The 144,179-nt window shown below is 42.1% G+C and overlaps 3 protein-coding genes across 4 annotated transcripts; all 3 read left to right on the top strand.

Annotated features, from left to right (window-relative positions):
• Positions 1 to 43,362: 43,362 nt before the first annotated feature.
• Positions 43,363 to 46,050, top strand: SLC18A3 (solute carrier family 18 member A3). The gene is made up of 2 exons (XM_069979214.1): positions 43,363 to 43,623; positions 43,993 to 46,050. Exon 2 carries the CDS (start codon positions 44,140 to 44,142, stop codon positions 45,715 to 45,717), a length of 1,578 nt encoding a protein of 525 aa, XP_069835315.1. The 5' UTR covers positions 43,363 to 43,623; positions 43,993 to 44,139; the 3' UTR covers positions 45,718 to 46,050.
• A 1,381-nt stretch (positions 46,051 to 47,431) lies between these two features.
• On the top strand, positions 47,432 to 113,186 carry CHAT (choline O-acetyltransferase). The gene is made up of 15 exons (XM_069980692.1): positions 47,432 to 47,623; positions 54,600 to 54,691; positions 66,750 to 66,941; positions 70,405 to 70,523; positions 72,568 to 72,621; positions 77,130 to 77,310; positions 84,335 to 84,512; positions 92,224 to 92,393; positions 97,555 to 97,655; positions 98,962 to 99,090; positions 100,619 to 100,741; positions 103,984 to 104,125; positions 105,420 to 105,482; positions 107,913 to 108,050; positions 112,633 to 113,186. The coding sequence occupies exons 2-15, from the start codon at positions 54,629 to 54,631 to the stop codon at positions 112,867 to 112,869; spliced, it is 1,890 nt and encodes a 629-aa protein (XP_069836793.1). The 5' UTR covers positions 47,432 to 47,623; positions 54,600 to 54,628; the 3' UTR covers positions 112,870 to 113,186.
• A 12,337-nt stretch (positions 113,187 to 125,523) lies between these two features.
• C8H10orf53 (chromosome 8 C10orf53 homolog) lies at positions 125,524 to 142,524 on the top strand. Of its 2 annotated transcripts, none has more exons than XM_069980691.1 (3): positions 125,524 to 125,675; positions 141,286 to 141,402; positions 142,441 to 142,524. In XM_069980691.1, exons 1-3 carry the CDS (start codon positions 125,579 to 125,581, stop codon positions 142,503 to 142,505), a joined length of 279 nt encoding a protein of 92 aa, XP_069836792.1. In that variant the 5' UTR covers positions 125,524 to 125,578; the 3' UTR covers positions 142,506 to 142,524. The 2 variants fall into 2 exon arrangements, with proteins under 2 accessions (XP_069836792.1, XP_069836790.1); XM_069980689.1 differs by having other exon boundaries at positions 141,283 to 141,402.
• The last annotated feature ends 1,655 nt before the right edge of the window (positions 142,525 to 144,179 follow it).

The following is a 144,179-nucleotide window of genomic DNA, read 5'->3' as shown; positions in this document are numbered from 1 at the left end:
CGCTTTCTTAAGGCCTTGAGAAAGCGCCGGAAAGGCGTGAAACGGTCGTAGGCCGGGGGTGAGCGTCCTCATGCTTCCTGTATAGCGTGTATATGTGTTTTATTTATCCTTTTGCACAAACTTTTAATAAATATCTATTAAACCCTTCATGATTTTTGAGTTACCTTTTTTCCTCCTCCCCTTCTAAGAGCTATATCACTAACATTTATGATGGAACCCCAAAAAATATTTATGAAAATAAAAATTGGTAATTTGAAAAAAATATATATACTATATAGTAAAAGTGGCATGATACCATTATTCTATAGATAACAGGACCTGCTCTTGTCACTTACACTTAAACACATTTAAGGGGTTAAAGACAGGCTGCAGCACGATTGGTCATTAACGGTGAGGGCCCAGCTGCTTAGACGTACAGATTAGACGTACAGAGCATACAGAGTGAGAACATAGCCCTAAAAATTATGCAATAATGAGAAAAAAAAAATAAGACCTATATTTAATTTCAATCAGGGAATTTGAACCAAAGAATGAACTGCTGACAGGTCTGTAGACAGGTGAGTTACCCCTAGACCACAGCTCCAACACATTTTGGCTCAAAGATTCAACTATATCTAAGTGTTTCTTTCAGACATAACCTGCCTACAGAGGACTCATCTGCAGTCAGAGACACTGGCTGACAGCTGAGCAAGCAGGAGGCCGGACAATATTGATTATTCATAAAGAAGAGGGGGGAGGAAGGAGTGGTGAGGTGGCCAGAGTGTGGCACTAACAACTCCTCTTTGACACTTCATTACAGTAGGATTGTGCATAATCCACTACATGGACAAATTACCAAAAGGTACCATGCTCACTACTGCCAGCTACAGACACTGTAATCATCTTAAGTAGGGCCCGGGAGCTGACAGATTTTCGTAAAAAAAAAAATATGTTTAACATAAAAACATTATTTAAACAATAAGTCATTTTCTGATGACACATTACCTTTAAATGTAAATGTTTGAACAAAGCCTAAACAGACATAAAACTGTTTATTTTTAGGGTAGTGGCAAGATAAACACACTATCACTTTCATTTTACACATTTTTAACACAATTTATAGATTTACCTTTTTTTAAGATGGTGAAAAATAATTGTTTTTGGAATTAGAATTTTTAAAGGAAATGACTCCACATAATCCTAGAGAGAGTTGACATCCAATGTCATTGATACGTGAAATACTAATAGACCAATACCTTAGGGCATGGTGTAATTTTTCAGAGAACAAGACTTCTATAAAAGAATCTTGGACCCATATGCAATGCTTTAAAAGTAAAGTCCCATAAAAGTAAAAACAGGCAGGCAGGGGGGTGCAGGAACTTCATCAACAAAGTATAGTTACCCCTCCTTGTCCCTCTGTAGTGCCGCTCCTGGGTCACGCTGATGAGCGCCGACTGTCATTTTTAACTGGAATCCAGATATATCACATACCTGGTTTCTCCAGCTGCAACGTGATGGCCTGGCTGATCTTTTGCCCTCTCAGACAGTCAGTGACTGGGGTGGTGTCCCATCCCAGTCACTGATTGGCTGAGAGCGTAATTGATCCGCTAGGTACATGAAGTTGCAGCTGGAAGAGCTGCAGGAGGTCGGCGGCTGTCAGCTGCACCCAGGAGCAGACCTACAGGGCATGAGGATAGGTAAGTATTGTTTATTATGTTCCCGAACCTCCTGCCTTCCTGCTTTTTTTTATTTTATGGGACTTCTCCTTAAATACCTTTGACTATCCGAATAAAAAGCTCAGGAATTACACCTTACTGTTACCTTACTGTTTTAATTTAGGGACAAAATCGGGAGCAAAGTGTAATTGTCCTCTAGGTTTTAACCTGGAAGCTGGACTTCTACTGCTAGAGGTCACTACCCCAAGAGTGGTCCCAGTATTGATCATGGCTGGCCAATTAGGAGAGACACCTAGAGAATAGGCAGAGGTGAGGATGGTACAACAGGTCGGCAGCTTGGTGGTAATAGCAGGAGACTTAGACAGTGCTGATGTGCAGGTGATTCAGCCCAAAGAGGACTAAGCAGGCAAAAGGTGTAAATGTAGCAGGAGGGACAGGATGTGTGGTCAGCTAGATAACAACACAGATTCAGAGTTAGGGTCCTATTACAGAGTCCGATATTGAGGAGAAAGCAAGCACCAGCTTGTCAGGTCAGTGTTTGCTTCCTCTCCGTTCCTCGCTTACTGTCTGTGGGTATTACAACTCAGCTCTATTAACTTTAGTTGAAATGAGCTAGAAAACCCAATCCAAACTGAGGACAGGAGAAGTGGCATGCTTTCTTAAAGCGTAACTGTCATGTTTTTTTTTTTATTGCAGAAATCAGTAGTATAAGCGATTTTAAGAAACTCTGTAATAGGATTTATCAGCCAAAAAAGCCTCCTTCTGTACTCAAGAAGCAATCTCCCAGCCTCCCCCCCCCTGACTTCTTATCTGTGCATTATCAGGCAAACACGTCTTCATTACAGAGAAGCCAGTGAAGACGGGCTCTGCTCTCTCCATTGTAAGCCTATGAAGGGGGGAGGGGCTGAGGGAGATGAGGGAGCAGGAAGAGGTGACATGAAGGTCAGCTGTTTGTAGACTCTCTGGGCACCTAAACCGCAGGATTCAGGGGTCAGAAAGGTCAGTGCTTATCTATGAACTTACTGAGAGAAGATTGCAGGGTGTTGTGCTTTGCAGAAATCCTCCGTGCTCAGTCACTCCTAACAGCCCCTCCCCTCTCCATAGCCACATAATGGAGACAGAAATCCTGCTTCATTTGATGTGAGGGGGGAGGCTGGGAGATTGCTTTTTCAGTACAGAAGGAAACTCTTTTAGTACATAAAACCGATTACAGAGTTTCTTAAAATCGCTTGTACTATTGATATTTAATGTTTTCAGAAAAATGACCCTGAAATGACAGTTATGCTTTAAGCCTGGATAATCGCTTTAAGAATTTTTTTTTTATTGTAATATAATCACCTTATAACCATCTGCAGCAACGGCCATACTTTATGCGCCTGTGAACACTGCCTGTTTCTTTATGGGATCCCGGCCGGAGCGTATACACATCGTATACGCTCCAGCCGGGATGGCGTGCGGCGCCGCAAATAACTGACATGTCAGTTTTCTGCGGCCGCAATTCAATGAATGGAAAGGAAACTCAGCCGGAAAGATCATCCGGCCTGTACTTAAGTACCGGGCGGGGTGATCCGGGCAGAGACCAGCCATTCCGTGACCCGGCCGGGTTCGTGGAACGGACGGTCTCTTACTGTGTGTGAACATAGCCTAAAACTTATAACCTATAACCTCAAAATCTCACAAATCACACAGGGTAGCTGGACACAAGCCGGATCCGAGGCAGATTTCACACTGCAAGTTTGCAGTGAAATCTTCTGCGGATCCTAGTAGTGTGAAGTTGAATTTTCATTCCGTTGCCAGTATGTGACCCGGCCCCTTTAACCCCCCGCCGTCCGCAGCCCCCGGCAGGGAGCATGCATTACCTGTTCGGCATTACCTAGCTCCCCATCAGCCAATAAGTGCATGGCAGCACTGAGTGGCTGATAGGGACCGACAGGAGCCGGGAGCCTCACACACAGCTGCGGCGCGAAGGGGGCTGCGGGCGGCGGGAGGTTAAAGGGGCCGGGTTACATATCCGCAGTGGAATGAAAATTCTGCTGGGGATATGTAACCCCAAACTCGCAGCGTGAAATCTGCTGCAGATCCAGTACGTGTAAAGCTACCCAAAAATGGTTAAAGAAACAGTGAATTTATATGATCAGATTTCCCTAAAAAAGAATGGTGAAAGTAATAGAGGCAGAAGTATTGATAAGTCATCATAATGATTCAATAATCATGATTCAATATAAAATAAAGGTAATAATGGTGCTGTGATGTATTAGAATACCCTATCTACAAAGCTCCATGCCTTTCCTACTGGTCTCTTTAGGAGTATATTTAGTGTAACAGAGTTAATATATATACACATATTAACTAATAAGACACATGAAAAAGCCCAATCCCAGTGAATATGGTGATTGGGGGACAATGCAGAGTTCCATACCTCATCTGGCATCAACATCAGAACAGAAATTGTGCCCTACTGCAGCTTTTTTGACATGGGTCTCTATGACCAAGCAGCTGTATGCAAGCCTTACATCACCATGTATAATGGCAAGCATCAGACAGAGTCATGTAAAGTTGCAACCACAGGTCTCTGCATAGGTCGCCATCTACCCTAAGGCCGACCCTGCACACAGAAATACTGCAGCATAGATTGGGCACTGCAGGGATTTGTTGTACTTGTATTTTAAACAATTTGTAGTTTAAAATGGCGATGCTAAAGGGGGAGGAGTCCAATTAATCCACAGGCGGGCTCAGATGTGTGTGTGTGATGTTTCTAAGGTATAAATAGCGTTAGTGTGGAAGTAGTGGTATGTTAGCGGCATGTAGTGGGTATAACACATGTGGTATGCATAGGCGGATTATAATGAAGGCAATCTGGGCTACCGCCTGGGGCACTGAACTCCTGGTGGGGTCCAATGAGATTGCCCCCATCATAATGCCACCACCGCCAGTTAAAGGAGAACTTCGAGCACAGAGTTTTTTTTTCAAAACAACCGGGGAGGAGGTGGGTGAATAAGACAAAAGGCACTTACCTCAGAAGACGTCTTCATGATGGGCTGAACCAAATAGAGAAGAAAAGAAAAAGTGAACAACTTTGACTAGCAAAAATGTCCCTTGCAATTCAGCAGAGAAGACATCCACTGTGAGTCATTTGATATTATTTGTCCTGTGTATACTAGTATTATCCGTAATATTTGTGTTTATATAACTTTGTGTTTGTGTTCACATAATGTTTATATGGATTATATTCAGTATAAGAATAGTGATATTAGTCATTGTGTGATAATGGCATTGGCTACGGTGTGGAAGTATTAATATTTGTACACTGGTAATATTGGTCTTGATATTTTGGGTTTAGTCAGTATCAATGTATATATTCTAAAATTTGCTCTGGGGCTGTAGATGCACCTTAGAACACAGCTATAGCCTATAGCCGCTTGCTAGGCCAATCAGCTAGAGCACAATCCCCATGCTGCCTAATAGATATTAGATAGATAAGAGATAGATGTGAAATAGATATGTGATAGATAGGAGATAGATGCATAATAGATAGGATAATAGTGATAATTTGCTGCAGAACACATTGCACTGCCGTTTCCCCTTTTTTTTTTTTTTTACAGGAGGGGGGGGGGTGATAATTTATGTGGGCTGGAAGGATGTGCAAGGGCTGCTTTTTAAGCCCAGTCCAACCCAGCTTACATCACTCATCATATAAACACAAACATTCAGTTCCTACAGGGGAAAATGTACAAAATAAAAAGAAAACTAAAAGTAAATTTGAAGATCTGAAGATGAAGCTTCTTTGTAATGAAATGTAGGTGTAGTTAGACAAAGTGAACAGATGGTGGCAATATAGCCCCATACATAAAAGCTTGTTTCTTCGATTTTCCTACTGGGATCATGCAGACATTGCACAAACCTGCCTCCACTCAGCAGCACTAACACTCTTTCAAAGACAGAAAAATATACAACAAAAATTAAATAACCTAAACTCCTTTTTTTCTGACGGCCTTGTTACTTCTCAAATCACCAGTATTTGGTGCACAATACCGAATTATAGCTGTTGTAAAGTTTTCTTCCACCTGTCAGAAGCCAATGAAATGTTCTCAGATTGCACTACATCTATTAGTACAGATGTAGTGGGTGGGTGTTTAGGGTTTCCATGGAGGCACTGTTTGATGAATTGTTTGTTATAATGTAATTTTTATATATATTCATGTTGAATTGTTTTGCACTATTGGAAAAATATAAAACGAAATAATAATAAAAAAAATATATATATAAAACAATAGGGGCATACATCAACGACTGCATCTAGTGCATATTGTCAAAAAGTTGTACATTTTTGCGTGAGGCCCCACCTTGCACAAAAAAATTGCGACTTTTTAATATTCTGCGCCCCGCTAACCGAGTGGATGGGAAGGGGGTGTGGTATTGCACAAGGGGAGGTGTGTTCTCTTTGTGTGGAACATTTATTATAATTTAAGCTGCAGCCAGGTGTAAATTATAGCTAAATCTACAGCTGCTCCGAGCTGGCATAGATTGCTGAAGCTGCAAGCAGAGCGGACATGAGCTGGGGAAGGATTTGAAATTAGAACATCATATAAAACACCGGTCTTTATATATTCCTCCCAAAATGTACAAAGACAATATAAAACAAATTGGAAAATGCATAGCCCACAGGACTATATACAATTATTTAGATACAAAGGGAATGTATACATTTTAACATTATTTTAAACACAAGAAGAAGGTGACTGAAAGATCAGCTCTTGTCATAAATATATTTTATAAGGGTCTGTTCACACGTACAGGATCCACAGCAGATTTTATAGTGCAGATCCGCAGCACATTTGATGGCACAAATATCAATGTAACTAAATAACTGAACCGAACTGAACTGAACAGTATCAAATCTGCACCATCAAATCTGCTGTGGATCTGCTGCGGATCCTGTACACGTGAACACACCCTAAACACATTTAAAAAATTGGCATTAAAATGTATGACTTAAAGGGATTATCCAGAATTCGGGGGAAAAAACACATCTACTGTACTTTTTTGAGGAAACAGCACCACTACTGACCTTAGGTTATATGTGGTATTAGAATTGAGCTCCATGCACTAATAGAACAGAGCCACAAAACCACTCAAAACTGTGGACAGTTTTTGTAAGTCTGGATAACTCCAATAAATTAATATAAGTAAAAAGAATGCAATATGGTAACGTTTGGGGGGTTCCTGTGTCTACGTAATGCAATATATGGTAAAAGCAACATGATACCATTATTCTATAAGTCAGTCCGAAAACAACCACATGCAGGTTTATACAGATTCTCTAATGTTATATATTTTTTTTAAATGAAATCCTTTGTTTTGGCAATTAATTATTAATAAAATGGCCTATTGTGACACTTATAACGGTTTCAGTTTTTCACCTACAGGGCTGTATGGGGTGTAATTTTTTCCGCCATGATCTCTAGTTTTTATTAATACCATATTCGTGAAAATCGGACGTTTTGATCACTTTTTATAAAAAAAATTTTATTTATAATGTAACATAAAATCGGTAATCCGCACACTTTTTTCCCTCTTTTTTCGTCTACGCCGTTCACCGTTCGCAATAACGCTTATTATATTTTAATAGATCGGACAATTACGCACGCTACGGTATATTATATTTTATATATGTTTATTTGTTTATTTATTTTTATATGTTTTATTTATATAATGGGATAGGGGGGTGATTTAAGCTTTTATTGGGGGAGGGGTTTTGGGGTAGTGTATTAGTGTTTTTAACTTTTTTTTTTTATTACACATTTGAAGTCCCTTTAGGGGACTTTTACATACAGTACTTACATACAGTGTGACTGCGGGGGTCCCGATCGGTAAGTGACAGGGGACTCCCCCTGTCACTTACACTTAAATGCCGCGGTTGCGCAGCAATCGCGACGTTTAAGGAGTTAATGACACGCGGCAGCGCGATCGCTGCAGCGTGTCATTACCGGTGAGGTCCTGGCTGCTTATTGCAGAGCGGAGCGCGCTTCATAGCCGGAGAAACACCCAGGATGTATAGTTACGCCCTAGGTCGTCTGGGTCGTCTAAGGGTTAAAGGAATCAATGTTCCAGACAGTTAGGACTATAATTGTAATTATACGGTGAAGAAAAAAACACTTCATAAAAAAATGTCCAGGAGTCCAGATAAAATGTGGAAATGTGGTTTTTCGGCGGAAAGTGCCGATTTGCGAATAATAAATAATCCCCGTAGTGCCGGAGATGCGGGGACATTTTTAAGTCCGGCGTAAAAAACGTCGGACTTAATAAATGGCCCCCATTGTCTAGACAGGAGTCCTTGGAAGCCTGTAGGAGTGGAGTTTAACCAACCATTAATGCAAAAATGACAGGGTATTGATATAAAGGAGAGGAAGGGGGTTTATATTACCCACCCTCCACAATCTACCAATTGACAGGGAGAGCAAGACATCCATGTAAAGTGATACTAAGAATTAGGACAAATGCTGATTATAAATTACATACAATACAAATTGTATATACAATATTGTTCAAGTGCTTACAAGTGCTTGTTAAAATTTTCCTTTTCAATCTGTTCAATAAAATTTGTCAACTTCAAAAGGAAAGGGATGAGCGTATATTTGGTAGACATTTATGAATTCCAACAGTTAACATACAGTACACTCCAGGTTTATGAAGGGAAGTGGAGTGAATATCACTGAGGGAATACTATGTGTGGACCTTATCCTGTGGGCTGGTTGCATCTGTGGGCAGTGCCTCAGCCAGTCACAGTCAGGTGAGTCCAAGGGAACCTCAGGTTAACCTACCCTCTGTAGGTTTAACAAAGAGTAAGGGGGCTGTACTGAAGATGTTAGGTTACGTTTTCCTTGGGGCACTCCCAGATATGGTATCATCAGTCAAGATGAAACTTGGAATGCCCTCCCTCCCTTCCTTCCTTCCTTCCTTCCTTTCTTTCTCTCTCTCTCTCTCTCTCTCTCCAGGGTCAAGGTGAGATTTAGCTCCTGAGGGACCAGTGCTTGCCAGAAATCAAAAGAAATGAGGACACTTAAGCCCGTATTACATGGCACAATATAGAGAAGGAAGCGAATGCCAACTTGTTCCTCATTGCCTGCTCGCTTCCTGTGCTATAACACGCACAGACAGCGAGCGGAAGGAGGAGCAGGGAGCTGCAGAAGGGGCTGCGCATTGTAGTAAGCGGCGATTCTGCTGCTCCTACTACACAGAAGCAACAAGCAGCAGACCGTCGCTGTCGTGATTGTGATTTTTCAACATGTTGAAATATCAGCTGACATTGTGCATGTCGGCTGATCATGGTCTTTTAACCATGGTCTATAACCATGCACTACTATACCTAACGATTATTGGCTGGAGCAGCTAGCAATCATCCAAGTACAGCCAATAATCATTTGGTGTAATAGGGCCTTAAAAGTAATTTGATAAATAATGATGTGACTACAGGAACTGGTATGCCTGCTGTTATATTCCACAACTAAGCCCAAAGAGGAGCTTCTAATGGATGTAGGGACCACACATGGTCTTTAAATAATCACATAAAATGGGATGCAGCATTCTCCAAACTGAACAAGGGAATCACTATCCACATTGGAGAAGTCAGGCTGTGCCCAGAAAGAACTGTGATTCACCAGTGTAGTCATTTTGAAAGCCTTCTGCCTTCTGCCTTCTACATCAGGTCTTTTTAGATATACCTGATGAAAAAAAAAGGTATGATCCAGACAAGTGTACATGGATGGTGATGTAAACACGGTACTGTATGCATCAATACCCACTTTAATTTTACCAGGCCAAGCACTCACACACATGCCCTGGTGAAAGATATACTTAGTATTGTGTGTATCACCACCCAGTACTTACAGAGCAGATAATCCAGTGACAGTCCCTGTTTCTGTAAATAGTTTTCACGGCACACTTCGCTGAAGTGTAGCGTGCCACAGAAATAAAATACTGTATGGCCTTAGAGCACTCTATGTTCACACAGAGTATTTCTGCTCAGTACTTTGGTCAGTATTTTGCAACTGAAACCAGGAGTGGATTGAAAACACAGAAAGGCTATGGTCACACACTGTTGAAATCGAGTAGATAGCCATCATTTAATGGCAAAAAACGTCCATTGTTTCAAAACAATGGATCCGTTTAGAAGAAGGGATTTTTAATTTCAGAAAATGGCCAAAAAATTGGAAACATTTTTTATTTTTTATTTTTTTATTTATACAAAAAAATATACAATTTCATTATAAGCATTACAATTATATCCACACTATACAAGAAGAATCAATGAACATCTTTAATCCCATCCCCACCCACCCACCCTTCCTGCTGAATGGGGGGGGGGGGGAACTATAAAACCCTTCCTTTATACAGGTGGTCCTCGGGTTACAACGGTCTCGAGTTACATCGTTTTGTGGTTACAACGCTTTATTCGATGCCTTATTCCGACTTACACGGTATCGACGTAACTCGAATACATGCAGCGGCAATAGAATACAGTACAATACTATACTGGTACAGTACTCAGTTATGCGGTTCTAGACTGAGGATATTGATAATTATGTAGGGTACTATGTTAGGATAGGCTAAGTGTTTACAGGACAGTACTGTTGTTATGGTACAGTATTGTATGAACATATGATCCGACTTACATCGAAATTCGGTTTACAGCGATGCGTAAGAACGGATCACTGACGTAAGTCGAGGACTACCTGTACATAATATCTCTCAAATTTCTTCATACATCCTTGCCAGCTCTGTATAGAGGGTGCTGTAGGGGATAACCAATTCCTTGCCACCAATAGCTTAATATAGCACAGCCATCTTAATATTTTTTTAATGGAGCATTGGCGAGCCTTCACGCCACTAGTATCCCCTAAAATAGCCAACTGAGGAGTCCCCGGGAGTATTAATTTCAGACTTTTCTCAATTTCATCAAAAACATGACTCCAAAGCTGAGCCAACTCCCCGCATAGCCAAGTCATGTGCAAAAAAACAGCCTCCAATTGTCCACATCTCAGGCAATCAGCACCTCGTCCCCTCCCCATTTTTGCCAGTAGGGAGGGGGTAGAGTATAACCTATGAATAACATTGAACTGAATAAAGCGGTGATTGCCCGAAGCGGACACAGATTTCACATTTTTATACATTAACTCCCAGTTCATAGATGTGGCATGACCTATCTCAGCCAGCCAGGCCCCCTGACTCCTTAATTCTATATCCATTACACTAATTAGACTATTATACATAATAGAGACACACTTTTTCTTTAATGATGATGATCTAGGCCTGTCGATCAAAGTAGTGCTTTCTGCAATACATAACTCACCCGACTTAAGCATAGACTGTAGTGCGTGTGACAAGCTAGCATATTCCAACCAGGCCTCCTGTCTCAGATTGAATTCCGCCTTCAGCAACTGCGAGTTTTTTACGGCGCCACCTTTTATAACATCTTGCATCGTACTAATGCCTGTATTACGAAGTTTCTTACACACCCCAATTTTACCAACTTCTCCCAGGTTGTAATTCCACCAAATAGGCCCAAATTCAAAACTGCCCCCACACTTAACCATTTTTTTTTCAATACTTTCCAACTCCTTAAAAGAGAGCGCACCATTACCCAATCTTTCCAGGGCCCTATTTCTAAATTGCCACCTTCCAATTTTTGAAAAATGCCAATATGCATTAGATCCCTGTTCTCCCCTATGACTTCAAAAAATTTACTTCATGGCGTGACAACCAATATAGCTGTGACGCCAAACAATATCTCTTAACATTAGGGACACCCCAACCCCCCTTTTTCATTGTGGGAACTAAGGCCTCCAGTTTCATCCGTACCCTTTTACAGCCCCATATCAAGGAATTAAACAGAATCTTGAGTCTTATCAAATGCTTCTCTTCCAGCCAGATAGGTGCAGCTCCCAACAAGAAGAGCAATTTCGGTAAACAAAACAACTTAATCAATACCAATCTATCAACCCTGGAAAGAGGCAGCTTTTGGCAGTTATCAATTTTTTTATTTAGTTCTTCTATTAAAGGTAACGTATTTAAGGAATTAAATTGCTCTAGATTTCTTGAGATCCTAATCCCCAAGATCTTCAATGGTGGGAACTCCATGGTGACATTAACATGTAAGGGCATCAGAATCGATTTAGACTAATTTATTGCCAAACCAGAGAAACTACCCATATCGTTTATTAATTCTATAACCCTAGGAATACCAATCTATAGATTTCTGACATATAAAAAAAGATCGTTCGCGTAAAGTGAGATCCTGTCGCCCCTGCCCCCCCGCCCCGAAACCTTCCAAAAGATCATCCTCTCTAATCATACAGGCCAGGGGCTTGATACACAGGACGAAGAGCAGGGGAGAGAGGGGACACCCTTGGCGGGTACCACGAGATAATTTAAATGAGCTGGAACACATCCCATTAACCATGACCGATGCTCTAGCGCCAGTGTAAAGTAATTTGACCATGTTTATAAAATATTGCTGAAGTCCACCTTATCCAAAACTCCCCATAAGAACGCCCACTCCAACCTGTCGAATGCCTTAGGGGCATCCAGCAACAGGATGGAGTGGGTGTCTGGCCCAGTGGTAAGCTGCAAGTTCTCATAAAGCCTTCTGATGTTATGTTTGGCCATCCGCCCCGGTATGAAACCACACTGGTCTTTATGCACAACCTCCCCAATCACTCTATTCACCCTATTTGCAAAAACCCTGGCAAACAGTTTAACATCTGCATTGAGGAGGGAGATCGGCCTATAGGCTTCCAGATCCAAGGGATCCTTATGAGCCTTCAGCAACAAGATGATCAAAGCCTTGCCTATTGACCCAGGAAAAACTCCCTCATCAATGGAAACTCCCTTATCAAAAACTGAAGCAAAGCTGGCAACAATACATCTCTGTGTGCCTTATATAGTTCAAAAGGGAGTCCATCCTTCCCTGGTGCAGAGTTAGATTTAGAACCATCCAAAGCCACAGACAACTCATCCAGAGTGAGAGGGGCCTCCCTCTAACTAAGATGGGGGCCTCCCTCTGACTAAGATTAATCCTTGGCATTGAGATTTTATTCAAAAACTGAGAGAGCCTCTGTGGGGTCTGTCGATAATCTGAAGAATACAGAGAGGCAAAGTACCCCTGGAACTGCTGAACTATTTGAGCATCTTGATTTATAATCTGGCCAGATGCAGCTCTAATGGCATCAATGCTTCTTTTTCCTGTCTGGTTACGGATTATTGCCATTAACCCTTTATTAGGTGTCCCAGAACCTAGATATCTGCTCTCCCCCAAAAAACCTGCCTGGTTCCTTGCCTTGTCCATTAGATAACTGTCTAACTCTTCAAGTGTTTTTTAATTTTTCCTGTGCTACAAGTGACAGTGACTGTACAAATTCATTTTCTATTTTCCTCAAATTCTCTCTTAATTCTTTTTCTTTACTTACATACCCTTTTTGTAACCTACAAATTACCCCGTAATATTTTCCCCTGATGATTGATTGTAATGTATCCCACACCACCTGCTCATTTATCCTTAGTCTATCCAGTCTCTCGTCCAGTACAGCATTGAAGTCACCAACCACCATCACGGGGGGTTCCCCTCTAGAGGTACAAAAGGCAAACAGCGATTCCAACACAGCCAAGCTGAACGGGGGAGGGACATAAACAAATGCCAAAATGCACTCGTACCCTTCAATCAAGCAATGAAAAAATAAAATCTACCCTCTAAATCAATTTTTTGTCTTAAAACTTTCCATTTCAAGTTTCTGTGAATTAAAACATTGGAAACATATTGACTTAAAGTTATCACTAAATTGTGTTTAACAAAACATTGTCAGAATCTGTTCCCTAGGTAAAACCATATGAAATTAGGTGTAGAGTATCATGTCAGGTCTGTAAATCCCAAATGATTTTAGCAAATATGTGTTGGTACATATGTGCGCTCATCTTTCTTTAAAAACTGGCATCTGGAAGGGGCTCTGCTGTTAAACTTGCAGGGATAACATGTCTGAAAAGTCAACTATTGGACAGAAATGAGTTAATACACCCTTGCACCACAGATTCCTTATAAAGAAATATGTTCAAATAAAAGCAAGTTACAAAAAAAAACATAATTTTTAAGAGATATGATATTCCAGGTGTGTACTTGATAAATTGCTTATTCACTGGGCCTGTAATTAGCATTCTTTAGCTTACAATATAAAGGTGAGCCTATATTTACATCAAATTATTCACTTTGTACCCGTGTGTGACGCCTCTTTTTAGTCGCACGTGTGCGCACTCATCCTAAAGTGAAAATAATCCTAAAAGCTTTGGAGAGCTCTTTGGCATTAATAAAAAACAGAAATTTCTATGAAAGCATTTAGTGAAGTAGTGCATTAAAACCAATCAAGATGTTTCCACAGCTTAAAACACCTTCCTAGCAAGTGTCCCTCATTCAGCTCTGACAATGAAAAGAGAGTCTTCACGTAGCGTCGGGTTTACTAATGTGAGAGCCAGAGGCAATTTTTACCAAATTAAAGTCTGCCGCTTTACACAAAGCTTATCATTATTGTCAAAAATGTAAAAATCTCTAAAATCTAAATCAATTCATCCCCTCCAGATTTTAGAACTATAAAACCATAAAGTAGGTGTAATAGTCAAGAGTATGAACTGTCTTCAAGGAACACCATTAAGAGGCAGTTAAAAGAGAATATTTGTTAACCATATACTACAAGATTATTTACAACCACCCCTTATAGAAAAACATGTACTGGATGTAATTTTTGGTGCTGGAACAAAGACATTTCCACATTCACCCAAAAATAAAGAGGCTCTGTCAGTAGGTTTATGATGCTCTACCTAAGGGTAACAAACTAGTGACAGAGAAGCTGAACAGAATGATGTATCACTTACATTGTTCTGTCCAGCTGATTCTGTGATATCCTCCTAAATATAGAGCCCCGCACACTAGCCTTTTCCGTTATGTACATGTGCTCAGATGTCCTGGATATTTATGAGCACCAGCTCCATCTGCCCACTGGCCACTGACTAGTAGTTATCTGACTATAGTGTATATATACAGACATGCAAAAAAGGGGTCCGTGGAGCCTCAGTTGCGAGTCTCAAAACACGTGAATAGCCAGATATCCCTCCAGGGAAGGAAAGCTTGTTGCCAAGGGGAGGCATTTCTTCCCTGGAGGGATATTTGGCTATTCCTGTGTTTTGAGACTTACAACTGAGGCTCCACGGACCCCTTTTTTGCAGATTTAAATTTATAGTGGGGTGGAAGTGATGCAGCAAGAAGCCCATTCTTATGCATTTTAGGAAGATGTCTAAATAGAATGATGTAAGTAATATACTGCTCTGTTCAGCATTTCTGTCACTAGTTTATGCTGCCCTGACTTAAAGCACTATAAGCCTAGTGACTAGGGATTAGCAAATCTTTGCAATCATTGTTGGCAAAGTGAATTTTCGCAAGCTTCGTTTTAAAAATTTGTTTTAAAAATAAATAATATGCTCACCTGTTCGCACCTTTTCTGTGTCTCATGTGTCTTCAGCTGCCAATTACTCTAGAGTGATAGCCTACTCAGACAATCGGTGACTGACTGAGACGGGACAGTGCCACAGCCAATGATTGTCTGGAGAGTGATAGCCTGCTCAGCCAATCACTGGCCGCGGTGCTGTCTCATCTCTGTCAGTAATTGGCTTAGCTGGCTGGAGGTGGCTGAAGACACCTGAGTCACAGAAGAGGACAACGGGGGAGCATGGACAGGTAAGTATTCCCCCAAAACTGCTAAACAATTGTTTAGCTGTTGTAATGTGGTTTGTTAAGGTTTGGTTTGCAAGTTCTAAAATGTTATGCATGAAAAATGCGAACCTGGCAAACCAAATTTGTGAAAAGTATGCTCATCTCTACTAGTGACAAATTCCCTTTAAAGATTTATCTCCAGAGGTCTGCCCCCTATAATTATGCAGGTCAGCTGTTGCTAGCTAATCTGAGGGCTCCCACAGTTTAGGCCTCCATTATCCATCTGTATGCTGTAGCCCACCATTTCTAGTTATTACTCTGGCTGCCCATCTTTTAACCACTGCACGCAGTGGCCAGATTTACTCTTGGATCTGCACCAGAATTTAAAGACAATTAAACTGAAAATTATCTTAATCGACTTCTGACACATTTTTACACTTGTAAACACTTTTCTGATGGGTTTGCAAAAAGGGTGTGACAAAAATGGGCATGGCTTTAGATGGAACAAACATTTCAAGAAAATGTGGAGCAATTTTAGAGGGAGTGTCCAGGCTTAGGAAAACATGACTGCTTTCTTTCACAAACAACATCTCTCCTATCCTCAGTCTGGGTGTGGTTTTTCCTCAGAAGTGAAAGGAGCTGTAATAGTGAATGAGGAATAAAGTGAATGGAGCTGGAATACTGCACACAACCTTAGAACAGGAGTCAGGCTGCAAGAAGGTATGCTGTGTTTTTCTAACCCTGGATAACCCCTTTAAAGAGACTCTGTCAGTAGGCTTATGCTGTCCTATCTCAGGGTAGCATAAACTAGTGACAGAGAAGCTGAACAGAATGATGTATCACTTACATTGTTTTGTGCAGCTGATCCAGAGATATTCTCCAGAATAACATGGACAATAAGAAGTCCTTTACATTATGTGCATGAGCCCAGTAGTCCTCAATACTCATGGGAAGCAGAAAACTCCGCCCACCAGCTGCTGATTGACAGTTATCTATCCATGCTGTGTATAGGCAGGCAACTGTCAATCAGCAGCTGGAGGGCGGGGAAAGGGAGGTGGCACAAATCCAATTCTCCTATATATTAGGAGAACGGCTAAACAGAATGATGTACTGTATATCATAAACTGATCTGTTCAGCATTTCTGTAACTAGTTTATGCTGCCCTCATTTTAGAAGCAGAAACCTAGTGACATATTTCCTTTAAGCCATCTAATAGGTCTAAATGTAAATTTACAATCAAAGATTAGACAGGTTTAGTAAATCTGGGCAAGTATTCCATGTGTGGTAATGTTGCTATATGTTTTCCCTTATTCTTACAGGTAATGACACTGAAACTTGAAGGGATTACCCGGCCAGTTAAACTTTTTTTTTTATTTTGCTGCCCATACATAGAGCATCCTAATCTTACCTCACCATGCTCTGGGCTTCTCTTTCCAGCACATTTTGCAGATTGAGAATTGACTTGGATCAACACCTTGTCATGTTTCCCAAACCGTTCCTGAACAATCTCTGCAGTGTGAAAGGGTGCATTTCTCTTATGAAACAGGTTAGGGCTGTATTTGTCCTGCAAAAATATTTCAGTAAGTGGTATGTGTCAAAGTAAGGTTACATCCATATGAATTCCACAACCCTTGACTTCTCGACAGAACATTGCCCATGCATCATACTGTCTCAGTTGGATTTCCTTTATTCCTAAGGGTAGCTTCACACGTACTGGATCTGCAGCGGATTTCACGCTGCGAGTTTGCAAACCACCCGCAGCCCCGCCGAGCAGGTAATGTATGCTCGGGGCTAGGGCTGCGGGCAGGCGGCCGGGGGGTGTTAAAGGGGCCGGGACTGCAGCTGGCCAGCGGCGGGGGGATTAAAGGGGCCGGGTCCATTCAGCTTTACACTACAGGATCCGCAGCAGATTCCGCTGCAAACTCGCAGGGTGAAATTAAGCTACCCTTAATGGAAACAGGTAAGCCATGTTACCTGTAGCATCTTTAGACCCCAGGTCCTGGAAGAAACCCACACTGCAACAACTTGCAGACAAGTGCACTACTAAGTGAACTTTATAATTACATAGATTTATAAGCAAAAGAAGTGAAATAACCATCATTATTCAAAATATCCATTGGCTAAGTATATATTTGTATTAATAAACTCTAATGAATTGTAATAAAAATGACTTGTCTACTTACTAAAGAAGGGCCAGAAATGCTCTGCTTTTATTAGTAATGTATGCATTAAACCTTCTAGTTTATGCAGCCTTTACTACCCATTTAACACACACAGATGGAATCAAGTACCAGGCCCTATATCTAAAATACAACAGCATTGCTTATTCTGTCTATGCAATGGCTCTGACCCTGCAGTGACGCAGGCTTTCAGCATAAGCTGATCAATTCCTTGATTTATTGAAGCACCTAAATTAATTTAGCAATATTTTACAAGCATAATTCAGCTCAGCTTTAACTGTAACAAATGACATCTGGCTCCCCAGAGACAAGAACAAGAAAAACTACTCCAGCAATATCTAGCCACGACCCAGCCCAGCTCCATTTAAGAAAGAGGAAATTGCCATATCTCTGATTAAAAGAGATATTTTAATCAGATAAAGTGCTTCATAAAGTTACAGCCAAGATTCCAATGCACTTACTCGGCTATTCTATTGTATAATATTAATTCCCAGTCAGGGAACAAATGCCAATGTTATATTGTGACATCAGATATTAATATTAAACAAGTCTGTTTTTAAAGCATTTAAACCAGACTGTCCAATGCATAATACACAGCCAAAAGCCAAGAAATAAAGGACAAATATAGTGGACTAAGAATTTAACCTTCATGTTGTAGTCTCAAATCCACCTTCACCGTTACTTAGCATGACCATTAAACGGAAATACCGGAGGAAGAAAATATATTTCTAGATCATCTGGTGCCTATTATACAAATTTTTACATGACTTCTATTTTAAAAAAAAACCTTTCCATTATTTATCAACTACTGTATGCCTCTGGGGGAGTCGTATAGTTCTGACACAGTGCTCTGCAGGAGCAGTTTGCATTAGGGGCTTGCTCCAGCTCTGGTCAGTTTCTTTTACAATGCTGTTAGTTCATCTAATTGGGAGTACAGACCTTTCTGATGGAGAAGAGTTAAAGGGGAACTTCGAAGATAATGTTTTTCTTTCAAATCAACTGGTGTCAGAAAGTTATACAGATTTGTAATTTACTTCTATTTACATAAAACCTGAGTCCTCTAGTATTTATCAGCTGCTGTATGTCCTGCAGGAAGTGGTCTATTCTTTCCAGTCTGCCATAGTGTTCTCTGCTGCCACCTCTGTCCATATCAGTTACCATCCAGAGCAGTAGCAAATTCCAATAGAAGACCTATGATGCTTTGGACAGTTCCAGTCATGGACAGAGGTGGTGTCATGACTGGCAGGCGTAGACAAAAGACAAAAAGACAAAAGACAGTGGGCCCTAGATCTGAACCCTACCCACTGTCACCTGCCTACTTGCCTCAGTCGACCCTAAACGGTCGCGGACAACCACGGAGTCGGTCCCTACACTGCATGGGTGAATACACAAAACGTAGACAGACAAACAAAACACAATGGAGGATAGTCAACGAGCAGGGTCAAAACCAAACAGACAACGCAGTACAAAATCAGAAGGAGAGCGGATAGTCAAATGTCAAGCAAGAGGTCAGAACACGGGCAGAGCAATAGCAAGGGGATTAGGACAGGGAACGCTGGGAAAGGAGCAGGGGAGCTGGGACTAGTAACAACTAATAACCAGCAGGGAACTGAGGATCTGACTGCTTTTTATCCAGGATCAGAGCTTAGGTCCGGCAGCTGATTGGTCCAGCAGCTGATTGGAGGAGCCCTGATCCCAGCACCAAGCTCAGCTGAACAGATCTAGCAGTGCAGTAACCCCTGCACTGCCAGAAGTCTGACAGGCAAGGCAGGTGTGGCTGGAAAGTAAAACACAGTTTATTCAGTGCAAACACAGACAGAAATTCAGCGCTTCCTCGGCCGCCCGACACGGACTGAGGAGCGCAAAGTCACATTCCTAACAGGTGGCTTCAGAGATCATTGTGTTAGACTAGAAAGACCCTTCCTGCAGGACGTACAGCAGCTGAAAAGTACTGAAAGGTTTGATATTTGTAAATAGAAGTAAATTACAAACCAGTTGATTTGAAAAAAAAAATATTATTATTTTTTTTTGGCTGGAGTACCCCTTCAACAATACTATGCACCCTCCTCCCCCCCTTCCCATGTACACTAGGAAAAAAGACTAAGCACAAAATTAACAATAATTGGTACCATAAGAAAAGAGCTCATTAAACTAAATGAAAACATAAAGGAAAAAGATAAAAAATGAGGTCAACACGTCAGATGAATACACTGTGTTAAATTTGCCAGACACTATATTGACAATGCATAAGAAATTACATACTATAGACCTTAATTCTCCTTATACAGACCGTATAGGATGTCAAAAGATTTATTTGGCTGCTAACTGAGAAGGAACTGTTTTTGAAGACCAACAACCTTTCAGAAACAACCTGCAACATTGGAACGTATGGATTTACAATGCATCTCCATGGAATCCTCAAGGCGTTTCATGTGTACAGTGAGATGAGGAAACATTTGTAATACATATTTCTATCTAGGACAGTCCTGGGCACAAGTAATGGATTCCTTTTAACATCTTGTGAAAAAGGATCTCAAAGAGCTTTATAATAAAAGGAATCCTCCACCCCCACCCCCCAGAGCAAGCAATCTGTCATATAACTAGGAAACACTGGAACAACTGCAGGGTAATAAAATGTTTTTATTTGTCTGTCAGATTAAGGAGGTCCAGTGATGATATTACATTGTACTTTATAAAAACATATAGTGATAAATATGGCATATTGTCTACATATTGTAAACTGGAAAAAGATCCTACCACTGAAGTACAGAAGTCTCTTGCAGACCTGTTGAATAAGGGCACTACTATCATTTCAAAAAACTTTTGACATGTCATGTAAACATGTCAAAAGTTGTGATTAGTCAGGGTCTCAGTTCTAGAACCCCCACTATCTCTACATATAGCAAAGAGAAGCGTGTGGCAACCTGCTTCATTCCCCAGCTTAGCAATCAATCCATCTCCTGCAAGGCTTTATAGGTGGCAGGATCAGCGGACATGAGCCGATTGTGTCCCAAGCGTGGTGGTTGTCTATGTGTATCATCTGTTCTTCACAGGATGCTCCAGATAGTGGAGATTTTTGCCAGGTGGTTAAACAGACAGTAGAGGCAACAACATAGACAGATGACACAGTCGATGTTGGTGACGGATGTAGGAGATGGATACTGGGGATTAAGACACAGGTGCAGGCCACACTGTGCAGCTCACTCAGTGCTCCTATGACCACAGACTGGGCCAGGTACAACATCAGGGAAGAAACATACAGAAATATGGGATCTAGAGATCAACATAGAGTGCAGGACCAGACAGCAGGAATAGGACAGCAGAAACACAGGGACAGGCGAACACAGAACAACAGGAAAACACAAACCAGGATGGTGAGTACAGGAACAGCAGGCAGGGTATATACAAGTGTAGTATGACAGGAATGCTTTTGCAACCCAAACATAGGAACACCTTCACAGGATCAAAAGGACCTCAACTCTCAGGAAACATGTGCTTGAAGCCTCCTTATATACCACCAAGCCACAGGAAGAGGTGGGTGTAATTGGCACTGTGCCTTAAAATTGTGTGCACAAAACCAGCACTGCAGGAAAGGGAAGAGAAGAAGGAAACACTATTCACCATGTGGCTAGCCACAGAAGCAGAGCCCGCCACCGTGCCAGAGGAACTCGACCCAGGAGGTGGTGGTGGAAACTGGGGAAACTGCCCATGTGGGGAGAATAGCACAAATGTACAAGGAACCATCACAGGGGATCTCTGATGATGATGAAACCCAACTGCCAATTGATAAGACTTTTAGCAGTGTAGTCAGTAGCGGAAAGGATTGGGTGGAAGACGATGGGGGGGGGGGGGGGGGTTATGACGAAGTCCTAGAGGCCACATGGACTGAAGACCATGACAGCCATGACATGAGTATGAGTCTACATGTTTGCTGATACTGAGTGATGGGCCTTCTCCGTTCAATTTCTGGGTTTCTAAATTAGACATCTGGCCAGAGCTTGCCCTCTATGTCTTGGAGGTGCTGGCCTGCCCTGCAACAAGTGTGCTCTCTAAATGGGTTTTTAGCACTGCAGAAGAGGTCATCACTGACAAACGAACTCACTTTTCCTAAGCCAACGTGGACAAGCTTATGTTCATAAAAATGTAAAAATCCTTGGCGAGGATCCCACAGGAATGGACGTTCCCGGTGCCTGATTGGGGAGATAATTTACATATATATTAAATCAACATTGTTTGCTATTTTCTCCTCTGCCTCGTTCACCACTACCACCTCCTCATCCTCCTCCACTTGGACCTCTGCATCCTCTTTCTAAATAACTGTTTAATTTATTTCTTTGATTTTTATTTAATGTTATTATTTTAAGTGCTTTCCCTACCCTATTTATTGTAGGGCAATTGTCCTGTTTTTGCCTCCTCTTTCCTTCCCTTTTCAGCCTTCTACCTCTTCCTACACCCATTTTACAGTGATTTTTGGGCCCATAATTTAAGGTCCCCATTGATTTCAATAGGTCTCAGGTTTGGGTCCAGGCCTGTGACCTTTTTTTTAAGTTTGTCCTAATCTAAATTTCCACAGCTCATCATTACCAATCAGGGACAAATTCTCTTCCTTTATTGGCCTACCTCTACAGTTATGGCCAAAAGTTTTGAGAATGACACAAATACTATATTTTTACATGGTCTGCTGCCCTCTGGTTTTTATGTGTGTTTGTCAGATGTTTTTATCACATACAGAAATATAATTGCAATCATATTATGAGTAACAAAAGCTTATATTGACATTTAGAATGAGTTAATGCAGCAAGTCAAAATTTGCAGTGTTGACCCTTCTTCTTTAGGACCTTTGCAATTCTCCCTGGCAAGCTCTCAATCAACTTCTGGACCAAATCCTGACTGATCCACCCGTCTCTTGATGATTGACCACAAGTTCTCAATGGGATTAAGATCTGGGGAGTTTCCAGGCCATGGACCCAAAATCTCTATGTTTTGTTCCCTGAGCCATTTAGTTATCACCTTTGCTTTATGGCAAGGTGCTCCATCATGCTGGAAAAGGCAGTTTTGATCGCCAAACTGCTCTTGGACGGTTGGGAGAAGTTGCTCTTGGAGGACATTCTGGTACTATTTTTTATTCATGGCTGTGTTTTTAGGCAAGACTGTGAGAGAGCCGATTGCCTTGGCTGAGAAGCAACCCCACACATAAATGGTTTCAGGATGCTTTACAGTTGGCATGAGACAAGACTGGTGATAGCGCTCACCTCGTCTTCTCCGAATAAGCTGCTTTTCAGATGTCCCAAATCGGAAAGGGGATTCATCAGAGAAAATGACTTTACCCCAGTCCTCAGCAGTCCACTCCCTGTACCTTTTGCAAATATCAGTCTGTCCCTAATGTTTTTTCTGGAGAGAAATGGCTTCTTTGCTTCCCTCCTTGAGACCAGGCCTTGCTCCAAGAGTCTCCGCCTCACAGTGCGTGCAGATGCACTGACACCTGCCTGCTGCCATTTCTGAGCAAGCTCTGCACTGCTGGTAGCCCGATCCTGCAGCTGAAACACTTTTAAGAGACGGTCCTGGTGCTTGCTGGTCTTTCTTGGGCGCCCTGGAGCCTTTTTGGCAACAATGGAACCTCTCTCCTTGAAGTTCTTGATGATGCGATAGATTGTTGACTGAGGTGCAATCTTTCTAGCTGCGATACTCTTCCCTGTTAGGCCATTTTTGTGCAGTGCAATGATGACTGCACGTGTTTCTTTGGAGATAACCATGAGTAACAGAAGAGAAACAATGATGCCAAGCACCAGCCTCCTGTCCTTTAAAGTGTCCAGTGGTGTCATTCTTACTTAATCATGACGGACTGATCTCCAGCCCTGTCCTCATCAACACCCACACCTGTGTTAATGGAGCAATCACTGAAACGATGTTAGCTGGTCCTTTTAAGGCAGGGCTGCAATGATGTTGAAATGTGTTTTGGGGGATAAAGTTCATTTTCTAGGCAAATATTCACTTTGCAAGTAATTGCTGTTAAGCTGATCATTTTTTATAACATTCTGGAATATATGCAAATTACCATTTTAAAAACTGAAGCAGTAGACTTTTCTAAAGACTAGCATCTTTAATTCTGACAATCCATGTTGCATAGTATGGCTTTACATTGATCACCCTCTAGAAATATAACAGCAGATATCTATATATTACCAACCCCCCAATAACAATGGCTTTAATATGCAATATATTCAACATAAGGAGACCTCTCATGTGCCATTGTAAATTAAATATATCAACTTCTGATGCCTCCAGAGAGCAGCAGGTGTCAGAAATGTTTTCAGGAGTTTCCAAACAATCAGCCAGTCTGTATTCACACCAGAGATGGAGGCCTGGAGCTTACTGAGGATGGAGGGAGGTGTTGGTTGTCATGCAGGGGTTTATTACCCTATTAGCTGCATAGTAGCTGAGATAAATTGGGACGCCTAACAGGTGGACATATTATACAAATCTCTGCAGCGGGTAATTATTTTAGATCAGGGGTGAGGATATGTTGCTAATTCCTGATGTAAAGCATTTACATGGACAACACTTGTCTAACTGCCGTAGAAGCCTCTAAACTAAAGAAAAAAATTGCATCGTAATCTAAGAATCTGTTACAGGGACTGCGCATGCTGTTAGCATTACTTTTCCACAGGAGTTGGCACTCAACTTTCTACAACACATGAATGTTATGTGACAGTCCATGCAAACATGCTTTATTTTACATTCCTTGTTGATTTAGATTTTGAAAGTTATAGCGACAGTGACACTTTAACTTTTTATGTTTAACTTTTATCATTCTTTGATAGAACTTGTGTGCTTGGGGTCGTTATCTTCCTGCATGACCCAGATTCTCTTGAGATTCAGCTCACAGACAATCAGGACTTTATTTTAGAATTTGCTGGTGAAATTCAAAATTCATTGTTCCATTCATGATAGTAGGCTTTGCTGTCTCTGTTTTTATGCTTGTGTGAAAACCAGATGTAGTTTTAGGTCAAATTTATGTAGGAATACAGAAAATTTATTTCAACATACTAGCTATGTTTATGAACCTTAAAGAGGATGTACATCCTCTTTAACCTAAACTCACTGGAACCGGCCGGTGCTCAAGCACTGGAGGCGGGCCGGGCCGCCCCCAGTGGGAGGGAATTCCCTCCCCTGTATGACGCGGCTCCCTTAGAATGAATAGAGCCGCGTCATACAGGGGAGGGAATTCCCTTCCACTGGGGGCGGCCCGGCCCGCCTCCAGTGCTTGAGCACCGGCCGGTTCCAGTGCATAGAACAACGCCATGCACGGGAACGGAGCCTCGTTCCGAAAAATGGACCGCGGCATCGGCTTTCCCGTCCCGGCGCCGTTCGATCAGTGGGTTTAGGTTAAAAAGGATGTACCAGGTGGTACATCCTCTTTAAGGTTCACATTCAGATGATGACAGGTAAAAAAATGAAAGGTGAAATCTGATTGATTGCTAGGGGCAAGTTTGATAAATCTCCCCCATGTGTCAGAGAGTTCCATAGTCTCAGTGATCTTACAGTAAAGCAGCTGATTACATTTTCTGATGAGTGTCTACAAAGGATATTACACACAATGATTATCTGCCTAACAGACTGATATCACCACATGTAATGATCAGCCAAAGCTCCCTTCTTTTCCTCAGATTAAAAAAACAAATTTTCCTCGGTCACACATCTACCAATGTAATAGGGGATGTGCACAGACATCAAATGATGGAATCAAAGGGCCATACAATTGTGCAGCCTGTCAACACAGTTTTTTATTTTTTTATTTACTGCTTTTCAACTTTAAAAGTGAATTCGGGGTGGGATCATTTCAGGCAGGGGGTGAGGGGGCACAATAAAGATCGTATATATTTACTTGACCTGTTGCTCTCACAGCACCGCTTCCCACGGGGCGGGACAACCCTGCAGTCACTGATTGACTAAGCAAGCTAAGTCCCGCCCTTTTGTGAAATTTCAGTCGAGTCGCGAAAAAAATTACACCTGACAGGGTACGGTAGCCCAGTAATGGGGCACCGGCACGAGGTCTGGAAAGTATATTTTCTTTATTATGTTCACCCCCACCCCCTGCCCAGCATGATTTCTCCTTTAACAATAAAATTCAAAAACTATAAGAAAACAAAGCGCTTGCATTTTTTTCCCCTACAGACCCATATGAGCCACTCATTTTTATGAAACCAATTGTACATTGCAATGACAGACTTAATTTTTGCATAAAATATGCTGCAAAACCAGAAAAAAATTATTTGCACTGTCAAATTGAAAAAATTTTTTATTTGATTTAATTTCAGGGAATATGTGTGTTCACTCTGTTCGTCCTAGTAAAACTGACTTTTTTAAGTTCCTCAGTACAATTACAACAATATACAACTTGTATAACTTTTATTTTATTTCATGGCTTTAAAAAAATTAAAGCCTTTTTAACCCCTTCAAGACAGAGCCCTTTGAGGCACAGATGTCCGGGTCAAATTAAAGCGACTGTCCTGGGGTCCGTTCAGCAGGTGATGCAGTTATTGTCCTAAAAAACTACTTTTAAACTTGCAGCCCTGTGCCCTAACTTTGCACCACCCCTCCGTCCCTCCTCCCCACCCTCTTCATCATTAGGAATGCCACTTGAACATTTTCTCCTGTCTGAACATTGCACAGGTGCCTTAACAATCCAGCCCATGTTCAGTATTCACACAGCTGAATACCTGGAGCATTCCTAATGATGACGAGGGCGGGGGGGAGGGACAGAGAGGTTGTGCCAGCCTAATGCAATCTAACCCCCGGCTGTTGGGCATGGGGCTGCCAGTTTAAAAGTTTTTTTTTAGGACAATAACTGCATCACCTGCTGAATGGACCCCAGGACAGATCTTGGATTAAAAGCAGCTATCCGAAGGTACAAGTGGTTTGGGGGGTCAGATTGTGGGTACAGAGTCGCTTGTTCAATGTTCCTCCTTGCCTTCTAAGAGCCATAGCGCTTTTATTTTTCCACCTACAGGGCTGGTTGGGGTGTCATTTTTTGCGTCATGATCTCTAGTTTTTACTAATATCATATTGGTGTAACAGAAAAATTTTGATCGCTTTAGAATTTTTTTTCTGATGTTTCATTTATTAAAATCAGCAATCCTGGTGTGTTTTTCTTTTTTTCGTTTACGGCGCTCACCATATGGGAACAATAATGTTATATTTTAATAGATTGGACAATTCCGCATGCTATGATATTTAATGTTTTATATATTTTTATTTTTATAATGGGCAAGGGGGCATTTTAAACTTTTATTGGGAGGGGGTTTTATAAGGGTTTTTTTTTTTTTTCCGCATAGCATAGATCAGTGTTATAGGCGATCTATGCATAGAACCTGCCTGAGAGCAGACTCTATACATAGATCGCCAATCCGACAGGACGGGGGTAAGTGACTTACCGCCGCCTGTCGGAAAAAGCGATCTGGACCTCCACAGCACTCGGTGACAGAAGCTTGTTCTGTTTAAGGGGTTAATGAGATGCAGCTGTGGGATCGCAGCTGCCTCTGATTACCTCTGGCCCCAGACACACTGATGTGTGCGGGACTGCTCTTACTACAGGGGTCCCGCACACATCAGTAAGCCCATCGGTCAGGAACGTATATATATATACTGTAGACATGTCACTGGAGAAGTATTCGAGGGGGTGTACATCTCACCTAGGTTGCTACACACGGTGAGATGGTAAGTCCAGGAGAGATCTGTTAATCAGCAGTGCTATGCTGCTGAGTTGTTATTTATTTTTACCGGGCCTGGATTTACATAGAATGGCAGGTAGGTTTTGGTAGTGGGACTTGCCATTCCCTCCCCCCGATCCAGTTTGGGTGTTGTGATCAGGTGTGCTCTGATGAGCCTGAAAAAGGTAAAAGCTCTGCAGAGCTGCAGGTGGTTGCTCTCAGCCAGGAGTGATCAGCCTGTGTGTTTGGTGGAAGCTGCGAATGCAGCCACGGCTGGAGCTAATATACACCCTGCGGTATCCAGGTGAAAGACGCTGTGTTATAGTGTCAGGTAGGTGAAGAAACCTGTTAGTAAGCGCCCAGACGGGCAAGACCTTTTTGTTTGTTTTGTTCTTAAAAGCACGGTGTTGCTGTATTTATGTTTGCTGGACTGTTTATGCTGCAAATAAACGCCAAGCTGATCTTTTATAAGTCCAAGTCTGATGTGAACTGTGTCCAAACACACCATCCCCCGGGAAGATCCCTACAATTGGTGCTGCGGAGCGGGCAAAACTGTTGCTAGGGGCAACGGTGTGCATCAACTTGGCTACAGCTGCTTATGTCCTGGGTGAAGGCTGCTGCTTCACTCCAAAAACAGACAAGCAACATGGAGGAAATATTGAAGCAGTTAATGTAAGTGAGTCTGCAACAGCAGCAGGCTAATATGCAGCAACAACAGGCTCTGACAGACGCTAACCTGCGCCATGAACAGGCGATAGCTCAACAACAGAAACTTATTGAGCACCTGATAGCAAAGCAAGAGGCGCCTGCAGGTGCTAATCCACAGCCAGTGGCCGTAGCTGCTCCAGAGACTTTGTCTGTGAGAAGAGCTGTGCAGCGTGCGCTGCAAAACATGACTGCTGATGACGACGTTGAGGCCTACTTAACTGTCTTTGAGCATGTGGCTGAGCAAGAGAAGTTACCATCCACTGAGTGGGCAGAGGTCATTGCTCCCTATTTAACAGGCGAACCTCAAAAGGCCTACTATGACCTCAGTGAGCAAGAGGTCAAGGACTATTCTCGGCTAAGAGCTGAGATACTTGCCCGACTAGGGATTACTGCTGCTGTCCGTGCCCAGAGGGTCCGCAACTGGAGCTACAGTCTGGACAAGTCAGCAAGGTCCCAGATGTATGACCTGATTCATCTGGCAAGAAAGTGGTTGGAGCCAGACACCTCTACTCCTGCACAGATCCTAGAGAGGGTCGTGATGGATCGCTACCTTCGAGCACTTCCTGCTGATCTGCAACGCTTGGTGGGACAAGGTGACCCTAAGAATGCCGACGAACTTGTCAACCTTGTGGAGAGGTTCCAGGCGACTGAGGACTACCTCTGTGATGTTTCTGCAGCACCTTCACCTCCCCGGAGTGCCAGATCTATGCCGTCAGCTGGTAAGAGACTTCCATCTATTGGGGGAGTGTGGAGGGGTGCTGATAGAGGGAAGAGCGCTCAGGGGCAAAAGACTGGTGATGGTCCTAGGTGGCCCTAAAAAGGACTCCCTGCCAAGGAGACCAGGCCCTATCCAGTGCTGGAGGTGCTATGAGACGGGACATATCTCTGCCCATTGCCCCCTTAGCAGTGAGCCCATAGAGTGTGACGCTAGCCGGCGTCAGTGGCTATTTGCGGAACAGTCTTGTGTTGCAGTCCCTGGACTAGAGACTGAACCGCAAGTCTGCAACATTACAGTCAATGACTTCCCTGTTAAGGCGTTTCTGGACTCAGGAAGCCTTGTCACCTTGGTGCATGCCAGCCTGGTGACTGGGGACTTTGTGTCAAACAAACATATGAGTGTGGTGTGCATACATGGCAGTAGTGGATTATAATAGGGGCGTTTCGGGCGGCAGCCCGGAGCCCTGAGCTTCTGGGGGGCCCATGACCACCCAAAAAGACTTATACTTTCAGAGGTGTATTGTCTCCTGGCTACACTTCTGCCATGATTTGCAAAAAATCACAGTTTTTTTTATGGCAATTTTGCACAAATCAGGACATCATGACATCATCTGTCCTGTACTATGAACGCCAGGCTAGTGCTGCCATAGTTACAGTGGGGTTGGGGGCCTAGGCTTGGTGAACAGCCCAGGGCCTATGATCAAGTTAATCCGCCCCTGATACATGGTGATACAAAAGTGTACCCTATTGTGCTGGCTAATGTCGGGACTGAACTAGGCGCTGTACAATATGAAGTGGGTGTGGTTAAAAACCTCATGCATAATGTAATATTGGGGTGGGATTTTCCACTGTTCCGGGGTCTATGGGAGAAAAGAAAATCCCCTGAAAGGAGTGATACCCCTAAATCTATTGCATTACCCACGGTAATGAAAATGAAAGGATGAAAATGATGCTTTTCCTTTGCAGGTCCTGGCTGGTGAGGAAGAGGCTCCTCCCCCTGACCAGAATGTTCCAGACTTAGAGGTGTCTAGGGATAATTTTAGTACTGCACAGGTGCAGGACCCCACTCTCAGAAATGCGAGAGAGCAGGTTGCCGTTATGAATGGGGTACCTCAGGAACCAGATGCTGAAAAAAGATTTCCACATTTTTCTGTGACTAACGATCTCTACTATAGAGTCACTAAGATTAATGACGAGGTTGTGGAACAGCTTCTGGTTCCTAAGCCGTACCGGCGTCGGGTATTGGACATGGGCCATAATCATGTTCTTGGGGGACACTTGGGGACTGACAAAACGCAGGAGAGAGTCCCCCAGAGGTTTTATTGGCCTGCGATTTATGATGACATTAAAAAGTACTGTGAGTCCTGCCCCACATGTCAGCTTAGCGCCCCAGTGTCACATTTCCGCAGTCCTTTGGTTTCGCTCCCCATAATAGAGGTACCTTTTGACCGCATTGCAATGGGCTTAGTGGGTCCCATTGTAAAGTCGGCTAGGGGACACCAGTACATCTTAGTTGTCTTAGACTATGCGACCCGCTATCCTGAGGCTGTGCCCCTAAGAAACACTGCATCTAAAACAATTGCACATGAATTGTTTTATATGTTTTCCAGGGTGGGGATCCCCAAAGAAATCTTGACTGACCAAGGTACCCCATTTATGTCAAAGGTGATGAAAGAGCTATGCAAACTGTTTAAAATCTCACACCTTCGTACCTCTGTATATCATCCCCAGACAGATGGGTTAGTGGAGAGGTTTAATAAAACCATAAAACATATGTTAAAGAAAGTAGTGGAAAAAGTTGGTCGTGATTGGGATCACTTACTACCTTACCTGATGTTTGCTATTAGGGAAGTGCCCCAAGCCTCCACAGGGTTCTCTCCCTTCGAGTTGGTCTATGGTCGTCATCCTAGGGGTTTGTTAGACATTGGAAAAGAGACATAGGAGAGCTGGTCCACCCCATACAAGAGTGTTATTGAGAATGTAGCACAAATGCAGGACCGTATAGCCACTGTAATGCCCCTAGTAAAGGAACACCTCCAGAGGGCGCAAGAGGGCCAAAGTAGAATTTACAATCGCTCTGCAAGAATCAGGACATTCAGCCCAGGTGACCGGGTCCTCATACTTGTTCCCACTGTAGAAAGTAAATTCTTAGCGAAGTGGCAAGGTCCCTATGAAATTGTAGAAAAGATCAGTGAGGTAAACTGCAAGGTACACCAACCCGGTAGAAGGAAGTCTTTCCAAGTTTATCACATAAACTTGATCAAACCCTGGAAAGACAGGGAATCGGTGGTGACAAACACTGTTAATAATTTGTCACCACCAACCCCTCCGGTCAAGATCGGTGATACGCTATCAGTGTCACAGAAGCAGGAGACTAAGGAGTTTTTGCAGAAAAATAAAGACAAGTTTTCTGACCTTCCAGGGCATACCCATCTTATTCATCATCACATTGAAACTGAGCCTAGAAGCAGAGTAAACCTTAAACCCTATAGGATACCAGAAGCACGTAGGGAGCCGGTATCAGAGGTAAAACGTATGCTTGACCTAGGAGTCATTGAGGTGTCACAGAGCGAGTGGTCCAGCCCGATTGTGTTAATCCCAAAGCCCAATGGAACTTAGAGGTTCTGTAATGATTTGATGTAATGAGATCTCCAAGTTCGATGCCTACCCCATGACCAGGGTAGATGAGTTGATTGAAAGGATGGGTAATGCCAGGTACATAACCACCCTCGATCTCACAAAGGGCTACTGGCATATCCCACTTACTTATGAGGCTAAAGAGAAGACTGCATTTTCCACCCCTGATGGTCTCTTTCAATATGTAGTGATGCCATTCGGGTAACATGCAGCCCCTGACACTTTTCAGAGGTTGATGGACTTGATTCTGCGACCACATCGTCATTACTCCGCTGCCTACCTCGATGATGTGGTCATTTTTAGCCCTGATTGGGAAAGTCACCTCTGTAAGGTCCAGGCGGTGTTAGATGCCATAAGTGATGAGGGGTAAACCATAAATGCGGAGAAGTGTGCATTAGCCTTAGAAGAAGCCAAATACCTGGGCTACATTATTGGGAGAGGATTAATTAAACCACAGCTAAATAAAATTGAGGCAATACAGAATTGGCCTAAACCCCTCACAAAGAAACAGGTCAGAGCTTTCCTGGGTATTACGGGCTATTACCGAAGGTTTGTCCCAAACTTTGCCTCAGTTGCAGCCCCGCTAACTGACCTGACAAAGGTTGGAAAGTCAGCAATGGTGACATGGACTCCAGAGGCCGAGAAGGCTTTTCAAAGCCTTAAGTCTGCCTTGTGCCAACAGCCTGTGCTAGTTACCCCTGACTATAAGGCAAGAATTTCTGGTCCAGACAGATGCCTCTAACACAGGGTTAGGTGCCGTTTTCTCACAGGTCATGAATGGCGAGGAGCACCCGGTGATGTACTTGAGTAGGAAGCTATCCCCGGCCGAGAAAAACTACGCCATTGTGGAGCGAGAATGTCTGGCAGTGAAGTGGGCCCTAGAGTCCCTGAGGTATTACTTGCTAGGCAGGAAGTTCAAGTTAGTGACAGACCATGCCCCCTTAGGCTAGGTTCACACTATGTAACTGTGCGGCTGTATTTTTTATGCGGCTGTAAATGTGCGGATGAAACTCCGGCCGTGGGAAAAAATAGACATGCGGCTCAAAACATACGGTCATTTACTTGGAAATCTGGTTCAACTAAAAATAACAAATAAAATCTTAAGAAAGTGATGGAAACACCTCTGGATGCATCTGGGAAAGCAGGGAACACAGTTTACATGAATTGCTATTACCGGGGTTTGCGATCCTCTGCAGTATGCCGATGTCTCTCATGGTTAATCTATTAAAATAATAAAACACATTTTCGTTGTAATAAAGTGCCTTTCGTTGTTCAATAATTAAATTTAAACTAATCCATCATTTTGCAATTAAATATACTGTTAAAATAAATAGATATATAAATAAATGTATATTTATATATATATTTATTTTTTGACAGTATATTTAATTGCACAATGATAAATTCGTTAGAATTAAATTATTGACCAACGAAACTGAATTTATTTCAACGAAATTGTGTTTTATTAATTAAATATTAATTAGTACAGGAAGCTCCATAAGCCGTTAATTCATATGCCGGCAATAGAGCTTTCTGTACTAATCATCACTTTACTTTAATGAAAACATCAAATGTTTCTTCTAATTATGTTATCACAATAGCATTATTAGAAGAAACATTTAGAATTATATGTGCGCTCAGCTGATTGGCTGATCGGCTCAGCGCACATATAATGAGCCGGTCCGCATCACAGTGACTTCATTGTGCTGCGGACCAGCGAAGAGGACACATCGGGGTGAGTATACAGCTCTCCCCACCCCCTCCCCAGCACTGCACCCCTCCCAGCAAGGAAGGGGGGGTCAGTTAACCCCTTTCTTGCTGGGATGGGTGCAGTCTGACATCAGTCTGGCCCCCAAGGGGTTAAGGGGGATGCAATACATCCTCCCTTAACCCCTTGGGGGCCAGACTGTAAGCAGCGATTTGTAAAGATGCTGCATACTGTAAAGAGCACAACACCGCTCACAATGATGGGTGTTGTGCTCCTGTTTGTGTGTTTTTTGTGTTTCTCCCTTTTTGTTTTTCAGATATCGGTATCCTGTGGATTACGTCGGATTCTGTGGACTACGTCGATGACCAGCGTTTTTTTTATGTTTTTTTTTTAATAAAATGGTCAATGAGGGGTGTGGCGGTGTTTTTATTTGAATAAAAAAAAATTTTAACTTGTGTCTTGTCTTTATTTCTTTACTTTATAGACTTAGTAGTGGAAGCCGTCTAATAGACGGAATCCATTACTAAGTTGGGGCCTAGTGTTAGCCGGTATAAAATGGCTAACACTAACCCCCTATTATTACCCCAGTACCCAATGCCACCAGGGGTACTGGGAAGAGCCGGGTGCCAGTGGTCCCGGAGCGTCAAAATAGGCGCCCCTGGACCGGGCGGCAGCAGGCTGGTAAGATTTAGGCTGGGGAGGGCCTAAACCAATGGCTCTTCCCACCCTGGTGTTACCAGGCTGCTGTCGTTTGGTTTTTAACCCGGCTGGTTATAAAAATAGGGGGGACCCTATGCGTTTTTTTTTAATTATTTATTTAAAAAAAAAACGCATAGGGGGGACCTTTTTGTTTTGTTCTTAAAAGCACGGTGCTGCAAATAAACGCCAAGCTGATCTTTTATAAGTCCAAGTCTGATGTGAACTGTGTCCAAACACACCATCCCCCGGGAAGATCCCTACAATATATACATTCCTACTGCACGGGGTATGTGCAGTAGGAACATATATATATATATATATATATATATATATATATATATTACTGACAGAAAGGGGTTAAATAACTAAATGTGTTTAACCCTTAGAGGACCGGGCCAATTTCAATTTTTGCATTTTCGTTTTTCCCTCCTTGTGCTTAAAAGGCCATAGCACTTGCATATTTTCACCCTTATTTTTTCCGCCACTAATTGTACTTTGCAATGACAGGCTGAATTTTTTCATAAAGTGTGGTGAAATTGAAAAAAAAAAACGCATTTCTTTTATTTGGGGGTTTTCGTTTTATTGCCATTTGCCCTAGGGTAATACTGACTTCTTATATATGTTCCTCAAGTCGTTACGATTACAACAATATGTAACATGTATAACTTTCATTGCATCTGATGGCCTGTAAAAAATTCAAATCATTGTTAACAAAGATGTTCCTTAAAATTGCTCTATTCCCAGGCTTGTAGCGCTTTTATCCTTTGGTCTCTGTGTGAGGTGTCATTTTTTGCGCCATGATGTGTTCTTTCTATCAGTACCTTGATTGCGCATATGCGACTTTTTGATCGCTTTTTATTACAATTTTTCTGGATTTGATGCGACCAAAAATGGGATTTTGGGATTTTTTTGCGCTTACGTCATTTACCGTGCGAGATCAAGAATGTGATTAATAGTTTGGGCGAATACGCACGCGGCGATAGCAAACATGTTTATTTATTTATTTATTTTTATTTATAACATGGGAAAAGGGGGGTGATTCACACTTTTTTATTAGGGGAGGGGGCTTTTTATTAAAAACAACACTTTTATTTTTACTTTTATACTTATACTAGAACCCCCCCTGATATGCAGCATAGATCGATGAGATAGGCACATCGATTGCTTCCGGCTGCTGCAGGACGGGGTAAGATGTGTGGATCGCTCCTCCGGGACAACGAGCGATCCTCCCCACTAGACACCATGGAACGGCTGCATTAAGTAATCGGATGCAGCTGTCAACTTTAACAGCTGCATCCGATTGCTGTATTAGTGGGCATAGCGATCGGCCGTGCCCGCTAATAGCCGCGGTCCCGGGCTATGAGCGGCACCTGGGACTGCGGCAGTTCAGAGTGCGGCCGCGCTCTGAACACATGAAAGGGTTTAACGTAGGGTTAAAACTGCTCTATTACCATCCTTATAACCTTTTTATTTTTTGGTCTAAGGGCTGTGTGAGGTGTTATTTTCTGTGCCATAATCTTTAATTTCTTTCGGTACCAAGTTTGTGTATGTGCGACTTTTTGATGACCTTTTATTACAATTTTTCTGGATTTGATGTGACCAAAAATGCGCAATGTTTGGGCGCTTACGCCGTTTACCATGCGAGTTTAGGAATGTGATAATTTATTACAAGGTATGTCATGGGACGCGAAGGGGTTAAATAACTTTTCTCACTCCATTCACACATTTCTCGGTTGCTGTTGGTTTATGGCCATCACGCTTGAGGTTTACTGTGGGAGACAGTCTACCCCAAATAAGGCTGGGTTCACACTACGTATATTTGAGGCTGTATGTTTGAGGCTGTATAGCAACCAAAACAAGTAGTGGATTGAAAACACAGAAAGGCTCTGTTCACATAATGTTGTAATTGAGTGGATGGCTGTCATTTAATGGCAAATATGTGCTGTTATTTTAAAACAACGGCTGTTGTATTGAAATAATGGAAGTTATTTACCGTCATATGGCAGCCATCCACTCAATTTCAACATTGTGTGGACAGAGCCTTTCTGTGTTTTCAATCCACTCCTGGTTTTGGTTGCTATGAGGACCAAATACAGCCTCAAATATACATAGTGTGAACCCAGCCTAAAAGTGTTATTGAGCACAAGGAAGAAATGCAGGACCATATTGCCACAGTAATGCTCATGGTAAAAGAACAGTTCTAGAGGACACAAGAGGACCAGGGTAGAGTTTAAAACAGTTCTGTAAATAGTAGAAAATGTCAGTAATGCACTAAGCAGGCACAAGGAAACCAAGTATATTAACGTGATTAAGTTCTGGAACGACAGAGGATTCTTACTGGCTTCAAATACAGTGAATAATAATAATAATAATAATAATAATAATAATAATAATCAGTAGCAGATTATAATAGGTCTGTTTCAGGTAGTAGTCCAGGGCCCTGAGATCCTGGGGGGCCATGGCCACCCAAAAAGACTGATACTTTTAGTGGTCAAATGTCTCCTGGCTACAGTTCTGCCATAATTTGCAAAAAATCGCTGCTTTTCTACAGCACTTTTTCACAATTCAGGGCATCATGACATTATCTATCCTGTACTATGAACACCACTCTAGTGCTGCCATTGTTACAGTGGGGTGGGGGGACAGGCTTGGTGAACAGCCCGGAGCCTATGGTAAAGTTATTCCGCCCCTGATAATAATAATTTGTAACAAGCAATCCCTGTGGTTATAATAGGAGACCTTGTCAGTGTCACATAAAAAGGAAGCTAAACTTGCAGAATGAAGGACAGGTTGTCTTCCCTATCAGGACCCACAAATCTAATTACACATCACACAGAGAAGAAAAGCAAATCTCTAGCCATACAGGATTATAGAAGCCAAGAATAGAAGGTGGTGGTATCTGAGGGAAAACATACGTGTAAGCTTGACTTGAATATAATTGAGTGATCCAGCCCAATTGTCTTAATCCCAAAGACCAATGAAACATTGAGATTCTGTAATGACATTTTGAAACTAAATGGGATTTCTCACTGCTTTATTTAAAAAACAACAATCAATAAATATTTTATTAAGATAAAGCAAGTACTGACACATCATCCTAGTAGGAGGGTGTACAAGATGTTTCAACATGTCATACTGCAAAAAAAGTACAGTTCTATTCAAGAAAATAATAAGGTGACATTAAACTAGAAAAAAAAAGTCAGAGAAAGTCTACACATTTCTTTTATAATGAGAGTTTGAAGCCTACCCCATAGCCAAGGTAGACAAACTTATTGAACGGCTGGGTAATGCCAACTGCACTTTATCTCACAAAGGATGACCAGCAGATGCCACAAACTGATGAGGCCAAAGAATGTGTTGGAGGGTTGGAGGACTAGGGACATTCTGTGAGTACTTTGGGTGTGGGTGGGGGCTGTCCTGGGGACCTGCTGTGATTGATGTGTGTGGTGGGGGTGGGTTGAGGAGCTGCAATGACTAGTGTGTGTGGTGGGGGATGCTGGGGAACTAGTGTGAGTATTGTACATAAATTGATCTCTTTGAGCAATGTAGTTATTGCTCATAGAAGTCCCCTAGGGGATCACACAAGTGTTTAAAAAATGTTTGTTTTTAATATAAACAATTTAATGCCATTACAAAAGTATAAATCACCCTCTTTTTATGTTTGGTATCGCTCCACTCTGAAATGTCCAAACTACTAAAATATAATGTTATTAAAAGTACACAGTAAATGGCATAAACGTAAAAAATATGGCAAATACCTTAAATTTCCTGACCGGATTTTAAAAATCACAGATTGTGGAACAAAAAATTAACCCTTGGACAGTTTTTTTGTTTTTTTTAAGTTCTAAAATTTTTAAAAGAAGTAAAAGAAAACTTTTCCCATTCAAGACAGCAGAATAATATAACATATTACAAAAATCTAACAGTCACGGTCCCTGACTGCCAAGTCGGTCGAACCTTGTGGGGCCAGTGGTGAAGTCAAAGGGGTAGCCTGTTGGCTGCTGTTTTTGGTCAGTTTGCTCTCATACCAGATTAGATCCTTTACCTGTCAGTATAGGTAACAGCTGACCAAGCACAAAGGCAGAAAGTAGGCTGGTGCAAGAGGTCAGCAGCTTGATAGTAATAGCAGTGGGCACAGCACATTCCGATATGGGTTAAAGATTTAGTAGCTTCAGAAGGAAAAACTAGTAGGTGCGGCAGGTCTGCAGCAGAAAATTCAGCCCCATGTTTGGCAGCCACAGGGTATAGATGAAGTAGAGGTGAAGATGTTCTGGCAGCAGGATTTGTAGTCGGCTACGTACAGGCACAGGTTCAGTGTTGACAGTTTGGGTCATGAACAGAAGGATCAACATAGAAAACAAGGGTCAGACAGAGGCAATGTCAGGCACACAGGTACAGGTCAGATATAGGCAGAACAGGCGAGCAGGTACAGGAGCCTTATTAGGTAATGTCAGGTAAGGATAGGTGGAAAACACAGGAAAAGTGGAAAACACACTGGCCCTTCATGGTGTAGCTAGCACATGGACATGGTCCTTTTGGGACAGATCAGGAACTTCAGAAATGAAGGAGGAAGCTGGAGAGGGCAGAGATGGAAGCCCAGATGATCCAGCATGGAGCCAGGGCAGTAATCACAGACTGATGACAGTGGGTGCCAGGAAAAGCCATACATTGGTGGCTGCCAACTGCCAGGGTTACACAGATTCAATTAAATAAATTCTCCCTTTTTCTTTTCAAAACTGAACATGAAGGAAACTAAATCAATCATCCATAGTTGCCAACATTTGAAAATTTTTTCCAGGGACACTTTAGCATTAAAAAGGAGTGTGGCTTATTGTGTGTGTGGTCTCGGTGGGGTTTGGCCTATCATGGGTGTGGGTTCAAAATTTTCCAGTTAGAATTTACAGTCAGAACAACACAAAAGGCGCATTACACACCCCAGTATTAGGTCCACAGTATATTACACACCCCAGTATTAGGTCCCCAGTATATTACCCACCTCGGTATTAGGTCCCCAGTATATTACACACCCCAGTATCAGGTTCCCAGTATATTACACACCCCAGTATCAGGTTCCCAGTATATTACACACCCCAGTATCAGGTTCCCAGTATATTACACCCCCAGTATAAGGTTCCCAGTATATTACACACCCCACTCAGAGCAGCCTGAGACTCAGAGATAGCACTCTACTGACTGACTTTACACACTGGTAGTTTGTGCCCATATGATGCAGCTGCACCCCATATCATCATACTACCCCCTTCATCCTACTTCTCCTCCATCATCATCCTACTACCCCCTTCATCCTCCTGCCCCTCCATCATCATATTACTACCCCTTCATCCTTCTGCCCCTCCATCATCATACTACCACCCCCTTCTTCCTCCTGCCCTTCCATCATCATAGTACTACTCCGCTAATCCCCCTTTCTTTCCCCTCCATCATCATACTACTACCTTCTTCATCCTCCTGCCCTTCCATCATCTTAGTACTTTCCCCTTCATCCTCCTGCCCCTCCATCATCATACTACTACCTCATTCATCCTCCTGCCCTTTCATCATCCTAGTACTACCCCTCTAATCCTCCTTCCCCCTCAATCATCATACTACTACCCCCTTCATCCTCCTGCCCTTCCATCATCATAGTACTACCCCTCTCATCCTCCTGCGCCTCCATCATCATACTACTTCCCCCTTCATCCTCCTGCCCCTCCATCATCATACTACTTCTGTCTCTGCATAATCTTTGACTCTGCTTTATATTTTAAACTAAATGTTTAAACCTTAAACCACCTCAAAAACACTTATTCCATCCACTAATTCTTTACTCAGCTTTGCTTCAACAAAAATACTGTTGTATGCCCTCATCATCTCCAGCCTGCACTACTGCAACATCCTTCCCTGTGGCCTCTGATCTTAAAGTGTCCCTGTCATTATAACTTTCAAAATCTAAATCAACAGTTGATGTGATATAAGGCTGCCTTCACACTGCCTCTTTTTCAGTGAAAAACGCCAATAAAAATGCCATGGCTTTTTTTTTTCTTTCAAAAACGCATGGGGAAGTTTATGATTTTCCTTGCACACATGGGGGAAAATTTATCAAACATGGTGTACAGTGAAACGGGCTCAGTTGCCTCTAGCAACCAATCAGATTCCTCCTTTCATTTCACACAGACTCTTTGATAAATGAAATGTGGAATCTGATTGGTTGCTAGGGGAAACTAATACAATTCTACTTTACACCAGTTTAATAAATCTCCATGGTGTTTTTATTTTGTTTTATTTTTACAAAAATGCAGCAGGCTGAGGGTTTGGCATTTTTTCTGCAACCTGCTTTTTTCTCCCATAGACTTGGAATGGAAGTCTTTAGCTCCACTAAAAGACACCACAGCTTATGCATATGGCGTTTTTAGTGGCTCTTTTTAGGGAGAAAAGCGCCACTGTCTCATCCCCAGGAAGTTAAATGATCCCCCTTGTGGACAAGACTGTGCTCTGTTCCAGGGGGGATGGGGTGGGCGGTTTAGGGGGGGGGGGGGAGGCGATTGTTAACTTACCCTCTGGTCTTCTTCTGAACAGCGGCTGTGGCAGAAACACTGCATCAGCTGCTGATTGGCTGAGCATTGTCTGCTCAGCCAATCAGTGGCTGCAGCAGCGTCCCAGCTGCAGCCGCTAATGCTGGGGCGCCATTTATGAAGCAGAGCCTGCACACTTGTATCTCAGTTTGCCAGGCTCTGTTAAAGATCAAAGACGTTGGGGTAATTATCAATAGGGCCTGCTTTCCCCCCTCAGCACTGCACCCATCCTAGCATGGAAGGGGGGCAATTAACCAATTCCTTGTTGGCTTGGGTACATTGCGACATCAATGTTGACCCTATGGGATTAATTGAGGATGCCATGCATCCTCATTTAACCCCCTTGGGGACACATTGTTTAGTCTGGCACAAGGGATTAAGTATGGATGTCATGCATCCATACTTAAACGGGAACTCCAGGTAGAGGGGGGGGGGGGAGGAATTAAACTTCTGCAGAAGCAAATAGCATTACTTACCTATCTATCCCAGTTTTGAAACTACCAAAAATCCATTTGCTTTGGTGGTTTTTGTTCTGTATTGTGTTTCTGTACTTCCTGGTTGAGCCGTTGTACACAGTACTACAGGTTCCAGAATGCAATGCTTTCCCTCAGCTGTTCATCACAGTCTTCCACCCTGCCCATTCCCATTCTACCTGTAATGCCAATATTGGAATAAAGTAAAGAATTTTTAAAATGTCATTTTAAACTTTTTTTTCTTTTTATCTCCACATACATATTATGATCAAGCATCTTTTATCTTTGAGGTTGAGCCCCACAATAAGGACTTTATCTGATATTATCTTACATGGGATATACTGTTTATGCCTTTTTTTTTTTTTTGTCCAGGTGGGATTGGCTGTGCTGGCTCTTATCCTGTGTGCCGTTTAGCATCATTTAATTGTGTTACTGCATCATGTGTAACCAACGCCCTAATTTCACTGCAGAGTTTTCCACAATCAGTAAAGTTACAGCAGCTGTTTCGGTCTCTCCTTGCCTGCTCAGGTGTAGTAAGGGGCCAGTCAGAGATAGTGAATCAGTCAGGTGATTGGGGGATCCAGCCAAGCCTCCTGTGACATCACACCCTGCCCCCTGTCTGCATCATCAGCCTGATCTCAGAAAACACACACAATGTGAGACAGAGGCATGGAATATTTGTCTCCTAAGGGGGGAGAGCAGAGGGAGCAGGAGACAATGTGGATTGGCACAGAGGCCATTTTTTTTCACTTCCTGGATTTCAATCAGCTACCAGTGTGGCAGAACCGCACAGATATGGTAATACATTTGTATAGACACATCTATATAACTTTTAATGTACTTTTAATAGAAAACAAGTTTTCCTTATGTGGAGTTCCCCTTTAACCCCTTGTGTGCCATACTGTAAAACTGTGCAGAATACCTGTTACAATGATGGGTGTTTTTTCTTTTTTGTGAGATTTTCCCCTTTGTTTTTCAGATATCGGTATCTTGTGGATTATGTCGGATTCGTTGGACTGCGTTTTTCTGCCCCCTGTGGATCAGACTATGCTGTTCTGCACATATGCCTCTCTCCAATCCACCCTTGTTTGTGGGGACCAGGGAGAACCAGCTGCATCCCATCTCTAACTGCTTATTCACCTGCTGTCTCCCTGTCCTCAACTTGTGTATTATAAGACCCCATGGGCAAAATCTCTTCTACTTATGTTCTTATGTACCAATCAATCATTTATTTATTTAGATTATCAAGATTATTGGACTTGTCCCTGTCATAAATTATATACTGTATTTAATCTTGACCTGAATTTAATTGTTCTCTAAAATTAGTAATAATAGTAATCTCAGCTGCTGCTGAACCTCATAAAATGCAGCTGCTGCTGAACAACACAGTATAAACCGTATCTACTGCTGAACATAATATACAGTATCCACGCCTTTGCTGTCACTGAAACTTAATATACATAGCTCTGCAACGCCTAGAAAAATGAAAACATACAGCAACGGATGAGGAACCCCATAGGACACACTTCAGCTCCTGCAGAACCTCATAATCCACAACTCAACTGCTGCAGAACCACTTTAAACATAACTCTGAATCTAATCAACAACAGAAACACCATAGATACATAAGAAACCAATAATGGAACACAGCTGCTGCAGAACCGCATAATACACACATTATGCAGGGATGTGATTTCAGATGGTGGGCAGTAGCTTCTTGGGGGAGAAGGGAGGGTGAGGATGAGATACACATCTACAGCTGTGTAACTGTGTGAGGGTGTGGTTATAACAAAACAGCCACTGGAAGAGGAGCAAGGAGGGGGGGAGAAGGGAGCTGAAGCCGTGCAGCTTCATGAGATATCAGAACAGCCAGAGAAGACAACATGTACAGTATATCAGTGTTAGTAACAATCCCAGAGCAAGAAGTTCAATAAAGAATAGTTACAAATACACCAGGCTGGTGTTTCCAGTGCACTTTTATTTTCTGATTTCACCTCAGCTACACTGAAAGGAGTGAAATCTGAAAGGAAATATGTAACATAAATTGAAATGCTGAGGACTTTATCATCCATTCGTATATAGACTGTCTCTTTGCATTTTTTGGATGAGGTTAATGCAATCCCCCAAGTCAAATCCACAGCAATTTTTAGATGTAAACTGAAACAAAAACTCAATATAAAAAAGAGAGCAAGTTTAACTGTGTGGATTTAGTAAGATGTAAGTATATTGGGTGTAATGCACAGAAGTAGGATGACTCTATAAAGAGAATAATGTAACGTCATATACTGTATGCAGGGGGATACGGTCAGGAAGTGAGGGAGGAGAGAGGTTAAAATGCCACATGTCAAAGAAAGAATTCTTCAAAACAGGAATCTTTTGAACGAGGGATTACCTCTCGTATGCATGATGCTTAAGGAGCCGGGATAAGGGGAGGGTCAACAGTTAGTAATTGGTTAAGGTTCTTCCATGTGTTAAATTAGCATAAGGAGACGCCGCTCCCAAAGTAGCCACTTGGGGGCCAAAGCTAACTGTGCGTCACAGCCTTCAGTAGAAAGAAAGTAGAGGAATCAAGAAGCATGCAACTCAATCTGTGCCAATGGCATCACAAAGGGAAGGATGGATGCTGCTTGGGTGAAGTGGCTACCTCTCCAATGGTTCAATCACAGCGAGATATGAAGCTGAAATCAAGAAGCAGCCACCAGCACTAATTAAGATCTTCTCCTGTATGGATGAGGCTGCACTCACTCTGCTCAGCATTCACAATCTGCTGCGAGGATGCATCTCATGCACTGCAACTGATTTACAAACCACAAAGTAAGTCTTTCCTTCTGATTTCTCAGAAAACATCTAAACATGCAGGGATCTGGATTTACAGAAATAGCTGGCAGATTGTGTGACATGGAGATAGAGGTAGTTCCATACAATAATTTAATAACACATCTGCAGAAGTGATTCCCAGTTTAGGTTTACTATCTATAAAAGTGTTATTTTTAGCGGAAAAGAGAAGTCATCTGGAGCATCTGCCTATGCCCTACATGCATTTTACAGCTCTCTTCTAACTTGGCTGCTCAGCTGATTTCCAGTTTCTACTTTTCAGATATGTAGTTTTAAGCATTTCAATAATTGTTGACCCAAACTTGTTACAGTCTTAAATCACTTAAAGGTTTTTGTGTCTTTTTACAGCACCCTGGAGTGATGCCCTGCTGATGGCCCATCTGATCTCCTGAATGCTCCCTCTAGGATCCAAGCTGCTCTCCTGTGACTTGTTCTAAGTGTGAAAAGACTGCCTGGATTTTCTGTCGCTTGAGCTTTACCAGTGAGGGTTAAAAAATGGCTTCAGAGAATACACCAGGGACAGCCAAGTCTGCGGTGGAGAAATTATCCAATGCCATGGGTGAAAGAACTAAACAAATTGGCTCAGCCATGAAAGAAGCCCCCCACCTGAGAAGACTCATCCTATTCATTGTTTGTGTGGCACTTTTTCTTGATAATATGCTTTACATGGTGATAGTACCCATCATCCCAGACTATATACAAAGTATGAGACTGGATAGTGAAAGACATGTTAAAGAAATCAATTCTAGTTCATCTTATTCAAATAAATCGATCATCAGACCTGTGTACCCAACAGAAAATGAAGACATTAAAATAGGAGTTTTGTTTGCCTCCAAAGCTATCCTGCAGCTGCTTGTCAACCCCCTGAGTGGCACTTTTATAGACAGAGTTGGCTATGACATCCCTCTGTTCATTGGACTCATTGTTATGTTCCTTTCCACTGTTATATTTGCTTTTGCAGAGAATTACGCTACGCTCTTTGTAGCAAGGAGCCTACAAGGTTTGGGATCTGCCTTTGCAGACACTTCTGGGATCGCTATGATCGCAGACAAGTACACTGAGGAAGCAGAGCGAAGCAAAGCCTTGGGCATAGCCTTAGCATTTATCTCATTCGGGAGTTTGGTTGCACCCCCATTTGGAGGCATATTATACCAGTTTGTGGGTAAAAGGGTTCCATTTTTTATTCTAGCTTGCATTTCTCTTATTGATGGTTTGCTCTTATTAGTGGTTATAAAACCCTTTGCTAACCGGACTAGAGAAAACATGCCAGTGGGCACACCCATTCACAGACTAATGATTGACCCATACATTGCTGTTGTAGCTGGGGCACTAACCACCTGTAACATTCCTTTGGCATTTCTGGAACCCACCATAGCAAACTGGATGAAAACAACTATGGGAGCCTCTGAATGGCAAATGGGTCTTACTTGGCTGCCAGCTTTTTTCCCTCATATTCTAGGTGTTTATCTCACAGTAAAGCTTGCAGCCAATTACCCTCAATATCAATGGTTTTATGGTGCTATAGGAATGGTTATAATTGGTGCCAGTTCATGCACAGTTCCAGCCTGTAAAAATTTTGAGCAGCTTATTATCCCCTTGTGTGGTTTATGCTTTGGCATTGCCTTGGTAGATACAGCACTACTGCCCACACTAGCCTTACTTGTAGATCTCCGCCATGTCTCTGTGTATGGAAGTGTCTACGCTATAGCAGATATATCCTACTCTGTGGCTTATGCTCTTGGACCTATAGTTGCTAGCCAGATTGTACACACCATGGGTTTCACTCAGCTTAATCTTGGTATGGGACTTGCCAATGTACTGTATGCTCCTGCTCTTTTGTTCCTCCGAAATGTGTGTCAAATGAAACCATCCCACTCAGAAAGAAACATCTTGCTTGATGAGGGACCTAAAGGCTTATATGATACCATTAAAATGGAAGAACGCAGGGCTAAGTCCAACAAGGGCTTACATAAAGGGGAACACATACAGGACAACAGTATGGACAATTTCAATGGAGCCCAAACAGGTAAATACATGTCTGATGAAGAATCCTCTGATTATGAGTACAGTTAGACAAAATGTTATGCAAAAAGTAATGAGAGGAACAAAAAGAATCAGCCATATGTTTATGCACCAACATGCAATCCATAACTTCTCATTTTCACAATGTCACTATGCTTTCCGTAAAACCTTTTTTTTATTTTTAAGTCTGTTTTTTTTACTTAATCGTATACAACCATGATTTTTTTTTAGCCATAATAAGTAGTAATGTACACCCCTACACAAGAAAACTAGGTGCAGTATTGTGGAACTGTTTAACTGTCTATTCTTAAAGCCAACTCTGTGTGAAATACTGTATATCTGTACAAAAAAAAGATAAACTATATGAAATTATACTGTGGCATATTCAGGGAAATAAAGTTGCTAAATATTGTAAATATTTCTAGTTTGTGGATTATTACATTCATTATTCTCCCAAATTCCTATCTGACTCCAAAGCTTAAAAAATATGATAATTGTACATTCAAATGAAAGAAAGAAAAATAAATACATACAGTATTGAATATGGTCGGATGGAGACAGAAAGGACAATACATGCAATGTATGTTTATTAGTCCATGACAACACAAACAATCCTATCACAACATATAAGATCATGTTACACATGCTCATAGTTTACACCAGAGAAATTCAACAGGTTAAAAGAGCAAGGATGATATCAGCATGGTCTAAATATGAGCTGTAATTCAACAGACAATTGTAAAAGGGTCTAAAGGAACATCATGTCAAACATGAGTTCATTGCTGGCTGCTAAAGAAAATGTTTCAAGCTCAGAGCATCATTAGTCTTTCGATTGATGGACCTGCTTCTCAATTCCTGATTACTTTAGAAAATAGGGCTTTTCTATCAAATACATAATACGGAGTGTCCATCAAACATGTGAGAAGATGACGGCTCTCAAGAAGTATAGAGGAAGCCCATTAATCAAACCTACTCGCCTACAATTCTTACAGTCCAATAGATCACAGACCATTTCCAATATTGAGAGTCGAGACATTGTAAGGGATATTATTCAGAAATCACAGTGCAGCGATAAGGTTTTGGGGCTTCATTGCTGTGATTTGTTTTTACAGTCGTCTCGCAAATAATAAATGTATCTCCGACCATTCTGTGATGTTCTATTTACTAGTCTGTAGTCCCTTTGATAGACTTTACAATTAGCTTAATAGATCAGGATTCCTGTATTGCACATAAACTGACCAAGAGGCAACTGTACATGAAGGGGGTTTATAGGGAAGAAGACTGTAGATCGTATCTTTCTTTATTCTTGGCAAGAGGGTAAGCTGAGTATAACACCCAATAAATAAGTAATTTTAGCACTGGTAAATTTCCTTACACTAAGTGTAAGAGTTTCAAAGGTTTTTCATCCTTAACCGTAGATTAACAACACTAGTAATGAGTCTAAGATATATTAATACTCCATGGTGTGGCATACTAAAACTAATAAAGCAGCTAAAGACATTTATTCGGTTAGATGAAGTTGTACTCTAGTGGAAGGGAGGTTCTTCGTGCAGGTTTTGTCTCCAACAATTTAAGTGCATACGAAAATGAAAATGAAGGGAGGAGTTATACAGCAAGAACACCAAAGGTGGGCAGGAAGAGGTGGCTGGGGGCAGATCTTCACTTACACTTGTACCTAGGTCTAGAACATATAGTTCTACTGTATAGTGGTACTGTTTTCTAGCAGTGGGGCTAGGACTAGTACCATGGACAGCGTCACCAGCTGCTTGTGGTGGGGACAGCAATAGTACCATGGACAGTGACACAATCTTCCAGCGGATGGGGAAACCATAAATACCATGGACAGCAGCACAGGCGTCACCATCAGGCACTCAGCAACACTTGTACATACCGTCAGTCCACAGCTACTTGGTGCTCCTGTGAACACTTTCTGAGACAGATCAATTGTGAGAAGGAGGTAAGCGCATTACTTTATTCTTACATTTTATGCAATAATGCTTTTAAAGTTTTAACTGTCTGGAGCCTGCCGCCTTAATATTATTTTAAATGAAATGAAAGGAATGATAAATACAACTGGCAACTTGAAGAAGCTGTACAGCGTTTCAGTGGCTGAAAAATTCCCATACATTCAGCTTTCAATAAACTCCAGACAAATAAATATTAATGTTAAGCTTTACTGGAGTGCTTATCACTCCAAGTCCTTTTTAGTGCTATCAAATTATAATGATGTCAAAGAAATAGCCCTATACAGTACAAAAGGCAATGTATACAAGTATAAAACGAAAAAGCTAAGTTGTAAAGTTGTAAGAGTTAAAGAAAAAAAAATTCCCTAACAGTTTAATGGATACAGAGTTTAATCTGCAGATAAATCCTTTTGGTTTCCAATTGATGCTTTCTGTGGCAACCTAAATTATTAATGAATCATTGAGATCTCATCAGCAAACTTATCTGGTAATCATTGCTGTTCAGTACAATGCACTGCTTTGCAGCACTTGCACCTGCATACAGTGGCAAACAAACTAAGCAGGAAAATTCAGTACAAAGGAGGGTCTGAGATCATAAGTTACACAAGCTGCAATCGGAATAATAGAATTATGGGAATAAGTGAATTATATTGGTGAAATGTATTGTTTATTCTTATAATACACCATCTCTTCAGCAGAAAAAGAATTCTATATAAATATATATCCTCTGCCCTAATTAATTTAATTAGTAAGAATACAGAATATCACTAACACAGTCAGGCCAGACAGCAGTCAATAGAACCTACCTAGTTACTAATGATCTTTCCACAACTTGCATTCTAGACTTTCGGTGTTACTGTACAATGCAAACTGGATATATATGTATATAAACATATATATATATATATATATATATATATATACAGTGGTACCTTGGTTTAAGAGTAACTTGGTTTAAGAGCGTTTTGGTTTAAGAGCTCACAGTTTTTCAAAATTGTGACTTGGTTTAAGAGCATTGCTTTGGTTTAAGAGCTCCCTGTACTGGGTGGGAGCGCAAGTTGAGGAGCAGCATGGTCTGCATAGCGGGGGCTACAGCACTGTATTCTGACCCAGGAAGTCTCCCTCACCTTCCAAATCATAGCAGATTCAGTTCAGGCTGGGGCTTGCATCAGGGGACAGGACTGTGGAGGTAATCTCTTTATAGCTGTAAGTGCAACCCCTCTCTCCCCAGACAAAGAGTGCTGCATTTATGTGCCCACATATGTCCTGCTCATTCCTTCATGCTCCCTGCAGTCTTTGTCCGCCCTTGTGTTTCCCATTCTCTTCATTAATGTACAGTAACTTATAATATTACATATTCTGCTGTTTCTGAATGTTTGTTTTACATATTATTCAGAATATTTAATCATTATTTTTGGGGTGTGGACCCAATTGTCTACATCTCTATAATTTCTTATGGGAAAATTTGCTTTGGTTTAAGAGTGGATTTGGATTACAAGCATGGTCCTGGAACGAATTATGCGCGTAATCCAAGGCACCACTGTATATATATATATATATATATATATATATATATATATATATATATATATGTATTACTAGTGCTAACTTGTAGACAATACTTTAATTATAAGGAAACTATTAAAATGTACCACTAGTTTTAATACAGTTGTAAAAAGCATCTACTGTGAGAATCATTATCATTATTATTTTTCTTGTCTAGTAAGTCCATTGAAGGGTTAGATTTTACTGCTGGTTGTATCGAAAGCTATTTTATGTGCTGTAAATCACTTGTGGCAATCTAGCTTCAGTTTATTGTTTTTTTGGGGTACTGAGTAGATGACATTTATTTGCATCATAACCAGTGGCATCGTATAGATACATAAAGTAGTCAAAATCATCCCTTTCTTGTTTTGTCTTGGTGTGGCAGAATTTATGGCTGCATAGTTTACAGTCGTAGAAAAAACAATTTACATTCAGTGTCATTTGTTTTTGGCTCAATGGAGTTATTACAAGAAAAGTGAACTGGAGATTTTGCATTTGCAGCAATGAGTTCTAAACTAGTGAGATGATACAAAGAACATAACTATGACATAAGGTTGTGTTTCAATCAATTTTTTTTCAATATTTATATAACAAAAAATACAAAATAATTAGGGTAAACAATTAAGTATAAAATAGTTAGCCATTAAACAGAACAAAAATTTACTAATCCAGACCAAATTTGGCCATAGTTCCGGCACACGTCCTATCCACCATACCTATTACTTGTTCAAGACACTTTGCACCTCAATAAACACTTTTATAGTGTCTAGGACAGGTGTGTCTTAGTGCATGTGTGAAATTCCCCACAAGTTCAGTGCAAAAATGTAGACTAAAAAAAAACAAGCAAGACAAGTGTAAGGGCCCTTTTACACAGAAAGTTTATCTGACAGATTATCTGCCAAAGATTTGAAGCCAAAGCCAGGACTGGATTTGAAAAGAGGAGAAATCTCAGGCTTTCCTTTATGACCTGATCTCTGTTTATAGTCTGTTCCTGGTTTTGGCTTCAAATCTTTGGCAGATAATCTGTCAGATAATCTTTCTGTGTAAAAGGGCCCTAAGTAAAGCAAAAGTGGCTAATTGCAAGATACAAATCGATCTGAGTATTTGGTCAATGGCATTCACAACAGTGAGACACTTGGTTAATCTTTTGTGGACCTACTTAGACCATCAGATACATTTGCTCTGGCCAAAGATCAAAAGGTTGTGCAGCAATGAGATTCAGCTATGTCCTACAATCCTACAGGAGACAGGTAATTGTATTAGATACACATTCATACTCAAGTCACGTATCATTCAGCATAATCTGACATTGCTTACAGGATAACAATGAAAACCACTGGTCAGTTTCAAAGAGGCTTTTGAAGGGTCTTATTTTACAGTGTAAAACCTCATAGGGTACATGTTTACTTCAGGGGTTATTTTAAAACTGCAAATGAAAAATTGCTCTAACTATATAGTGTACATTAAATGTACACCCAATTTCCCAGAATCCGTATTAAAAGGCAGCAACACCTTTACAGTACAAAAGACAAAAGGCTGTCAGGGGAAATGTCAGGGGAAGGGAAGGAAACAGGGGACATGTTTTTATCAAACACCCTAAACCACTGTAAGAAAACTGATGGTTGGAAAAACTATTTACCCAGCTTTCCCAGGACCTTGTACAATAACACTGTGGAGCTGCAGAGGTGACCATGCACAGCTAGATTGTGGAGCTGTAATATAGACCAAGTAACCAACTAAATCCTCCTTACTTCTAAATTGTGTGATATACCTGATACAGAGTTGCCTTTGAGGGTCCTGGAAAAGCAGGGTAATTTGTACAGTCTAAGCATGTCCAGTAGTGGCATTTCCTAGGAATTTTGACTACAGATTTGTGCTTCAATTTGGTAAAAATGACAAAAACAAAGACAAAGACAAATTTCATGCATAATTCTGAAAAAAGTTACAACCACAGTTGCTGTAGACCATGGGTCTCCAAACTGTGGCCCTCCAACTGTTGCAAAACCACAATTCCCATCATGCCCATCAGCTTGGGATTTGGCTGTTCAAGCATGATGGGAAATTGAAAGAGCTGGAGAGCCGCAGTTTGGAGACCTATGCTCTAGACACACTGAACACAAAGTAGATGTATATATCAGCACACTTACCTATTCCAAGTTTTATCCTTTCTAATATGCTGCACTAATTACCATAATATATATATATATATATATATATATATATATATATATATAAAATTATGAATGACCTTATTCTGGGAATTAGTGCATATATGTATTTATTCATTCTTTTTTGTTTTTAAGGTTATGTTTATTTAAAAAGGTTGTGTCATGTCAGGTGAATGATTGTCCATTGAGAACATAAACTGCCATAAAAGTGGGCCATATGACCAGAGGGTATCTTTAGAAGACAATACCTTAAAATAATGGACCCAGTTGGGTTATGGCCTTCATGCTAACAAGTTGGTAGCATTCTGAAATACCTCAACAATACCCTGTAAGGGCCTTCAGTTATGGAAGTCCTAATATGCTAAACAGTGTCTTCATTGTAAAGACCTGCTCCTAACAATCTAAGAGGCAAAATACCAGTTTACATGTGTTCCAGATTTGTGGCCTAGTCTAAAACTAAACCTGTGGCCTGTTTGTTGCTCCTGACAAAACTCAAACCCTGCAATATAAAGCCACTCAGTAATAAAAGAGCCCAAATCACCAGCCCAGTTCCTCTACTGTACAAAGTTACATTCACAAAAGGGGCGAATTGGCTGCTGTCAAAACTAGAAGCCTGTGGTGCTACCAAATACCACATTCAGTAAAGACAAAAAAAGATTTCTTAGGCATCTTGCTCTATTCAACCCAATCAGCCTTAAAATGTCACTGTTGTGAAATTAATTTTTTTTGCAGAAATCAATAGTCCAGGCGATTTTAAGAAACTTTGTATGTGGGTTTATCAGCCGAAAAATGAATGACAACAAAGAGTTAATCTACAAATACATCACTGGCTATCTTTCTGACAGTCAGCACTGACCTCTTTGACCTCTGAATACGCTGTCACCCAGCTCCGTGTTTGTGTAATCCTGTGTTCTCAGCTCTCTGCTGCCAGCTAACTCCCTCCTCCCTCCTCCCCTCTCTATAGAACAGACAGGTTGTGTCTGATGCAACAAGTCACAATTTCCTTATTTTTTTGCAGTGGATGACAGAAAGGAGAGGAGGGGGGACCTGGGAAAAGTCTTTTTAAATGTAGATAATGGCATATTTGCCTAATAAACCCAATTTAAAAGTTTCTTAAAATCGCCTGGACTATTGATTTGTGTAAAAAATTTCATGACAAAGACTCTTTAAATTTTCTTACAAAGGCTCTACCTGAAAGCTATCTGGTCTGTTAGGTTTATATCATGGGGCATATACATGTAGCCTATATTGGCTGTCACATAGTTGTAAGCTCTGTATCAGCATTGTCCTAGTTAGCAAGAAAGCAGCTCAGTAACCCACTCTGGACTGGACAACCCTGAATGTGGTCCCTAAGATGATAAGGAAGAGTAGGAAGCCAAGCAAGAGTAGCCAAGGTTCCATAAAACGTACTATACTATAACCCTTCTGCTGTTGTTGGGCTATATAGACTTCCTCACTAAGATTGGACTCAAATGCTAGGAGAAGGCATGGCTATGTCAATGCTAAGACATCGGAAATGGCTCTCTTATATAATAAAATAATGTTCCATGATGTATTGCAATCAGTGGTATGCAAACTATCCAGGCAAATCACCTAGCTAGTTACACACAGCTGTCTTTAAGCAAAGAAACAATGACGGTCTTGTTATCTACAGTCCTTTGCTGTACTCTCACACCTCCATCAACAGCACCACCATCCTGAACATTTAACAACATTTCTTTCTATTCAGAGACCTTATGGTCTACTGGTGAAGTGTTGTAAGGCCTCTCTGTAGCCTGCATGACTAGGATTATTTGTGCAATCATTTTACATAGTAGGAAGTGGCTAGGGACACTTTTTTGCCCCACTTACTTTAGATATTTTGAGCTCCTCATCTGAATAATAGGTCCCTTTTTCCCAATAACCAGTATAATTAACATTCACGAGACCCATTTTTCAAGCTGTTCTGTTTGTATATATTCCCAGTGTCAGTACTCCTATTTCTATTCATCAGTGACAGCTAAGGAACAGCAAGGACTACTCATACTCCTGCAAAATTCATCTCATATCTTTACTGGAAAAAACAAGGCAGGTTTATCACTCTGCAAGGTTCACTATATGACCAACAAACCATAAGTGTTAGTTTCTATGACCCAGTTACACATTTAAACTCTTAACTCTCTAACCATTACACTGCAAGTATTTAATAATGCAGTTCTATTCTGAATGGGTGACTTTAATATAGTTTCCTCACTCTGTCTATAAAGTTGTTCTCCTCATACTGAAAAACTATTGTAATAATAAAATAGGGGGTCTCAAAACTTTTCAAATAGCTAAAGCTCCCTACATAAAAAACAGACCCCCAAAATACTTATGTTCTCTTATGTCAAAAGATTTTTAACTACCTGCATGGTTTTGTTAAACTAAAGGAGTACTCCGGCAAAAATCTTTTCCTTTCAAATCAACTGGTTTCAGAAAGTTTTAATTGTAGATTTGTAATTTACTTCTATTCAAAAATCTCAAATCTTCCCATACTTATCAGCTGCTATATGTCCTGCAGGAAGTAGTGTTTTCTTTTTAGTCTAACACAGTGCTCTCTGCTGATATCTCTGTCTGAGACAGGAACTGTCCCAAGCAGTAGCAAATCCCCAAAAAACCTCTCCTGCCTCGGACAGGGGTTGCAGCAGAAAGCACTTTGTCAGACTGCAGGACACTGCACTGCACTTTCTGCAGGACATACAGCAGCTAACAAGTATGGGAAAACTCAACATTTTCAAAAAGAAGTAAATTATAAATCTATATAACTGTCTGAAACCAGTTGATTTAAAAGAAAAAGTTTTCGCCAGAATTCCCCTTTAACCCTTCAGAGTGGTAACAAGGTGATGTTAGCACATTCACTGTTATTATTAAGCCCCTGAGAGTCCCCTCCATGATGCACAGCTATTTCTCATTCTCTCCATTTCCAGGGTGGGACAAGAGCTGGGCTGTTTTCAATTTGTACACACTTGATTCCCTTTCCCTTAGTTGTCTGGCCAATCATAGCACAGCTGCTAATCCTCACTGCTATGCCATGTCAAAGTGCTGATGAAAGTGCACTGGACCGAACAGGCTGCCACAGTGCCAGGGTATGAAGAAGAGGTTACTAATGCACTGGCACCAGGAACTGAAATTTAACCCTGCAAAATGCTTCATAAGAATGTTTCTGTAAGATAAAGTTTAAATGTTTATGTACTATAAGTATATACTTTCAATTAACTAAATGTTTTTTGCTCAATAGATTTCACTACCTGGGAGAGCTATAACAAAATGCCTGTGTTAAAGAAAGCCACCCTTGAAAAGTCTGCCAGCAAAGGCAGTGAGGAGGCAGAGGTATGACATATGTACATTAAAGTGTTTTGCCTGTCTGGGTACTAAATAGAGAACAATAGTATTTCTATACATGTGTTCTATTACAAAAGTCTTTAGCTTCATCTGTCAAATTTAAATTAGCTTTTCAATACACTGTGTATCAAAGTATCACATTGTCACCCAATCATCAGACATAAACACACGCCGGAGTTTAAAAAAAAAAAAAGGAAGAAAGAAAGAAACTGAAATATAGTCTATGCAGTAAGTAAAATAATAAGCTATAAAATGTTACAGTATGTACAGTATTTACTAAGCATGCAAAGGGTTTTATGAAAGGCCCATAGCCAAAATTTGCAATATACTGTATATTTATTTATAATTTTTTTGTGTTGAATTTCAATATGGAATTTTGCAATCAAGATCCAGAGCAAATGCGGCACGTGTAAACATTTCTGACTCTTTTGTCAGATTTTCCTGATGCGTTTCTAAAACGGAGCTGCTGCAATTGAATTGAAAATGGAAATATCCATATTTAATCCCTTCCCAAACTATGACATACATAAGCTGAGTACAGAGATCTGTCCAATGCCAGTCATTTAATTTATAGATGCCACAGTTATAAGCAACCTTAGCATCTAGTAAGTTATTTCATAGGTCCTGTCACGATTCCAATTGGCACCTATGGACTATGTTCCCACTACATAACAATGGCGACCATCTTTCCACAGGGCTATCATTTCAACGACAAATGACAGCTATCTATAGGTAATATATAGACAGCCGAAACTGGTGCCAAAATGAAGACTGTCCAGAAAGCCGACCATCATTTTTATGTAGTGGGTATATAGACCTGTGATGCAATTGGAAGGCCTTCTGAATGCCCCCATAGCTGGAATTTCAGATCTGCTAATACAGTCTGCCATAGTACACTGTACACTGCAGTAATCACAAGAGTGCTTGAATAAATCTCCTACAAGAAGGGGTAGATGACACGGACAATTTTTATTTCTGTGTGACAATTTTATTCTCTAAAGACCTTAAATGGAATCTGTCAGCACCTGGGCCCTACCTGAGGTGTAACAGTGTGTTGTAGCTGGCACTCCCCTATCGAGCATGTTGCCTTTTGGTAATTTGTCTGTGCAGTGGATTATGCACAATCACAGGTCCCCTACTATAATGAAGAGTCAAAAAGAAGTTTTGGCTCCGTGTTTGTGCCACAGTCTGGTACTCCTCACCACTCCTTCCTCCTTCTTTTTCATGAATAATCAATGCTGACTGGCCTCCTGCATACTCAGCTGTCAGTATCCACCAACAGTGGACTGATATGCAATCAGATATAGTTGAACCTGCTAGACCATGTAGGAGCTGTGGTCTAAGGGAAAATCGCTGTCTAGAGACAAGCACCAGTTTATTTTTTTTGGTTTCAATCCCCGGATGGAAATTAAATCTAGTTATTTATCTTTTTTTTCTCATTATTCTCTCATTTTTAAAAGTTCAAAAAATCCCAATCAGGTCTAAATTAGTTAAGTTTTTTAATACAATAATGAGAATTTTTTTTTAATTAAATTAAATATATCAGGGAATTTGAACCAGTGCTGATCTCTATTCAGGCAATTTACCCCTAGACTACAACTCCTGCACATGCTAGAACTTTTAACTATATTTGATTGCAGATCAGTCCTTTGATTAACAACTGAGTGAGCAGGAGGCCAGGCAGCATTGATTATTCATGAAAAAGAGGGAGGAGGAAGTAGAGGAGAGGAGTGCCTGAGTGTGGCACAAATGCTGAGCCACAACTCCTCTTTGACTCTTCATTACAGTAGGAGACGTGCATAATCCACACCACAGACTGTATTTGTGCTTATTGCTCTGCTCTGAGCCCCATAACTTTATTTTTCCCGTCTATGCGCACTAATCTGCAGTTTTTTCTCAGTAACAAATTTGCAAAGTTACTTTTTAAAAAGTATTTCTTCAATGTAATCTGCTCAAAAACATAGTATCACATATGTTTGAACATAGCCTAATACTGACAAGCCACTTTCACCGTAAAGGTAAAATACAGCAATAATTTTGGGGTTGTGCATATGAGACATGGTTCCCTAAAACCAGCCCAGCAAAATCTGCAATAAAAATTATGCTCCTTCCCTTCTGATCCCGGCTGTGTGCCCAAACAGCTGTTTATGATCACATAATGTTGTACTCAGGGGAAAGTGCATAACACATTTTGGGGGTGTAGTATTAAAAACAGAGTCAACTTTTAAAGGTTTCCACTGTACTGGTACCACAGGGGGCACTGTAAATGTGTCTGGTGCCCAAAAGCGGTTCAAGCTAAATCTGAGTACTTATGCCCCTGTGTTTCTTTGTGAAAATAATTCATTTTGAATCAAAAATGAATTTTTACTGAATAAATTTAAATTTTTATTTTCATGGCCCAACGCTAAAAGCTTTTCTAAAACACCTGTAGGGTCCCTATGGTCACTACACTCATATATACATTCATTGTGGGATGTAGTTTCTAAAATGGGGTCATATCTGGGGGGGTCTATTGTAATGGTACCATGGGAGGCACTGCAAACGCATTTGGTCCCCAAAAACTGTCCTGGCAAAATCTGTGCTCCTGGAAAATGGTGCTCCTACCCTTCTGAGCCCCGCAATATGTCCAAACAGTAGTTTTTGACTATAAGTAATATTAAGATTGCTCTGCTGGGAAGTCTGCCTTAGCCAGACTAAAGCCCCTATTACACAGGGCTCTGTCAGCGCTCTCTTGCTTCTTGTTTACCGCTCACTGCCGCCGCTATTACTCATGGCAGCAGCGAGTGGGTATAAGTCGGGGCGGCCGCGGAGAGCTGTGGGGGAGCTGCCCAGGTGATCACTTGATCGTTCGGGCGGCCCATAGCATATAGCAGTGGTCTGCTGCCACTGCTCCTGTTCCACAGAGCGACAGCAGGAGATCGTTGCTGCATGAGTTTTTTGTCTTTCAACAATGTTTGCAATTGTCTTTCAACAATGACTGCAACAATCAGACGACATCGTTCATGTCGGCTGAATGTTGCCTTTTATTACACGGAACGACTATCGGCCAATAACTGTTCCGTATAATAGGGCCCTATTACACAAGAGGATTATTGTGCAAATTATCGTTATATTGTTCGACTTTAAACGATAATCGTTTTGTGTAAATGCGGGCAGCGATCAAACGACCAATGAAAAATCGTTCGTTTGGTGCTGACACCCAAATTATTAATAATCATTCACTAATCGTTCAGTGTAATTCAACATCGTTCCTTCATTTCATGGGATTAGATGGAGTAAACGATCATAGTAATGATCACAGAAATTATTGTAACTAACGACTATGATTCTGTGTATTATGGTGAATTGTCAGAGAGATGGATGAAAGTTAGAGATGAGCAAACCTTGAGCATGCTCGAGTTCATCTGAACCCGAGCGTTCAGCATTTGATTAGCGGAGGCTGCTGTAGTTGGATAAAGCCCTAAGGCTATGTGGAAAACATGGATATAGTCATTGGCTGTATCCATGTTTTACAGACAGCCTTAGGGCTTTATCCAACTTTAGCAGCCACCGCTAATCAAATGCTGAACGCTCGGGCTCGAATGAACTCGAGCATGCTCGAGGTTCGCTCATCTCTAATGACAGTTTTATTTGTTGGTCTATGGGGCTATTTTGAGGCGTCAGCTTTTGTGCCAAAATCTGTACTTTTTACCGGTAGCTTGCTTGCGTATATGTGCCTTTTTGATCACTTTTTATTCAAATATCACACAGTGATAGCAAAAATGTTTTTTTGTTTTTTTTTTAATTTGTTTACTTTATTTTTATTTATAAAATGGGAAAAGGGGGTAAGTTACATTTTTAATATGGGAAGGGTTCTTTTTATTTATTAAATAACTTTTTTTTTCTAACAGTACTATTTAGGTTAACTCTTGGGCTCCTATGTGCAATACCATAATTGCTTAAAAGGATCAATGCAGCCCATATGTACTACTTTCTGTACCCACTTAGGGACTCCATGATGTCCGGGTACATCATGGGTCCTGAATGAGTTAATATTTAGAAGAAATCTTTGTTTGCGAATACAGAGATCAGATGTTTCCTATAGTTCTTGACTAAGTTTGCACACATTATCGCAGGGATTTTGTCCCACACCTCCAAATAGATCTTCTACAGATCTTTTAGGTTTCAGGGCTATCGCTAGTCAACATTGAGTTTCAGCTCCCTCCAAAGATTTTCTATTAGGTTCAGGTATGGAGACTGGCTAGGCCACCCCAGGACCTTGAAATGCTTTTTACAGAGCCTCTCCTTAGTTGCCTTGGATGAGTGTTTCAGGTGATTGTCATGCTGGAAGACCCATCTTCACTGCTCTTACTGAGGGAGGGAGGTTGTTGGCCAAGATCTTGCAATGCATGGCCCCATCCATCCTCCCTTGAATTTGGTGCAGTCATCCTGTCCCCATAGACTTTGTTGCCTTGAGGCAAGTAGGCATGGAAAGGTGGTGACAGCCTGTCCAGACAATTTCACTGCAGGAAATTTGCAGTGTGAATTCCGCTACGGTACGTGTAAAGGTATCCTTAAAGAAAAACTAACAGGTCTGTGAGAGACAGAACACTTATTTCATGCAATAAAATGCTTATTAATGGTTGAAGTGTACCTACGGTAAAAATTACAGATTTCTCCATCTTTTCTAGGTGGGAAAACTTGCAAAATTATCAGTGTGTCAAATACTAATTTTCCCCACTGTATATAAAGACTCGACAACTGTTTTACAGTATTCCCATTAGAGCACTTTCATCTGAGATGAAGAAACTCACCATATGGAATATTTTTAATATGTATTTTTTAATAACCGCTGTATTTTATAGTCAGTTTCCTTTGCTAGTTGCATGAACATAGCCTCCCACCAAACAAGTACTGTTCAGTAGAAGGAGGGAGATTATGAGCCCGCTGTATAGAGCTTTGGTGACACCTCATCTGATATACTGGGTTCTGGAGACCTCAAGTAAAAAAGATTATTCATAAAGTAGAATGAGTTCAAAGATGGGCTACAGCAATGGTGGAGGGTGTCAAGCATAAACCATATCAAGAAAAGAGATTATGCTGTGATATCTAAGGGAAGCATAAACTAGTAACAAAGAATCTGAACAGAATGATGCATCACTTACATTGTTCTGTGCAACTGATCCAAGATATCTTTTTGAACAACTTGGACAAGAAGAAGTGCTCTCCATTGTGTGCATGAGCCAAGTGGTCTGCCAAGAATCCTATTCCCCTACATATTAGAGAATGGCTGAACAAAATTATGTAAGTAATACAGTGATCTGTTCAGCATTTCTGTCACTAGTTCATGCCCATTTAAGACAGCATAAACCTAGTGACAGATTGCCTTTAAAGATTTGAATCTGTATAGTCTGGATGATAGAAGAGAAAGGGGGACATGATAAAACCTTTAACCCCTTCCCTCCCAGGCCAATTTTCATTTTTGTGCTTTTTGTGCGTTTTTGCCTCCTTGTTTTAAAAAGGCCATAGCGCTTTCATTTTTTCACCTACAGACCCACATGAGCCCACATGAGCCCACAATTATACCTTGCAATGTCAGACTTAATTTTTCCATAAAGCAAAATTTTTCCATACGCTGCTAAACTGAAAAAAAAAATATTTGTGCAGTGAAACTGAAAAAGTGTAATTCTTTTGATTTTGGGGAGGTTTCATGTTTACCCAGTTCACCCTATTGTAAAACTGACAAGTCATCTATGTTCCTCAAGTAGATACAATTACAGCAATATGTAACTTGTATACATTTTATTTTATTTGACGGCTTTTAAAAAATTAAAACTTAAAAAAAAAAACTAAATGTGTTAAAAAATAGCTCTATTACTCTTTTATCCCTTGGTCTATGGGGTGAGATGTCATTTTTTGCGCCATGATCTGTACTTTCTCTCGGTACCTTGATTGTGTATATGAAACTTTTTGATCATATTTTATTACAATTTTTCTGGATTTGATTTTGACCAAAAATCCGCAATTTAGCAATTTAATGGCTTTTTGCACTTACACCATTGACCATATAAGATCAGGAATGTGATAACTTAACACGCTGGGCGATTATACACGCAGCGATACCAAATATGTTTATTTATTTATTTTTATTTATAAAATGGGAAAAGGGGGCGATTTAAACTTTGATTAGGGGAGGGGATTTTTTTTTATTAATAATTTTTTTTTTTTTTTTTTTTTATACTTTTAGTCCCCCTGGGGGGACCTTTATTATTACTGCTCTGATCTCTCATAGTCTGATCTCTCATTAATACTTAATACAGCACTAAACAATTAGATCAGTGCTTTATTACTCATTGCGACGCTGAGGCCCAGCTTGGTAAGAAGGGATCTCCCCTCCGCGATTGCATTGCGGAGGGGCAATCCCCCCCACTAGACATCAGGGATGGGGCATACAAGTCATTTAAATGCAGCTGTCAACTTTGACAGCTGCATTTGAATGGCTCAATCAGCTGGGCGCGTCGATCCACCATGCCGGCTAATGCCTGTGGTCCGTGGCTGCTGACAGAAGCTGGGAGTCAGGGGCTGCAGAGCAAGGCAGGGGCTCTGAACTACCCTGCCGTAAGATGTGCCGACATGTCCATATGTGGGAAGGGGTTAAATATGTTAAAGGACCCAATAGGGTTTAAGACAGAAGTGTTTTTAGAAAAAGCTGAACTAGAGAACACAGTCAAAGGTTAGTTGGGGGGATGGATCAGAAGCAACGTGAGAAAATATTACTTTACTGATTAGTAGATGAGGTAGGTAAATCTTCAATAACAGAAGGGAATGTCTCACAAGGTTTATGCTGCCTTAAATGAGAAATGACAGAAATGTGTTACATACATCATTTTGTTCAGCTGTTCTCCTAATATGCAGGAGAATAGGATTCTTGCCACACCGCTCCCTCCGGCCTCCAACTACTGATTGACAGTCTATACACAGCATGGATAGACAACTGCCAACCAGCAGCTGGTGGACAGTTTTCTGCTACTAATGAATATTGAGGACTACTGGGCTTATGCACATATTCAGAAATATATCTCTGTTGCAGCTGCACAGAACAATGTAAGTGAAACATCATTCTGTTCAGCTTCTCTGTCACTAGTGCATGCTACTCTTAGATAGGGCAGCATAAACCTAATGACAGTGTCTCTTTAAACATGCCTTGGAAAAACATATATCTATTAGAGATGAGCGAACCTCGAGCATGCTCGAGTCAATCCGAACTCCAGCTATCTGGAAAACATGGATATAGTCATTGGCTGTATCCATGTTTTCCAGAAAACCTTAGAGCTTTATCCAAGTTCAGCAGCCCCAGCTAATCAAATAACGAACATTCGGGTTCGGATCGACTTGAACCCGAACCCGGTTTGCTCATCTCTAATATCTATCCTAAGATAATAAGAAAGAAAATACTTCTATGCTTCTAAATATAAGTAGCTTCATGTTAACTACCATCCTGATGTACCATACATTTACAGTGCAAGGTAAGAAGACGTTAAAGCATTCACACTTTCACTTGCACGTACTTACATGTTTATGCTAACCACATTTCCCTGTTAAGGAGGATTTTTCATGGTTCCTGACATGTCAATTTTAGTCAATACTTTAAAACAGAGATATTTAGGGGCATATTATTCAATTGCTCCCCTAACATATACCACTCTGTTTGCACAAAAATCTGTGTCTCTTCGGCGGTGTATGGCCCGCTAGCCTGATGGGCAGGCAGAGGTAATGCCAAGGTGGGGAGGAGGCGTGGCATAAATCGAGACGAGGAGTAAATCCGGGCAGAAATTTACATCTGCTCTGGAGCAGACATATATTTCTGCACCTGCTCTGCAGCGGGCGCAGGTCCTGCTCGATTTCTGAAGAGACAAGGGCCTCTTAGAAAATGACTGCATGGGGGTGGGACTTTATTTAATAATTGCCCCCTAATAGTTTGTGACCTATGGTGTATGAGGTGGGGCATAGCATCATGATTCTCACAGATTCTGAAAGAAGGAATCCTCACCATTCTTTTATATGAAATTAGAGGCATACAGAGGTACAGTATGGTCACATAGATATAAAATCTATGGACGCCTACTGCACCACTGTATGCCTCTAATTTCATAAGTGAGGTCTGAACAAGATGGAAGAAAACAATCCTGCAATGGAAACTTTTTTTTTCACAACCATCCACAACCGCTTGCTGTGTATTGTAAACTGAGTTGACGCAAGGGTATCGCTTCTATTATACTTAAAAAACAAATATGCAATTTAATGTACCTTTTATGCCTATAAATAATCTCTTCATCCTCACTTGCCAATAAACAATGTAATGGCATTGTCAGCATCCTAATCTAGCCTGTGATGACTCCTAACCTTACTACTTACATACCACAGTCTACAACTAATTGCACAATGTAAAGTGGTGCCTTCTGGCAACTAAATTATTATTTTAATAAGTTAAATGCCAACCCTCTGGCTCTGTATGATTGATAGATTCTACGCAATACAAGATATATTTAGGAGGGTTCTCGCTCACACATCATTGATTTTCCAGTATGCACATTATAAGGTATTTTAAGAAATACAACTGTGTGTGGAAAACCCCAAATAAGTACCTAGTTATAAAAAGGCATTTTGTACCCTAAGGCCGTGTTATCACAACTTATATTTTCATAAAAGTACGGCCGTTGTTGCAGATTGCAACAACGGCCGTGATTAATACGAAACTATACGTATTGGAATCCCGACCGAAGCGTATACACATAGTATAAGCTCCAGCTGGGATCTCTAGCGGCGCCGCAAACAAATGACACGCCAGTTTTCTTCTGCCGCTATTCATTGAATAGCGACCACAGAAAACCCTGTCAGTGCACACATTGGAGCAAGCGGCTCCAGCCGCACGCTCCATAGTGTGCAGTGGGGAGTTCTGAAGCAGGCGTGCATGGATGCGCCCGCATCAGAACTCAGCGGCGCAAAAGATCATCCGGCCGGTACTGCAGTACTAGCCGAGATGGTGTCATACCAAATATGAACATAGCCTAAAGTGGTATTACACTCAAGGCATCATGGCAACATATCATTTGTATACATCATTAAATGTTGTTCTGTGGGCTTTGATTACTATGAGCCCAATCATTTCTAGAACGAAGGAGTCGTGAAAAACAGTTACTTATAATTTTTTTCCACTCCAGCAACATGGCCATCTAAGACCAATATAGCAATAGGCACTGTGTACCCTAAATACCCATTGTTATTGATTAGAGATGAGCAAATCACTCAGAAATTCAATTCGCAAAGTTTGTGAAGTTGTGGACGTTGGAGAAATATCAATTTTCTCCCTGGAAAGGAGTGGACATTAGTAAATGAGCACCCAGTGATGTATTACGATGAACACTGTGTTTACTATGACTTCCTATAATGCACACCCAGCACCCAGTGACTTAGTGAAATGATCAACAGTCACCCAGTTACTTGGTATACTGGACAATGGCTTCACTGCTTCGACAGAAAACCACCCACAATCCATCCTCTTCTCCTCTCTGTCCTTATCTCTCCATACTCCTCTCCCTGCTCTAACTGCCTGCTGCAACCTACTCTCCACTATACACAGCCGACTGGCCACCTCCTGGAAGCCAATCACCTTATAGAGAGGGTATGGGTGGATTTCAAAACTTATAAATCATATACATTCGTAAAATGGCTAAAAGAATGCAAGATTAGCTTAGATTAGCTTTTACTATTAGATTTTACTAATCTTGCATTCTTTTAGCCATTTTACGAATGTATATGATTTATAAGTTTTGATATTTACTATTATTGTACTTTTATTTTATTATCCTATGGTATCCTTATTAATTAAAATTGTTATATCTAAAGGTTGGGACTTTTGTGGTCTGGAAGACTAAACACTATATGTTCTTTTCACTTTTTATACTTTTGCCCATTTCTAGGTAAGGGCATTTTAGTTTACCTTGACCAAATTAGTTACTGAAATTGTGAGCTGCACCCATATATTTTTCTCCTCCACTGACTATGGGTGGATTTGTTCATTGCAGCTGAATGGACGGGCACTAGGGATTATGGATAATTATGGATAATCCTTTGCTCCCGCCAAAAGACAGTACTGTAAGATAACATGTTTAGCAAATTTGCGAAGCGAATCTAGTGAATTAACAAATTGCTACGAAGCGAATTTAATGCCTGATTCGTTATGTCAGATTTGCTTTGCTTGTCTCTATTATTGATCAAGAAGTGACAATATGCCTTATAGCATATAGCATCCCCTGACCTGATTAGACTGCTTATTTAATGACTTTACACAATTAAAACCTTTAGGAAACATGATGGTCATGGTGAGTTGTAGGCAGTCTACGCATCAAGATAAGCATAGTAGTCTTTATAATTGCATGGGCAGAGACACTGGGCTGTAATAATCAGCTCCAGTCCTGCTCTAGTGGTGGAGATCAGAGGAATTCCAGATTTTTGCTGTAAAGAGGGTCTGTGGCCTCTCCTGACTTAAGATTGATGGGCCAAACGTCGCTGGGCTTTGGCGGCCCTAGGAAATGCACTGTGGGCCAACAGCAGGGCTGGTTTGCTTATCAGGTTATGAAAACACTGGGGGAATCAGGCTCTATGCCCCCATTCCACTGACCTGATATAAAAGTCCTAAAGGACAGAATAGGGCAATTTTAAGCACATCTATTTTTTTTTTTTTTTTGGTCGGCCAAGAAATAAGTACTCATATGGCTCTTTCTACAAAGTCTATAATACTGATTGCCTATAATACTGATCAATGCTATGCAATGATCTAACATTGCTCAGTATAACCAAGTCAATAATTCCTTATACACGTTCCCTGTTTTTAAAAATATTACAAACCTTTCCTCAATGAAAGTTCAAATCTCTCCTTTCACATTTTACAAACAAAAATATGTAAAATAAATGAATAAAAAATTAGAACAATACACATATTTGGTATCGTAGGATGCGGAATTGTTAAATCTAATAAAATAAAACAATATTGTTCCCCCAAGGTGAACAGCATAAACGAAAAGGGGGGGGGGACCCAGGATTGCTGATTTTTTTTTTTATTACATATCTGAAAAAAATTATAAAAAGCAATCAAAACTTTCCATTTAAAACAATATGGTACCAATAAATACTATTCATTATTGCACAAAGAAATGAGCATCAACCAGCCCTGTAGGTAAAAAAATAAAATAAAAGTATTATGGCTCTTATAAGGCGAGGAGGAATATTGCTTCAGTCTGACCGGTTCATCCATGCATCAATGACCTTTGGGCATGAAGGGGTTAAGAAAGCAGGGAGTTAATAATGAATAGAGTATGCTTGGTGTATTTGTTGCATGCGGTAGTAGTTATCACTGAAAACATTGCCTTATAGTCGTACATTTCTTCTGTGTTCTCAGCCATAAATTTGCTGAGATCAGTCTGTTTATTTGAAAGCAAAGTACAAGTTCCAGGCTTTGTTTTAATAAGATTCCTTCTGCTATAAAAGAAGTTGTATTTTTTTATATACAGTATATACTAAATATTACGTACAGAGGCAAAGATGCTGCCATGGCAGCTCATGCAATTGAAATGGGGTGCAGAAACATTCAGTGCCTAGAGCTTGATTATTTATCCCCATTTCCCCTTATTTATTGCTGATATTGAGCTCAAGTTTAGCACCACTTAAGTAGAAGTCAAGCATAAACTAGTATGTGAGTCATCTTAGGGTTTTCATGAGGTATGGCCAGTCTATTGACCACTATGACTGTGCTGGGGCCTATATCTGGTTTTCTTCCCAGAGGTGGAATAAGAACTAGAAACAAGCAATAGAAGAAGAGATGCTAATGCTAGAAAACCAGGTTAGTATAAGGATCTATAGAGGTCATAGACAATGCTGAATGATGCTACATCATGGTACTACTGGGCCACAATGTGTCATAGTGAATATAGTGTATTTAACATGTTGTGACTGCAGCAATTTCACTAAAACAGGAACAATAAGTAATTCTGACTTCTTTTTTTTATAGGAGTTACCCAAGCTTCCTGTGCCACCTCTGCAGCAAACTATGGATATGTATCTAAAATGCATGAAACACTTGGTCTCTGAAGAACAATTTAAAAAAGGCAAAGCAGTTGTGGACAAATTTATGATGCCGGGCGGTGTAGGGGAAATGCTGCAACAAAAACTGCTGGAGCGACGAGAGAAAACGGAAAACTGGGTGAGACTTGTAATCTTGTGTCTACACTTAAGTATAAATCGAGCATTAACAGGGCATTATCCTATCCCTTGGTGAACATGTAAATATTCGTCGAAAATAAAGTTGAAATTTATATTGGCACTATTTATAAAATGGTGTTTCATGATTAAATTGCCACTTTTCTTATGTACTTTATAACCAGATATGTGCTACCTCCAGGTAACTAACCAAATATCCAGATGTGTTCATTAAATACATATTAGTCCAATTTGTGCAATTTGGACTAACTTGGACTAATTTGTGTTTGTGCTAACTTTTTTGGCTAATTTGCACTGGGGCACTGGGTGATCGCTAGATCGTCTGGGCAGCCCATAGCTGATAGCAGCGGTCTGCTGCCGCCGCTCCTCTTCCACGGGGCAATGGCAGCAGATCATTGCTATATTAGTTGTTTGTCTTTCAACATGTTGAAAGAAAAATGACAGCAACGGTCAGCCGATAATCATTTCGTGTAATAGGGCCTTGTGGCTCAGGCTTTTGATAAATGAGTTGTATTCCCAGACTGTTTAAAGGGGAACTCCAGGTAGAGGTTAAAAAAAATTAAACTTCTGCAGAAGCATAAAGCATTACTTGACTATCTATCCCAGTTTTGAAACAACCTAACATCCATTTGTTTTGGGGGGTTTTGTTCTGTATTGTGTGTCTGTACTTCCTGGTTGAGCAGTTGTACACAGTACTACAGGTTCCAGAATGCAATGCTTTTCCTCAGCTGTTCATCACAGTCCCCCAACCTGCCCATTCCACGCCCAAATCTATTGCAGAACATCTAGGCTGTGTTCACACATTGCAGTTTCATTGTTACTGAATTATTTGCATTACTTTATCATTTCATTCTTGTCCCACCCACACAGCATGCTGAATTCTCTACCTGTAACACCACAAAGCACACTGTATTCTCTTCCTGTAACACCACACAGCACGCTGTATTCTCTACCTGTAACACCACACAGCACGCTGTATTCTCTACCTGTAACACTACACAACGCACTGTATTCTCTACCTGTAACACCACACAGCACGCTGTATTCTCTACCTGTAACACTACACAACGCACTGTATTCTCTACCTGTAACACCACACAGCATGCTGTATTCTCTACCTGTAACACCACACAGCACGCTGTATTCTCTACCAGTAACACTACACAGCACGCTGTATTCTCTACCTGTAACACCACACAGCACACTGTATTCTCTACCTGTAACACCACACAGCACTGTATTCACTACCTGTAACACCACAGAGCATGCTGTATTCACTACCTGTAACACCACACAGCATGCTGTATTCTTTACCTGTAACACCACACAGCACGCTGTATTCTCTATCTGTAACACCACACAGCACACTGTATTCTCTACCTGTAACACCACACAGCACGCTGTATTCTCTACCTGTAACACCACACAGCACACTGTATTCTCTACCTGTAACACCACACAGCACGCTGTATTCTCTGCCTGTAACACCACACAGCATGCTGTATTCTCTATCTGTAACACCACACAGCACACTGTATTCTCTACCTGTAACACCACACAGCATGCTGTATTCTCTACCTGTAACACCACACAGAAAACTGTATTCTCTACCTGTAACACCACACAGCACACTGTATTCTCTACCTGTAACACCACACAGCATGCTGTATTCTCTACCTGTAACACCACACAGCACACTGTATTCTCTACCTGTAACACCACACAGCACACTGTATCCTCTACCTGTAACACCACACAGCACTGTATTCTCTACCTGTAACACCACACAGCATGCTGTATTCTCTACCTGTAACACCACACAGCATGCTGTATTCTCTACCTGTAACACCACACAGGACACTTTATTTTCTACCTGTAACATCACACAGTACACTGTATTCTCTACCTGTAACGCTGATATTGGAATAAAGTAAATAACTTTTGGGATTTTTCTTTTCATTTCCACCCACATATTATGATCATGTATCTTATATCTTAGAAGTTGAGCCCCACAATAATGCTCTGATCCTATCTGCCGTTTAGCATCTTTTACTTGTGTTACTGCATAATTTTTGTGAACACGCTGCAGTACTGCAATGACACTCAAACATGTGTGAACACAGCCCTAATTTCACTGCACACTTCTGCACAATCAGAGAAATCAGTACAACACCTGCTTCTGGCTGGTCAGAGATGGTGAATCACTTAGGGGATTGGGGGATCCAGCCAAGCCTCCTGGGACATCACGCCCTGCCCCCTGTCTGTATCATCAGCCTGATCTCAGCAAACACACACAATGTGAGACAGAGGCATGGGATATTTGTCTCCTAAGGTGGGAGAGCACAGGGAGCAGGAGACAATGTGGATTAGCAAAGAGGCCATTTTTTTCACTTCCTGGATTCCTATCAGCTACCAGTGTGGCAGAACCGTACAGATATACATGTATAGACACATCTATATAACTTTTAATGTACTTTTAATAGAAAACAAGTTATCCTACTCCCGAGTTCCCCTTTAATCTAACTCCCCCCCCCTCTGAACAGTCATTAATCCTAAAAAAAATTGCTTAGCAGTGACTTTTCATTCCTGGGTACAGGGAGCACCATGTAGGACAAACAGCAGATGATATGTACAGGAAGACTTGAGTTTTTTTTTTAATTGGAGTCATTTACAAATCTGTAAAACTTTCTAGCACCAGTTAATTTAAACATAGAAAGACAGAAGACTGTTGGCAGAAAAGCCTACCTGGTCCATCTAGTCTGCACTTTCAGTAATTCCTTTCTTATTATCTTAGGATAGATATATGTTTATCCCATGCAGGTTTAAATTCAGTTCTTGTAGATTTACCAATCACATCTGCTGGAAGTTTATTCCAAAAACTTCCTTTCTTTTCTCAAAAACCTTTTTTCTCAGGAGCACCCCTTTAAGGTCAGCTTTTTGTTGTCACTGGTCCCCCAAATAAATAATGCAGCAGATATCAATAATAACATAAAGCCGCTGGGGCTAAAAAATAAGAGCAGCAAGGGACAATGCTGAATTTTAAAGCCAACTTTCTTAAAACTTTTTATTTTTGTGAGCCTGTAGGGACCTATTCTTACCGGGACACATTGTGACCCCACACATGTAACTGTTCTACAAAGAAAACAAGCGCTGTAGAAAATCCTATATCTTCCTCTGGGTTTATATAGAAAGAATGTTGCTGGTACAGAGACTATTATAAGCAGAATTGTGTATCTGTAGCTTTCCTTCTTCCCTTCATTGATTGCACTTCTCTTTCTAGGTTACACATGCTACACTGTAATTACACTATCAGTCTTCATAATCTCTGGGTCTGGAGATAAAACCTTAGTAAAAATAAGATTCTATTTCAGACTACAAATACTAAGTAAAAATGTCATCTTACACTGCCTTTTTCTACAAGATTCCCAAGAACCTTTTTCTTTTAGATACACCAATACTGGCTTGACGACATGTATTTAAATAACCGACTGCCTCTCCCCGTTAACTCCAGTCCAGCAGTAATATTTGCACGTCACAACTTCCAGGATTCCAATGATCATCTAAGGTAACACTGTTTACTGTTTACGGAGTCCTTCTAGCATACACAAAGCATGCCTGACACTGCAAAGAATGCAAATGACCTCCACATTGGAGGTGAAACAACTGTACCTGTCTGTTGGTAAAGTAAAATATTATACGTAAACAGTAACAATACATGCCTCTGTGTATACAGAACAGTGGAATAATTATAGTCTCTTTAAGCCTTCCACAAATTTAACATGTAAAATCTTGTTTGTGTAACAGAAAAAAATGGAAATTTGACATTTTATACTTTACCCCACCCATAGTATGCAAATGGTTACCTGGTGTAGTAGAAATACATAGCAATGAACAGAGCTGAATTCAACATAAAGCTATGTTCCCACACAGTATTTTTGCTCAGTATTTTTCAACAAAACCAGGAGTGGATTGAAAACATAGAAAGGCTATGTTCTCACTCTGCTGAAATTGAGCGGATGGTCACGATTTAATGGCATATAAAGGCAATTATTTCAAAACAACAGTCGTTGTTTTAATCCCTTTAAGGACCGGGCCTGAAATGGCCTTAAGTATCGGGCCAATTGTCACTTTTGAATTTTTGTTTTTTCCTCCTCACCTTCTAAGATCAATAACACTTTTATTTTTCCACCTACAGAGCCATGTGAGGGCTTGTTTTTTTAGGAACAGGTGTACTTTGTAATGGCGCCTTTCAATCTGCCATAAAATGAATGATGGAACCCCCAAAATATCATTTATGGGGTGAATTTGGGTCGGAAAATGCGATTCTGCAAATTTTTTGGGGGGGGGTTCCATGTTTACGTAATGCACTTTACAGTAAAATTGACATTTTTTCTTTATTCTATAGGTCAGTCTGAACACAGCTATATGCATGTTTAATAAGTTTTCTAATGTTTTACTATTTTTATTAGCAGTAAAACCAAGTCGTATGGGGCATCATTTTTTGCGCCATTATCTCTAGTTTTTAGACTTGTTGATCGCTTTTTATTAATTTTTTAATACATAAAATTTAATTTAAAAAAAACAATCTCTGCGTTTTTTTTACTGCTTTTTGTTCACGCTGTTCATCCTGCAGGAATAATATTGTTTTATTTTTAAAGATCCGACGATTACGCACGCTACGGTATATAATATGTTAATTAACTTTATTATTTTTGTGTTTTATGTATAAAATGGGAAGGGGGGGGTGATTTTCACTTTTATTGGGGGAGGGGCTTCAGGACATTTTTTAAAACTTTTAATGATTTTTTTTTTTTTTACACTTTTGTAGTCCCTTTAGGGGACTTTTACATTAAAACATTAGATTTCTCACACTGATCACTGCTATGCCATAGCATAGCAGGGATCAGTGGTATCTGTGAAGACCTGACTGCACGGAGGAAGGTAAGAGACCTCCGCCAGTCAGGCCATCCGATTGGGTCACTTACACTTAAACGCTGCGGTCGCTGCGTTTAAGGGGTTAATGGTGGGCAGCCACACGATCGCGGCAGCCCACCATTGAGGGTGAGGACCCGGCTGCTATCACCCACTATGGAGCGAGCTCAGCTCCTGAGCCCGCTCCATAGCCCAGTAGCCTGGTAACCCGACGGGGCATAGATTTACACCCGTTTGCGCCAAGGCCCAGGCTGTGGGGGGCGTAAATGTACGCCCCATGTCGTTAAGGGGTTAAAATAAAGGTAAATATTTGCCATCCACTCAATTTTAACAGCGTTTTCAATCCACTGGTTTTGGTTGCAAAACACTGACTAAAATTACTGTGTGGGAACATAGCCTAAATGCTTGTCCAAACATCCATCTAATGGAAGTAATCTATGACAGAGAACATTTCAGTTTGATGTAAATATATCTATAATCAGTATGTTATTAGAAGTTGTATAGTTTCCTGTTATATTTTGTGTTCTAATGCATTACCCTTCTTAATATATGGAAGTATACTTCTTTGCATTTATCTTTGCATTTGTAGTCTAGGAAATCCTCTGTAAGCTAAACATATAACATCATGCCTTTGGGTTTTGCCCCAGACAGATATTAAAAATGGTGTTTCTTTGTAGATTTACGGCTAACCTCATCTCAGGAGTGTTGGATTACAAAACTTTATTGGACATGTAAGTTGATTTCTTCAGGTAATTTAAGACCTAGAAATAGAAATATCCCTTGCTGTAATTAAAGGAGAAGTCTGGTGGATTCTAAAATCTAAAATCCAGGGACAAAATTAATTACAAGTACTGACTTACCTCTCCCCGTGCCTGCAGTAAGTGTCAGAGCCGGGTGCAGGCTGCTGACATGCCACGACCCAGCTGATGGACTGGCGGCTCAACCAGTCAGCGATTGGGGTGGGACACAGCTCTAGTCACTGATTGGCTGAGCGGCCAGTCCTTCATGTCATCACAAGTTGGGGGAAAATGCCTTCCAGCGGGGGTCTCGCGGCCGGCCACACCACTCACCACGGACACAGGGAGAATAAGGTCAGTACTTGGAATCAAATTCCCCCCTGTTGGTTGCAGGAATTCAGAATCCGCTGGGCTTCTCCTTTAACTTGTACCAATAGTAATAAGGAAGTACCAGCCAGAAAGCTAATAAAATAGTATCATACAATGATTTCAGTTACATTTACTGGCGTATTGGTCTCTTACTGCAGAACAAAAATGTTCATTTTAATTCAACTAATGTTGCACAATATTAATATCCACATTGATTTTTAGCTGCATAACAGCAGACTACTGCTTTACATATGTTCACACATGTTGAGGTTTTATTGTACTAGTGTTGTGGTATTGTAGAATTTCTACTGAAATTACATAGTACAACAACAGCCTAAGGCTATGTTCACACAACGTATCTTTTGTAGTAATCATGGCCATTGTTGCAAATTGGCCAGAGTGTATACACATAGACATTTACGTTTTCTGTGCCGGACTTAAAAATGTCCCTGCAGCTCTGACAGTACGGAGATTTATGTAGAGGCGCACCGCCTCTACATAAATCCTGTGCACACCAGTGCGTGCGCCAGGAAACCTACGCCAGCTCAGAGCTGGAGTAGGTTTCCTGACTATTTTCTCGCAAAATAAATGATGAATAGAGCGGACTCTGAGTCCGTGCCCCCTGTTCTGCCCCCTCCACACCCCCTCCCTGCCCCCCTGGCATACCTGGCGGAAAGTGGCCGGATGCATATATTTTATTCGCAAAACAGCCATTTGCGAATAAATTTATTCGCGTCTGGCCCCTTTCCGCCGAAAAATATGATTTTTTGCCATGATAAATGTCCCCCATAGTATACACTTCGGCCGGGATTCAAACCGGCTCATAAAAAACTGACTTGTCAGTTTTGTGTGGCCGCTATTCATTAAATAGCAGCCGGAAAGACATGTCAGTTAACACAATGGAGAGTACAGCTCTGGCCACACTCTTTATTGTGTGCTCTGGTAAATTGAGATGAAGGCACATTCGGGTGCGCCCGCATCCCAATTCAGCACAAACGAAGTTCATCCGGCAGGAACTGCAGTACCAGCAGGGATGAACTTCACTAACACCGGCTGGTCTGTGACACGGACGGGTCACTGAACAGCCGGTGTCATACACTGTGTGAACCCAGCCTAAAGGCTATATTCACACATATTATTTGTCAGTCTTTTGGTCAATTTTTTTCCAACCAAAACCAGGAGTGGGTTGAAAACACAGAAACTTTGCAAATCCTTCTATTATAAGGGTATGGCCACACTATGGAATCTGTGTGTAGAATTTCAAGCGGATTCCGCCGCGTGCCCCTGCTTGGGGTTCTGCCTGTCCCATAGGCTCCATTCTATGCTCAGGCAGATTCTGCCATCTGCCCAAAGAATTGACATGTATATCCTTTGGGCAGATGGCGAGCTCCTTACTGCCGTGATGCGACGTTTTGGGGTCGCCCCCTTACTCACGCATGAGTACGGGGGCGACCCCGAAACATGGCGCCACGGCAGTAAGGAACGCCCACAGACTTACAGGCTTGTGGTTAGCCCAAGAGACTGAGAGCACGCCAAAAGTACATAACCCACACATATCAGAGAGATATATGGGCATTGCATTTGTTCACACTGTCTATTTCTTCTTTTATAAGCTATATTCAATTAGCCAGACCATTGTTTTTAGAGCAGAGTGATGGTCTGTAACCTAGACAACGAGCTGTCAACAATGGGAGGAAAAAGGAGAAAGATTTGCTGCATAATTTTCTGTGAAACTACATTCCATTCATCTGAATGAGGTTGATTTAGCAGCGTGCATGTGGATTCCAGCAAGACCTAGTCAAAATATTTGCAAAACATTTGCATGCAATGTGCCAATAGGTCTTAGCAAAAGTTACATGCTGGAACACAATGTACACACCTAAAATAATCTAACTATCATTGGCTTTAGAAGGGTTCGGATAGATGGAAAGATGTTTTGGACCCATGTTGTGACAGCTCTTCCTGTTCTTATGCACTACGTCTCATAAAGAAACAAGTGTTTTTATTATAGGAGTCCATTTATGCATTTAGGAATAATCTTTTAATGCCAAAAAAGAAATATACTCCTAAACGCAAAGGAAACATATTGCTGAGCAATTAATCCAAGTGTCCTCATGCTGTAAATACTAGTGGTAGCCTTAATGTTACGGAGCTAAGGACTAGCACTCTGGTGTAGAAGCACACCTGATGTGCCTATGTGACAGATGAGCAGTTCCCCATGGGAAGACAACAACTGATGGATGAAGGGCTATTGTAATGTATGTGATAACAGCATGGGGAAAGACAAAATGAGAATCCCCCTGATGCACTGAGATCAGCCTTCTTGAACAGATGAAGTGTTATTTGCATCAATATTATATTTCTAATGCGTCCAGGTTTTACCTAAAGATTTTAACCCACTAAAAAGTCTTAATTTAATAAGATATACACAAATTTCCCACATACAAAGAAAGGAGGGGTAATTTTTTATCATAGAAGATTGGTTGTGGTCCGCTCTTACAGCATGAAAATGACCCAACACACAGCCAGTACAACTGAGGAGTGGCCTAGCCAGTCTCCAGCCGGAGCCCAATGGAAAGTCTTTAGAAGGAGCTTAATGTTGTCCAGCGACAGCCCCTTTGACTATAGGGTCAAATCTATAGGGTATAGATTTGCAAATTTCTGTGACCAGATGGGATTTTCAGACATCCATGCGCATGACACATAAACAACCATTTCTGCGCTGAATCGTATGTGTGTGAACATTCACTAATAACCTAGGAAGGTTGAACAGGGTACACTTATTTTATATCTATAGTATATGAACAGGGGGGTCAAATGATTTCTAATGGTGTAAATGTATCTGATTGAGCTAATAGATTTAAAATACAGAAGGAGAACTGCATTTTTCTCATTTCTGTCTATTTTACTCTAAAAAAATCTGTTTTTAAATACAGTATAAGGCTATGTCACCACGTAGTATTAGACCGGCCGTTCCGTTCTCTGAAAAGATCATCCCAGCCGGAACTGCAGTACCGGACAGATGATCTTTCATGCCGAGTTCTAATGTGGGTGCATCCGTGCACGCCCACATCAGAACTCCCCACAGCACACTATGAAGCGTGTGGCCGGAGCTGCTCGCTTCATAGTGTGCACTGACAGGGCTTTCTGCAGTCGTTATTCACTGAATAGCGGCCGCAGAAAACTTACATGTCAGTTTTCTACAGCGCCGCGAGAGACCCCGGCCGGAGCGTATACTATGTCCCATATAAAATAAGGCAGCGTGTCCTTTTGTACAAAGTACGGCCGATTGCAACAATGGCCATACTTTTACGAAAAGATACGCTGTGGGAACATAGCCTAATTCTGGTTCATCAGACTTACAATACCAATTATAGGTATATAGCACCAACATATTCTGCAACACTTTACAATTCTGGGTGATACATATGTTAACAAAATCAGACATTACAGAGACACATGTGTAGCCATCAAGTTAAAGTGGTTGGCCAGCAAAATCTTTTTTTTTTTTTTTCAAATCAACTAGTGTCAGAAAGTTACATAGATTTGTAATTTACTTCTATTTAAAAAAAATCTCATGTCTTTCCATACTTATTAGCTGCTGTATGTCATGCAGGAAATGTTTTAATTTCAGTCTGACACAGTGCTCTCTGCTGACATCACTGGCCAAGACAGGAACTCTATCTATATCAATTATATATTACCTTTCTAAAGTTGCATAAATCTATAGGAGGACATATTTAGTATATACTGTATAATATATTTAGTTCATTAAAAATATCATTAAAGTGTGCCAGTAATTCCAACTAACATGTTATAGAGACATGTCAGAAGTTGTGATCTGTGGGGTCCAAGTGCTGAAACTAGAACAAAGGGGCAGAAGTTGTCAGCTGAGGAAGTGCCTCTTCATTTCAGTCTGCTCAGCCCTCCCTGGAAAGCTGAATCTGTGGTATATAGTGTCTCATAGAAAGCCTCACAAAGCCCATCTGAGCACAAAGGAAGGGGTAAATATTCTGCCCCTTTGTTTTAGAGATTGGTGGCTGAACTACTGAATTTTAGCTTTATGAATTTTAGGTGTTTTAGTTGAATTTGGGGACCGGGATGCAGTAACAATATTTTGTTCAATGTTTTAGGCATGCTCTGCCTGTAGACTATGCCCGAGGTCAACTGTCTGGACAGCCCATGTGCATGAAGCAGTACTATGGACTATTCTCTTCTTACCGTCTTCCAGGGCCATCAAAGGATACACTTGTGGCTCAAGAAAGCAGTATAATGCCTGAGCCCGAGCACATCATTGTTGCATGTAATAATCAGGTAGGGTCTTTTATTTATAAACCAAAATGATGGGCCAATAACTCGTTAATGCAATTCTTATTATTTCCTGTGTTAATGCATTATGAAATGGTTGTGGGACAGTAAATATGGACCTGTACATAATGGTTTTACATGAGAACGAAAACACTGTTTTGGTTATGTTGTTGGCTCTAAGCCTGGAGCTCTGAGAGAGGAGTCTGCTGATACATTTAGCACCTCTGCCCCTGACCACCAGTCACTGACAGGCTTCTTCCTATGCACAGTGACAGGAAGAGGCCTGTCAATCACTGGCAGGAGGACAGGGAGGTGGCACCTCATGAATATTGGGAATCATCTCCCAGAGCTCCAGGCACACACTAAAGCTTTTTCAAGGAGGTTACGCACCAGGACGAGCAATACATCACTGGAAATAGCGTGTCTGTCACTTTATTACACTGCATTATTAGTGACAGTTTCCCTTTAAGGGTCAGATCCTGACTTTAAAGAAAGCTACCTCCTGCATATGGCACTGTAGAGTAAGGTGTTTTTCTGCTTTAAATAAGCTACTTTGCATATAATTTCCAGTGAAGTAGTCCAAAATTCCTGGCACACACTTTTCTGTCTAAAGTTGGATCCATATTGGTACTGTAAATGGCTCTATGTGTTTGGTATACACTAAAGGCCCTATTCCATTGAATGATTATCGTCCTGTGGAAAAGAAGGCAACGATCAGCCGACATTGTTCATGTTGGCTGATCATTGCATTGTTTGTCTTTCAATCATGTTAAAAGACAAACCACTCATACAGCAACGGCCCCTCCCGCACTCACCCGCTCGCTGCCGCCACGTGGAATGGCGGGGAAAGAGGAGCAAACGAGTGCTGACGGCGCTCGTTTGCTCCTCCAGTCGGCCCATGGAATAGGGCCTTAAGATACCAGCAGAATTTTTCTATGTCATTTTGATGGACTGAATATAGTCTCTACTAATGACTGTTCTGTCTGTTTCCAAATAAACATTTTTATTTTGTAAGACCCAAACCTGCTGCCTTCTGCAGTTTTGCATATTCCAGAACAGACTTAATGCTCACACGCTGTAATAGTTTGTAAAACAACGGCAGTGTTCAGTTGAAAAAGCAGTGAATGGGACAATGGCCGTAGTGTATACACACTGTATATGCTATCAGTGGCGTAGCTACCAGGGTCCCAGAGGTCGCCGCTGCCACCCGGTCTGCCCGTGAGGGCCCCCCCACTTGCCACTGACCTGCTCCCCCATAAATAACTCTTGTGACCGCAAGCATTGTTTTGTTAGCGGTCACAAGAGCAGGTATGTGCTGGACCCGGCTGATGTGCGGCTGCCGGGGGTGTCCTGTCCCATCCCCGGCATTGTGCGCATCAGTGAACTCACTGTGCGCCTGTGGCCCGGGACTTACATAACAGGGAGCGCACGTAAAAGATATGCTCTCTGTATCGGAAGTCCCAGCCCTGGCGCACAGGGAGCTCTCTGATGCACGCACTGCCAGGGACAGGACGGGACACCCCCGGCAGCCGCACATCAGCCGTGGGCCAGAGCAGGAGGAGAGAGCGGGGGAGCAGGTTGTTAGGTGAGTTGTGTTTTTTTATTTTTTTATCTGCTTTTCACGGAGGGAAGAGGGGGCCATCTATGGGGGGGAGAGGGGGCCATCTGTAAGGGGGGGGAAAGCCATTTATAAGGAAGGGGCCATCTATAAAGGGGGGAGAGAAGCCATCTATAAGGGGTGGAGAAGGACCCATCTTTAAGGGGGGCGGGAGAAGCCATCTATAGGGGGGGAGGGAGAAGCCATCTATAATTGGGGGAGACAGGGCCATCTATAGGGGAGAAGGGGTTATCTAGAAGGGGAGGGTGCATCTATAAGGGGGGGGAAGGGGCCCTCTATAAGTGGAGGGTGCATCTATAAGGGGGGGAGAAGGGGCCATCCATAAGGGGGGAGGGGCCATCTATAAGGGAAGGGTGCATCTATAAGGGGGGGGAGAAGGGGCCATCCATAAGGGGGGGAGAAGGGGCCATCTATAAGGGGAGGTTCATCTATAAGGAGGGCAGAAGGGGCCATCTATAAGAGAGGGAGGGAAAAAGGGGCTATCTATAAGGGAGGGGGGAGAGGGGGCCATCCAGATGTGCAGTGTGTTGAGAGATGAGGATGGTGTCAGTGTGAGGTGCCTAATATGTTTGTCTGGCAGATTCCGTGGATTAGTGGCTCAAAGAAGTTCTCATAATGGCCCAGGGCAGAAGAAGAAGAAAATGAAAAGGGAAGAACTCTGATCAGAGAAGACGTCCCCTGTGAGTCACCTGATATAACTGCACTGTAATGTATATGGTGTACAGAACCTGTGTAGAGCTAGGGCTACCTCTATATTACTGTATGAGGTGATAGTGATCTGTGTACAGTGGATGTTATTCAGTAGCAGCGGTGGTGTTAGTCAGTATGCGGTGGTATTTGTCAGTAGCAGCAGCGGTGTTAGTCAGTAGCAATGGCGGTGTTAGTCAGTAGCAGTGGTGGTGTTAGTCAGTGTGTGGTGATATTATTTGTTGCTTGTAATCTGGTAATGTGTTTTATTAGTCTCAGGGATGAGCGAACTTTTGAAAAGTTTGGTTCGGTTCGATCTGGCGAACTTTCGTAAAGTTTGGATTCGTACCGAACCTAAAACAAACCTTGCAATAACGGCTGAATAATTGCAGCTACAATAGTGGAAGTCTGATAGGATATAGTTTTGTTTAGTTGCAGTTGCTATTACAATGAAAAAAGTGGAAAAAATCAAAGTGCAAAAATAGTGAAAAATAATTAGCCAAGGTGTAAGTGATAACACGAAACATAGGACACAAAGTATTTGGACCCAGTAGGGTGGAAAACAGACATTTGACAGTGAAACCAGCAGTGGTAATAGTACTGTATTGGACCCAGTGTATTGGAGAACAGACAATTGACGGAGGAGGAAGCAGTAGCACTTGATTGCACCCAGCCCAGTATGGTTGAAAAGAGACTATTGGAGGAGGCGGCACCACTTGATTGCACCCAGCCCAGTATGATTGAGAACAGACTATTTAAGGAGGAGGCAGTACCTGATTGCACCCAGGCCAGTATGATCAAGAACAGACTATTCATGGAGGAGGATGTTCAGCCTTGGAGTGGTGGCCTGGGAATCCTAGCTGATGATGTTGTTCACCGCACTTTCAAGAACACGGACGAGTGGGATGATGTCGTTGATGCCTGCTCACAGAGTCACGTCCTCAAGAGGGATCAACAATTGGCAAGACGTGTTCGAGGAAACCTGTGCATTATGAGGTTTATCACATGTGCCATACAAGGTGTATGACGCAGCCCTCCCTGCTGCTCTGCAGAGAAAAGGTTCCTCCCTTTGTGGGCTACAACACTTCCTACCGTTAGTTGAGCTTGGGTCAGCCATTCATATATCTCCTCCCTGATGGTCCGGAGGAGCTCCTGCCCACTGTGGCTCCGTTCACCCAGGCTCACAAAATGGAGGACAGCCTGAGAGCGCCGGGCCTGACATTGTTGGTCACAAGACACTGGGGCAGGTTACACTGCAGTCAAAGTGGATGGTTGCAAGCTGGTGGAGGCAGAACTTTTGTAGAACTGGCCCCATAAAGCACCGGGGAGATGACAGTGGCAAGAATGGGCTAACTTTCTGGTGATCTTCTGGGGAAATGTTGACCCAATGGGCACTAACAGACATGTACTGCCCTTGCTCATAATTAAAGGACCAGACATCAGCACGGGGTGCACAGTCTTGGACACCAAGAATCCCAATGAGTCGTCAAACTTTTTCTACACAACTGTGCAGTGATGGGACAGCCGATGGGCCTTTTTTTTTTCTCGGACAGAGATGGGACTTTTTTTTTTTACTTTTTTTTTTTTTCAACTTTTTGTTGTTGCGGCTTATCGGAGTTCTCCTATTTTTTGAACCTTATTGTAAAGATATGAACTGATTTTCCCGTAATAAATTTGATAAGCTTAAACTCTGAAGTTGCTTTCATGTGTCGTGGTTAATACTCACAGACAGCTGTCACATTACATTTTTGATTAGGCAGCGCCCAGGTATATCTGAGGAGACTAATTTAAGGTCTCACCCCAACAGGGGTGATGTCACACATCTTGATATTCAGAGAAAACCTGGATACAAGGGATTATAGGAGTAATAATCCCTTGTATCCTTGTCTATTCTGTGAAAAAAGTACAATTTTGCGTCGCCGTTGTTATTTTCACCAGATTCGTAACAAACTTCTTGCTAAGTTCGGAACGAATCTGGTTCGATACGGTTCTGTTCGCTCATCCCTAGTCGTAGTATACTGGATTTGGTCAGTAACAATATGGTGGTGATGGTAGTGGCTGTGGTGTGGCGGTAATATTTCCTTCTTATATACTGGTTTTATTGGCAATATTGGACTCAGTATACAGGATTTTGTTAGTAACAGTATGGTGGTAATATTTATGGTGATATATATATATATATATATACACACACCAGTAGCATCACTTGGTCATGAAAGGGGGGAGCCCAACTTGACCTCTCGCATCAGGGCCCAGGAGACGTTAGCTACACCCTGTATGCTATGGTCGTTGTTCACTACAGCTGCAGAAAATAATTGTCTATTACTAATACTAATGGTGCGCTTACACAGACAGATCTTTGAAGCCAAAACCAGGAACAGACTATTAACATGGATCAGGTCATAAAGGAAAGACTGTGATCTATCCTCTTTTTAAATCCATTCCTGGCTTTGGCTTCCAAAATCTGTCAGATAGATCTTTCTGTGTAAACGTACCCTAATAGTCTATTACTAATACTAATTGTCTATTCTAATGGTGCGTTTACACAGACAGATTTATCTGACAGATCTTTGAAGCCAAAACCAGGAGCAGACTATAAACAGGGATCAGGTCATAAAGGAAAGAATGTGATCTATCCTCTTTTTAAATCCATTCCTGGCTTTGGCTTTCAAAATCTGTCAGATAAATCTTTCTGTGTAAACGCACCCTCATGGTGCGTTTACACAGACAGATTTATCTGACAGATATTTTAAGCCAGAGCCAGGGATGGATTTGAATAAAGGACAGATTCCAGTCTTTCCTTATGACCTGTTCCCTGTTTGTGTTCTGTTCCTGACTTTGGCTTCAAAGATCTGTCAGATAAATCTCTCTGTGTAAATGCACCAGAATTTAATGGTGCGTTTACACAGGCAGTTTTATCTGACCAATTTTGGAAGCCAAAGTCAGGAATGGACTTGAAAAGACAGGGAATCTCAGTCTTTCCTTTATGACCTGCACCCTGTTTATAGTCTGTTCCTGGCTTTGGCTTCAAAAATCTGTCAGATAAATCTCCGTGTAAACGCACCATAATACATGTCTATTTTCTACGGGTGCAGTTCCAAGTACATTGGCCATAGAAAGTAATCTGTGCTAACACTGTAGCACAGTACGGCTCCTGGCCATACTTCACAACGTGGTCAATGGCCAATTGCATTGTAGGCACACCCGAATGTGCCCACATTCCAATTAGAATAAAATGTTCATCCGGCCGATACTGCAGTATCAGCTGTGTGAACACATCAGACAGTGGCTATTGTTTGACAAACAAACAACGGTCAATGTCAGTGAGCACATGGCCTTAAAGTAAATCTGTTAGATAAATACATAGTAAGAAGAGTCAGAGAGGCTTTCCTGAGCTCCTGAAATGTGCCAGGCTGTAACACCTCCTTACTTCCTCCCATTCCATACCCGACCCTGCTTGGGGCTCAGCTTTCAGGTGTCAGTCAAGCAGGGAGGGGGAGAGAGAAGGCATTCCAGTCTGCAGTTGGAAAAGCCTCTTCCTTGTGCCAGAGAATAAAAGCATTTCTCCACACCCTGGAAAGATGGATATATGAAAGGCACCATGTGTCTCCTTGACCTAACAATTACCTTACAGTGTAAGCACCTTGTTATGTACAGTTTGGTGTCGAAATTTCTACTCTTTTGATGCTACTTTTTGCTTGCACGTTTTAATAGTCTTTTCTATCTATAAATGTAAAGAGGTTGTCCACCTTAAACGAACTTGATCCCTATCCACAGGGTAAGAGACAAGTAAGAGACCATGGAGGGGTCAGACCTCCATACAAGGGAGCCAGGGGGCTATTCTGGACCCACACACACATTATATTGCCACAATTATTATAATTTTTCCATCCTGTATTGTATTTGTATGACAAATAGTTTACTGTCTGTACTTTTTTTTTTACTGTGACATTAGCAAAAGGATATAAAACACAGGCACTGTAGATGTGCATAAGTATAAGCGGATGTCAGTACTACCTGGCATATGCCACAGCGAAGACACGGATTCTTACTTTCTCTGTACACTAGCTGTAAGCGTGATGAGCAGCAAGGCGGGAGGATATGTGGCCTCCTCCCGCCCCTTGATTTACCATGCTAGCAGGTGGGATCATGGTGGTAACTGACGCCTATTCAGGAGGGTGGGTGCAGGTTCTGCATGCACCACTTAGTAAATCCAGCTGGATTGGGGCTGGAAAGGGAAATGGGGCCTAGATACAAGTGTGCCACTTTTAATAAATGTCCCCCTCAGATTTATGCTCCTTCTTCACGGCAAAACTGCTCCAACTTCACGGTAGATGAGTAGCAATGGTGTAAAGCCATCTTCAAGTCATGCCACAGATTCTTAGTATGACGGACTAGTTTTTTAGTCCCTGTTGATGAAAAGCATCACCATCATTCTTCACTGTGGCGTTATTGGGGTAATTTTTTTGAAGTCTGTGACACAAGTAGAGCAGGATGGCCAAAAGTTCGGCTGTGGCGTCCATTACATAAAATCTGAATCTAATCCAGTTTGTGGAGGGCAAAGGGCAATATACTGTAGGTCTAGCAATATGGGAAATGATAGAGAACATGTGCAAATAGCTGGCTGTATTTTTCCAGACATTGAAAAAGATTTTAAAAATCTGTCAAATATGTCACAGTATTTGTATTTTGCCTTTAATATTTTGTCTCATTTTGTCCCAACAGTTTTTTGTGTTGGATGTTGTTATTAACTTCCGCCGTCTCAGTGAAGGTGACCTATTCACTCAGCTTAGGAAAATAGTGAGAATGGCAGAAAATGAAGACGAGCGGCTTCCACCAATCGGATTATTAACATCAGATGGGAGAGCAGAATGGGCACAGGCCAGGGAAGTGTTAATGAAAGGTAAACTACTGTTCAAAGCTGGGTCTGCGAATGCCAGAATTTGTTTCTGTGCCACCAGTCTGATAGCATAACATTTATGTAAATAAACCTATATACAGCCCAAAGTGCCTAATGTAGGGGGCGTGTGGAAAGAAAGCAATAGTTGGCTCTGTGGAATCAAAGCTGCAGTACCACATAATTCACTGCTTTGTCTACATGCTGGGTTAAGAGGACAAGCTAGAAGCCTTGTTAACAAGCCTACAGATTGCAACTGGAGATGAGCAGTATGGATGTTAGCAAAACCCTGAACGCTCTTCATTTGACATCCGGTTGTTGGAGAACATGGATAGAGCCCTAGGGCTGCCTGGAAAACATAGATACAGGCTTAGGCTATGTTCACACTACGTAAAACTACGGCCATAGTTCTCGCCGCAGAACTACGGCCGTAGTTTTGCGGGGTGGAACATAACCTTACTTTCAATGGGATCCCGGCCGGAGCGTACACACATCGTATATGCTCCGGCCGGGATCTATGCGGCACCGCGAATAAATGACAGGTCAGTTTTCTGTGAATTCTGGCCGCAGAAAGACCTGTCAGTTCACACAGTGAAGCAAGCGGCTCCGGCCGCTTGCTTCACTGTGTGCTATTAGAAGCTCTGATCATCCGGCCGCAGAGCTCCGAGATGATCCGGGGTTACGGAACGGCCGGTCTCATACGTAGTGTGAACATAGCCATAGGCTGCATCTATCTTCTCCAGCCACCAGTCAAATGCAGAGCGTTCAAGGTTTTATGAACCTGAATTTACTGTAAATTTGCTCATCTCCTATTTCAACGTATAGACTCACAGTTAGTCGAACAATTATGCCTCATTTTAAACCTAGACATATTTGTTTTAAATAGGAGACGCAACAAGATACTACAACAAGGAGATGGAATTGAACGGCATGCTTAGAAGAACATATTTTTTTTCTATTATATTTCGAATTTTCTTTATATGATATGATTATAGTTCATATTTGTTGACAGATGTCCTTATAATTTAGAGATAAGATTTAGAACTCTTAGGCTGGGTTCACACTAGCGTTTTTCTTACTTGCTAACGGATCCGTCTATATTAATTGAAGGGATAAGCATAAACCGAGGAGCAGACATGCAAACTGATTGCAAAATGTTAATTTTTTTAATAGTCCGTTTGCATTTTGGCTTAAAAAAAGTGACTTTGGACATCAGTTTGCTTCAGTCAGCATCTGTTTGCGTATCAGTTTATTTATTTTTTTCCTTTGGTTTCTCACTTCTTCTGCACGTGCTCAGTGACAAAACTGATAATTTGCAAATAGATGTAAATGCCTTCTATTTAGATCCGTCCTCATTAACTATAATGTTAGAAGAAAAAAACGTTCAGGTATGACAAACGGGGCACAATAAAAATACATAGAAATGAATGGGCATCGAATAGATACCTTAGATCAGGGGTCCCCAAACTACGGCCCGCGGGCCTCATGCGGCCTTCTGAGGCCGTTTATCTCTCCCCCGCCTCGGTGTGGCAGAAACTCCCTCTCTCCACCTCCTCTAGGGGGCGCCCGGCCACCCAGACTCACAGCATCATCGCAACCAGCAACAGCAACGCCCCCCCGCGGCAGGTACAATGGACCTCGGACCCCCCACTCCTTGGGGCGGCCCCTTCCCCCCGGATCTCACCTCCCACATCAGCCTCTCAGCAGAGGGATCCTCCAGCAGGCGCAGTAATCAGTGTTGGACTGGGCCCCTCCCCCATTCCCACTGACCGTCCAGCAGCTGGGGCCCCCAGACAGCAATAGAGTGATGCTGTCTGTCCTCAGTGGGCCCCAGCGTCGAATGCTGCGGCAGGTGTCAGGCCCTTTTGTCGAAACCATGTCCAGGGAAGCCCTGCCCCTGCTATGAGAAGCCCCGCCCCCTGTTGGTGCGAGTGACAAGAGGAACCATACAGGTGAGGTAAGTATAGCTGTTTTTTGTTTTAAATACAGGTGGAGGGGCAGGAGAATGATGGAGGCAGTAGTATGGTGATGAGGGGCAAAGGGTTGAGAGAGGAACTACTATGATGAAGGAAGGGCAGGAGGATGAAGGGGGTAGTAGTATGATGGGGTAGGAGGATGATGGAGGGGTAGCATTATGATGATGGAGGGGCAGGAGAATGAAGGGGGTAGTAGTACAATGATGAAGGGGCAGGAGGATGAAGGGGTTGTAGTATGATGATGGAGGGGCAGGAGGATGAAGGGGTTATAGTATGATGATGGAGGGACAGGTGGATATAGGGGGTAGTAGTATGATGATGGAGGGGCAGGAGGATGAAGGGGGTAGTAGTATGATGATGGAGGGGCAGTAGAAAGAAGGGGGTAGTATTATGATGGAGGGGCAGGAGAAAGAAGGGGGTAGTATGATGATGGGAGCTGGAGGATGAAGGGGGTAGTAGTATGATGATGGAGGGGCAGGAGAAAGAAGGGGGGTAGTATGATGATGGGGGGCAGGAGGATGAAGAGAGTAATAAAATGATTATATGGGGTGCAGCTGCATCATATGGGCACAAACTACCAGTATATACAGTCAGTCAGTAGAATGCTATCTCTGAGCCCCAGCCTGCTCTGAGTGGGGGGACAAGGCAGATCCAGATGAATCCAGAATAGGGCCGGGTCAGTATGTTGCATTTTACTGATTCTTTTTTGGTGGGCCCTAAGGATCATTTCCTCTGGTGGGCCCCAGGTATCCCATTCCGACACTGGCAGTGTTGACGTCATTGCGCCTGTTGGGGGCTCCCTCCGGCGGCTGGAGAGGTGAGAAGAAGCCAGAAGAGAGAAAGGCTGGCTCCATGCCAGGATTAGGTAAGTATGTTTTGTTTGGGTTTTTTTGTGTGTTGGGGCAATGCAGGAGGACATTATCACTATGCGAAAAATGCAAGGGGACTTTATTACTTTGGGGGAAATGCAAGGAGACATTATTACAATGGGGGGACACCACAGTGAGACAATAGGGATGCTTTTATCAAGATTTGCCTATTGCCAAAAAAACCTAGATACCTCCCTGTGTGTATGTCTGTGTTGTAGTGAAGTGAAAATGTGTGTGTTAGCAGAATGTGTGTGTGCGAATGGAGTGTGTGTGTTTGTGTGTTACTGCTCATGTGTGGCTGAGGTAGAACTACAACTCCCAGCATGCTCCTGTGTGGCTTAGGTAGAACTACATATCCACCATCCTAAGCCACCCCCAATACTCCTCCTCCAGACCAGAGACAGACGAGCAGTATGATCCTCCACTCCACTTCCTCCTCATGGGCAGAGACATCCTCCAGTGGGAACGGCTCCCCGGGGACCAGATACAGCAACAGCATATAGTCCGGCCCTCCACCGCTCTGAGGGACAGTGAACTGGCCCCCTGTGTAAAAAGTTTGGGGACCCCTGCCTTAGATTCAGTTTGTGTACTTTAAAAATGCAACATCTAAACTGAACTGTGCCAGAGAGAATAAAGCTAGAGTAAACCCAGCCTTAGAAGTGTTTCATGTTTTTTTCAATTGATACTTATGCATTTCAGCAAGTATTGTATACACCACACAAAAAAATCTAACACATACACAGCATAACCAGGTTATCTAGTAAAAGTCATACTGAAAAAAAACTGGACTTATAGAAATAAAAGTCAGGCAGTAAAGGATCCAGAAAGTAAATCTATCCCAAATATAATCATAACATAAAAATAACTTTTTTTTCATCCAATTCAATCACTCTCTGAAATGTATAAGGTACCTAGAGCTCATCTGTTAACATGACAAGCCATAACACACAAAACAAGGGTAAGCTTGGTGAATGATGAGAAAGCAGAACAAAAGTGAACTAAGGACATAGTATTAATAAATGATCAATAATGTATTTATTTACTACATTTACCAGCTAATCAATAGTGTAGTTGCAGCATGCAGTGACCTACTGATCTCCCTTTAATACAGGCCAGGTTTAGGACTTTCACACATACATCTAAGTGATGCATAGTAAAATACCATGAATTTAGCAACAAGAGGAAAAGAAGTGAATTGCTGTATATTGCAGATGCTAATAGTACGTTAACATGGAGCCATAATTCATCCAATCTAACGCTTTCGAAATAACAATGTGTTTTTTATAACTATCAGCGTTTAGATGGAACGATATATCACTTGAAAAAAACATTATTGCGATCAATTTAAGATTGAAAGACTGTTTAGACCAGTGATTTTCAACCTTTTTTGAGCCGCGGCACACTTTTTATACTTAAAAAATCCCGGGGCACACCACCAACCAAAATGGCACAAAATGACACTAAAACAGTACATAGTATACATATAGTTAATATAGATTCTAAATGTATTTATACTCACTCAGTGTGAAACCTGGGCCTGTTTTCTTCTCCCCCCTGTGCTTCTCTCCTGTGCTGCTCTCCCCCATGCTTCTCTCCACCATACTTCTCTCCTGTGCTTCTCTCCACCATACTTCTCCCCCCTACTTCTCTCCTGTGCTTCTCTCCACCATGCTTCTCTCCCCCATGCTTCTCTCCACCATACTTCTCTCCTGTGCTTCTCTCCACCATGCTTCTCTCCCCCATGCTTCTCTCCACCATACTTCTCTCCTGTGCTTCTCTCCACCATACTTCTCCCCCCTACTTCTCCCCCCTACTTCTCTCCACCATGCTTCTCTCCACCATGCTTCTCTCCACCATGCTTCTCTCCCCCATGCTTCTCTCCACCATACTTCTCTCCCCCTGATTCTCTCCACCATACTTCTCCCCCCTGCTTCTCTCCTGTGCTTCTCTCCCCCATGCTTCTCTCCACCATACTTCTCTCCACCAAACTTTTCTCTCCGCTGTTTCTCTCCCCCATCCCCAGATCGCTCCACTGCTGCTGTCCGCCTCACCTACTGGAGCACGTCCGGGCGCAACAGGTGGCCAGTAGGTGAGGCGGACAGCAGCAGTGGAGCGATCTGCAGGGGCACCATAGTTTGGGGAACTTTCCCCGCGGCACACCCGACCATGTGTCGCGGCACACTAGTGTGCCACGGCACACTGGTTGAAAATCACTGGTTTAGACGAAGCAATCTGCAAATTTTCAGTAAACGACCAATGAGGATTTGAGAACTTATTGAAAGATCACGATGAACGATTTATTGCTCGTTGCTTGATCGTTTACTGCGTTTACACGAGCCGATTATCGCTCAAATGCGATCGTTATCGTGAAAATTCAAACAATAATCGTTTCGTGTAAACACAACATACAGCAATAAAATTACAAAATAAAAAAAAATAAAAAAATATATATATATACACTACCGTTCAAAAGTTTGGGGTCACCCAAACAATTTTGTGTTTTCCATGAAAAGTCACACTTATTCACCACCATACGTTGTGAAATGAATAGAAAATAGAGTCAAGACATTGACATGGTTAGAAATAATGATTTGTATTTGAAATAACATTGTTTTTACATCAAACTTTGCTTTCGTCAAAGAATCCTCCTTTTGCAGCAATTACAGCATTGCACACCTTTGGCATTCTAGCTATTAATCTGTTGAGGTAAGCTGGAGAAATTGCACCCCACGCTTCTAGAAGCAGTTACCACAAGTTGGATTGGTTGGATTAGCACTTCTGGCGTACCATACGGTCAAGCTGCCCCCACAACAGCTTAATGGGGTTCAGATCTGGTGACTGCGCTGGCCACTCCATTACCGATAGAATACCAGCTGCCTGCTTCTGCTGTAAATAGTTTTTGCACAATTTGGAGGTGTGTTTAGGGTCATTTTCCTGTTTTAGAATGAAATTGGCTCCAATCAAGCGCTGTCCACTGGGTATGGCATGGCGTTGCAAAATTGAGTGATAGCCTTCCTTATTCAGAATCCCTTTTACCCTGTACAAATCTCCCACCTTACCAGCACCAAAGCAACCCCAGACCATCACATTACCTCCACCATGCTTAACAGATGGCGTCAGGCATTCTTCCAGCATCTTTTCATTTTGTTCTGCATCTCACAAACGTTCTTCTTTGTGATCCAAACACCTCAAACTTGGATTCATCCGTCCACAACACTTTTTTCCAGTCTTCCTCTGTCCAATTTCTGTGTTCTTTTGCCCATCTTAATCTTTTTCTTTTATTGGCCAGTCTCAGATATGGCTTTTTCTTTGCCACTCTGCCCTGAAGCCCAAAATCCCACAGCCGCCTCTTCACTGTAGATGTTGACACTGGTGTTTTGCGGGTGCTATTTAATGAAGATGCCAGTTGGGGACCTCTGAGGCGTCTGTTTCTCAAACGAGAGACTCTAATGTGCTTATCTTCTTGCTTAGTTGTGCAACGCGGCCTCCCACTTCTTTTTCTACTCTGGTTAGAGCCTCTTTGTGCTGTCCTCTGAAGGGAGTAGTACACACCGTTGTAGGAAATCTTCAATTTCTTAGCAATTTCTCGCATGGAATAGCCTTCATTTCTAAGAACAAGAATAGTCTGTCGAGTTTCAGATGAAAGTTCTCTTTTTCTGGCCATTTTGAGCGTTTAATTGACCCCACAAATGTGATGCTCCAGAAACACAATCTGCTCAAAGGAAGGTCAGTTTTGTAGCTTCTGTAACGAGCTAGACTGTTTTCAGATGTTTAAACATGATTGCACAAGGGTTTTCTAATCATCAATTAGCCTTCTGAGCCAATGAGCGAACACATTGTACCATTAGAACACTGGAGTGATAGTTGCTGGAAATGGGCCTCTATACACCTATGTAGATATTGCACCAAAAACCAGACATTTGCAGCTAGAATGGTCATTTACCACATTAGCAATGTATAGAGTGTATTTGTTTAAAGTTAGGACTAGTTTAAAGTTATCTTCATTGAAAAGTACAGTGCTTTTCCTTCAAAAATAAGGACGTTTCAATGTGACCCCAAACTTTTGAACGGTAGTGTGTGTGTGTATATATATATATATTTATATATATATATATATATATATATATATATATATATATATATATATGTTCTTTGAAGACTATAAAGAATTCTTCATGGAGGAGTTACCAACCTTATCTATTATCTTGGATAAGGCCCTCACCTTATCCACTATCTCAGACAAAGAACATATAAAGCATTGTCAACCATTATCACCTATGTATGTATAAGGTATGGAGGCTAGGGGCCCTATTAGATGAAGTAAGTAGGATAATATCGTCCTCTGTAATAAAGCCAGTGATTAGCCAATGAATGTAAAAAACTACTTTTTACTACACAATAAAGAAATCTGGAGCAAAATGTCAGATGTTCAAAATTGACTGAAGGCTGTATGTACAGTATGTCATCAAAAACATGAAATTGTGTCTATAGCTACTAGTAAAGCATTGTGGACCATGGGGGACACGGCCATATTTAGCACTAGGCACCCATGGTCCGGTGCCTAGGGCAGAACCTTGCAGGGGGGCAGGGAGCAGGGGGAAGGATACAACTATTTTTTAGTTTCCCACCTCTCGTTCCCGTGGGAACTCGGGCTAAGACTGATCAGATATCAATATGATGTTCAGAAACTAGAAAATCATAATGCTTATTAGTGAGTGAAGATGGGGCGTCTTTAGGTTTTGTGCCTAGGGCAGCAGCAGCTGTTAAATACGGCCCTGCATGGGGGCTAATGTGGGACATAACATCCTTTGCTGTTACTTCTATTGTCATCTTCACAGTCTTTGCTTAACTCAACTGATATGTATTTCACAGATTCCACAAACCGTGACTCTCTAGATATGATAGAGCGATGTATGTGTCTTGTCTGCTTGGATACGCCAACAGGCGTAGAGCTTAATGATGCCAATAGGGCGCAACAGCTTCTACATGGTGGAGGTTATGACAAGAATGGAGCCAATCGATGGTATGACAAACCAATGCAGGTAATTTCAGAATACCTAGGGTGACTAATGTGTTGTACTGCATGAACTAAAAAGGCTATTTCCACACCTCTGGTCTTGAGGACATCCTGCCATCTTTCCCTAAAACATATTATTGAATGTTATTTCCTGCAGCTATCTCAGACTACATTCTACTAACCTTATACAGCTTAAGGGCATGTTCACAAGGTGTATAACACTGGCCATTCTGTGTGTTATTGAAGATCTTCCCGGCTGATACTGCAGTACCGGCCGGATGATCTTCATTTCTGGTGAATTCAGCCCCTGTGTGCGCCCGTATCCCAATTCACCGCTGCACACAATGGAGCAACACGCTCTTTTGTGTGGACTGACTGTTTTGTGCAGCCGCTATTCAATGAATAGCAGCCGCAGTAAACTGACATGTTAGTTTTTCGTGTGCACGGATGGAATCCTGGCCGGAGCGTGTACCGTGTGTATATGCTCCGGCCAGCATTCCATTCATTCCAATACAATGTATGTTTAGCGTAAATCTTAGGCTAAACATACGTTGTGTAAAAATGGCCTAGGGCTATGTTCACACTATTTAAATGATTGGGAAAACTACGGACATAGTTGTCATTGTTTTCAGCATCCATTCATTTACATTGGTTTCAATAGAACAACGGCCATTGTCTGTCAAGATGTGGTATATTCTTTTAAGTCTGACACAGTGCTCTCTGCTGTCACCTCCGTCAGTGACAGGAGCTGTGTAGGAAATGTTTTCTACAGGGATTTGCTACTGTTGTGGACGGTTCCTGACATGAACAGAGATGGCAGCAGAGAGCACTGTGTCAGACTGAAAAGAATACACCAATTCCTGCAGCTGATAAGGGAAGACTTGAGATTTTTAAATAGAAGTAAATTACAAATCTATAGAACTTTCTGACGCCAGTCAATTTGAAAAAAAAAATAATTTTGCCAGAGTAACCTTTTAATGTACTCTTATATATGCTTAGTTTTATCAACCAGTTAATTCTGGACTTATCAGATATCTGATTAAAAAAACAAGAAAATATGCAGATGTTTCAGAGCAAACATGGATACAGCAAACTGAACCTCTGGGATTTCACGTGGCTAAAAAGCACATCCATCTGTTCTCAACTACAAACTTAGTGAAGTAATCAGATGTGATCCCCTTAGACCTGGCTGGAGTCTTGGCATAGTATATATGAAAGCTCATTAAAATGTTTCCAGACCCTATTCCAAACTTAAGAAAAAAAAATCCTTCTTTTACTTTAATAATTTCTTCAATCTTGTGAAATTGTAGAAGACGTCACACATTAAGCTAGATTCACACAGAGTATTTTTGCTCAGTATTTTGGTCAGTGTTTTTCAACCGAAACCGGTGGATTGGAAACACACAAAGGCTATGTTTACATACTGTTGAAATTTAGTGGATGGCTGTTATTTAATGAAAAATAATTACCATATTGGAAAACAAAGTCTGTTGTTTTGATATAACATCCGTCATTTGACATTAAATTACTTCCATCCACTAAATTTCAACAGTGTGAGAATATAACCTTTCTGTGTTTTCAATCCACTCCTGGTTTTGGTTGCAAAATACTGACCAAATTACTGAGCAAAAATACTGTGTGTAAACATAGCGTTAAACTTAAAGTGATATTTTTACTCCCCTTACTCCATATTTAGTTCTCTGAATCGTCCACAAGCTTAGATGCTGCAAATTCAATATATACCTGTATAAAACACGTCTGTGTCTTCGTTCTGCCCTAAAATCGCTTCATTTCATTAGTGGACAGTGTCACCTAGGCAAAGGGCTTAAAGCGACTCTGTACCCACAATCTGTCCCCCCACAAACCGCATGTACCTTCAGATAGCTGCTTTTAATCCAAGATCTGTCCTGGGGTCCGTTCGGCAGGGGATGCAGTTATTGTTTTAAAAACGACTTTTAATCCGGCAGTGCTGTGTCTAATGGCCGGGGCTTAGATTAGTATATGCATTAGGCTGGCACAACCTCTCCTTCCCTCCTCCCCGCCCTCCTCAGCATTAGGAATGATCCAGGAACATTAACTGCTGTTTGAACTTTGCACAGGTGTCTTAACGATCCAGCCCATGTTCATTATGCACACAGAAGGGCAATAGGAAGCAATCTGCCTGGAGCATTCCTAATGATGAGGAGGGCGGGGAGGAGGGAAGGAGAGGTTGTGCCAGCCTAATGCATATACTAATGTAAGCCCCGGCCGTTAGACACAGCGCTTCCGGATTAAAAGTCGTTTTTAAAACAATAACTGCTGCATCACCTGCCGAACGGACCCCAGAACAGATCTTGGATTAAAAGCAGCTATCCGAAGGTACAAGTTGTTTGGGGGGGACAGATTGTGGGTACAGAGTCATTTTAAAGGCTGGCTCTTCCCAGCTGAGTAATACAACCCAACAGCCACAAAGCCCCACCTAGTCAACACTCTTAGAGGGCAAGTGCGGGCAAAATAATTTTAACATGTTATTGCCTAACAAAGTTATGAAAATTACTAATAGACACTTATTGTGGGAAATGCACCTATAGTGAATTTTCCCTGCACTTACTACAGCATGATGTGTTCAGGTCTCTGTAAAGTTGGTGATGTCACGTCACATAAACTGCCGACTCCTGCTGTAGCGGTGGGACATCACCAACTTTACAGAGACCGGAACACATCATGCTGTAGTAAGTGCAGGGAAAATTCACTATAGGTGCATTTCCCATAATAAGTGTCTAATGAGAGTAAGTTGGGTTTATAGCATTACTTTAAGGCCACGTTCACATGCTGTAAGAGAGGACGTTGTGTGACACGGCCATGTAATATAATGGCTGCTGTCTGTGAAGTTCACCCCGGCTGGTACTGCGATGCTACAGAGATGAACATCACTTCTTTGCAATTGGAATGCGGGTACATTCGGGCCACTGCAGACAATGTAAAGTCCGGCCAGAGCCATAGTCCGTTGGGAGTCAATTTCATGCAACAACAGTCGTTATTTAATGAAAGCGGCCGCTCGCTTTAATTACTATGGAATCCATAGTAATTAAAGCAATCAGCCACTGTCATTAAATAACCTTTCACTGTTGAAAACCTGCAACAACAGCCGTAATTTAATGAAAATATACTTTGTGTGAATGTGGCCTAAAGGGATATTCTAAATACCAACACGTATCCCCTAAGCTAAGCTATAAGACCCCCATGAGCACTGTGGCCCAGAGTCATTATCTTAAATGTTGCTGCTTGCTGCATTCTGCCGTAAATCCTTAATGTTTATTGTAAAAAAAAGGAAAACTGATGACAACTGATGCATTTCTGCCATCAATTGTGGCATCGGTTGACAAAAAGAAGGACGCTGGACTGCCTGATGTAAACCCAGCCTTAGCGAGGAACATAATCTTCTACCCCACCTCCTTTAAGTAAACATTGAATTATAGTTTAAGGCCATGTTCACATTTTGTAAGAGACCGGGCGTTCCGTAACCTCAGAAGAGATCATCCCGGCCGGATGATCTTTAGCGCCACTGAGTTCTGATTCAGGCGCATCCGTATCCGCATGAGATATCCCCGCTGCACACAATGGAGCGTGCAGCCGGAGCTGCACACTCCATAGCACAACGTAAGTTCAGCACTAATGTTGCAACGGCCGTGATTACTGCAGAACTTAAGCTGTGTGAACATAACCTAAGTGTGATATTGCAGATCATTTACATTTATGTGAACAAAGACAAAGCTATAAAAAGCCATACTCCTAGGCACAGCCACAATTAAAAGTATGAAGCTGTGTCTGACATGGAAACATAGAAACAGAAGATTGTCGGCATGGACCACTTGGTCCATCTAGTCTGCCCATTTAGTATTCCCTTCTTATTATCTAAAGATAGATATATGTTTATCCCCTTCAAGCAGCTGATTGGCCAGGGGCCAAGGATTCTTTCTAAAGGCCCTATTCCACCAACAGATCTGATGACAGATTATCAGCCAAAGATTTGAAGCCAAACCCAGGAGTGGATTTGAAAAGAGGAGAAATCCAGTCTTTCCTTTATGACCTGTTCTCTGTTTATAGTCTGTTCCTGGGTTTGGCTTCAAATCTTTGGCAGATAATCTGTCGTCAGATCTGTTGGTGGAATAGGGCCTTAACTGTTCCTGTTTATTAATTTATTTTGGTTTTTGTTTTGCTTATTTTGGGGTATTTGTTTGGGGGAGCAATAAAAATGTTACCTAACATAGAAAAGTGATAAAAATTACCATGATCCGTATCCACATTCAAATATTTAGAGAATAAAATTGTGGCGAGCTTTAATAAATTCTTCCAAAACTGACAATAGGAAAAAAAATAATCACACTTAGGCTATGTTCACACTATGTAAAAACAATGGCCGTGTTTCATAACAATGGCTGTTGTCTGCCAAATACGTCCTTTTTTTTACATAATGTGAACATAGCCTTGAAGTGCAAGGCTAGTCCTTACAGAGCTGTCCTGTAACTTAATGATAAGCGTTGGTTGTGGGACAACCCATATATCATACAAACAATATAAAATCAAGCTCACAGCAAACAGATATGCAAACAGTAAAAAAAAAAAAAATCCTGCAATCCCTGTAGGGCTTTTTGTATAAATAGCAATGATTGGGCCTCATTGAGAAAAGAGACAGAGAAACACAGCAGTTCAATAGGAATTATGTTTTTTCATTGTCAGACAATGAGTCTAATATAAAAGACATAAATACCATTACTGCAGAACATCAATCTTCAGTCTCGGGGAGAAGCACACACCCACGCCATTTATTCAGCAGCTCACCATGGAAAATGATAGGCTATATTTCTTGCAAGACGTGTTAAATAGATTTTACACATTCTAAAAAAGTGATCTAGACACAAAAAAATAAATTAAGCTTAAGGCAATCGAGCCCAAACAATAAGTTAAAAAAATTTGTTAAGAGAAAGTAAATCTGTTCAGTGTCTTGTCAATCATTGGAAATGTGCAGAGTAAACCAAGACTTACTTGATCAGCATTTATCTAGTAGCATTTAGCTAAAGTGGTTATTTCAAATATTAAATGTAATTACTGTAATTGGTACAATTCATCCATGTACAATAGGGCCCACAATGCCCCGGAGGACCTACCATATTGCTTTCCATTTGTTTTTCATTTTTATTTTTTAGTTTGTTGTGGGCAGAGATGGAGTTTGTGGAACCATATGTGAACATTCACCTTTTGATGGAATAGTCCTTGTACAATGCACAGAACACCTGCTGAAATACATGTGAGTTCATCATCTCAAAGCTTTTATTTTACAAATGGAGATACTATACTATACACTTAGTTTGTTTATTACAATGCATTTTACATTTGCTTATCTCCATTTTACAATGTTTGAATGACTGTGAATGTAATTTTTACAAATGTATTTAATACAATAGGAAAACATGTAGTATGATGTTCTGTTTTCTGTTTGTTTATGGGCCACATTTATCATCCGGCGGACGGATGATTTTTGGCGGAAAGTGCCGATTTGCGTATTATTTTATACGCAAATGGCCGATTTGCGAATAAAATAATCGCAAATCGGCACTTTCCGCCGAGTACGCCAGGGGGCGGAAAGGGGGCGGAAAGTAGGCGGGAAGTGGGCGGAACGGAGGGCGCGGACTCAGAGTCCGCGCGATTTATCATCCATTCCGCCCAAATGTACGCCGAAAACCTACTCCAGTCTTCAGCTGGCGTAGGTTTTCAGCGGTGCGCAACGGCGCGCACGGGATTTATGTAGAGGCAGTCCGCCTCTACATAAATCCCCGTACCGCCGGAGCTGCGGGGGCATTTTTAAGTCCGGCGTAAAAAACGCCGGACTTAATAAATGCCTCCCTATGTGTTTTATTTCTATGAGCATGATACTTGCCTCTCCATTGTCTTCAATGGTGAATGGGCATGCAGGTGCATCCCAATTCAGCACAAATGAAGATCATCCGGCTAGTACTGCAGTCCTGGTTTTGGTTGCAAAATACTGAGCAAAAATACAATGTGGGAACACAGTCTTACCTTGAATAAGGCCCCCATAAATCATAAATTTAGGACACATAATGAGCATTTACTATAATAAATATTTTTTTTTATTACCAGCTAACTGCAAATTGCAGTCTTGTAAATTCTTCCCTTTGTTTCTTGCTTGAATAAGAGGTATTACACATATTGTAAAGCTGAAATCTGAAGTTTTTGTAGGTGGAAGAATAAATATAATCTTGACGTGAACTCCGTGGTCTTCCTAACAATGAGAGCAACATTTATATAATAACAACTGAATGTGGGAGACAAATTATACTCCGCTTATTTCACTAGCTAAGGGGCTACAATCTGGTTAAAAGGATGTGTGTTCCATGAATGACTGAGCACTTGGGACACCACATTAACATAACCGATTCCTACTGTATAAGTACAAGTATTATTAAATTGGTATGCACTAATACTTAAGAGATTGGACTACATAGATATACAATCTTACCTTTTTTAACCCTGACCAATTCTTGGAGCTTAAAAGTCACCCATATGTCTAATACCTGCATTTCTGCATTTTACAGGAAAAACAGTCCCAGAAAGCTTGTAAGGGCAGATTCTGTGAGTGAACTCCCTGCACCTCGAAGGCTGCGATGGAAATGCTCCCCAGAAATTCAAGGACACTTGGCATCATCAGCTGAAAAACTTCAAAGGTATGTACTTTATTATCGCAATTGTATCATTTATGTAAAGATTCTCTGTAGCTACAGGACAAGAGACTGTGGTTAAAAGACACTGTTGTGTTTTCTGTTGCTGTATGAAGGATTATTTTTGCAGAATAATTTTTTTACTGCCATCATTTTGTGGCATAGAGGGTGTTTAATTAAAGTGTCACTGTCGTTATAACTTTCAAAATCTAAATCAACAGTAGATGTGATATAAAGCAAGTTTGCAATTTACATTCATTATTTATTTATTTTAGTTATCATGGAAAACACAGCACTTTCTGTTTTCTGACAGTTTTTTCTCAAAAAACAGGAAACAGAAAACAGGAAGTCCTGTGTTTCCCAGGCCATCTGAGCGCTCACAGAGAAGGCAGTCATGTGATTGATGGACATATTGAGCCGTGACTCTCTATACTGGCCGGAATTCCTGTCATTAGTCTGTTTTTTCAACCAGCAGTCAGAAAAGCTGCCTTCGGGAGACTGGACCTGGATTTCTGGTAAGTTCAGCTTTGTTTTACAGCATTATAACAACAATGAAAATAATGAACGTATATTTTAAACTTGCTTTATATCACATCTATTGTTGATTTAGATTTTTTGAAAGTTAAAAGGACAGTGACACTTTAAAATTTTTTTTTTGGGGGGGGGGGAGGAAGTTATTTTGACATAGTTTCTAGTAATTTATTTCAGTATAAATAATATTAAAGTTGACTTATTCTTGTGAACAGAAACATTTAATATAACAATCCAGCCCCTGCAGGTTTTTGTCTTAGGGCCTTTGCATACTAAGGAAATCACACGGATAACTTGCCACGCATTCCGTAAGTACTTCTGCTAGACTCTCCATCTGTCCCATATACTTCTTTTTATGCTTGGGTGGATTCAGCCATCCCCCCAAACAATTGATATGTCACTTCTTTGGGCGGACAACGGAATACGACTGACCATCGAATGGAGCCTATGGGATAAGCGGAACTTCAAGCGGGATCGCGGGAGAACGAGAGACGGAATCCGTGCCATGTTATCCACGTGCTTTTATTAGGGTGCAAGGGCCCTTATTGTTGACAACTTTATTCATTATCTAATAAAATGAATGGCTGGAGTACCACTTCAAAGTTCAAAGTCTCCCTCAAACCAAGCTTCTCTGGCATACTTCTGGGCTGATGTTTCTCACAGTCCCTTGCAGACATCCCAGAACTGACTCCCTGGACAGACAGCGCAAGCAGACCCGTCTCAAGGCTTTACTATATTTTAACTCTACTCAGACCTGATGGTTTCAGTGACATTCTATTACAATGACAACTTTTGTGTACAGGTCCCCCAAGTTTAGATATATTGCTCTACTATGCCCTGACCAGAATCCTGATGAGAAGCCTTGTCAGGTCCACCTTATTAAATAACTGTTAAATAATAGGTATAAAGTAATACAAGTCAGTGAAAGGTGTATAGTAAATACTAAATTCCGAGCTAGGCATCTTTTAATAGGTGTTTGTACTTTTAATCTGTCTTTTTGCAGGATAGTGAATAATCTTGATTTCACAGTATATAGATTTCAAGGTTACGGAAAGGAATTCATAAAAAAGCAGAAAATGAGTCCAGATGCTTTCATTCAGGTATCTCTACAATTGGCATTTTATAGGTAAGTTATCTATATATGTACATGTAATAATAAAGCTTATTTGGTTATTTGTTGTAAACTGTATTAAATATTGTTCATGGTGAGAGCACAAATCAATATTCTATGCCAAGGAGTTATATTACTCCCGCCCTCTAAACTACAAAGTGTGCAGTATTTAGCAGATTGTACATACAATAACTCTCACCTTTGAAAATCCCTCTTAAGGACAGTAACCATTAAATAACTAAACCCCCTCCCACCATTACACAGTAAATTAACGTTGCTGCAGCCTATGCCGAGGATAACACAGGCACAGAAGCTGTGCCTGTGTCATCCACAGCGGGTCCCTCCCTGCTGTTAGTGATAGCCGGGGACCCGCTGCAACTGTCAGCATCAGAGCCGCGCTCCAGTTCTAACAGTTAACTCTACAGATATTGTGGTCAGCACGAATGCAGCATCTATAGGGCTCCAGACAGAGAATTCTCCCTCTGCAAAGGGATAATTCTCTGTCTGATAACCATCGGGGCTTTGCAACGTGATGCAGAGCCCTGATGATAGCCATGGAAACCGGAAGCCTCAGGTTTCCGGTTTCCTGGCTATAGATCGCGGCAGGGAGGTAACGCTGGGGCAGGGCCCCTCGCGGCGTGCGGCTGTGAGCTCTGACCCCTCCCCTGTAGTTCTAGTTAAGGTTTACTAACTGGCCTTTGGGTGTGTCTTCAATTGAAAAGTCATTGAATTTATTAGTAAAAACAGTGAAAGGATGGTGACAAAAGAAAAATTGTGTGAACAACAAAAAAATAACGTCCGCTGCAATAGACGTCTAAAAATAATTGACATGATCATTTCAACGTCCGTGCAGATAACATTTGTTATTTTATACATTGTGTGCAGTGAACGTCCGTCATCCCATTGACTTCAATGCATTGCATTGAAGTCAATCAAATCGTGGCAATAATGGATGTCTTTTTAAATAGAAAAGGTGGATGCCTTTTCTCTTTTTTTTTACACTGTTTGAACATAGCCCTAAGGGCCTATTACACCAACACATTATCTGACAGATTTTTTAAGCCAAAGCCAGGAATGGATTTGAAAAGAGAAGAAATCTCAGTCTTTCCTTTGTTACCTGTTCCCTGTTTATAGTCCATTCCTGGCTTTGACCCAAAAAAATCTTTTGGTGTAATAGGGCCCTTAGACTGTGTCCATGTTTTTCTGGCAGTTCTAGGGTGGCATCCATCTTCTGCAGCTGCAGGAAATCAAATGCAGAGCGATCTTGTTTGGAGAACATTGCCGGACCCAAACAGTTTAAGGGTGCCTTCACACGTACCGTATCTGCTGCGGATTTCACGCTGCGTTTTGCAGCGAAATCCGCTGCAGATCCGGGTATAGTAAGGTTCTATGCTGCCGTGCACTGATTGGCTGATGAGGAGAAAGGGGAGCCGGGAGCTTCACACAGCCGCGGCGCCGAGCATGTAATGTATGCTCCGGGCCGGGGCTGTGGGCAGCCGGGGGTTAAAAGGGCTGCACGTTTCTGCAGCAGAATGAAAATCCGCTGTGTCCACTCAAAACTAAAAAAGCAATCTCCTGAATGACTGGACAGACTTATCTTAAGCCCCTATTACACAGGACTGTCAGCGCTTGTTTGCTCCTTATTCCCCACTCGCTGCCGTCGCTACTGCGCGTGGCAGCAGTGAACGGGTGAGTGCAGAGAGGGCCGCGGAGGGTCTGCCCAGGTGATCGCTAGATCATCCAGTCAGCCCATAGCAGATAGCATATTCCACAGAGCGACGGCAGCAGATCGTTGCTATATTAGTCATTTGTTTTTCAACATGTTGAAAGAGAAACAACTGCAACGATCAGCTGACATCGTTCATGTCGGCTGATTGCTGCCTTTTATTATACAAGACGATTATCGGGCGTAACGGCCGATATCGGCCAAGTACGGCCGACAATCGTTTAGTGTAATAAGGCCTTTAGTTTACTCCTGCTCTAAAGGTGGCATTAGATGGCCCAAGATAAGCTATAAACAAGTACTAATCTCTAAGATCACCACCCATTTACAGAGGCTATTACATGGCTCAACAATAATGCGACCAGGACTGCACAATTATTTTAAAAGGGTATTCTCATCTCAGCTAACATAGCTAAACTTGGGTATGGGTCAAGAATTAAAAGGGTAGTTCATTAAAAAAGAATTTCTTTCAAATAAACTAGTGGCAAAAAGTGCCAGAGATTTGTAATGCTGATTTGTGTGTGTGTGTGGGGGGGGGAGGAGGGGGGTACGGGCCGTCAGTGATTACATACGCACAGATGCAACAACTCTATTAAATAACCCACTTTTGATAGAAAAATCCAACTTTATGGAACTAAAGATATCATCCTCTGTAAATGTTTGTGCAGAAATGTAGTTGCTAGACCGGCTGCACATGGATTGGGTAAAATTGTAACCTTTTTTTTCTGGTATTAAAACTTACATTAAAGGGGTACTCCAGCGTGGGGGTTATTTTTTGATCTATCCGGGGAGGAGGTGGCTGAGAGAAAAGACGTCCACTCACCTTCCTGGTGTCTGACGCGGGCCCGAGACGTGACGTCTCAAGCCCGCTCAGCCAGTCAGTGACAGAGGCGGGATCTGAGCGGACTTGAAACGGATCCCGCCTCTGTTACTGACAGGTTGAGCGGGCTTGAGACGTCACGTCTCGGGCCCGCGTCAGACGCCAGGAAGCGGACGGGAACCGGAGCGCCGCGATACGGGACCCGCCGCTGGGAGGTGAGTGGACGTCTTTTCTCTCAGCCACCTCCTCCCGGGCCAGATCAAAAAATAGCCCCCACGCTGGAGTACCCCTTTAAATAGTCCAGGCAGTGGGTATTTTTATTTATGGTAGAACAGAGTTTTCTGAAGATAGATGTCACATTGTATCCACCTAAACGTATTAGATGTGCTTAAAGCAAATTTACCATCAGGTACATTCACTTTAACCTGGCCCATGGATAGATCATCGCCGTCACAGGAAAGCCGGTGACATGGTCCATTTTTTGAACCACGCCTAATTCCCGTTTATGGCACTTTTCTATCCAGGGGTACTGGGCCGGGGCAGAAGCACTGGAGACTGGACGCCCCCAGTGGGAGCAATCCCCCGTCCGTGGGTCAGGTTAAAGTGAATGTACCTAATGGCACGTTTCGCTTTAAGTAAAGAAACAGCACTATTGGTAATAACGAGAAAATTTTCACCTGCTATTGTATTTTTCTTTCATTCTCCTCTATGTAGATGTCACAGGAAGCTTGTCCCAACATATGAAAGCGCCTCCATTCGTCGATTTCGAATGGGAAGAGTAGACAACATAAGATCATCCACTGCTGAAGCTTTAGCATTTGTAAAGGCAATGGTGGATGGTAAAACTACAATACCGGTAAAAATTATTTTCTATTTTATAACTAAACATACTAATAAAAATGGGGGGAAAAAGTTACTATTTACAATAAATTAGATCATTTAATCTCCCGTCTGGCTAACAGAGAGAAGTCCTGGGTAGGGGGACCTCTACCTATATATAACTATATATACAATTGTGGACCTTGGAAATCAACAATGAAAAAAATGCTTGGTCATTAAAGTGGTTGGCCAGTATGAACTATTTTTCTAGAAATCATCTTTGGTGCTGCCAAAATAATAAAAAGAAACGAACAGAAAAATTAAAATAAATAAATAAAAAATCACCCATCCCACTCTGATGCCATTCTGATGGCTGTGTTCCTCTCTGCTACATGCTGCTTGTACATAAATCTCGACCTTGCAGACTGCCTGCTTAGCCAATCACTGGTTGAGGATGAGGCACCAGTGATCAGCTAAGCAGTGGTTTCCTATAGGTTCCTGATGTCATCAGAAGCAAGAAAAAGCACAGGGGACCAGGGTCTGAGCACCATCAGTTGGCAGCGATGGAGAAGGGTGGGTTACTTTGCCATTTATATTTTTTTTAAAAAGTTTATCCCCGGAAAACCCATGTAAAGCCTAAAAAGGCTAGTCACTACAGAGTTAAAGAAGTCCAGCGAAAATTTTTTATTAAAGTATTGTATTGCCCCCCAAAAGTTATACAAATCACCAATATACACTTATTAATGGAGATGCTTATAAAGTGCTTTTTTCCCTGCACTTACTACTGCATCAAGGCTTCACTTCCTGGATGACATGGTGATGTCACAACCCGACTCCCAGAGCTGTGCGGGCTGTGGCTGCTGCAGAGGATGATGACAGAGAGATGCTCAGAGTCCCTCCAGTGCCCTGTGCCCCTCAGTGTCCCTCTGCCATCATCCTCTCCAGCAGTCACAGCCCACACAGCTCTGCGAGTCGGGTCGTGACATCACAATGTTATGCAGGAAGTGAAGCCTTGATGCAGTAGTAAGTGCAGGGAAAAAACACTTTATAAGCATTTAACATAATAAGTGTATATTGGTGATTTGCATAACTTTTGGGGGGCAATACAATACTTTAATAAAATTTGTCCGCCGGACTTCTCCCTTAATTAGATATTGTAGTTTAGTTTACAGGGTGAAATAATTCATTTCTAAAATAAATCCAACAACTTATCAAACTTCATGTCATTCGTATAACAAAGATTGTCTTTACTTTAAATAATAAAGACAGTGTTGGCAAATCATACTACACAGTATGGTGACATTAATCGCATCGTATTTTATCATTTATAGGATTCTGAGAAAATGGAATATCTTAGAAATGCTATTGCGGCTCAGACAAATTACACTATTCTGGTATGTAGTAATTACAATGAACTTGTTTTATATTAGAAATGTTCCTGTTTGCCTCAGAATTCATACAGTAGCAATGGTAAATATTATATCATTATTATGACACATAACATTAGCACAAAGGCCATCTGTCCATACAAGTAACACAAATATGTGTGAGATGATACTGTCTGGTCTCTAACCAAATCCCCCCATGCCATGCTATTTGTCCAGATTTATGAGCTACTTAATCCAATCTATACCCCTGATATTCTACTCCAAATAGTTTAAGTACATGCATTGTACAGTAAAATATTAATTACTTTAAGGATTCCCACATGACATGACATTGATAAATGTTGCAAAATGTCAGTGTTCTCAAGCATTTTAATACTAAGGCAACCTGACATTTAATTTCATCTATTAGCCAATTTCCAGTAATGAAGGTGAATGGAAATGAAAGTGGCAGAACACAATTCTATTTTGGGGTTTCCAGTTCCCATAGATCTTATGCTCTTTGTGTAATACATTTTATTAAATGTCTGCATAAAAATCTAAATCTCTCGATACACATAAGCATTTTCATAGGTTTTATTGATTTTGATAAAATTTAAGGATTTGGAATTATAATATGGTATTATATTCTATAAGGGCCTGGGCCTGGGCTGCCTTCCCCCCAGCTTTTTATCACTGGAAAAGATTCTCAGAACATTCCAAGAAAGATCCTGTGCCCAGCGTCACTGGTCGTGTATAACCCAGTTTGAAAGACTGCAATATGGTTTATGGCCCAGATATCTGTGCAGAATATAAATACATTTATTTCTGGTTTTGCACTAGGAGATTATGGGTCTGCGGCCAATTTTGTCAATTGCTCATTTGTTTCTAAGTTTGGGTGTGGATTTGTTACTCTAGCTTGTCCCATCAGTGCCTGGAGCAATTCATAACTCCTCTGGTGGGCTCCATTCACACGGAGTACATGAGTTATTTAGTGATGGTCTATGAGAGAACTTGTTAAATGGGGCCCGAATTGTGTCTCCCCATAGCATTACTTTAAACTCTGCTGACTGTGTCTCTGAGGAGGTGGAGATTCCATTTTTTTTTTTATTTCACAGATGTGTTTGAAAAAAAAAAGCTCTGCTGATAAGTTGCCCCCACATAGGCCTTATGACTGCAGCATTGAACGTCTTCTGAAGTCTAAATATCCCAAGGAAAGAATTTTTAACCTCTGTGTGCCCAGTCTTAAGGCTATGCAGGAATATATTCAGGAGAGCCTCCAAAAGAGCATATTCGTCCGTCGAATTATCCCTTGGGGGCTGGATTCTTTTTTGTGGAGAAAAATAACGGGGGCCTCAGACCATATATTGACTATAGAAAGCTGAATAAAATAACAGTCAAGAATCAGTATCCCTTGCCACTGATTCCCGATGTCTTCAACCAAATTGTAGGTGCCCATTGATTCTCCAAGTTTGACCTCTGTGGGCCTACAATTTGATTTTAGTCAGAGAGGGAAATGTGTAAAAACGGCATTCAGCACCCTGGAGGGCCATATTGAATATCTTGTTATGCCCTTCAGGTTGTGCAATACACCGTTTTCCAACACTTCATTAATGACATATTTAGAGAATTACTGGCCTATGCATCATATTACCATTGGACAGGTCATGTCATTATTACGTCAAAACCACCTTTTTGCCAAGCTGTCTTAATGTCCAATGTCCAAAGTGTCACTTTAGGTTATGTGATAACGTCAAATTCCTTTTGTATGGATCCACTTAAAGTAATTGCCTTTGAAAACTGGGAACATCCTAACAGCGTGGTAATGTATTGCCCCCAGCACTAAAATATACAGGCAGATGTGCTTTCTCGCAGTTTTTGTGGTATCGATGCAACAAAGGAGAACCCTGAGAAAATTGTGAACCCAGGTGTAGTGGTTGCCACTCTCCATCCTGAACTTGCCACTATGGTTGCACAGGACCTAGCCCCTAGAAATTCGTCTCAGAGACATAGAAGAGAGTCACTGTTCTGTGTTAGCTGGGCAACCTGTCATCGTTGGCACAAAATATCTGTATTCCCGGTTTTACTGGTGGCCGTCTAGAGATGAAAAGTTTGTTAACACCGCATTCCCACAATCCTCCTTACTTGCAGGCTAAGTGGAGACCAAATGCCAGTACTTTCTGACGATCACAGTTGAACTGAGCATGGCTGGTCCACCTTTGCAGGTTGCAACAAGTTATAAAACAATTCAGGCACATGAGGGATAAGAATGTCTACATCTCTGAAACGGTACCTTAAAAGAAATACTCGTGCATTTGAAATATGTTTAATTTCACATAATGCATCTGTATAGACTTGTCTTTCTTAATGACACAATCCCTTAGGATGATTTTAAGAATATTTGTAAATATCTGATAGGAAGGCCCATAAAACTTTACATTATCTTCTCTATTTTCTCAGGCCATTACAGGGATGGCAATTGATAACCACTTACTAGCTCTGAGAGAATTATCACGAGAACACTGCAAAGAACTGCCAGAGCTTTTTAAGGAAGAAATGTACTTGTTGAGCAATCGATTTACTCTCTCTACTAGTCAGGTAAGTGTTTCATAAAGTATTACATATATTTAACAGCATGTCTGACCATGACTTTTATGTAGCATTTTTAATCTTTGGTGATGACAATATAAGAGGATAAATGATCATACACATACACATTTAATTGAATATCTACTAATGAAAACACGAAAAAAATAAAATAAATGAGCACTGCTACTCACATAGTTTTTCCAAATGGTCACATTCAGAAATAAATGCAATATCCTTTTAGTTAAATCGTGTAACTGTGTCAGTCTTAATCAATCTGAATCTGCAGAGCAAGATACTGTATAGTGAAAAATGCCCTGGGGCTGATTTAATACGTCCCTACAGGTTTCCAAATAGTCAAAGCAGCCTACTTAAAGGGGTTCTTCAGGCATAATACATTGATGACTAGAGATGAGCGAACCTCGAGCATGCTCGAGTCGATCCGAACCCGAACTTTCGGCATTTGATTAGCGGTGGCTGCTGAACTTGGATAAAGCCCTAAGGCTATGTGGAAATCATGGATATAGTCATTGGCTGTATCCATGTTTTCCAGACAACCTTAGAGCTTTATCCAAGTTCAGCAGCCCCCGCTAATCAAATACCGAACGTTCGGGTTCAGATCGACTCGAACCCGAACCCGGTTCGCTCATTTCTATTGATGACCTATCCCCCTGGCACTCGCGCTGATTCGTTGTTTCGGCATTTGGGCAAGTCGCAGCTCAGCTCGCATTCGCTTCAGTCACTGATCATCATACATGTCGGCAACCTGCTAGTCAGACAACTAAAGGTCATCAATATACAATGCCTGGAAAACCCAGTATTCTGAAATCACTCAGGTTAGATGTCATTAGAACATTGTGATTTCTGTAATATTATTTAGATTTTGGGCAAAATGGAATGAGCCAAGAACCGACTGAAAACTTTGCTAATGTTTGTAGTGTAGCCTATACATGAGTGGCTTGCCCTTTAAAAGAAGACAACCCAAAACCAATGGAAGACACTTATCAAGGGCTTGCGCCTATTTTTTTCAGTAAATGTTTTTTTATTTTTTGGTCTAAGTGGTATTTATGAACCGTACGTATTCGACTTTTGAATAATTATTAGATGCAATCTTTTAATATTCTGTTTTGTGTATTTACTTATATCTCATAATCAGTTACTTGCACATCATGTATCATGTGTGCAAAAGTTTTCAATTTGCACCTACTGGTGCAGGCCTACGTCTGGTCCAGACCAGGTGAATACATTTCACTTTTTAGACAAAAAAATGCTGTGCACAGTCTTTTCAAGCCGTATGAAAGTTTTTCAGGGCGTACACAATTGTTGATAAATGTACCAAGCACAAAGAGAAATACAAATGGCTAAAACTAGTTAGAAAAATCGCAGCGATTAGACTCAACAATAAATTTCCCCCAATTTTCTCTTGCTACTCACTTCTGCACACAGGCCGCAGCACTCTCCACTAGGGCTCTCTCTTGGGCTGCTCACATCCTCTGATCCTCTGACTTCCCAAGGCTTCTCTCACTTGGTGTTGTGGCGCTGTAAATCAGTGAGATCAAGTATGCCGCTTTCCCAGTACTGCAAAAAAAATAAAAAAAATTCAAAAGATAGCAACACTTCAAAATATATTTTAAAAAAATCCACATGTTCATAGTTTTAAAGTGCAAAACTGATGCAATGTCTCAATAAGCATCATTCTTGTGAAAAAACATTTTTTGTACTTTGAAACAATAAACATGAATTTTTATATTCTGGACTTCTATACTTTAGTTCTTTTTTTGTGATGCATATACAGGGCAGTGGTTCAGCCCTCAGTGCGTGCACCAAAACAATAATTTGAGCTTCAACAATGTTGCTACACAGAGGAGTTCTTTCCCTACACTAAACTCCACGAATCCATGATATACACCTGTCTATGGCTAAAAGGCCAAAAGACTTTCATCTACGTTATAATATTACAAGTTATGGGCATTAGATTTCCGGTGATACGTTGATCCAGGGATTATTCTGAGTGCCATAAGAGTCGGGAAGGAATTTTCTCCCTGTGATGGGGCAATTGTCATCTGCCTCATAGGGGTTTTTGTCTTCCCCTGGATCGGCACAGTAGGGTTTCCCTAGGTTAAACCTGATGGACTCTTGTCTTCTTTCAACCTTATTAACTACTGTATGTTACTATGTTACGTTTAACTGGACTGCAAACCAACATGACAGCAGAACCACTGGGTATTGCAGCCCACCATTTAGTAGAGCTACAGTAAAACAAGAATTAATATATGTACCGTGTATATTGTACATCATTTACATTCACATAAACTCAATGACAAAACAAACATGTATATGAGCAGTCCCTCATATACAGTTCATCCCCCTCACATATCTGCACACTGCATTGAATGGACAGTGTATCAGCAAAACAATAGATGTTTTGTTTTTATCTTTCCTGAAACAATGAGTCGCTCCTCCTAATCCCTAATGGGACTGTGTGAGTGCTCTGATGATTCAGACTTGTGGTTTTAACAATATTTAGGAGAAAGATCCAAACAAACTTTACAGCTTGGTAAGGTATTTTAGGCCCTTGTATAGGACATATTTTGAGGGATGTTACACCTCCTTACGCCTCTTCCCATACCTGACTCTGCTTGGGGGTCCAGATGACTGCCAATAAAACAGACAGGGATGGGAGGGGGAGTGAGGATGCAGTCCAACTTGCTGTACTTTGGGAGCCTGGTATAACCTCTTTGTTTGCACTAAAGTATTTTTCTATGTTCTGTAATGCCTTATTCACACGTCAGTATATTTTTCCAATCCGCAAATTTCACTCAGTAATGCCTTATTCACACGTCAGTATATTTTTCCAATCCGCAAATTTCAGTCAGTAACAATCCGCAAATTCAGTCCGTATTGGTCCTATTTTTCTGCGGATCCGCAATTGCGGACAGTTACAGGATGTGTGAATAGGGCGTAACAATCTGCAAATTCAGTCCGTATTGCATCCGTATTGCATCCGTAAAAAAATACGGACCCCATAGAGTTGTATTGGGTGTGTCAGTTACTGTTCGTACTAGGACCTGTCCGGAACGGATTGCAGCCCAGTACACAACACGGATGTGTGTATGGGTCCATTGTAATACATTGGTCCTATTTTTCTGCGGATCCGCAATTGCGGACAGGAACAGGATGTGTGAATAGGGCGTAAGCACGAACGTATATATGAAATGTATCTTTTATATGTCAATATGTGCTAACATAACATTGAAAAACGATTTTATTCTCTGGTGCAGTGTCACAGGGGCGTTCTCAAGCTCCTATAATGCTGCATGCTGGACTACTTCCTCACTCTCCCATCTCTATCTCTGTCTGACAGTCAGCTGGAAGCTGAGCCCAAGGCAGGGTAAGGTATAGGAGGGGGAGTAAGGAGGTATTGCAGCCCTCAGTGCTTCAGGAGTTTGGAAAAGCCTCTTTGACTCTGCACCAAAGAAAAAATGCATTTTATATGTTCTAGAAGCCCATATGGATACGTTACCATGTGTTTTCTTGGCCTAATAGTTCTTTAAGAACTCCTCTGATCTGAAATTGTTGCACCCTGATGGATCTGTATATCCAGTCCCTTCTAGCAGGAGATGTTCCTGATGATTGGAGAATGGACAGTGTTATACCCATCCACAAGAAGAGTAGTAGAGAGCAGCCCAGTAACTACAGGCCAGTTACTGTAGCTCGACATCTGTAGTAGTAAAATGATGGAAACAATGTAAACTAGTAGTAAATAATATAAATGACCAACATTTTGATTGACCCAAACCAGCTTGGCTTTGCTGAGAGTAGATTATGATGTCTTTGAATGTGTTACAAAAGTGTTAGATGAAGGTGGTGTGGTGGATATCTTAGGGGGGGGGGGGTTTTGGGCAGGATACTATCGAAGATGCTTATTTTGGGGGACACTATCTACAGGGGGATACTAGGGGAGATGCCTACAATGGAGGACACTATGTATTGGGGGGTTGAATACTAGGAGAGATGCCTACCCTGGGGGACACTAAGGGAGATGCCTACCATGGGGGACACTGAGGGAGATGTCTACCATGGGGGACACTAAGTGAGATGCCTACCATGGGGGACACTAAGGAAGATGCCTACTATGGGGGACACTAAGGGAGATGTCTACCATGGGGGACACTAAGCGAGATGCCTACCATGGGGGACACTAAGAGAGATGCTTACCATAAAGGACACTAGGGGAGATGCCTACCATAAGGGACACTAGGGAAGATGCCTATGATGGGGGGCATTAGGGTGATACCTACTTTTAGGGAACGCTAGGGGAGATAACTAGCATGAGGGACACTAAGGGAGATGTCTACCATGGGGGAGCACCATCTACTGGCATACCTGGGGTGATGCCTAACATATGCTATCTATTGGGTGGAGGGCTAACAAACAGGGGATTACCTACAGTGGGATGGGGTAAAATTTAGCAAAATTTTGCTATGGGGCCTAGCCCTTTCTAGTTACACCAGTGGTCAAACTGCCTTATCTCTCAAACAATCTAATGATGATATATATGATTTACATTGAAGATCCTATAACTGCTTTTCAGGTTCCTACCACAATGGAAATGTTCTGCTGTTATGGTCCAGTGGTGCCAAATGGATATGGTGCTTGTTATAACCCACAATCTGAAAACATCCTCTTCTGCATCTCAAGTTTTCGTGACTGCAAAGAAACTTCATCTGCCATGTTTGCCAAAGCAGTGGAAGATAGTCTGACGGCCATGGGGGAGCTATGTGTACAATATAACACTAAGGCCCAAACACCAGTAAAAGGAAAGAAATAAGAACTACAGAATGGATACAAAATGTAGCTATTTAATATAGAGCATATTTACTATATTATTTATTTTTCATAGATATATCATATTTTTTGAAAGTATATTTGGGAGGAAAAAAAAATACACTGCCTCTATTGGTAAAACAACAAAACACATGTCAAAACAGTGAGTTACTTGTCAGAGTGAAACTATATTGGTTGACAGCAGGAATCTTTTCATAAAGAAATTGGATTCTTGTGTGACACATTTCTTATATCCAATGTAGAAACACAGGAAACATAAGGGAGCCCAATTGCTAACACACTGCACTGTAAATTATATTCTTTTAGGCTATGTTCACACTACGTAAAACAACGGCCGTAGTTTTCACCGCAAAACTACGGCCGTTGTTTTGAGGATGGTACGACACAGCAATTCGTACGAACTACAGTCCGTACAGTTCACACTGCGTATAAGACTACGGCCGTAGTTCGTACGGACCCGTGAAAAATGAACATGACATTTATTTGCGGACTGTAATGTTACAACTACGGCCGTGGATTTCACTGCGGCCGCACGCGTAAAATTTATTTCGGCCAAATTAAACTTGATTTTAATGTAAACAACTTACTGAGTGGTTTATTCGACTAGTCGCAGTGTTTCAATTAAATTACATGTTTCAGCCCGATTAAAAACATGCTAGGAATCAAAATTAAACAACGGCCGTAGTTTCACGACTAGCCCGTACGTTCGTAATTCTATGGCCGATGTTTTGGCATCAAAATAACGGCCGTTGAAAATAACAGCCGTTGTTTTACGTAGTTTAAACATAACCTTAGGGTAGGTTCACACATGCAGATAAGCTGCGGCTCATCCACAGTGAGTTTATTTGCAGAAAATACAAAAGAAATTACAGTAGCTGCAAAAGTCTTTTAGTGGCCATAATTTTAGTGCCAAAAGACGGACATCTATTGGTAAGTACAGCCGCAAATAATGTTCATGACAACTGACCAAAAAGACGGCTGGCATTTTCCTGCTGTGGAAACATAGACTAAGGGTTCTTTTACATGGGCCGAGATCAACGCTCCTTTGCAGTGCTCTTATAATGGCGCAATATAATGAGCGACCAAGCCACATAAACGATCCCTGTATCATTTGTGCGCCCATGGAAACTGAAAGCACAGATTTATATGCAGCATGCATATATCCATGCTGTCAGTTTCCAGATCACATGCAATGCGAGGTGATCCAGCATCCTGCTCTCCTACAACCTGTTCTGTGGCTGCTGCCCCCTAAAGATACTGCCGGCAGACAGAGAGACGGATGACAGAGCCGGAGAGCAGGATGTCGAATCAGACAGCAGTTTACTTGGTATGTATGCATATATCCTTCCTGTTATTTTCACTTTGCTATCGGCTGCACATCCCCTGTTAACACAGAAAGATGTACAGATGATAGCAATAAATATTAAACAAGAAGTCCAGCGAAAATTTTAGAAGTCCAGCGAAAGTATTGTATTGCCCCCCAAGAGTTATATAAATCCCCAATATACACCTTTTACGGTAAATGTACATAAAGTGCTTTTTTCCCCTGCACTTACTACTGCATCAAGGCTTCACTTCCTGGATAACATGGTGATGTCACGACCCGACTCCCAGAGCTGTGCGGGCTGTGGCTGCTGGAGAGGATGATGGCAGAGGGACACTGAGGGACACTGGGCACTGGAGGGACACTGAGCATCCCTCTGCCATCATCCTCTCCAGCAGCCAAAGCCCGCACAGCTCTGGGAGTCGGGTCGTGACATCACCATTTTATCCAGGAAGTGAAGCCTTGATGCAGTAGTAAGTGCCGGGAAAAAAGCACTTTATGTGCATTTACCGTATTTAGTGTATTTTGGTGAGTCATATAACTTTTGGGGGGCAACAATACTTTAATAAACAGTTTTTCGCTCTCCATAAGATGCAATTAGCTGAGGATCGTTTTTCCAGTCCTCAGCTCATCACTTTCATTTTTACATGGGCCGTTTTTTGACCAAAGGAGCGTTCCTAGGTATAGATTTTTATTACTAACTTCAATGGAAAAAATTGCAGATTTTATTGCAAAAAAAAAAAATGCTGTGGAATCAAAGCAAAATCATAGAAAAAATAGAAATTTTAATAAAAAAACAAAAAACGTGAGCCGCTTATTGTTAATAATATAATCATCCCTATTTGTAGACTCTCATTATGCAGTCTGGTGCTAATTTTCTTTTTTTTTTTTTTTTTTTTTTAGCAAAAGCTTATACTGGCATTTACCTTTTTACCTCAAGATTTAAAATCTGCAATAAGAATGTGCATCCATTCATAAATCAGAAATCTTAGATTATTTTTCCATTAGATTGTATCTATAATTAATTATAGAAAAGAAAACAATATTTTATAAAATGATAATGTTGTGTAATTATGGAAGTAACGCAGTATTTGATTAACATCACTGAGGTCTCTCATTAGTGGAAGCATGCAGCTATTACGCTGTAATAAGCAATACCTCAAATACATTTCCTACACTAAATTACATTAGAAAACATTGAATGAGTCAAGGTTTTTGTGGAGGGAAAATATTACATATTGTACATTTCATGGGCTTTATGTGCTGTGCTTTTTTTTTACTGCGTGAAGAGTATTTTTATTGTTGCAGCCTCAAAATACACTCAACATTGAGGCTATGTTCACATAACGTAAGGGAACGGCCGTTCCGTGGCCCCGGCCGGGATGATCTTTCCGGCCGCAGAGCTCGCTTCACTGTGTGAACTGACAGGGTTTCCTACGGCCGCAATTCATTGAATTGCAGCCGCAGAAAACTGACATGTCAGTTAATTGCGGCCCCGCATGGGATCCCCGCCAGAGCGTGTACGATGTGTATACGCTCCAGCCGGGATCCCATAAAGAAACAGGCAATGTTCACAGGTGCATAAAGTACGGCGGTTGTTGCCGATGGCAACAACGGCCCTACTTATTAGAGATGAGCGAACTGCTCAGACTTTTGGTCCAAAAGCAATTTGCTCTCTCATCATGCCTTTGATCCAGGCCGCATAGTTGCGCTCACGGGAATATGCGGCCAGCATATTCCAGGAAATCCCTGTTGAATTCCCTGGAATATCCTGACTGCATATTCGCTGGAACGCAAGTATGCGGCAGGGATCAAAGGCATGAGGAGAGAGCGCCGATGCCATCGGACCAAAAGTCCGACAGTCTGCTCATCTCTAGTACTTATACGTAGTGTGAACATAGCTTGAAAGTGTAACATCAAGAAGAAAAGTTATGGATTAACGGAAACTATAGCATGTTAATGATATGAAACAGATAAAAATGGAAATACACACACCTTGGTGTGCTATCAACGATGATATTAATGGTTTTCTGAGGAATGTTCTGCTATGCTGAATGGGAGCTTCCTTTGCGATTGCCAGCCAATGACATCTCTTGTATTCTATTTTAGAGATGTCCAGAGATGCTACTGGCGATGGTGGCGCTTTTAGGTTAAGAAGGCTCCTCACAGTAGCACAAGTAACATGCTGCCTGTCATTGTCATATTGAAAAATGGCTCCTATTACACCATGGGTCTCCAAACTGCGGTCCTCGAGCTGTTGCAATACTACATTTCCCATAATGCCTGGACAGCCAAATCAAAAGCTTTAACTGTAAGGGCACGATGGGAACTGTGGTTGGCAACAGCTGGAGGGCAGCAATTTGGAGGTCCTTGTACTACTCTATGGAGCAATGGCCTTACCACTGGTTCCATGACCAAATTGACATAACAATGAACTGTTACTGTTTCTGGAATGAAGATTAAAAAGGTTCAGCTACTGTAAATTATGCCCCCCAACACCTTAATTCTAGGAGTAGGACCATTGTGATGTTCCCTCGTGAAGGGTTTTTTATGGTGTTGCACACATAGAGAGATATTTCTGAAGGAGCGCCTGGGCGTACGGAAAGGTAAAGGCACTGCTTGCACAAACCACCTAGCTTGTGCTAAAATCTGCACTTTTCCCGTGGCGGACGCCCCGCTTACCCTACTGAGTGTGGGGAGATGGGGCACAGCAGGATGGGGAGGAAACAATCTTCTCACTGATCGATCAATCGAGTGGCCAGGCCATTTAAATGTACTGCTATAGACTGCACATCCCTAATTCACACAGGGAGATGTGCAGCTGATAGTTATATATTTTGCCCCAGTACAACATTAGTGATTAGCCAAGGATCAGTCATTTTCCTGCTTCTCGGTTGATCGCTCTCACTTTTACACAGGTCGACTATTAGCCAAAGAATTTTCAGATTTTAGTGACACCTGATTCTTACTAAAGTTGTTCCTGCTGTTGTAATTTCAATGTTAGGGAGTGTATTTGTATACTAATATGTGAGTACGTTTTGCTATGTTACCAATACATGGAACCATGACAGCAGGACACAAAACGATACAGTTAGCCTGGACTGTCTGACATGAAGACCACTCTGGCATGGGCCCACACAAAAATGTATTCTTTAGATTCAATGTGTTTACCTTATTTAGAGATATCATCATACATAACATGTATCCAGTTGTGCAAAACTACTATTTAAACTACTATCAGTCCTTTTCTAGAATAGTCACATAGTTCAAACATTCCAACGGCTTCTTTTACAATTCATAGACAAAACCCAAGTGAATGCAGCTGGCCCTTACAATTTGTAGGCCTTGTGATGGAACAAGTGTGTCTTTAAATGTGACACTGTCCTATTTATTACACAGCATGAGCCACTGTAATAAATCTGTTCTATCCACAGATTATGTTATCTGTATATTACACAGGATTAGCAAATCTGTTCAAACACTTTTCTTCATGTTTGTGCCAAAAAGGAAGCAACGTCAGTTTGACTTACCTAACACTTATGCATAACTATGCAGACTTTAATGCAGTACAGGCAACCTGTAAATATGTATATATGTTAGTATATGTACAGTATAATTATTATAGCTCTAAAACTTCATATGTAATGTAATATAGAATGTGATTTGTTATATACAGTAGTATAATACTTCAGAAATCTGTAACCAAGCTCACTGCCTCTGTTACTTCATCAGAATGTACTCAATCACCAGTTAGATGTTTATTCCAAACAACATGGATCGGTGTCCTAAGTGTCCTATGTTATTTGCTGCTCAAACCTTGTGGTCTGAATAAGCCCCTAGGAGTTTGCAGATTATGCAGACATTATTAGGCCTTAGGAACAAGGGTGTATTATAGCTACATGTGCATGGCATATTTCGCCAATGTGAATAAGGCATATAGGGCAGCTGTAATTTCTTTTCATGTCAGTTGTTTGTGTGTGTTAAAGTGTGTGACTGTAATTTCTTTAATTAGAATACTGTTGGTGTTGATTATTATAAAATGCTTAAAGTGTCACTGTCATCACAGAAAACTTTTGACATGTTATAGAGACATGACAAAAATTAAAGGACAACTCCCACAAAAAATTTTTTTGGCTTATTTAACACACATTACAAAGTTATATAACTTTGTAATGTGGTTAAATACCCGGTCTGGCCCCCTTCCCCCACTTTCCGACCCCCGACCCCCCCCCCCCCCCCGGAAGTTAAAGAATGTATACATTACGTATTACGATCGTCACTGTCCTCTTCTACTGGGCGGCATCTGGTGACGACGACGACGTCAGAGCCGGGGGGGGGCGGTCTGGGTCTTCTTCCTCCTCGGCGTCTTCATTGAAAGTAAATGGGAGAGAAAAGGCTGCTGGTGCACATGCGCACCAGCAGCCTTTTCTTTGGCTGGAGCGCATCACATGGCTTCCAGCTTGCTCAGCCCTGATTGGCTGGTGCACATGCGCACCAGCAGCCTTTTCTTTGGCTGGAGCGCATCACATGGCTTCCAGCTTGCTCAGCCCTGATTGGCTGAGCTTGCTGGAAGCCATGTGATGCGCTTCAGCCAATGAAAAGGCTGCCGGTGCACAAGCGCACTGACAGCCTTTTCTCTCCCAATGACCCGGAAGTAAGAGACATCGCTGGACGGCGGACGCAGGTGACGGTGAGGCGGACGGCGGGCGAATGGAGTGGCGATCACCGGAGGGATGGTGAGTATGGTGTCTGTGTTTTTTTTTTGGGGAGGGGGGTCCCGCCGGAGTTGTCCTTTAAGATCCAGGTCTGAGTGTTCCGACCTGTACCGATTGGCACACTCTTCGCTCTGTGCTAGCATAATCAGCTGGGCTCCATAGACGTACATTATGACGAGCCTTACTGATCACATGACAGAGCCAGGAGAGGAATGCGCTTAGCATGGTCTTCTCCCCGCTCATTCTCCCGATCGGTACGGATCTGACCCAGATCGATCAAAACTTTTGACATGTCTATATGACATGTTAAAAGTTTTCTATGATGACAGTGAGACTTTATTAGGTACAAATACAAATTATATTTATATGTGGATCGACATAGCTTATAAATGAAGAATGTTACATTTTATTTTTGTACAATAACATAGTATATTGTTTCAGAATGAAATATATTACTGTGAGATTGTTTGAAATCTGGAGGGAGAAAAAAAGCCTGTAAAATAATAAAGATATATGTTATTTATGACTTCTGTATTAAATAATTTATGATGTGTACAAAATAAAGTTTGGGTCAGGTAGACTGTAAATATGGGAAGTGCCAAAGTGCCCATGACCAGAGGACGCAACATTAGCCCCTAATTCAAACTCTCTGCACAAATGATGCTTAAACGGGTTATCTAGGCTTAGAAAAACATGGAAGCTTTCTTCCAGAAACATCATTGCTATTGTCCTCAGTTTGGGCATAGTATTTCAGTTCAGTCCCATCGAAGTGAATGGAGCACAATCGTGGAGGGGAGATCCATTCAAATGAGCTGGCCGGGGCTCAGCGTCGGAATGACGCTCATCCCGACTCGGCAATCTATGTAGATGGTCTTCTGCAGACCATTATAATAGAGCACCGATCTGATGGATCGGTGCTCTATTATATACACAGCATTGATCTCAATGGGAGATCAGTTCTGTGTATATAAAAGTCCCCCAGGGGGCTTCTAATTACTGTATGTAAAAAAAGAATTCAGTGTTTTTATTAATAAATAACCCCCTCCCCTAATAAAAGTCCAAATCACCCCCCTTTTCCCATTTTATAAATAAAAATAAAAAAATAAACAAACATGTTTTGCATCGCTGCGTGCGTAATCACCCAAAATATTAATTTATTTAATTCATGATCCCTCGCGGTTAACGGTGTAAGGGCAAAAAAATTCCAAAGTGCAAAATTGCGCATTTTTGGTTGCATCAGATCAAGAAGAATTGTAATAAAAAGCGATCAAAAAGTCGCATATGTGCAATCAAGGTACCGATAGAAAGAACATATCATGGCGCAAAAAATGACACATCACACAGCCCCATAGACCAAAGGATAAAAGCGCTAAAAGTAGGGATGGTCCGAACCTGCCGAGGTTCGTTTTCGTACAAACCCGGATTTCTAGCAATGATTCCCGCTGTCTTAAACCTCCGTGGAGAGGTTGGATACAGCAGGAGGACCGCCTGGAAAACTGGGATACAGCCACAGCCATAGGCTGTATCCCAGTTTTCCAGGTGGTCCTCCTGCTTTATCCACCCTTTCCACGGAGGTGGAAGACAGCAGGAATTATTGCCGAGAGTCCGGGTTCGTACGAACCTGAACCTCGGCAGGTTCGGACCATCCCTAGCTAAAAGCATAGGAATAGAGCGCTTTTAAGGTTTATTTTCTGTAAAAGGTTTTAATTTTTTATCATTAATCGTATCATTTAATCATTTTAATCGTACAGACTTGAGGAACATATGTAACATATCAGATTTTCCATAGGACACACGGCATAAAAACAAAGCCCTCCCAAAGAAAAAGAATTGTGGTTTTTTTTTTTTCAATTTCACCGCGCATATAGTTGTTTTCTGGTTTGGCAGCATATTTTATGCAAAAATTCTGCCTGTCATTGCAAAGTACAATTAGTGCCGCAAAAAATAAGGGCTTATGTGGGTCCGTAGGTGTAAAAATGCAACTGCTATGGCCTTATATACACAAGGAGGAAAAAACGAAAATTAGCCCGGTCCTTAAGCGGTTAAATACAATATGTGCATACTCTGCCTCAGACCAGTATTTGATAATAACTGGGCTAACAATTCAATCAACTTAGGCTGCGTTCACATATAATATTATAGTTTGCTGGTGCTATACATTGATAAGCCAGCCAAACCATATGATAACATACACGATAGCCATACCCGAGTCATAGCCACTGATTTCACTGGGAAAATCTAAAGAAGTAACTAAGTTTGTTCCATTTGTAAGCATGTACTGTTTCATTTATTTATTTACCATATTTATTTATTTTGTAGCGCAGGTTGCCAACAATGTCAAGTCCTGCAAAAAGAAAAACACACACACACACCAGGTGGATATTTAGATGTGAACAAAGCTGTAGACCCCCTCACAAATCTTAATGAAATATTATATTCAACAGTCATTCAATGGGCACCCTTGTTTCAAACAAACATCAAACAAACCAATACGGTTTCTTACATAGTTTCAAAACACTTCTTTCACCAAAAACGACTACTTTCTCCATGGGTCTACTAGGCTACTAGGTACAGAACCTCCTTTCTTTGCAATCTGTTATCCACTACCTGTTGTTAGGGGATATCTGTTTCCAATAACAGAGAGACCCAGGATAAAACACAAGAACTGGGGAAGGGACTTCGCATCTGCTATGTTCAGGAGAGAAAGAAAGCCTTAGAGAGCCTGGGCTGTGTAACTTCAAGCTCAGCCAGCCTGTCTGCTGAAGATTATCCACAAAGGTAAATCAAAGCTTTCTTCCCATCTGCCATATGAAGCCCAGAGCAGCTGTCCCTTGTGTAAATAACAGGGTACATACTGCTGTGTGTCCATAGTGCAGCAGTGTAATCAACTTCTTCCTTTCTTGCATTCTTGCCCACACAGCATCTTGCAAACCCCATGCATCAGTAACTCCTTCTCCCCTCTGCATGTCATCGATAGCTATCCCTCCCAGTGCAGAGTCGGTGTCTTCTGTATTTTCTCCTGTATGATATGGCATATCGGTAAGGACTGAGTATCATGCTGTACTGTGATTGTCTAGGCAACTAAGAAAGGAAGTTCTTGTGTGTGTACTACTGTCAAACAGCTCAACAACTCAGATAATGCAGGGCTTACCTCAGAATTTTAGTTCAGGTGACCTGTTGGCATACTTATCCAATCCAGAAATTTTACCAAATAATTCTTCTATGTCTTTTCTAAACACTACATTGCTACTAAAACAAACGAAAGTGGTGATGAAACAAACATGTACTAACAAGAAATGTGGTGTGCTGAGCTCAGCCATCAAGTGGCAAGTCATTGAGAGTGGTCAACATTGACATTGTTTCTTGAGCAAAAAAAAAAACAAAAATAAAAAAACAGCTATGTTTTGTTTTGTTCCAGTGAAATATATGTACATCTTATCTTTCTGAACTGCAGAGGAAGGGGTAGAAGTCAGGCAGAATCGACCCCACATGGGCAATTCTGAGCAAAAACACTATACAGGATAAAAGACGGGTCAGATAAAATAGGTCAATACGAGAAGGCAACATCAGGTCCAAATTGTCAGGCAAAGGCAGAATCAAGCTAGAAATCACGGTACAAAGTAACATTATTCAGGCTAAAGGGCCTTTTGAACAGGCCAATTATTGGCCAGGATCATTGCTAGAAATGCTCCTTCTTTCGATAATTGGCCCGTGTAAAAGTGACAGCTAGGGATGAGCGAATTTACAGTGAAACAGGAAGCAAATCGCATCATGAGCTAAGCAGTTAGCTTATCAGCCGTCTGCCTCTAAAGTCTGTGCCACTCCTCCCCAGGTGCCTGGAAAAGCTGGATCCAGTGCTGTGAAACTTCTCTCAGTTTCCCAGGACCAGATCCAGCTTTTCCCAGCACCCAGGTAGGAGCAGCATGGAGTGGCACAGACTTCAAAGGCAGCAGGCTAATAAGCCAACTGACCGGCTAATTAAGCAATTTGCCTCATTTTCCTGTAATTTCGCTCATCCCTAGGAACAGCAATCAGCCGAGAAGCGGGAAAACTTCTGATTCTCACCTGATCGTGTCCTAAGGGCAGTCTTCCAAATTTATTGTTATCGGACACACATCTCCCTGTGTGACCCGGGGATGTGCGGCCAATAACGATAAAGGAAAACTGACAGTTTATGTCAGTTTCCAGATGACAAGCAGTGCATACTTACCACCTGTGCTGCTTGTGATCCAGCATTTGGCTCTCCAGCCCTCGGCTGGATGTTGGATCACAAGCAGTGCAGAAGGTAAGTATGCATTGCTTGTGATCTGGAAACTGACAGCATGGAAACATTTGTGCTTTCATTTTCCATGGCTGCATGAACGGTACTAGGATTGTTTGTGCAGGCCAGCCACTCAATTTATTGTGACGTGTAAAGGCAATGCAAACAAGCGCTGATTTGTTGTCACTATTTTTGTGGCCACCCACTGCCCTAAGGGCCCTATTACATGAGACGATTGTTGTGTGAAAAACCGTTATATTGTCTGAATTTAAATGATAATCGTTTTGTGTGTATGCAGACAACGATTGAAAAAAATCGTTCATGTATCGTTGATCGCAGCTGACCATAAAATCATAGTTAATCGTTCACTAAATGTTTGCTAAATATTAGCTAATTTGCATTCTTTGTGTTATGGTGAATGGTTCCAGTTAGTTCCCAAAAACTCTCGTTTGTGATCATTTATCGTTAACCGTTAAAAACCGCTTATTCTAATAGGACCCATAGGGTCCATTTACACAGAACGATTATTTGACAGATTATCTGCCAAAGATTTGAAGCCAAAGCCAGAAACGGACCATAAACAGAGATCAGGACTGAGATTTTTCCTCTTTTCAAATCTATTCCTGGCTTTGGCTTCAAATCTTTGGCAGGTAATCTGTCAGATAATCTTTCCATGTAAATGGACCCTAAGAAACACTTCAAATATACAACATAAAGAGGCATGGGATGCCGACACTGGTCCTGTCTGGCCTGACACTTTTGCCCACCTACTCTTGGTAGGTGCAGTGTGTAGTGTGACATGTTAGGTTTGTTTTTAAATAACATTAACACTTTAACTAAACTGGATCAAACCTTTCAACAATTACCATTATGCTCTGCTGTTCTAGGTATTCATTTTTTGGCATTGAAGTATATTATTATATTATTTTGCTATTAAAATAGTAAATGGCAGTCATAAAACATTGTGTATATTCCCAGTAAGGGGACGGGAAGCTGTAGGCTTGTGTGGTTGTTATAATGCAATCAATGATTTAATCTATCATGTCACTCACAATTGAACATGGACGCTACAAAAACCTACTATTTAATGATAATATAACATCATCAGAGACTTCATCCTTAGGCTGTAGAAAGTCCAAAATGAAGAAAATGCTAATTTTGTATTTTTTTTAATGTCAAGTTTGCCAATTTTTAATAAAGAAAAATACAAAATTTGCATTTTCTTCATTTTGGACTTTCTACGGTCACCAAGTGGGTTTAATCATGTGATAATTTTGTTGCCAGGTCATTACGCACATGGTGATACTAAATATGTGCACTTTTTTTTCTACATTTATTGGGGGCTATGGGGATAATGAGTGTTTTTTACTTTATTTTTAGTGTTTTTTTAATCACTTTATTTCTTTATTTTACTGTCCCACCATGGAGACTTAACTATTTGATTGGATGATGACAGGCACATTACATTACAATGCTGATCTGCACTGCAATGTAAAAGCTGACCAATGCAAAGCTGACCAGATTCGGCCTGATCAGATGCTGCCATTGCACTAATTGCAGCACCTATAGGGTTAACTTGCTTCAGTGACATGTGTGTCCTTCACCACTGACAGGAAATGGAGAATAGGACTACAAAACTGTATTGTCCCCGGCTCCTCCCTCTTTCCCTAGACAACGCATCATCCTCTAATGTCACAGAAATAAAATGGTTAAAGGAGTCGCCATAGGGCAATTTTATCTTAATTATTTCTAAAAAAAAAAAAAACTGACCTACCCAAAAAAGGTGCTACATTGCAATCCCTTACATGGGCCTTCTGAGGAAAAAAGGTTCTACATTGCAATCCCTTACATGGGCCTTCTGAGGAAAAAAGGTTCTACATTGCAATCCCTTACATGGGCCTTCTGAGGAAAAAAGGTTCTACATTGCAATCCCTTACATGGGCCTTCTGAGGAAAAAAGGTTCTACATTGCAATCCCTTACATGGGCCTTCTGAGGAAAAATAAGTTGCGGCTCTTAGAAGAGAAAAATATGAAAAAATGATAACTGAAATGAAGTGTCCCTAAGGGGTTAATAAAGCTTCTCTTCAAGTATAGCAAGTGTCTACAGGAACTCCCATACAGCGTGCTAAAGTTGCTATGAAGTATGGTACCTTTTCAGACCAGTGACGTCACCTCCACGTCATGTACGTAATACTGCACCGTATCAGCGTGTATGGTCACGTAGATGCAGGGAGAAGACCTGACTGGCGGCAGGGCCACGTGACAAGGCGAGCTCTCCATCTGCTCTTTACTGAGCAGGCGCGTCCCCGTACCTGACTAGAGCCGTAGGTGAGGCGCGGGCCCGGTTGCCATGGAGACCGCGTAATACAGTGTGAAGTAGGCGGCTGGTGAGATGCCGGAGAAAGCTCTGGTGACTGTTCGTTTCGGTCCGTACATGAACGGCTGTGGACTGGTGCAGCACGGTGTGTCACGGCTGCAGGGGCTGCGAGGTGAGGACTGACGTGCACGCGCTGTATTCTGGCACTTAGGGTTTAGGGGTGAGTATAATGGCTGCCCCGCCGTCCTGTCCGGTGACTGCTGCAGCTCTGCCAGGCGGGACTCACCGGCTCAGGCGCCCGGCGTGGCTGTATTCACACGCGCAGGTTTTTTTATTTTGGCAAAAGTAAATTCTTTAAACAGCTGTGGAAAATCCCCCAGATCCTGTGTGTTTGTATATGTATATGTGTATTGTGTGTGTGTGTGTGTGTGTGTGTGTGTGTATATTATATATATATATATATATATATAGTGTGTGTGGTCATTACATGTTTGGGAGAACACTCTCTAGTAGTGATGTCACGATACCAGAATTTTGAGTTCAATACCAATACTCGATACCAGTTCGATACCTCGAAAAAAAATACAACACCCCCCCCCCCCCCCTTATAAGATCAGCACCCTCCTCTCCTGACATCCTCTGTGCTGCTGTGACCTCCCCTATAAGATCAGCACCCTCCTCTCCTGACATCCTCTGTGCTGCTGTGACCTCCTTTATAAGATCAGCCCCCTCCTCTCCTGACATCCTCTGTGCTGCTGTGACCCTGTGACCTCCCCTTTAAGATCAGCCCCCTCCTCTCCTGACATCCTCTGTGCAGCAAGGGACCAAACATTATGTTTATTGGGGACAGCATGGGGGGGGGGGCAGTAGTGGATTATAATGTGGGCGGATTGACGGGGGGGGGGGGGGCAGGTTGGGTGAACAGCCCGGGGCCCAGGGTACATTTAATCCGCCACTGTGTACAGACTACAACCCCCACAGTGCAGGGAGCTGGTGAAGGCTGCCAGGTCTGGACGGACAGGAGAGGGTTACTCTGCCTGGCAGGTCAGTTCCTGGCAGGGGTGTAAGGGCAGGGATGCGGGGGCACACTAGAGGGCAGGGATGCGGGGGGCACACTAGAGGGCAGGGATGCGGGGGGCACACTAGAGAACAGGGATGCGGGGGGTGCACTAGAGGGCAGGGATGCGGGGGGCACACCAGAGGGCAGGGATGCGGGGGGCGCACCAGAGGGCAGGGATGCGGGGGGCGCACCAGAGGGCAGGGATGCGGGGGGCGCACCAGAGGGCAGGGATGCGGGGGGCGCACCAGAGGGCAGGGATGCGGGGGGCGCACCAGAGGGCAGGGATGCGGGGGGCGCACCAGAGGGCAGGGATGCGGGGGGCGCACCAGAGAGCAGGGATGCGGGGGCACACTAGAGGGCAGGGATGTTTGCAATGTCTGCACACATCCCCTGCTCTCACTGCGGTACCTGTGGACACTCAGCATGAGGCTTGTCAAGGCTGAAGGGAGGGGGATTTGTAAAGGGAGCTAATTTAAGGTGGAACAGACAGCCTGAACCTCGGCCACCAAGAAGATTAACCTTTGCTGCTGGCCAAGGTTCAGGCTGTCTGTTCCACCTTAAATTAGCTCCCTTTACAAATCCCCCTCCCCTCAGCTCCGGGAAGCTCCCAGCTGTCGGACCTCTGTTACTCCGTGCATATTCATGTGTGCACACTCAGGCCTGTCAGGAAGCACAGCCACCGAGAGTGTGCACACATGAATATGCATAGGAACAGCGTCGGGGATGGACGGAGGGCGAGCGGGCATCAGAGTCTTCAGCCCTAGACGCAGCTCCTCACACCGGCTGCTGCATTCCAGGAGGGACAGGAGGCTGAGGTATGACAGGCTGCAGGTGATTAGCAGCGGGGGTCTGTTACACACAGTAGCCGACCCCCACTGCTTCTGGAACGGCTCAGGATGGGTCAGATGCCGTTGTCAGTGTGACAGCGGCATCTGCACAAGTTACATAGCCGGCACATGCGATCGCTGTGTGCGGCTATAACTTATATAACTATAACTTGCGGCTATAACTTATCACTGCAGTGAGCGGAGGAAGGGGCGGGCGGAGGAGGAGGGGGACACCAGGGGGCGGCACACAGAGAACATGGCCGGCGCTTAGCTAGCCGCCGGCCGTGTTCTCTGCTCTATACTTTATATTAAGCTGCGTTATTAGGCAGCTTAATATAAAGTATCGATACCAGGAAATCCTGGTACCGAATCTTTTTTTGCCCGAAATATCGATAGTAGTATCGATATTTCGGTGCATCGTGCATCCCTACTCTCTAGCACCTGTTCTGTGTATGAGGATATAAGAAGCCGTACTCCCCTGCTCAGTCAGCCAGGTAGCTCCCATCTCCCCAGATGTTACAGGTGTGTAGTAATACGGTATATCCCTGTCGCCGCTTCACCCACATCCCTCATGGGCGACTGGAGACAACTAAAAAAGCCCATAGAAGTGGACCGCAGCGGCAGTGCTGGATGTAATGAGGATTACATAGGTGAGTATGACAGTGTATGGACGCATATGTTAACCTCTTGATGCCTGTCAGTATGCTTTTTCACAGCATTCATTAAGGGGCCTTGTTCTGGGTGGCCGCCTTTTCATGACGGGACAAGAATAAGGTGGCGAGGGTCCCCATACAGGTAACATGGGAGCTTAGCTGTCAGTACGACATCTGAGCCCCCCCTTTATCTACCAGAGTTGCATCAGTTCCTAGTAGATTAACCTATTACATGCCGCAGATTATGACCACAACATGTAAAGAGAATGCTGCACTTTAATTTCTTATTGTCAGCCGGATTACACAATCTCTTGAACAACTGCCCCCCCCCTGCAGCCATTGCTGGAAGCACACAAGCTGGTGGGGGCAGTGTTACTGTCTGGAGTTACATGTTTTGCAGCATTCTCTGAGACCAGTCATCCATTTGGAAGACACTAAACCAATTTGGGTATGTATCCATCCTTGCAAATCACATAAACCCCTACATGCTGATTGTCTTCCCTGATATAATCTTTCAGCAAGACATGTCACACATCTATGATAGACTGACTTTGATTGGAAGAGGATGAGCAATACTGCCCGACTTGAAGCCAAATAAGCACCTGTGGGACTACCTCAACAAACAAGCTTAGATTATGGGTAGAAATTCAACAGGGTAATATAATCTTAAGTGGAGTACCCCTTTAACACTATATCATGGCATAACAGCTGCTTCAGTGTGATTGGCCAGACAGGCAAGGGAAAGAAAGTCCCTGTCTGAGTAGTGCTGGCATAACAACCCACCTCTAGGCCTGGCACTTGAAATGGAGAGGACCCTCAGAAGGTCAACAATGGGCAGTCATTATAAAAAAAAAAAAAACTTTTGATATATCAGAGAGGTCTCTTGCCTATGCATACATATAATTATAAATAGATAGATATATGTACATAATTTATTTTGCAGTGCTACAGATGATCAACCAATAAAAGTGTCCATTTTACTGTTAAAACCCTAGTATTACTGAAGTGCATGCAGTGATTGGTTGCCTAGTACCTCCTCTATAGTACAGTGTGAGTGTCTAGTTTCTCCTCTACAGTACATTGTAGGGCTGGGCAATATGGCCAAAAAATAAAATCTTTCTCACCCCCCCCCCCCCCCCTCAATTCTTTTTCTTTCTTTTTTTTTTTTAAACCTAATTATGATGGGTGTAGTAGTACAGGCTTGGTGGATGAGTGCTGTAGTAATAGGTATAAAAGATGAGGGGTGCAGTTGTAGATGAGAGGAGTAGCAGTAAAGGGAATACTAGTATCAGGAGTGGGGGTAGAAGCCATAGTAATGGAAGTAGTAGTGTCAGGAGTGGGAGTAGTAGTAGTATCAGCAGTGGGGGTGGTAGTAGCCATAGTAATGGGGGTAGAAGTATCAGGAATGGGGGTAGTAGTAGTATCAGGAGCGTGGGTGGTAGTAGCCATAGTAATGGGAGTAGTAGCCATAGTAACATATCTTACTTTAATTCTTCATTTTCCTCATTTTGGGATCACATTTTGGTAGATTCAGAACAAATTACCAGTTTTCTATAGAGTTTTGGTCTCAGGTCGTCCTGAAGCCAATGGTCGTCATGGAACTAATTAACCCCTTAAGGACAGAGCCTGAAATGGCCTTAATGACAGAGACAAATTTTATGAATATGACCAGTGTCACTTTATTCATTAATAACTTCGGGATGCTTTTACCTATCCGGCTGATTCTGAGATTGTTTTCTCGTGACATATTGTACTTTACATTTCTGGTAAATTGGAGTCGATACTCATAACGAATCTTTATGAAAAAAAAACCAAAAATGTGAAAAAATTTGAAAAAATGCATTTTTCCAACTTTGAAACTTTTTTGCTTATACAGAAAGTGGTTATACCACATAAATTATATATTAAATAGCATTAGCAACATGTCTAATTTATGTTGGCAGCATTTATTAAACGATCTTTCATTTTTTTTAGACAATAGGAAGCTTAAAACATTAGCAGCAAATTTCCAAATTTTCAGTAAAATTTCAAAATCAGATATTTTTAGGGACCTGTTCAGGTTTAAAGTGTATTTGAGGGGCCTGTATGTTAGAAAGCCCCACAAAGCACCCCATTTCAGAAACTGCACCCCCCACACTCTGCAAAAGCATATCCAGAAAGTGTTTTAACCCTTTAGGGGAGTCACAGAAATAAAAGCCAAGTGTGTAAGAAATTTGAAAATTAAAATTTTCTGTGCAGAGATTTTATTGTAATCCAATATTTTTCATAATTATAAACCTATTACCAGAGAAATGCACCCCAATAATTATTGCCCCGTTTCTGCAGTTTATAAAAATACCCCATATGTGGCCCTATTGCGCTATTTGACGCAACCACTAGCCTCAGATATAATGGAGCGCCTAGTGAATTTCAATGCCTCAGTTATATTTGGTCATTTTTGACTGTACCACTTCAGGTTGGCAGAGGCTCTGGGGTGCCAAAACCTAAAAAGCACCCCTAAAGGGACACCATTTAGAGAACTACACCCCTCAAGGAATGTAACAAGGGGTGCGGTGAGCATTTGGACCCCACAGGTGCTTCACAGATTTTCCGAACAATATGGCGTGAAAAAAGAAAAATTTATTTTTTACACTAAAACGTTGTTCTAGCCTTCAATTTTTCATTTTCTTAAAGGGATAAGAGGAAAAGAAAGACACAAAATGTGTAGCGCAGTTTCTCCCGAGTACGGAAATACCCCACATGTGGCGATAAAGTGCCAAGGGGGCGCAGGACGAGCCTCCAAAGGGAAGGAGCGCCAATTGGCTTTTGGAAGCTGAATTTCACTGGAAAGGATTTCAAGGGCCATGTCACATTTACAGAGCCCTCGTGCTGCCAAGACACTGGAAACCCCCCACAAGTGACCCCATTCTGGAAACTACACCCCTCAAGGAATCTAACAAGGGGTGCAGTGAGCATATGGACCCCACTGATGACGGGCACAAATGTGGAACAATGTGACGTGAAAGGGAAAATTTTCATTTTTTTCACTTTCATGGCACAAATGTGCCCGTCATCAAGGGGTCCATATCCTCACTGCACCCCTTGTTAGATTCCCTGAGGGGTGCAGTTTCCAGAATGGGGTCACTTGTGGGGGGTTTCCAGTGTTTTGGCAGCACGAGGGCTCTGTAAATGCGACATGGCGTTCATCATCCATTCTAGCCAAATCCAACCTCCAAAATCCAAATGGCGCTCCTTCCCTTCGGAGGCTTGCCCTGCGCCCACATGGCGCTTTATGTCCACATGTGGGGTATTTACGGACTCGGGGGAAATTGCTCTACACATTTTGTTTTTTTTTCCCCTCTTTTAACCCCTTGTGAAAATGATAAATTCAAGGCTAGCCACCAAGCCACCAAAGGGACAGAGCGCCATTTAGAGGCTGGAATGGAGGATGGAGGCCATGTCGCATTTACAAAGCTCCTGTGCTGCCAGGACAGTAGAAACCCCCCACAAGTGACCCCATTCTATAAACTACACCCCATAAGGAATCTAACAAGGGGTGCAGTGAGCATATGGACCCCACTGGTGACGGGCACTTACGTAGAACATGTGCCGAGAAAATAAAAAATAATTTTTTTTTCATTTTCACGTCCCAAATGTGGCCGTCACCAGGGGGCCATATCCCTGCTGCCCCCCTTGTTAGATTCCTTATCGAGTGTAGTTTCCAGAATGGGGTCACTTGTGGGGGGTTTCTACTGTCCTGGCCGCACAGAGGCTTTGTAATTGCATCATGGCGTCCTCTAATGGGAATGGCGGCCATACCTACTTAGCTGGGGAAAAGGGACAATTCTAATTTATTTGGGGGTATTAGGCCAATTATTAGTTTGAAGGTTGAAAATGACAGGTGTTCATCAAATTTAACCTGTGTTGACCCAGAGGAAGGGAAAAAACCCTCGTAAGGCAGACAACAGTAGCCTCATCACAGGGAAAAAATTCCTTCCCGACTCCATAATGGCGATCAGAATAATCCCTGGATCAACGTGACCCCTGAAATAGGAATAAGGGACAATATTTAGATAATGTAGAACTTCAGTGACGTGTGGTGCGCCTTGAAGCGATCCAGTATGCAGAGGCCGGGGCGATCAGGACAGGTGTCACACTGGAAAATGGCGTCCTTCCTGATCCCCCTGTTACACTACACTCTGCACTTCTTCTGGGGTCTCCCTTTCTCCAGTGTGGGGGACGTCACCTGGAAAATGTTGTCCTGGTGCGATACGGGGTCCTTCATATCCAGAAGCGCTGGGTCCGCTCCATGGCTGCTAAATATTAGGGCTCTATTACTACTTCTGATATGTTCGGATCGTGCCGCAAGCTACAGGGCAGCGAGGGACCGGAAGAGGGGGTGCTGGTATAAAAGTTATCCCTGTACAGGTAGTAACCTTTATCCAGCAGTGGGAAGATCAGTTCCCGGACGATCTTCCCACTTGTTCCGAGGATGGGGGAGGGGGGAGGGGGCATCTGGGGGCTGGATTCGGGTGTCCCTTCCTACATATACTCTAAGGGTACGTGCACACTGCGGAATCGCGACAGATAACCCTTCGTGCATTCCGCAGTTGGCACCCGCCGGCGGAGTGATGCAGGCACACGTCTCCACACGTGTCATAGACTCCATTCTATACACGGACGGATTCCGCTCTCCGTCCAACGTATCCATTCTTTGGATGGACGATGGAATCCGCCTGTGCATAGAATGGAGTCTATGACACGGGTGGAGACGCGCGCCCGCATCAGTCCGCCGGCGGGTGCCAGCTGCGGAATGCACAAAGGGTTATCCTTCGCCATTCTGCAGTGTGCACGTACCCTAAATCTGTAAGAGTACCCAGAGGTACGCTCACAGAGTTTGTAGAATTTCATGCCATACCGTCATCTCTTATTGGGACGGTACTGGCGGAAAAGACGTGTCTGGGAGGCAGCGTACGCTACGCTACCCCCAGACACGTCACTGGATGATGAGGATGAATGGAGGAAAGAAGGATCCCCCCATTCATCCTCACTGGCTGTTTCGGTGTCGGAGGCAATAATAACATATCCCTCTGATGCCGAAAACACCCTGGGGGCCATCTTTATACGGGGATTGGTATATGGGGTATGTAGTGGTGTAGTGTCAAACTTTATTCAATGTAGTGTGGTGTAATGTAGTGTTTTTTCCGTGTTTTTTTTTACAGTAAGTATAAAAAAAACCTACGGCAACAAAGGCGTTGCTGACTTATCAGCAGACCGTGGCAGTAGGATATAGAAAAAAAAACACCCTACGCCAAAAAGGAGGAGTTGCTGATTGGCAGCGCACTTTCGTGCGATGCTGATCAACACTCAGCGGCGATAGGGTGCGGAAAATAGAAGAAAAAAAAATTTGGGGAAAAAAAAAAGAAAAACTTTTTCTACATTCTGAATATCCCTGTAGCTGCTAAGTGTATTACACATATCAGCCGCTAGGGGGCAGCAGAGCGCAAAATCCGTAAAAAGACGAGGCTGGAGCCGAAAATAGCCGAAAAAAGACGATGGGGACCGCCGGAAAGAGCCGAAGACCGAAGGAGAAGACGGAGGACGCCGCGAACCCGGAAGACGCCGATCGGGACCCCGGGACAGGTGAGTAATGTACAAATACCTGCTTTGGACCCCTCAGCTACCTAGCTGAGGGGTCCAGAGCAGGTATTTACTATTTTGGAGGACTCTGATCGCCGTGCCACCGGCCCGATCGCCGTGAACGGCCGGCCGGTACTGGCCGGTCGTTCACGGCGATCGGGCCGGTGGCACCGTGACCACCATTACTTTTTACAGTAATGGCGGTCGGTGCCGTCCTCGGACAGCACCGACCGACATTTTTTTCCGAGTCATCGGGTCACCGATGACCCGGAAAGGTTCCCATCGCCGCTATTGGCTGATCTGAATTGATCAGCCAATAGCGGCGATCGTAAGCAGCTATGATTTATAGCAGGCCATCTTCCCCCATCGCTGTGTGCGAACACGCAGCGATCGGGGAAACATCGGGCGTAAATTTACGCCCTGATGCGCTAAGTACCAGGGCGCGAGGGCGTAAATTTACGCCCGATGTCGTTAAGGGGTTAATATTGTATGTTGAGGGAGCACTGTATATCCAAAGGAACTAGGCTCATCAGCAGAAAAGTAGTGATGTAAGGCTTCTGATGTAGGAAGGTGATTGTGATATGGAAGTATGACCATCACTGACCAGAAGATGAAAGTGGATATGATGTTCATTTGTACTCAGATATTTAGGTATAAGGAAAATACGGAATTTGATCTGTGAAGAAAATACTTAATGCTCAGCTTCCATCTAAATTGATTTTTCCATATACCAGTCCTTAAAGTGATCTTTTCATGACATCCTGAACCCTGGGACATCAGTCATTTATCTTTTAAAAAGGCTGATCTGCAGTAATACCATCCACTAATGTTATCTGGAGCCTGTCTTTACATCCATAGCTGATTTTGGTTTGATATTCTTTATTACATATATGTATATTCCAGTGTAAGCAATCCCCCTTTTTGTCCCTAGTCACTTAGACTAAGTTTGGTCCATTGAGCTAAATGGCCACAGGTCAGATATATGGATACGTCAACATGTACAGAAAGTGTATGGTCCATATTATGTGTGAGTTTACCATAAGGCTCGATTAACACATAGTATTTGGTGAGTATTTTAACTCCTTCATGCTGAAGGTCATTAAAGGGGTATTTCACCCAAGAGCTAAATAAAAATGCTCCCAAACCTAGCTGGTCTTACTCATCAAGTCCCGCTGGGTATTTTGAGCCATCTCCTGTCTTACTAGCTGCCACAATTCCTGAGCTACAAGTTTTTCTAAAAACTGTCTATATCCAAGATGGCGCTGTCTGGGAAACTACATCTCCCAGCATGCATTGCACCCCAGAGTGACAGGATTTATTCAGGTATGTACAGTAAACTCCAGCAGAAAGAAGCATCAGTGGTGGTGGTGGGGATAAGTTTACAGGTACCTGAGTTTCACCAGTCCTATCCTGTAATCCATCTGATTCCCACTGGGCTAAATTCTCTCCCCTTGTGGCAAATCCAGCTCCTGTGCTGTTATCTCTGGCTGCTGTTTTCACATAAATCTTTGTCAGTTTTTCTACCTCACACACAACAGAACCTTGCTTCCTTTTACCTCACACACTTACTGGACTCCCTTCCTGATTCTTCCATGCCCCTCCTCTCCCAGTATGCACAACACAGCTCTTACTATTAACGCCCTCACTTCTGGACAACTAGCAATGTTGCATGCTGGCACTACTGGCATTCTGTAACTGCCAGACAGAGGTAATTAATTAACCCTTGACAGTGCCAGTCAAGCTTACCCTGGGCCACATATCCATCTACATAGATTGATTAGAAAGAGAGAGACATTAAACAACTGTTTCCTTTCCCCTATACTGCTCTGGAGGCTGTCACTGCTCTGTTGTTTAGTTGCCCCTTGTCCAGGTGCTCACTGGTGTGATGTCGGTGGTTGTCGGGGTTACAGCTTGCCTGGCAATAGAAGAGAGAGTTAATGGGACTTTGGTCTCAGAAGGGAGAGGGGAACAGAGGAGCTGAGACCATGTGGACCAGGAAGTGAGGATTTTCTGCAGCTTCAGGGTGTAAGTCAGGAAGTGCTGCAGACACGGCCCAATTGCTGTAATCCTCTGGTGGGTCCCTGCTATGCACTGTTAGCAGGCCCCTTCTACTAGCTCTTTATTAATTATATGACCCCAGAAAGGCCTGAGAGACTGCCTGAATAGCTAAGAGGGGGCCTATCCAGGAAAATTACTGGGGCTTGCAGTACTAGTAAATTACGGCCACCTGACCTAAGAAAGAAAAGTGGAGGATGCTTAGTGTGTGTCCCCTACACAGTCTGCTGCCAGAGAATCCCGGCCTCACTGTCTTTCCCTTGCTATCGAGTCTAGGGGTTGGAGGACCCACAGGAAGCCTGCAGAGGCCACACTGCCGGTAATGGACAGGAAGCTCTCCCTGCATAGCTGCATGTACCCTCCAGGTCCCCTCCACTGCATCACTACAGGGATCTCCTTATCTGAGACCCCATGACCCCTGCACAGTCTTCGGGGATGAGTACAAATGTATAACATAGTAATACATAATGCAGCGTTTACACGAAACGATAATTGGCCCGATCGTACAATTAACGATGTCAGAGTAACTATTTTTTTTTCATAACGATCAGCGTTTAGACGGTACGATATATCGTACGGAAATTCGTTTTGCGATCGCTTAAGCCTATCTCACACATTGGTTAAATCAGCGAACAACTGTTTACACGGAACGATCTGTGAATTTTGTACGAACGACTATTTTAGAACATGTTGTAAGATCAAAATGAACGGTTTCTCGTTCGTCATTTGATCGTTCTCAGCGTTTACACGTTCGATTATCGAATTCGATCGTTATTGTGCGAATTTGCACGATCGTTCCGTGTAAACGCAGCATAACTCTTGTTACTTTTGACTATCTGTTATAAAATAATTAGTTGGCCAACATCATAGGATATTTAGTTATGAGGCTAAAAAATCTCTTCATCCTACTGTCAGTTGAAATTGGACTCTATGTATTTAATTACAAGTCATATAAATGGTTACTGTAATAGATTGAGAACATAGTAAAGTAATAGTTACATGTAATTTGAGACTGTCGCTGATATATAGAACACACGTGGGATTAAAGACAAATTATCTTAAGTAGTCTTAAAGTATTGATTCTGTAATTTAAGTGCTTGAAGTTTATGAACCAATGTAACAGGTCATATGTATGTTTTAGTGTAGGACTCAATGTATCAGAAGACCTATGCATATCAATTCGTATTTATATGTAATGTATTGTAGTATTAAAAGTTTTAAAATTACGGCTTTGTATTTGTCCACCAAAGAGCTGCCCACAAATAAGTTACCTGTCTAGAAAATTTAAGATCCAGCTTTGGGGTTTGTGGTCTTTTTTCCTATCTCCGCTTCTGTTGTCTAAATGTTTTTTGGGTTTTTTTCCACTCTTTTACCAATATCCAACATGGAAGGTAGCACCTCAGATGTCTTTCTTAAAGTGTCACTGTCATTTTACAAGTAAAAAAAAAGACGAACAAGAGGCGCATTTCCAACGAGTCCCCCCGTGTATAATAAATGATCCCGGAATACAATATTACATGTGCATGCACATTTTGATTATCATATGCAGTAGCCACAGACTTGCAGCTACAGGCAGCACTATAGATGTGCATTATAGCTGTCCGCAATTAGACATTAGATGAATTGTTATCCTTGCCGCAATTGCACTTAGTACTAGGTCTGACTCACATTTTTTTGCAGCCCAGAGCACGGCCCCTGCACAGACCTGTAACATCTATGGGCGTGTGAACAGGGCCATACAACTGATTGGGTCTGTAGTCTGTCCGCAATTGTGCACAGAGTCCACAGGTGTGAGAACCGGGCCTAACACAATGGCCTTGTACTGTTTAAGAAACAATAGATTTTCTCCAATTCTGCTATCTGGGTAGTCCAATATTGACAGACGTTTAATACATGATCGACGTGACAAGTTCATATGTGACAGCCTTTTGGCTTTATCGTTCTGTCCACTTCAGGAGCCAGATCCTACTTTTCAAGCTAAAATAGTTTTCAAAATGTTTTGTGTGGACCTGGATTTATAAGACACCATGCAAAGTGTACAACTGGGTGTAGACTAGTAAAGAGAAATGTTTGTGTCTGTTTTCTGGTTGCAAGTACGGGCCTCTCTGTGAGTCTTGTCATCAGACCCATAGTCGGGCTAGAACTTGAGGCAATAATACTGATGTAATTTTGGTTGGGATTGTATAAATCAGGGCCAGAACCAGTAGTAACAATCTAGACACTGTGGCTTCAGAGGAGACAGGACAATACAGATGTCAGACCACAGACTATGGGGTGCCAGAGCTAATTATGTAATCCCCCACATAGAGGAAAGTAAGAGCTAGCACTCCCCAGCCGGGATGCACCTGGGATCACCTCCCTCCCCTACACATATGAGTCTATGGAATAAACGGACTATTATCACCAGCAGGTTTGTGAATGCTGGCTCTTGCTTTTCTCTTGGTAGGGGCTAATGTAAATATAATTCTAGTATGAACCAAGTCTTGAGAGTACCAGAGCTAGCCCAGGTCTGCATTAATTCATGTAATCTAACAGACAAGCGTCTGTTGAGGTAACAGTATTTTGTAAATATATGGAAAATAACCCTAATGAGAAGACTTGCTGAGACCTGGTCTGCACAAGTGATAGTAAATATTCAGCAATCATCATTTCACAGTTTGCGATCACTTTGAAGAGCTAATTAATCCTGGAGTGGAGTGGACACATGCCAGTGTTACTGAGGGACCGAGAGTAATTAACTCGATTACAACACCCCCATTACTGTGTTTTCCCTTCTTTAATGTCATTATTATTGGTAATTAACATTGTTTCATTTATGGTCTCAAGGCTTCCTGTGCTTACTCTGTTTTTTGTTATTACTTTTGAAGATAAAACCAAATGTAAAAAGGAGGAGAAGCAGAATCTATTTTGTCAAATTTCTTTAGCATTGGGATCCATGTCTTCATCAAAAAGCCTCAACAGAGCCTTAGCGTAAATTCCGTAACCAGGATAGTTAAGGTAGTGAAGCACGCTGTACTGTTTTGTCTAATAAAAATCCTGACACCATAGGGGATATTTATTAAGACCGTTGTACTAGAGTGGAGTCTATGTTCCCGCTGGATGTTGACCTCTGCTGCTAGAGGGTACTAGGTTGCATTACAAGCATGGTTCTGGTGCATGTAAGGACTGACCCAGTGGTGATGTTGCAATGATACCAAAATCGCGACTTTGATAGGGTCTGAGTACTCAGTAATTGTGAATACCTGCTCCCCTTTCTTTTGCAAGGTATACTATTCAAACATGCTGAGGGTGAAGTGGTCTGTCGGGGAGCAAAGCTGGGTAATACCTTCTCTGCTCTATGGACAACCTGTTTAAAGGGGTCACTCCCCTCCCCCTCCCCCCAAGAGCTAAAAAAATAAAATGCCTCCAAACCTGCTGGTCATACGCACCAAGAGTGTTTTGAGCCGTCTCCCATCTTTCTAGCTGCTGCCATTCCCCAGTTAGAAGTTTTTCTAAAAGATGGCCTATATCCAAGATGGGAAACTACATTTCCCATCATGCAATGCTTTTGCCTGATGATGGTGATGTAGAAGAGCTGAGATGATGGTGGTGGCTGAGATGGTGCAGCAGAGCTGCACTATGGGCGTCCAGGGGTGAGGGAGCTGCGGGGGGCCGCAGGTGAGTTTGCAGGGGTGTGGGGGCCACGGGTGAGTTCGCAGGGGTGCAGTAGTTGCAGGTGAGTTTGCAGGGGTGAGGGAGCTGCGGGGGGCCACGGGTGAGTTCGCAGGGGGGTGGGACTGGGGAGCCGCACGCAAACACAGAAGCGCCATGGGCTGCGAACGGTCACCAGATGAACACATCACAGATGCACTGTGCAGGTGAGCTCACTTTGGGGGGGGATGCAGTTGTCGCTACACTGTTGGGGCTGCAGGCACAGGAGTGCCGTTGGATGGCCACCGGGTGAGCTGTGTGGGGGCAGATACATACTGAGCTGCGGTAGAAGGGAGTTTTCTCGCGTGGGAGACCTGAGTTCTGCACTGAAAGCAGCGGGCGGCTCACGGGTGAGCTGGGGTGGGGGCGGCACAGACTGTGGGTACGCTGCGGGCGGCCACCGGGAGTCCTGGGGGGCCTGCCGAAAAAAGTAGCGCCGCGAGCGGCCACCGGGTGAGCTACGGCGGGGGGGGACTAGGGCGGCACAGTGGGTAGGCTGTGGGAGACCTGGGGGGGGGGGGTAGGGCGGCACAGTGGGTAGGCTGCGGGAGACCTGGGGGGGGGGGCTGTAGAGAAAGGAGCACTGCGGGCAGCCACCGGGTAATCTGCGCAGGGGGGGGGGGGGGGGTTGGTGCTGTGAGTACTCTCCATGTGGCGGGGATACACAGTTGGGAAGGGCTGCTGTCTGAGAGGCAGACAGCTGCAGCTGTCCTCCCTCACTTCAGTGTGCTGGGTTGGACGGACACTGTGATTCCGTCCTGGAGGGTGGGGGCCAGGAGCAGGGAGCGTGTCGGGTTGGACTGAGATTTTATGATTTTATGCGTTTGGTGGGGTTAAATGCACCTAGATAACAGCAAAACTGTGCAGAATCCATAACAAATTGATAATGGAAAGATGGAAAGCTACGGGTGGGCAACGCATTAATGCAAAAATAATTTGGGGGGGAATACCCCTTTAAATGTCACGCCTATATTAATCAGGGAACTACTTGGGTGCTACTGCTACAATTGTTTACTACATCTCTACATATCTGGATTTACCCTGTAGTAAATTGAAAAGGGTATTCCCATTTCCTTTGATGCCTGTACTTGGAATAAGGAATTTGTAAGTGATCTTAACAACTCCTGGGTTCCCACCAGTAATAGGGATTGAATATTTACTTTGCAGTTTTTTCCGAGACTGCAGTGTATGTGTCTAGTATGGCAGCTGTTTTTCACATAATTTTGTTTGCTACATATGCAGTTGACTTTCATCCAGTCTTGCAATTATTGAATATCTTGACTTCATAAGGTAATCATGCAGTTGTTTTATTAGATAAATCTGCCATAGCCAGGTATTATGACAGTGTCAAGCAATAGCTTTTGTCTAATCTGTTAGTAAATATATAGGATACTGGTTGTAAAATTCTCTTTATAAGCCTCATTCACACGTCAGTTTTTTCCAGGATCAGAGAGGTTCTTGAGAACCCATCAGTGATGCATCCATTTTGCAGATCCTCAAAAATGGATAGAAGGGTAATAAAAGGCCACAGGGTGGAGCCTGCCTAGGGCTTGTTAGGCTTTGCTTCAGCGAAGAATGGCAGAACGTGAATGGTGCTTCTGTATGTCATCCGTTCAAAGCAGACCTATTGACGTCTATTGTAGCTTCTGTTCCACAATAACAGACCATGCAGGTACTACTTTTTGTGCAAAGGATCAGTGGTCAAAAACTTATGGGTGGATGACCACACTGAAATCCATGGGTCTGTTTTCTGTCAGTGAATGGGGATCCTGATTTACAGACAAAAAAAAAAAACTGATGTTTGGATTAGGCCTAAGTTGATATATTTAGCTCATAACCAACTGGTTTTGTTTGTTTCTAAAATCTAAATTGCAGCAGTTCTGGTCGCAGATGGACACAAAATTGTCTTAGAAGAAATACCAGATCGGGACACTGTGGAGCTTATGGTGAATGGAGAGATCGTATTTCAGTGTAATATCAAGGAACTTGATTTCGGTAAGACCAGTAGGATATTTATGGGTTTTAGGAACCTGTTAGATGACATAATAAGGATGATATCAAAGAACAAACAACAAAAACAACTTGACCTGTCTTAGAAACGTATCAAGAGTTTTGGTTGTGTCTTTAGGGCAAGTGTGAAAAAGCACCCAGCTAAGCGCATCTCTCTCCTCTACCTTTTTCTGCAGAAGTCAATAGAAAGGCTGTGGAGCCTGTGTCCTGCAGGGAAAAGAGACATGGAGAAAAGCACTTACAACTAAACCCTATTCATTCTAGCAATTCCTGGTGGTCTTACCACCCAGACCCTTCTAACCGACCATATTTTTTTAACTTGTTTTAAATATTATTTTTTTTATAATGACAATAACACTTTAAGTACCTGTACCAGACCAACTACGTGTTTCCTAGACATTGATTGCCATGCTTACAATCTTATTGCTGTATCTCTGTACTGTAGCTTGCCTGTTTCCAGTTTGACACTGATCACACTGAGGCACAAAATCTAAAGGACAGTATCCCCATTTCCCAGTCCCTAGAATAGCCACCAGTATACAGCTGGGATTACAGAACAGACAGCAGTCATACAGTGTATCAGGAGAGGAATGTAGGCTAAAGAGAAATGAAGGCAGTGGTATCCAGAAAAGGCTATGCAGAAGTTCAAGAACACGCCTAGAAAACTCTTCTCTGGAAGTCAATTGCTCTTACACAAAATTTCCATCTTTGGGCCGCTGCTGTAATGCAGATTTCTGAACTGCTGTTAATGGAGCAAAATAGCACGTGGGTATATATACACTTTAGTAAGAACAAAATAAAGTTCATACAATCCCTTTTAGGTCTGTAGGTATAGCTGACAGTAAAGTTCAAACATTAGATTTTTCTTATCAAAAGTAAAGACATGGAGTAAGGCAGCAATCAATACCGGGAGACTTCTAAATACAAATCCTGCAGTACATGCTGCACAATGAGCAGCATGCCAACAAAAATGGTAAAAACATTGCTTGACTGATCCATAATAATAATTCTTCTTGTTTGTAGGCGGTGATGGCAAGTTGGACCCACTTTGTGAAGAAGCAAGACATGCTGTGCTAAAGGCCTATTAATAAATGTTTTGTTTATTCAGATTATTATACTCTGTGTATCCTGTGCATACCATATGTGTAATATATATACACTCACCGGCCACTTTATTAGGTACACCATGCTAGTAACGGGTTGGACCCCCTTTTGCCTTCAGAACTGCCTCAATTCTTCGTGGCATAGATTCAACAAGGTGCTGGAAGCATTCCTCAGAGATTTTGGTCCATATTGACATGATGGCATCACACAGTTGCCGCAGATTTGTCGGCTGCACATCCATGATGCGAATCTCCCGTACCACCACATCCCAAAGATGCTCTATTGGATTGAGATCTGGTGACTGTGGAGGCCATTTGAGTACAGTGAACTTATTGTCATGTTCTAGAAACCAGTCTGAGATGATTCTAGCTTTATGACATGGCGCATTATCCTGCTGAAAGTAGCCATCAGATGTTGGGTACATTGTGGTCATAAAGGGATGGACATGGTCAGCAACAATACTCTGGTAGGCTGTGGCATTGCAACGATGCTCAATTGGTACCAAGGGGCCCAAAGAGTGGCAAGAAAATATTCCCCACACCATGACACCACCACCACCAGCCTGAACCGTTGATACAAGGCAGGATGGATCCATGCTTTCATGTTGTTGACGCCAAATTCTGACCCTACCATCCGAATGTCGCAGCATAAATCGAGACTCATCAGACCAGGCAACGTTTTTCCAATATTCTACTGTCCAATTTCGATGAGCTTGTGCAAATTGTAGCCTCAGTTTCCTGTTCTTAGCTGAAAGGAGTGGCACCCGATGTGGTCTTCTGCTGCTGTAGCCCATCTGCCTCAAAGTTGGACGTACTGTGCGTTCAGAGATGCTCTTCTGCCTACCTTGGTTGTAACGGTTGGCTATTTGAGTTACTGTTGCCTTTCTATCAGCTCGAACCAGTCTGCCCATTCTCCTCTGACCTCTGGCATCAACAAGGCATTTCCGCCCACAGAACTGCCGCTCATTGGATGTTTTTTCTTTTTCGGACCATTCTCTGTAAACCCTAGAGATGGTTGTGCGTGAAAATCCCAGTAGATCAGCAGTTTCTGAAATACTCAGACCAGCCCTTCTGGCACCAACAACCATGCCACGTTCAAAGGCACTCAAATCACCTTTCTTCCCCATACTGATGCTCGGTTTGAACTGCAGGAGATTGTCTTGACCATGTCTACATGCCTAAATGCACTGAGTTGCCGCCATGTGATTGGCTGATTAGAAATTAAGTGGTAACGTGCAGTTGGATAGGTGTACCTAATAAAGTGGCCGGTGAGTGTATATATAGATATATATATATAGGCGATGTAACTATAATTTCTTAAAAACATTTAACATGTCATAGAGATTATAGAAAGCCTAAGGAGGCCGTTTGTAGTAAGTAAGGAGAAGCAGTGCTCAGATGTGCTTTTCCCAACTTGGAGATGGGAGGGCTGGAGGTCTCACTAGCCAGACGCCAATTGGTGACTTCTTTTGACATGTATGGAAACAGTGAAACGTATGGGAAAACTCTGCCTTATTAGTTTACATACTTTCCATTTGTTTTACCAGGGTAAGTACACGCATTTATGCAGACATGTCAAAAGTATCAATCTGTCGGAGAAAACCCTCACCAAGTGCTAGATTTAGTCAGGAGAAGGGCAAACTAAATGTGTTTAAAATT

Source organism: Dendropsophus ebraccatus, chromosome 8 (assembly GCF_027789765.1).
Source record: "Dendropsophus ebraccatus isolate aDenEbr1 chromosome 8, aDenEbr1.pat, whole genome shotgun sequence".
NCBI lineage: Eukaryota > Metazoa > Chordata > Amphibia > Anura > Hylidae > Dendropsophus > Dendropsophus ebraccatus.
The sequence above is the reverse complement of the archived record's forward strand: the minus strand, read 5'-3'. Positions and strand labels throughout refer to the sequence as shown.

Bases quoted from the DNA above. Each gene is read 5' to 3' on its own strand.
- CHAT (XM_069980692.1), top strand. From the start codon at position 54,629: ATGCCTGTGTTAAAGAAAGCCACCCTTGAAAAGTCTGCCAGCAAAGGC. The intron at 66,942-70,404 runs GTGAGACTTGTA...TTTTTCTTTTAG, and splicing joins GAGAGAAAACGGAAAACTGG to ATACACCAATACTGGCTTGA. The intron at 105,483-107,912 runs GTATGTAGTAAT...CTATTTTCTCAG, and splicing joins AGACAAATTACACTATTCTG to GCCATTACAGGGATGGCAAT.
- SLC18A3 (XM_069979214.1), top strand. From the start codon at position 44,140: ATGGCTTCAGAGAATACACCAGGGACAGCCAAGTCTGCGGTGGAGAAA.
- C8H10orf53 (XM_069980689.1), top strand. From the start codon at position 125,579: ATGCCGGAGAAAGCTCTGGTGACTGTTCGTTTCGGTCCGTACATGAAC. The intron at 125,676-141,282 runs GTGAGGACTGAC...TCTAAATTGCAG, and splicing joins ACGGCTGCAGGGGCTGCGAG to CAGTTCTGGTCGCAGATGGA. The intron at 141,403-142,440 runs GTAAGACCAGTA...TCTTGTTTGTAG, and splicing joins TATCAAGGAACTTGATTTCG to GCGGTGATGGCAAGTTGGAC.